General features: G+C 46.3%; 1 protein-coding gene across 1 annotated transcript; it reads left to right on the top strand.

The window, feature by feature from the left end:
- The first annotated feature begins 10,090 nt into the window (after window positions 1–10,090).
- PLPP3 (phospholipid phosphatase 3) lies at window positions 10,091–51,909 on the top strand. Its single transcript, XM_062497226.1, has 6 exons — window positions 10,091–10,615; window positions 33,936–34,093; window positions 38,695–38,978; window positions 39,948–40,005; window positions 46,978–47,154; window positions 51,463–51,909. The coding sequence occupies exons 1-6, from the start codon at window positions 10,477–10,479 to the stop codon at window positions 51,586–51,588; spliced, it is 942 nt and encodes a 313-aa protein (XP_062353210.1). The 5' UTR covers window positions 10,091–10,476; the 3' UTR covers window positions 51,589–51,909.
- The last annotated feature ends 69,987 nt before the right edge of the window (window positions 51,910–121,896 follow it).

Genomic DNA, 121,896 nt, shown 5'->3' with positions numbered 1-121,896 from the left:
CTCAGGGCTGAGGCCAGCACCCAGGAAGGGGCTCAAATGCACACGAAGGTCTGAGGAGCAGACAGGCAATGGTTCCATGGCCCTGGGTGGTTGCCTGGAGGTGCAAGAGCCACAGGAGAGACACGAGGCTCCCTCCCTGCCCTGTTTGCACTCTGCAGGTGACCTTAACAACTTAATGAGCACTGTGTGATTGCCAGCACCATTTTCTGTGCCCTGGCCCTGCTGAGCAGAGTGCTGAGGTCCAGGTCCTGGATGTGACTCTACAGCCACCTCTCCTGAGCCTTTTTACGCTGCCTCCAGCTGAGCAAAGGGTTCTCAGGTCTGAATATCTCAGCGCTGCCCAGAAACTACTGTCCCTCTGAGACACCTTTGTGCTCATGCTTTTTGTTTTTCTTTTCCTTGTGTTTTCCTGGTGTGAACACAGCATCAGGCAGGGATGCAGGAGAGCTTTATCGAGGTTCTGCTGGAGTTTGAAATACTTCTCTTCCCAAAAGTATATGTACCTACAAGAAATAGCTTCAACCCAAGCCCTGAGTAGGCAGAGGCACTACAGACTGCTGTTTGTGTACCCATTCCCTGTGCCTGCAATTATGGGGAAATTGCCATCGTGTAAGCAGCAGCTGTATGAATAACTCTATTATTTGTTATTATTAGTCCTAGATGTGTGTTTTTCTTGAGATCATATCTGCACAAGAAGGCACATTAATAATAGCCTTTTGAACTGGCCAAGTTTAATTTCTATGGATCGTGAAACTTTTGAAGCAAGGTGCTGTTTATTGCTTTCTCCTGAATTCAAAGGTCTCAAAGCCGCAGCAGAGAGAGCCCTGTGTTGTCCAGGCTGAGTTCTTGCAAGGGCAGGCGGTCATGTTGAGCTCACTCTCCTCATCTGGCATCAGCAAAAGGGTCTCGTGTTACAGCCTGGTGCCAGCCTATTCCAGGAAGCAAGAATCCCCTTTTATGCAATTATTTTTCATGTGATTTTAAGTTCTGTTCTCCTTTGCTCTTTTTCTGTTCCGGTCTGTTCTCTCTCTTACCTTCAGGTGGGGTGTGTGATACAGGGAACAACAGCTTCCCAGCCACCAAGGTGCTGCCTGGGTTTGGAAAACACAAGCAGGATTGGGTCAAGAAACAGGAAAAAAAGAACAAGTGGAGTGTCCATAAAAGAAGATGGAGCTGCTGGAATGAGTCCAGCCACAAAGATCATCTGCGGGCTGCAGAACCCTGGGAGAGCTGTGGGTATTCAGCCTGGAGATGGTTCCAAACAAACCTTAGAGCCCCTTCCAGTGCCTAAAGGGCCTCCAAGAGAGCTGGAGAGGGACTGTGGACAAGGACATAGAGAGAGCAAGGGGCAATGGCTTCACACTGACAGAAGGCAGGGGTAGGTTAGAGAGTAGGAAGAAATTGTTCCCTGTGAGGGTGGCGATGCCCTGGCACAGGGTGCCCAGAGAAGCTGCCCCTGGATCCCTGGAAGTGTCCAAGGCCAGGTTGAACAGGGCTTGGAAAAACCTGGGATAGTTAAAGATGTCCCTGCCCGTGGCAGAGAGTAGAATGAGATGATCTTGAAAGTCCCTTCCGACTCAAACCATTCTGTGATCCATGTTTGCTCTTTGAGGGCCATTATTAGGAGCTTTTCATCCAAGTACACTAGAAAAGAGTAACATCAGGGCCAGGTTCCTTAATGCCCATCATGACCTACCAGAATTTTTTGGGCTGTTTGTCAGGTGCCTACAGAAGCCCACGCAGCCACAGAGGCACCCAGGCTGGCAGTCCCTGAGGGGCAGATGAGAACCAACCCAAATAAAGCAGTGCCTTCTCAGACTTGTGTGATTCGTGCTCTTGCAGTTGGCTTTGTCACCCCAAAAGCATTTTGCCCCATTTTCCCCGCAGCTGATGTTGCAAGGATTTGCTGAAGGTGGGAGCATGCCTGGGAAAAGGTGGGCAGGTGAGGACAGGTAAAATGAGAACCCAAAATGCATCATTTTCAGGGAGGGGAGGTGTCTTTTTCTTTCATTTTTGAATCCCAGTGTTTCAAAATAGCCTCGTGTTTGGAAACAGGAGGATTTTGACATTGAGTGTTTGTTGTTGGCAATTCTGATAAAGGAGATAAAGGCTCCTGATGGAGCACTCGAGTTATTTGTGGGCTGTTGGGCAATGACTGCCAGTGAACCTGTCTTTGTGTGTTTGAAGTGTAGGCCCTGACATTTGCTGCCAATTTTAAAGGGATTTATTATTTGCTGTTTCATAATCCCTGATTCAGAGCAAATTTGCAGATTGTGAAGATCAGAAGAGACCACCAATGCCATAGTCTGAGTCTCTGGATAGCTGAAGCCACCTAATTTCATTTTCTCCTGTACTGAGCCCAATACTTTATGTTCACCTGCACCACAAAGCAAGACACGAAGGCAGAAAGATCAACCACTAACCCAATACTCAAAAATGTGTTCCAAGATGTGAGCATTTTCACTATTTAAAATAAAGTGGGCAATGTGCTTCTCTTAGTCCATCCTTGGGCAGAAGAATAATTTATGCTCAAAAATTCATGTAAAAGCAAGTATTTCTCCATCCCATTCAATATAAAGGAACAGATAGGATGCATACATATCCCAGGGAATCTCCTTGGCTTTACAGGGAAAATAGCCTCCTTCTAGTGGTTTAATGCTATGGTCTGCAAGGCAACGTTTTGTGCATTTGTAAAATCATTTGGGCTGCATTAGGGTCAATATCATAACCTGAACAGAATTTTCTTCTTCTTTACAGTCATTTCTTCAGCTTTTGGGAATCCAGTGTCAGGCAAAATTAAATTGGCACAGAAAACTGCAGCAAGAAGGAAAGTTCATGCACTTAGAAAATGAAAAAGTTAACTGGAAATTTGTGTGACAAGTGTGACAAGGGTTGACTATTAAAAGGTTGTGTTGCAAGAAAATTTTTGGGGAAAGAATTGCAGCTAGAAAAGGGGTGTGAAGCAACTGGTTCATGCTGAGTCAGTAATTTGAGTGTTGTAGTTTTGTAATGTGCTACTAACCCAAACTGAGGATCCTACCACTCCTGAGTTTTTGGGCCTGGCTCTTATCAAGGAAGCAAACAGCCTCTGTGAGAGGATTCAGAATACAAAGGGGAGAGCAAGTCCTTTCCAGAGCTATAAAACCCTCTTGTGTTTTAAGGAGCCTGATCGTTTCTGGCAAGACTTTCAAGGAAAATAGTGTTGAGATCCTCTCAATGAATAGCAACATTAATATATTAGGTGTGCATTATGTAAATCCGTGCTTCAGTGTAGCACTAGATAAGATAAATGGGAGCAAAGAGCAGGCTTTGAAGGCTGCTGGTGAGATTTTGTGTGTGTGCTGTGCCCCTTGAAGGCTTGGTGCAGAACTCAGAGCCCACTGAGGTCCTGCCCTCCTCTCCTGCTCAAGCAGCTGCTGCCATGGGACCATTAAATTTTGTCATCAAATGGCAGGGCTGTGCCTTAAAAACCTCTTTTCTCCCTGTTTTGGTGGCAGGGAAGTCCCTCCATGGCAGAACTGGGCCGTGCATCTCCTTTACATCCCCCTGGCACTGCGTGGCACGGAGGGATGACCAGGGTTACAGCAAACCCAGTCTGTGTGCTGGAGCAAATATTTGGGGACAGTCTGGCCTGGCCCTGGCAAACGCATTGCAATTCTTGAGGCTGGTGGACAATGACTTATGAAGATAGAGAGGCTTGGGAGCAGATAAGCCCAGGGACTTGTGCATTGTATACAAATACCTGACCTGGCCCTCGAAGTTCACGTGAGGAGTGATGCTGGAGCCCTGCCCTGGTGAAACTCCACTTTTTGCTGTATAATTGTGCAAGACAGGATGGACAGAGGGTCCCCACATATGGGGCCACGTGCATCACTTTTTTTCTTGTGCTGTTTCATCTCTTGATGACCCCCAATCTTGCTCCACTTTTATTTATTTTTTTTAAATACTATTTTTGCTTGAGATGCCTTTCAGAAGCCTCTCTCTGCCTCCCTGGTTACACACCCAGATCCCTACATTACCATCCCACCAAAGCAGAGTTTTCGTTCACTTCAGGAAGGCACAACCTCATGTTCAGCATCACTTTTCCTGCTGCCCCACGGTGGCCACCACACACCTGCCCCACCAGCACCCGTGTTCATCATCAGGGCTTCTTCATGCTTTGGAGGTGATGCCAAAAACTGCGGGGTGGCCCATAAAAATGGCTTGGTCTAGACGTGGAAAAAAGATATTAATTTTTCTTTCACTTTTCACTTGGATGTGGAGCATTTTCAACCAGATCATTGAGACAGTTTGTGACCAGAAATAAATCCAAGCTGAAAAAATGTCGGTGGACCTGTTTACTTTATAAACCACAAATGTTTGTATCCTGCAACAAATACCTGGGAAGTGCCAGGGACCAGACATTACAAACGTGTTAACTACCCTGAGTTAACCAGTAATCAATTCGGGATGAAAAACCCGAGCTGGACCTCTCCTCTGAGACTGCTCTTTATAACGGGGCTTTCATTTAGGCCCGGGTCTAGCAGTGTAATTAAACCACGGCACATTCTTGATTTTCAAGCAAACTCCTGGGAGCTGGCCAGCCCCGAGCACAAACCTGGATTTTACCAGGTTGGAAACGGGGGTGATGTTCCACCTCTTTCATGAGCTGCTGTTGATGGTGAAAATGCCAGCCCGTGGTAGAAATTGGGAATTCTACAGACAGCCCTAGAAGGCTGCGTTTATAAACACGTGAAAGGATTTGGGGGAAATATATGAAAATGCTGGTCTGTTGAAATGCTTTTTTCAATGCCACCAGTTTTAGGAGGAAGGTGTATTATTGAGGCCTGAGATTTTTAATAATTAGCATGCATCAATAGTAATTTAGACTGCTGATTTTTGATTTTTGCGGCCCAAATTTGCTCGTTTCTCTGTCAATACTGGGCCATGACCTGCTGAGGTGCTTTGATGGAGCTGGAGCTTGGCATTCCCAAGCGAATGCTGAGGAATGGCAGTAGATGGTGCTGTTATTCTCTTTTTTGAGGACAGGGATGGCAGACGAAAGACTGGTACAACTGCGACTGTACACAGGGTGTTACCAGTCCCCAGTGTCCCTAAATTATAATTCAGGCTCCTTCAAGTCATGGGATTTGGAAAAAAATCTTAAATCAAATAACGTCCTTTATTACAGCTTCTGTGTTTTGATCTCTCGGATAAGATTTCAAGCTCACATTTTCAAGCTTTTTGTTGTGATCATGTAATTTGAAAATTATTTCCTTTTTTTTGTTTTTTTTTTTTCATTTCTGTAATAACATGAATTGCTATCCTCCAATCATGTCAAGAGCCAGCAAGATTTAGGGGAACTAAATTAAATTAGGGAGAAACATCAGGGTTGTGAAACTTGGCAGGAATACACATCCCGGTTTCAAAACAGACTGGACTTTTAAGTTGCTGGCAAATTGAATGTTGCTGACCCTGAGTGATTTGTGATGCCAGGCACGGGTCTGTGACCACAGAATGTCCCACCCTCGGGTCACTGAGGCACGTGCCTGAGGGCTGACCCTCCTGGCCTGCATCAACCTGGATCCCAAACTTCCTGGACATCACCAAACGCTGCATGAGGATGACATTTATCAGCTCATTCTTTTTAATGACCCGAAGGTTTATGAGTCTTGATCCTTCCCAGCCGCACTGGGGAGTGCAGAACCCCCCCTTTGGATTTCACTTTTATTTGCCTTTCTCTGTAATGACAGGTCCAACTCCAGCCTTCGTAAAATTTAACAGGGCGGTGTTGACTGTGCAGGTTGGACAACCTGGCGCCGGGGACATGGGCAGGGGACACAGCAGGTGTCCTGCCCTCATCCTCCTCCTGCCATGGGATGGGCAGGGCAATGCCCCCACTCTCAGCCCCACTGAGGATGTTTTCTCCAGCAGCAGCAGCTGGTGATGCTAAAAATACCCCTCAACAGGGTAGTGTTGGTTGAGCTTTGGACTTTTCAGAAGTTTACTGGTGTTTCAGCCTGGTGACTCCAGTTCAGGCCACCTGATGTGCAGCACGTATGTGTGCTCTGATTTCCCCCTTCGGTGGGGAACAATCTCAGATAACTGATAACAATCAGCTGGCTTTCTTATTTTAGGATTGCTGTGGCCGTGCTCATTAGCAGCTCCAAGAAATACAATAGGCAGGGCCTGGTCCTCCCACACTGCGTGTCCCCTCTCCAGAAGAGCGGCTGCCAAAATCCTCCCTGTGACAGAAGAGCAAAGTGGGTTCCCAAGGGAGACCCGGCTGCAGGTCTGAGGGGAAAGGGGTGGCCTGGCACTGGGCACTGGGCATCAAAATGAGCATCCCTCCTGGCACACTTCAGGCATCACACTGCTCTGCAACTGCAGCTGTGTTTGCAGCATGTCAGGAAGAGCAGAAGAGTTGCAACCTGGAGCAGAGAAGGCTCCAGGGAGACCTTAGAACCTCTTCCAGTACCTAAAGGGGATACAAGAGAAGTGGAGAGGGACTTTGGACAAGGACATGGAGTGACAGAAGGGGGAATGGCTTTGAACTGACAGAGAACAGGTTCACATTAGGTATGAGGAAGAAAGTCTTCCCTGTTAGGGTGGGGAGGCCCTGGCTCAGGGTGCCCAGAGAAGCTGTGGCTGCCCCATCCCTGGAGATGCTCAAGGCCAGGTTGGATGGGGCTCGGAGGAACCTGGGATGGTGGAAAGTGTCCCTGCCCATGAGGAATGAGATTATCTTTTCAGTCCCTTCCAACCCAAACCATTCTGTGATTCTGAGATACTCTACACTTGTAAGTGGAGCAGCCCAGAGCACCAGGGCCACATCCTTCCCAGCCAAAGAACAACCCCAGGAGCACAGGGATGGAGCCAAGGGCAGGACAGTGCTGCTGCCCAGCTGCATCTCCACCCAGAGCCAATGCTGGACTGATGTCCCCTTTAATGTAGGGACACATTAAAGCTGTGCTGGGACAACAGGAGTGGGATGGGGAAAGCAGGAACATAAGGGCAGGCTGCAGGTTCACTCCCTGCTCTAACAAATAGTATTTTACATGAAATAATGTGTGGGATAAACTACTTCCATGAGCCTCAGAGCAGAAACTGGAGCTTCTCCTTTCCCTTCTCTCTCCCCACACCAACCCTATGCACCTGGTAGAAACACAAGCTCTCACAAACTCTCAAGCAAGAGGTTTGGGCTCCTCTTGCCCCAAACCAGACCTTACTGTCCCACTTGAGCACCCTCTTCTATGGAGAAGAAAGAAAAAAAAGGAAATACAAGAACATTTTTACTGTTGTTCTATTTAGTTTGTCTTGAGGTGTTGTTTTGGCAGGTACCGTTTGGCCAAGATCATATTGACTGGCCATGATGAGTGAGTAAAGTGCAAATAAAACCTTTTCTCAATTTTTAAGTTCTTGACAGGTCATGAACAGGTTTCCACATACTCCTGTCCCATTGATACAAAGATAAAAGGGGCAGCAAAAAGTTCCTGCCCCTTCACCCATTCCAGGAATAGCCTAAAAGAGATGGTTCTCTGAAAATGACAAGACTGAATGAATAAAACTCAATTCCTCTTTTCAAATTGTTGGGTTATGAAATAAATCTGGGAAAGAACAAGTAGTACAACAATTTTTTGATTTTCCCAGAAATTATATCAGCATATTCTTTGTTTACCAGAGGTTTGGTCCAGCTGGGGTGGGAAGGTGGTGAAAATCAGTCCTTCTCCAAAAGTGGAGAGCAAAATTCGCTGGTAATACAAACTCAGTTATTTCAAATAATTTATATAAAGAAAGACCTCAGTTCAGTGAGAACTTTGAGTCTGACTGAAAGGAAAAGCTGAGGTCTTGAAGGATACTGTTGCATGGTATATAATTCTATTTATGAATAAACAATTAATTATTACTATTGAATCCCTTGCATATTATTGACAAAGGCACAGAAGCTGCTTTTTTTGGTACTGCTGACTTACCCATTGTCAGATGTGAACTGGGCAATTGTGGTGGCTGCTCCCTTAAGAAATTGTCCAAGATTCAGAATTGTGTGCCCTGGCTTGCATCAATTAACAGCACAATCTTTTTGTTATGAAAATTCAAACATAAGTAGCCTGAGGGGTCTTCTAAATGCATATACAAAACCATAATTTCAATTTCCCTGAAAGTACAAGAAAGCCTCTCTCTTTTTTTTTTTTTTATTTGCTGCTACTATGATAAGTCTCAATTTTTGTTTATTTTTTTTTTCCTCTTTTCTTTGAACACAAAATGGAATTTAACTCAGAGAATCAACGGATTCAGGGATGTGGAGAGGATGGAGCCAGCTGCTGGAATCTGTGGGCTCCTCTAGGCAGGGCCAGGCTATGAAGGGTGAGGGGAAGGTGGATGCTTGGCCCCACAGTGGACATGAGCTGGGCTGGGCAGTGTGCCCACAGCTGGGGGAGAATTCCCACGTGGAGATTCTTTCCCCTTATTTCAGGCATCCGAGGAGCCTAAATTAGGCATCCACGCCACTGTCATGCTCAGGGGAAAGACAGAGAGACCTTGAGATGTGTCCTTCTGGGCAGCTTTGTCCCCAGGGTGGGTGATTGGCACCATTTTGGGCCAAAACTGATGCTTTTCTATTCAGGGCTATGGGGTGATAATGGGCAAAAGAGTCCCCTCAACAGCAAGGTGGGAGGTGGCACCTGATTTCACACCTGATTTCACATCACTGAGGCATAAAGAAGGAATTGGAGGAGTGTTTTCCAAGGTGTGTTTTCCCCTTTCTTTTTACACCGCACATATAAAAGTAAAATTTGAAAACAGCCGGTTCACTTTCCTCCTCCCTCCCAGGCTGGCCTCAGTATGCCCATGTATGTGTCTAAACAGATTCCTGCAACACCTGCCCCTGCCCAGGCACACTCTCCAGGGCTCGGGTTGGAGTCTGCAGCTCCGGGAGGAGCAGCAGCAGGGAAGGGTGGCTTTGCTGGGGAGCTCTCCCTGCCTGGGAAACACCAGGGACGTGCCAGCACACAGATGAGATGCTGAGGCACGACCCAAAAAAACAGGAGAATTGGTTAAACATTGTCCTGAGCAGCTCCCTGGGGTAGCAGCTCTCTCCCCACCTCCTGCACCCCTGCTCGGAGCAGAGCATTGCCCTCCTGCCAGCTGGGGCTCCTGGGAAACCTTTCCTTTACTTCCTTGATGATTTTTAATTAGACCAAATGAGCGAATAACCAACACAACAATCCCTCACCCAAGTCTCTCGTTACGCTCATTTGATGAAAGCGGCGTTGCTGCCGCGGGAGGGCAAAGCTGCCCCGGTTCCACACCTGGCAGGGTGGCACAGCCAAACTTCAGCCCAGGGTTGCCTCGCTGGGGTCTGCCAGGGTCTATGGGTACCACACACATCATGTCCCCTTCCCTGTCCCAGCACGGAACAGAGCTGTAGGGCAGGGTGGAAAAAAAAAAAAAAAAAAAAGAGGAAAATGTAGATAAAGTTATTTGTTGTTAGTTTTCTGCCCCTTGCACCGTTCCCAGCTTTCGGGAGTCCTCCAGCCTTGGATCGGCTGGTTGTTTTCCTCTCCCCCCTGCACTCCTGTATGAACGAACGCTAGAGGCTCCCTCCTTCTGGTTTGCAAGAGAACTTTAGTTTCTAACTATTTTTTTTTTTAACTTCCCTCAGGAAAAAAATGTGGAGTTAATTATGTATGTAAAATGTCAGATGCAGGAAAGGGGCTGTGCTTACTTGGATATCCCATCCGAGGCGAAGTGACTGATTTTTTTTTTTTTTTTTTTTTTTTTTTTTTTTTTTTTTTTTTTCCTGAGGGGTGGAAAGCGCCTCGCGAAATAAAAGTGCAGAACCGAGCCGGTGGCTCCCAGAGCGGCCGGGGCGGGCGCGGCGGGAGCCCCCAGCACAGCTCAGCGGAGCGGAGCTCAGCTCGGAGCCCACCTGCCCCCGGGGCGGCATCGCCCCGCACTTCTCCCGGACTGAGACCCTGATACTTACATACACACATATAGAAAAAAAAAAAAAATATATATATATACACACACTTTTTTTGGTTTTTTTTTATTTTTTAAATCCTTCCCCCTCGGCTTTTCCTCCAGGACTCTTCCACCGGCTTTGGGACAACCCGCAAACTTCTCGCTCGCTGCCTCTTCGCCGCTTTCCTGGTGTTGTTGGGGTTTTTTTGGCTTTTTTTTTTTTGTTTTTCCTCGGGGGGGGGGGAGCTTGTTTTGGTTTTTGTTTTGCTACTTTGATTTTTTTTTTTTTTTTTTTTTCCTCCTCCTCTCTCCTTGGGAAGACCCGCCTGCCTCTCTCGCCTCCCGTGCCCCACCGGAGAGGCCGGGAGCGGCTCCGGCGGCGCGGGCAGCACCTCCCCGGCGCACGGCGTGCGAGCCCGGCGGCGCGGCCCGGCCCGGCCCGGCTCGGCTCGGCTCGGCTCCGAGCGGTTCCCTGCGACCCGGCACGGCCCGGCTCGGCTCGGCACGGCTCGTCCCGGGCGCTCGCCCCCGATAATGCAGAGCTACAAGTACGACAAGGCGATCCCGCCGGAGAGCAAGAATGGGGGCAGCCCGGCGCTCAACAACAACCCGGCCAAGAGCAGCAGCAAGAAAGCCCTGCTCATCTGCCTCGACTGCCTCTGCCTCGTCATGGGTGAGCACCGCGGGCTCCGCGCCCCTTCTCCCCGCTCCCGCACCCCCTCCTCCAGCCGGGGAAAACTTGTGGGAAAGTTGGGGAGGCGGGCGGGCAGAGCTCGGCCGTGCCCCGGCCGCGCCGCTTCCCAAACAAAAGCGGAGCGGAGCGGCCGGGCCGGGCCGGGCAGGGCACGGTAGGGCAGAGAGAGCCGGGGAGCGACCGAACCGAACCGAGCCGAGCCGAGCCGGGGAGAGCGGGGGGCGAGCGGGGGTCCCCTCTCCGGGGAGAGCCGGGCACTGCAGCCCAGTACCCCAGCAGCCCGATTCAGTCCTTAGCGGCTATTACGAGAGCTATTTAGTCCTTGTTGGCCGTCGCTCGTGCCCGCTGTCGGAGGTGGGGAGCAGCCCGGGCGGTGCGCAGGGGGCACTGTGCGCTCGGGGATGCGCCCCGGGGGTGCCCCCGGCACGGGCCCCGCTCCCGGCGCCGGGGCCAGCTCCAGGTGGAGGCAGCGCTCTACGGTCAGCACGGCTCGTCTTCGGGTTAAGCGCGGAAAATAGCAACTCTTGCCGCTCTGGTTTACTGTGTCGCTCTGCTGGCTGCTTTACCGGCGCTCCTCTCTTTCTCCCATCCCGCTAAACTCATTCCTGTCGCAGCCCCTGGTAGAGGTCTGGGTTTGCCTGCCCTGCTCGGACTTTTGGAGATTGCTGTGGCATGGGAGGGAGCTGTCAACAGCGCGTCTCAAAAACAAAAAAAAAAAAACAAAAACAAAAAAACCCCAAACAAACAAAAAACCAAAAACACAAACCAAAAAACCCCAAAACTTTTTGCATTCCAAAACATCAACCCTTCCATTGTGGCTGCGATGCTGAATATTTAATTGACAGACACAGGCAGGGGAAATCAACTGGCTTCCAACAAAGAGATTAATAACACAACAGCACGTGAGTTTAATACTCCAGACACCACAGTCTTTAAAACAATTGTTTCTGCTTAGAGCCCATTTTTAAAAGACTGTCAGTTTGATTTAATTTTTATGCAGTTTATTGATCATCTGGTGTATATTAGGGGGCACTAATACACTAGGAGGAGAGGCATGGTTTTCTCTTTGTATTCCCACAAGAATAGGGGCCAGTGCAGAAAGATTCATCTTCTCGGATCTGGAAAAAATAAAAATACTTGATATCCCATATATGAGACTAATATAAGTAGAAGCATAACTAGCTGGACTGACCTCACTTATTTAAGCAGAAAGTCGAATCCCTAGTAAAACAGCTTCTAGGAGTCAGAACTTTTAAACTTTTATTTACCCAAGTTTTCTTAACTTGAGGCATTCCTGGCATGAGTAGGTGCTGTTTGAATGGGGAAAAGGTTTTGCTTTGCGTTCTTTGGGCTAAGGGTCCTAAATGAAAAAAGCAGTTGGTTGACATGTGTTATTCTACTTGTGCTAGTTTGGATAAACAGCACTTATCAAGCATCACTGGAAAGTATTGTTAACAGGGAATAATGTGATACAGCAAAACTGTGATTGTTGCTTTGTTTCAGTCTGCTACAGGTGGAAATCGGGAAGTAAACACCAGAGCTGGCTTATTTAGGGTTTTTTGTTGGGGCTCTTCGTTGTTGTTTTGTTGTTGTTTTGTTTTGGTTTTTGTTCCTTTTTTTGTTTTTTTGTTTTTACTGTGAGGAGCATTTAAAAGTAAGAACATGAATGCAACAGAAAGTTTAGATATGACTGATCAGTGGCAGGCAGGTGAAGAGCATGGGACATGATGAGGGAGGTGATTATGGGATGGAGAGCTCATGATGTGTGTTTGGGGATGAGCTTTGCAAATACACCCAGACCAGGGTGTTTTCAGGAGTATCAGACCTGCTAGTGGATGACTGGGCATGAGTTACTGTGAAAGCTGCCCCACTCACGGTTGGCTTAGCTTGCTCTTCCCTCTGCCTTTTGCAAAGGAAGACTATGAGCTTATAGTTTCTGAGCACTTGATTCCCATTTTCTTGTAAAAAAAAAAATACCCCCAAAGAACCACTTAGAAAGTGGAAAAAAGGTGCCCTAACTGAATCCTTCCTGTAAGAGAAAGGTGGACAGGTACAAGTTGATGGATATTTACATATACAGTGGGAATAAAATAAAACAAGTCCTATATAAAAGTCCCAGTACAGTCAAACTGAGTTACGCCTCTTGAGCAGCTGCCCAAAGACATTCAGAGAAGCAGGGAAACAGAAGGCTTTTTCTCATTTGAGGACCACTTGAGGAAATATTAAAACTGGCCATTTGATTTGCAGAGGCCTGTGACGCTGCACTGGCTCCTGCTGCAGGTAATGCCATAATTCAGCCTTGAACTGGTTTTCTCTGAGGGGAAAATGAAAAGAGTGAACTGTGGCTGAAATGTTTTTCAGAAATGACACACTCTCTGTGAGGCTGTAGATGTGTACAAACCCTTTGTTTGCACACAAATTTAAACAAATTACCCAGAAGACAATTATCATAAACATCTAAGAAAGTCTGAATTAGTAAAGCTGAGCTATCAGGAGCTTCCTTCAGCTTTAATTTGGTGAGAGTAGTTAGAAGGATCCACTTTTGTCTTTCATCCTTAAGCAGTACAATGGTTATCTTGATAGCAGATGCATAAGAGGAAGATTTGTATCTTCTTTTCTTGGGGAGCAGGGTCACGGAGCCATGGGCTTCTGGTAGAGTGGGTTGGATGAAGATCTACTGCACCAGACCCTGCATTTCTCCTGCATTTCCAACTTGAGTTGAGTTGGCAGGGATCTGGATCTAACTGAATGATCAGCCCACTGCTCTAATGAGTGCACTTGGCACTCATAAATCCCTGGGCTCTTGCATGAACAAGAGGTTTGATGGCTGACACTGTGAACTTCCCAGAAATTCCATGCCCGTTCTTAGATCAGTATAAAAGGCAGAAAAGAACTGAGTGTGCATTTATTAAAACAGGTCATGCAAGGGGGGAAAATAACTTTCTCCATCTGCTTCCTCCTCTCAGGAGGGCTCTGTTTAGAGGATTGGAAGATGCTTCCTGAAATTGTTAGGGCCACAGGCGAGCTTGGTGGTTTGGAAGAGTCCCTGCTGTCCTGTCCCTGTCTCCTGATCACTGCAAAACATCTGAAAATGTGATTGAGGGGGTCTGGGCGGGTCTGAAGTTCCCCCTGCTTGAGCTGGGTGGTGTCTTCACTTTGTAGAGTGGCAGGGAACTCTCTGAGCCACAAAACAAGGGGCGTGATGGGTGGACCTCACTCCACCTTCACCTGATTATCCTCAGCCCATCCCTCAGCCAGGAGTCTCCTGCACCTCTTACCTGGAGCTTAAAGTTGTTATTTGGGGGAATCTGGCTGGGGCAGATCTCAGGGGACAACTTTCCCTGGTGCCATGGAGTTTTGCTGTCCTGCAACAGCCACCAAACCTCCTCCTGATGTAGGAGATGTAGCCAGCTGGGGAAAAGCCTCCTGCCCTGACACTTGAGGTGGGATGTTTTGGAGCCTGGCCCCACAGATGTAGCATCTAGGGTTAAATCTACTCCTCTCAAACCTGCTGTTTTCCCTTGGCAGGGACTCCTGGTGATCAGCAAGCTCTGAGCAGCCACCTGTGCTCTGCTGATGGGTGCTAAGTCAAGCGTTTAATCTCGGAAGAAGGGAAGGCTGTGTCAGCAAGGGTGATAGGGCAGATGAGGGTCTTAAGTAGCTTGTATTTGTGCAGCTTGTGCAGGTAAAACTGCTTCCAAAAAGTCCTGCTTGTGCCATAAAATAGAAGGATTTCATCTGGCATACCTGCTTCTGAGGCTTGTGGAAATTGGGTTTATGGGAGCATATGTTTCAGGCTGGTGGGATGTAAACTGCACATAATTTACTGCCCTTCTTCTTTTCTGCCTCTAATTTAATTTTCTCTCTTCTGTCAATCCCAGTTAATCTGTACAACACAAGTTTTACTGCCTTGGGGAGGTTTTTTTTAAGCAACAGATGGATAGACTTCTTACAACTCTAATATCTCTGCAGCTTTCTCACAAATTTGGCATCTCCTGTAGTGAGCTTGATGCTAAATGAACTTTGAAAGTAAATATTTATGCTAGCTGGACCTTGACATGTTTATGTAAGTGGGGATATAATCTTATAATTTGGGTTAACAGTTTAGATTACTCTTGACTTTCCTCTTCTGTGTAGAAAATTTTGTAGTCCTCTACCTCTCAGAAGCAAAAAGGATTTGAGCTCTGTTAGGGGCCCTGTCGCTTCATCACAAAAATTGGTGCAAACAGGCCTGGGATTGTCATTTAAGTGTAAGGAGTGGGAGGAATTGGAGATGAGGGGTGAGGTTAGAGTTATTTGGATGGTGTAAACCTGGGTGTGATGAGCTAAGCAACTTTGCTTTGTTTGGGTCGGGGCTGTTGTTTTTATTTTTAGGACTACCCCGCTGTGCAGCACTCACTTGTCGCATGGGTGACATCTTGCTGTGCACCTGAAGAAGATGCTGGGACCAACCATTCCTTGTTTTCAGCAAGGTACAACAAGCCCTGACTGTTCCAAAGCAGCTGGACAGTCCCCACCCCTCGCTGTTGCCTTCTCCACGCGGTGTCTCCTCTGTGTCGGGGAGGACTGAGCCCACACCACACGGGAGAGGCTGTGTGGGTGGAGAGTCCTCATCGTGTTTGGAGCATCCCTAGGTGGGGTTTGCTCATTAATGTTTATGTATCACTCCATACCTGTCGGATCTCCTGGTGGCAGAGAGCTCCAGCCCAGGGATGGCTGCTCTGGAGGTGCTCTGGAAAAGGCAGGTTGGCAGAAGTGGCACCTTGGCATGGGGTTGTTATGCAGTTGGACTGCCATAACTCGGGAGTAAAGGAACTTCTTTCTTTTTGTTTTGAGCCTGGAAAAGCTTCTTATTGAACCAACAGTCGGCACCTAAGGTGTGATACCCATCTGTTGTGCCTCCCTTGAAAGACCAAAGGAGCCAAAGATCACTGGAATTAAAGGCGAGCAAAATGTTTTGGAGGTGTTTGAAATCCGCTTTTTCTGCATTTGCTTTGTGAAAATAAACAAACAAACAAAAAAGGACAACCGACTATCAAAAAGAGATTATTAGTGACAATTATACTTGAGGTGTTAATTGCAGAACAAGGAAATGCTGTACCTATGGCAGACTGAGTCCTCAGGGGTATAAATCTGTTGTCTTTCCTGAGTTGGTGGAACTTGGCCAGCTTGAAGATGTGTCTCCAGGAAAAGCAGAATTACATGCAACTGCTTCATGGCCAGGAGTGCTTTGTATCCTGTGTACCTGCTGCTGAGACAGGCAGAAGATGGGAATCACAATTGCAGCAGATGACATTTTTCTAATTGTCTGTTTGTAGTGAGCACAGAAAATAATATAAACATCACTCCCAGATCAAACGGATTATTTTTATACCCTTTAAATCTCAATTTAATATGCATGCCTTTCCTAGGCTGCTTTGGTCTGACTCTGTTTGTCTGGATACAGGCTGGTGGTGTCTCTCCAGATGCGTGTGCTCCGTGTACCACCCAAAAAATGGTTTGCATACCACAGCTGGGGAACCTCTGGCAAACCAGGGCCCCTCTTCAGCATCTGAGATAGGCAGGGTGTTTGTGTGGCTCCATCTCTGCCTGAAATGCCTTCAAAGAGGGGGAGTCAAAGGCCCAGCTCTGCTGCGTGGCTCGCTCTGGCGGAGCAGGCTCCATCCTCCCCATTCCCTCCATACAATGCTCCCACTTCATCCATAGTAATCCAGAAGGGACCGTTGTGGTCTCCCGGCCTGCCTGTGCCTAGAACAAGGGCCTGCCTGTTGAAGGCAGCGTGGGGAAAGGCAGCAGCCTTCAAATCCTCCTATCCCAGCATCCACAAAGCCGGCGCTGGGAACAGCAGCTTCCCTGGCATCCCAAGGGGCTGTGTCCCAGCAGGGGAAGGAAGCAGGGAAACCCCCTCCCAGGATGTGGATTTACCCCCTGCCATCTGGGGTTTTGTGTGAGTGCTGTCATATATATTTACATTTTTATTTTTTTTTTTATATCTCTTCCTTTTTGTTCTGTCCTAGGGTCTTGTTCTGCTCTTCTGATAGGTTAGGTTTCATATTTCAAACAAACAAAAATTAAGAAGGCTCAGAAATGAGAATGATAGAACCTCAATGAAAGAGGCGAATTAAAGTAATCCAGCGCTTATCCTGTAATTATAAAAGTCTGAAGTCAGTTTGCTGAATGCACTTCTGTGCTTTTCCCCTTGCCAGGGTGTCTGGAGGCCCAACCTTCCATCTGCCTTTCCAGATCCCTCAGCTGGGTGAGTTTTGCCAAAAGCAGAGACGAGGGTGCCCTGTGTGTCACACCTTTTCAGAAGGATGTTTGCATCCCATCCAAAGCCACAGACGGCTCTCTTTCACTCTCTGCCGTGACATCCACCTTGGAGGGGCACTACCTGCTCCACAGTTTTAGAGCAGGTGGAGAGTTCCTTGGTGTGGATTGGGTGTCTGTGCCCAGGGATGTGCTGGAGCAGCTGTTGGGAAATTGGAGAATCCCTTCTTGCCTCTTAGCTGCACGCAAGGGCTCAGTTGCAAGAGTGGGATCGTGATCAGCAGAAGCTGCTCCTCCAGTTCGACCAGAGGAAGCAGAATGCCACGAAAACCAGGGAATTTGAAGTGTCTTCCTTTGAAAGCAAGCCTTAACCATAAATTTGTTACCAAGAGAATGCATGAATGAGTTTGAAAATTAGCTTTGTCCTGGCAGGTTTGGAAGTATCAGAAATTCCTATGCAACTCCATCCTTTGGAGTCAGTCACATGAGTGGGCTTGTTTTTCACATGTGTTGGATGTTTTGGAGACAGAGGGTTGAAAACAGACTCTACATCAAGTCAAGTTATAAGCAGAACATGTAATTTAACTCCAGAGCTTGTGATGCTCCGAGGATGCCTGTGCTCTTTGTACTGTGTGTTCCTGTTCCAGCCCTGGAACAGGATTGCATCCATACATGACCTTGTCTTCTCTGAGCACATGGTGCCCTCCATCAGCGCCAGGCTGGGGCTGTCAGCCAGAGCCCAGATGGAGCTGCAGTTGGTCTGACAGTGGTGGTGACACTGAGTCAATAATCCTCTGCTGCTTCCCTTAGTTGTGCATCCCTTGCCCAGAAAAATGTGACACTGTGTTGATCATAGCACTTGGAAGCTTAGGAGTTGCCTCCAGGCTTTCTGATAGAACACACCAGTGGGCAGAGCCTGTGATGCTTGGAAAACACAGCAAACTGAGGCTGGAGCAATTGGCATTTATGGGTTCACCCACACCTTGCCCTGAGCACCAAAGGTGGCTGTGGGCCAGAGCTGTCCCTCACTGCTTTGGGAGCTTGCAGATGTCAGACTGCGCCTCTTGGAGCCTCATCATCTTTGCTGGCTGCTGGAGCTGAGAACAGAATGATTCTTTCTTCCAAGGCTTTAAAGAGAAGAAGTGAAAGTTACTGGTGAGATGTTTTGAGCAGCCACCCCTCCTGGAAGAAATGATACTCCTTCAGAGAGCTTCTGTCTCCCAGCATCATCAGTCTGCTGCTGCGCAAAAAAAAGAAATTAGCTGCCTGTAAAAAAAGAAGACATTGCTACCTGTAAAATCACAAAAAATTACTGCCATTTTTGACCAGCCAGCAGTTGCACCTGTGTCTGACCATGCAGGCACAGCACACAGATATTAATTACATTTCTGTTAATTCAGCACGTGGTCCTGAGAAGCTGAGACCTCATCACATCCTCCAAGTGCTCGGCCACTGAATTTGAAAGCCAATGTGCCAAATGGGGTCTGGGCTTCCTGTCTCCTTGACGCTCAGCAGGTTATTTATGACTTTTTTGGGGGGGTGGTGTCATAGGCTTTCCTTTAAGCCTGGAGGGAGCAGGCAGCCCAGCCCTGGTTATCGTTCTCACCCAGCTGACAGCGAGGTCTTTGCTCTGGTCTTCGTAGCAGCTCAGCGGCCGTGGCAACCAGTCCCACATCCCAAGCATTTTGAGGATTTCCAAGGCTTTTCTGCAAGGCCCACCACCCTTTAAAGTGCTAGTTTCCAAAGGGAAAGTCTCAAACCGCGTGGTAAAATGCTGATAAGCAGGTCTGCTCAGTAACCACTGGGTGCATTTGTGTTCTGAGTGATGCTCAGGGAATAATTTTGGATGGCTGGCGAGTTGATGGCAGGCAGCAAAACTCCTTTGAAGTCGATAGCTGTGAAACAGTTTGGTGTTAGCAGGTTTCTGGAGTGGCTCTTTGATCACTGATCAGATGGCCCTTGCTTTTTGGGGAGCTGCTTCTCCCTGAATTCAAGTGCTGGGCCGAGGATCCCTGTGCCAGGCTGTGCTGCCCTTGGTCCTGCCCAGGCACGTTTGTGCCTCTGGGAGTTTCTAATCTAGGGAGACAGGGAGCAGAAGGAGCAGCATCACCTCGGTGCGTGGGCAGGCGCTGGAGCCCGGCGAGGGCACACTTTGAAGGCAGTGTTTGCAGTACAGAGGCACCCAGGTGCCCAGTGGGGCTTTCAGAGCTACTGAGGGACCTCTCATTCCCTCCTGAAGGAGCTGCAAACTTCAGTGCTTCTGCCAGTCCTGCCAGGCCTCCCAAAGTATCTTGAGATAAGACTGTGGAGCAGTCTGTGACTGCCAGAGCTTGGGCTGAATGTGTCCCTAGGACATGTGTGCACCTGTCCTGGAGCTTCCCACCTGAATTCCTATGAAAACTCACCCAGGTGCCTCTGTTCTGCTGCTTCCATGTTCTTCAGAAAGGGAAACAACCTTGGATTCACCCGCTGCAGCAGGAGCTGGCTTGTCCTTTCCCAGAATTAGAGCTGGAGTTTTTCGGGTTAAGGATGCGGAGGAAAAGCTGCTCTAAGGCATCTGCCAGTTGATAATACATTAAAAAAATTGAAAATTCTCAAAGGGAAGGGCTTGAAGGGGCTTTTGTCCTACTCATACTTTCCAGGCTGAGAGAAACTTCCCTTTGCTGCCTGACCACAAGAGGCTGTGCTTTTCGTAGACGACTTAGAGGGTTTTTTTGGTGGGTGTTTTATTTCTGACAGGGTGGGTTGGTTCTTATTTACTCTTATAAAAATTCACAGCATCAGTTACTATCCCCTCAAATTATACCATTTTTTTCCCCACATAATCTGGGGCAGATTTTTTTTTTCATCCAGCACTCCTGCTTTCTTGACCATCCCTGCAGCTTTAGCATGCAGCTGTCATTCTGCTGCAGCTCCCACAAAGAGGCTGAAAACCAAGGTAACAGCAACATTTTGAGTGAAGGGGATGAAATGTGGGATAGGTTCAGCGTATTTCTTTGTCATTGTTGGAGTCCTATTCAGTCTGGAACTGAATAGGAGGCTGATTAGCATGTGGAAGCATTTCTAAAGCATTGAGCTGTGAGGGTTGGGTGGTTTGATTTTTTTTCTTAAAGGAGAAGTTTTGTGGCATTTGTTTTTCTGACTGAGCTGGTATGAATCTTTGTCAAATGCAAAGCCCATGGAAAAGCTGGATAGCATTTTGGAGAAAGCATGTTTTGATAAATCACGATGGGCACAAAGAAGTTTTCCAGTGTGTAAAACTCTCAGAGCCACTGCAGAATCTAGGCATGCAGCATGTTTGGAATTGCCAGACAAGTGGGATAGTGTTTGGGATACATCAGGATTGTGGATATAACAACAGGTACTTTGCTTTTGCTCTTGCTGAAGTTTTCTGCCACAAGTGGGTATTGGGTCCACAGCCTGAAAATCCACCTGCTTAAATCTCAGGGTTTTGCTTTCACAGGGAAGGATGTAACACTGAGGTAAATTAAAGCTGCCTTCAAGTGAAAAACATCTTCTTCCCCCATGGAATTGCTGTAAGTCCTGGGCCTGAGGCTGGTTTTGGAGAAGAGGGTTTTCCCTTTAGTGTCAGGCTGGTATTCTCATTAACACTCCCTTGCTGTGAGGTCTGCTGTGTTTTCTCAGAGGGGTGAAATTATTGCCTTGGTGCTGTTTTTGGGTCTCAGCTGGGCCAGTGCTAGAGCAGAGATCCTGCCCTGGGAGTACCATAGCTCTGCCTTTTGTGGGAACGCAGGGTTTTGGGGCGTTTGCAAGTCCCGAGAGACACAGGAGTCCCCTGTTGTCTGACAGGGGCTGTATGGATGTGGCACAGTTGTGCCCTGAACTAGCAGACAGAGTGGGCAGTGCAAGAAAATGCATTTTATTTCTGTGTACAGTGAGTGATGGACTCCAGGTCTGTCTTGAGGGTCTCAGTGGATGATGGCCTTGGGGCTGCATGGAAAGTTCACAGCAGTACTTGGGGTCTTGGTGATGTGTGCATGGTCCAGACTTCGTGTCTGGGTTTCTTTGATGCCTTGTCTGGTTTCCTTTCAATTATGCCAGTTCAAGAAAGACAAAATGGTCAGCTCACTGGTGTGCCTTACTGTCACACAATGGAATGGTTAGGGTGGGAAGGGACTTTAAAACTCGCCTTGTTCCAGCCCCCTGCCATGGGCAGGGACACCTCCCGCCATCTCAGGCTGCTCCAAGCCCTTTCCAACCTGGCCTTGAACACTTCCAGGGATGGGGCAGCCACAGCTTCTCTGTGCAACCTCTGCCAGGGCCTCACCACCCTCTGAGTAATGCCAGCTACTGAAGCCTGATTAAAGCTATTGTTTAATTAAGAAGAACTTAGCTCCTCTGCTCACAATTCATGATTAAAGGATCTTTTGAAGTAATTCTGCAATACTTTCCTGCTGCCTGCCCTTCTCTCCTTTTATCGTGGAGAAAGTTCCTCTTGCTGAGTGCCGTGGCTCCGCGGGCTGGGCGCTGTTACGGGACCACAAACCTGCTGGCAGGTCTGCCTGCTGCCCAAGGCATCCCTACATTAAAAAGCCCTGCAGAGGGGTGGAAGGGAGTTCAATCTCAGGATACGCCGATTTGGAAAGGGAATCCAAACAAAGAGGCTTTTCAGCAGAGGCTGAGGCTTGGCTTCTCTCAAGGGCAGTTTGGGCTTGGGGAAGCATCCGGGAGGCAGCGAGCGGAGCAGGAGTACATGAGAGCTGGATGCTGCATGGTGTAAGGTTTCCCAGCACAGCCTGGTTTTGTGTTACAGGCTGGGGAGCTGGCTCTAAGCTCTCCTCTCCTTTCTTTTCCTTTTTTTTTTTTTTTTTTTCACTCCCCTTTCTTTTATTTCTGTTGGAAACTAAGGAGAGGTTTAGGTTTTTTTGCTTGTATTTTTTTTTTTTTAATAAAGACTCCCATCCCCTGCAGGTTTGGCGGTGCCTCTCGCTGTTGATGCTGGAGGGGGACCCGTCGGTGACTGTGACCTGGAGGAACCCTTTGCAGGGTCCCACGCAGGCCTCACAGGGATGTTTTATTTTGCTCAGAAAGCTCAGCCCTCTCAGGGGCTCACTGAGGGCCCTCTGGCAGGAGCTGGTGTTCCTGAGGGGACAGGCACCTCGTAAAGAAGTTCTGGCTCAGATAAGAAGTGAAATGAGGTGGATGCTGGGGCACCTTCTTTGCAGCAGGAGGGATGCAAAGTGGAGGGGGTGTCTGCCAGGCCCCCTGTTCCCGTGGCTGTCCTGTCCCTCACTGTGACAGCTCTGGTGCCACCACGATCCCGTGAGGTGACAGGAAGAGCCGAGCGGGGAGGAGGTGCTACCAACCTTCCCAACCAACCAGTTGGGGTTTTTTATAGGCACCAGATGGTTTTAATAGAGGAAAGCTGAACTTCTTATGACCCTTCCCCACAGACGTTGTTTGTTGTTTTGTAATTGTGGCCAGGACAAAACCCTGTTCCAGAACCTGCAGCGAATCGAGAGCTTGGTGCCTTCTCCATCCCACCATAAACCCCCCACTGTCCCCATGCTCCTCTGCCTGCCCGGACTCCAAATGATCCAGGGGAAGCTGCTGGGCATGGAAAACTTGAGGCTTTCCACGGATCCCTGGCTAAAGAGATTAGCAAGAGTACAAGCTGGAAGAAACCGAAACATCTAAAAGCAAAGCACAAGGAAGCAATAAAATGTCAGGCCATGTTTTCCGTGCTGGTTGATTAAAAATTCTCCTGATAAGCAGGAAAGCTTTCATGGCTGGACAAGACCTGTATCGTGTCAAATGCAGTGAAAGGTTTATTAGAGAAGGGTAAAGCAGTGCGAGCGTTGGGCTGTACTTGCAGCCCTCCTGGAACTGTTATCCCCCAGGGCTGAGGAGCAGTGTTTTTTGCAAAAGAGAAAGTCAAGCAGAAGGAGATGAGGCTTGGGTCTCCATGCTCCCCATGGGAAAACCATCAGCAGTGGCAAAACAGTGAGCTTGGAGACCTGTGCTCAGCCAGTGCCAAGATGCTCCACTGGTTTCCCTCCAGCCTGAGAAATCTTGGGATCAAACACAAGACAGGAATGACAAAACAGGAAAACAAAAGGTTCACTTCCATGCTGTTGTGTTTGACTTCCCAAGGTTTTAATTGCCAAGGACTGCACTGGGAGCCAGCTGGCTGCAAAGGGATGCAGATCCCCAGTAAGAGAGGCAAAGGGATGTAGATTTCAAGAGAAGAAAGGCTCTTTTTTGTTGTGGGTTTTTTTTTTTAATCTTTTGTCAGAGAAACTAACAACTGTTATGTTTTCCTACAGGAGATGCAGTCTTGTGTGCATTTCCCCTTCAAAAAATAAATTGTACCACTTTTAGTTACCTGCTTCTTCAGCTCTCCCAGCTGTTCTTGAAGCTTCTGCTGTTACTGTTTTGCCACCTGTAGGAGTAAGAAGGTGCAAGCAGCAGGAAAGCCAAGTATAGAGTGCAAATGATACCTCAATTTTATAATTTTTCTGCTTGGCGCAGAAAACCTCTGCTTTTTACAAAGGCTAAACACAGTAGGTGGTTTAACTTGCCAACCCTTTGCCCATGCTCCAAGAGATGTGCATTTCCCTGCAGGTGTGGTACACAGTGTCAGCAGGATCAGGTCCACCAGTGTGTGGCCCTTGGAACAGGCTGGACAATCCCAATTTTACTGCCAAAACCTTGTTTCTATATGATAACTTGAAAAGGGGGGGGGGGGGGGAGAAAGGGCCAGCTTAAAATAATAATAATATTAATAATAAAAAAGCACGGGCTATTCGGCACGGTGTATAAATCTCAACGTTGGCTACCTGTGAATCATCCAGCAGCACGTTAATTGGTGCCCCTCAGTAGATGAGGATTTGGCACCGGGTCTGCATGTAATTACAAGCCACACACAGAAGGACACAGGCAGCTAATGAACTCCTGCCAAACTCCAGCTCCGCTCCTGCGGCTTTTGAAGTCCGCTGGTCTTTCAGCGTTTTGTATGGTAAGCACTGAAAGGCATCAAATCACTCCTTTGACAGTGTTTAGAAAGGGTTGGTTTGTTGAATAACCCAGTCCCTCCAAAGTCCCAAATCTGAGAACTGGAGCATCTATAGGCTCCTTTCTGAGCAGAGCAGTAAATAGGTTGGAAGTAGAGGACACCCCTGAGGAGCTCCTGCCTTGCTGACAGGAGCCAGAGGGCTCTGGTTGCCATGATGGGCTGCAAGTAAAGAAACTATTTCCACTTTAAAAACAATCCCATCAATGGGATGCTTTTTTTTTTTTTTTCTCCTCCCCAAGCCTCAGTTTTTGAAACTGAGGCTGTGCGCAGCATCTCTCATGGGTTTGCAGTTGCACTGGTGTTCTGAGTGAGGTGGTAAAAGGTTTTTTGCAGGGTTTCTGCCCTGTTAGGAGGGCAGGTTTTCAGGGTGCTTGGTTTGGAAGGTCGTGGTGCTTTTTCATGGATGTTTTGTTGCAGGAATGGGATTTGAGCCCGAGCCCTTCTCCTCCTCTTTTCATGTCTGAGGTGACAAAGGGAGTAGTTGTTGAGATAAAAATGATTTCCATGAAAACCTGCAATTTTCAGGCAAACATACCAGGGGGGTTTCATGGCAGTACCATGGTGAAGAGGAATAGTGCAGCTTGGCACGAAGCCCTTCCAAAAAAATAAAAAAGGGAGGAGGAGAAGAAACAGAAGAGCCTTTGTCAAAATTAACTGCAATAAAGAAAAGGGACTCCTATTCCCCTGGGCTCCTTTAACCTTCTTTACTCAATTTATTCACACGTTCCTTGACAGCAGGGCACAGCATTGTTGCAGGAGGCTGGAAATGGAAATTGGGAGTTCTCCATTTTTGTTCTTAAAAGGCATGGTACATGTTGTGTCCCTCGAGTCAGTGTGAATAGAGCCTTGGCCCTTGCCTGTGCCATTCAGATGTGGCCCAATTCATCCTGTCCCTTAAAGAAACGGGGTTATGGGATGTCACCTGGCTGCAAAATGCACAGGTTTGGGAAAAGGGCATGGGAAAGGGGCTGGGGTGACAAGGTGTGCCTGTGCCCACCCTGCCTGGCCCTGTGCTTGCAGAGCATGGTCGTGAAGTTTTCAGTGTTACTATTAACGCTAGATTTGCAGAATTTTCAGTTTCTTAGAGGGATAAAAGCACCCAGAAGTTGAGATGGTGTGCAGCAAGGAACCATGCTGTCCCAAAAAAATCTGTCTTTCAGGGTCACATAATAATCATTCACAGGGTCTCATCCAGGGGCAGATAGGCCAGGGTAGGTAAGTCCTTGTGTGCAGCACAGGGTGGCCACCTCTGTCACTTCAGGTGATGTCTGGCCTCCAAAATACCCCATTCCCAGCTGCTTTCCACCAAAGTAACTTAAACTTCTGTGTGCAGGGAGGTGTCAGCATAGCCAAGGCAGAAGCTGCCATACCTCCTCCTTCCCCTGCAAAGTCTCTTTTCCCTGTAATACAAAGCTATTTTAATCAGGAGCATGATTTTTATTTATTTTTTTAATATTACCCACACAGTCTCAGATATATCTTGTACTGCTATACATCACGATGCCACTTTGTGCAGTCAAAATACAGAGAAACAAGAAAAATGGTAATATTACACTTTTTTAAACCCATTGATAAATAGGCAAAGCCTTACAAAGCTCTGCTCTGGGGACCACCAAGATCAACCCCCATCACTTTAAGGGCCTTTGGATCACTTCCACCCACGTCTCTCTGCCTTTCAGCACTCTGGGCCGTGCTTTATGTCCTGGAAACTCTACCAAATCGCGACTACCGAGGGGGAAAAGCTTCATTTCCAGTTAATCAAGGGAGTTGTGTAATACCATTTTCTCCTGGGGAACTTCCAGAAAAAAGAAAGGAGGAGAGGAAGGCGGGGGAGAAAGGGGGGCATTACATAAAGCAAGTATATTAAGAGGAAATAAATTATGAATTAAAAGTGATTAGTGAACTTTTAAGGAAGAGGTCAGAAGTGCTTTTTGGAATACAAACTTTTTAAGCTTCCAGTGCTTGTATTGGGTTACAGAGTTATAACCCAGCCTTATTTGTGCAGGTGGCTGCTGCTTCAAATCCGAAGAAGGATTTTGTATTTACAATAGGTACATTGACAGAACTGGGTCAAAAAGCTACTGGTGGCAAGCTCAGGGCTATGGCTCTGCTGCCTCCTGCACAGGGGCAGTTGGTCCCAAAAATGTGCTTAATTACAGTGGCACTGCCTGGCCACGGTGCTCAGGAAGATGTTTGGGAAGTTTAGTGATGAAGTGTGATGCATTTTTGTTTAAGAGACCTCCTGTTGACTACATTAACAGGCTTTATTTTTGCTTCATATGCTTTGTGTTTTTACTGAGTTAAAAATAATAAAATTTTGTTGGCTGCAATACACTGGCTAAAGTTTTATATTTCTACCTGTTCTTGTTATGGTGTGGGGTGTCTGTGCAAAGAGGAGGAGCCAGAGCTTCTGTGTTGGGGTGTGTGGAGGCAAGAAGCTGAGATAAGGAATTTTTGCTTGCTATTTAATGTATTAAAACAGCACCTACAGCTCATAAAATTTTCCTTTTGAGAAGAGGGTGATGAATTGGTCGGATGGGGCCTTGAGTGACCTGATCTAGTGGGTGACATCCCCATCACCCACTCTCTTAGATTCCCCCCAAAAGAAATGGGGTGTTGTGTGTTGCTGGGGCTGGGCAGTGGCCTGAGCCCTTCCTCGAAGGCAGAGCCCAGAGGAGTGGTGGTGAGAGGCTCGTTCCAGACCTTGCTGGCCAGCAGAGCAAACCCTGCTCGCTCCATTTGTGATTGGAAACATAATAGTCACCACAGTGTGTTTTTCATATGAGCTGTTTGCCTTCTCCATTGCAGAGTTCACAGGCACATCTTTACAAAACTTTTCCCCTCTATTCAAGCCTTGTCATCCAAGCCTAGGTCAGGCTTGTCATATCTGTGAGACTCCCAAAGCACATGGATGTGCAGAGGTGCCTCAAAAGTTGTTGACACTTTGGGGTTTTCATGGGTGTTGCAGTTTATCCCTTGCTGTACACAATGTGAAATCATGGCTTTGTTTCCAACAAGTTTGGCTGGAGCTGGCTCTGGATTCCTGTTGGTAATGTCTTTTATATTCACCCTATCCAAATTTGCTGGTTGGCCAGTCTGGTTTAAATCTGTTACACCCCACAAATGCAGAATTTTATATGGACCTACATACTGTGGCTTGGACAAGACCTTTTGTTCTTATTAATGCATTCTGAGGTACTGAAAATAAACGTGCACTTTAATATAAAGGCTTTTCAATGCATCAGCTCACGCCAAACTCCCATGAGGAACAACTTAACACTCTTTGTAGAATTCCCTTCTCTTTCTTCATTTGTATGTGGTCCTCATCTTTGAAAATAGGTGACAGCTACTCACTAAAAGCACTTTTTCTCCCAGAAAAAAAAACAATGGCAGCATTCCTGTTCATCTGGAGCACTTGGAGCGTGAGGCTGGCAGGTTGTGCTCCAGCCACATGAGGAAATATTTCTACTCTTGGTTTCAAATCCAGAGGAATTTGCAGTGCAAGAGGATAATTTGGCATTTGGCTTAAAGTATCTGTGACCAAGATGCTTTTTGTAACAGAATTTTTGTAATAATACTCTCCCAGGGTGGCTGGGTTAATAAACATGCTTCAGGTTGCACAGGGGGGTATTAACCACAAAGGATGAGTATCATGGAATCATGGAGTGATTTGGGTTGGAAGGGACCTTAAAGCTTGTCTTTTTCATGGACAGGGACACTTTCCACTAGACCAGGTTGCTCAAAGTCCCATCCAACCTGGCCTTGAACACTTCCAGAGATGGGTTTGAGCAGCAGGTAGAGACACCTGTCACTTCTGGCACCACCTTTGGTTTCTTTTAAGGGCACTTCTCAAATACCTCTTCAGCCTGGGGTCATCAATGTTATGGGGTTGTCCATATGGAAAACAAATACTTTTTGCTTTCTTTTTGTTTGCTATTGCACTAACAGGCATGAGATGTTTTGCCCAGTGTTCCTGATTAACCAGTTCTTACTAAAAACAAAGAAACGAACCCCCAAAAAAGTAAGAACCCAGAAAATACCATCTAAGTCAAAATGAACCTGTGTTTGTCACTAGGAAGACTTTTGGAATCTGTAGCATCTGGTGGACCTAAAATGTTGAGGTTTGCTTTGAAGTTCCTATGATTTAGCTGAAAAATAATAAAATGGACAATAAAAATGTCACTACTCTTCATAGGAAGGATGCCAGCCAACATAGATGGGGTGAATGTTCATGGGAGTTACATGAACAAACCTGCTCATTGAAAATAAACTAATTTAATTTTTTTTTTCTTTCTTTGGTGGAAATCAACCCATTGTGCCCAAGAACTTTTCCAAACAGGTCAAATCAGAGAAATGCAGTATATACTGATCCTTGTTTATAGGTTCTTTAGTACTCTAGAGCAGGTACCTGTTTTACCATAAAGTCTAGGTTTTGTTTGTGTGGAGAATTTTCTCTCCTCATGTGTCAGCTGAGAGTAATGGAACTGTAATCGAGCTGAATGGGAATCTGTTTTGCAAACAAAGATATTAGATTTGTTTCCAAAATACAGGCAGATGCACAGATCAGTCTGCTGGACTGCTGGAATCAAGGTGAAGAACAATTAAGACTGTGCAGGTAATAAAATAGCAGAGCTTGTCCTAGTGAATATGTGGTCCTCAAATATCCAGATCCAGTCAAAAACCATTGGGATGGAGGCATGTCACTGTTGCTTTCAAGACCTTTAAAAAATGAATTTAATAACTTGATCCAGGGTACAGTAGGATCCTTATTTTGACAGATACTGGGGTGCAGGTCTGAACCCCTGAGATCATTTTTTTAGCTGACCACGCTCCTACCATTCCTTCAGATACACCCAGTGCTGGGGCAGAGCTGGGTTTTGTTTTGATTGACAGCACATGTCTGATATGGCAGAAATGTGGAAATACTTCTCTTCTTTGGGTTATTAAATTTTCTTTATGTATTTATATATATATTTATACATCTGCAGTGTAAGTTGGCTTCAAGAGTTGCTTGCTCTTGGCAGCAGTTGCCAAGGCTGGCCTTGCAGTGCTGCAATTCTCTGAAAGTTTTGGGAAGCCAACTTCTAAAGCCCCAATAAAAGCCTACTGTAGGCTAATCTAGTTTATATGCATTTTTAAATACGTACAAATATTGTAAACCAAGTAAGGTTTACATGTACCCAAGATCAGCCACTAAGTACTTCAAACAGAAAGCCTGTCTCTTGTAGGTACCCAAATATTTACAGAGTGTGACTTGAGTAAGGAATTAGATACCCCACTCAGCTCTGCCAAATTAATTAATGGTGTTTCTCACTTACTTAGGTAGATGTCTAATGTTGTGAAACCCTAAGAACTCCCAGGGCCTGGACAGTGGCAGGCAAAAGCATAATGGAATAATTGTTAGAAATTACTCTTGCTTTGTTGAGATAGCCAGCGACATCCCACTGACCTGCAGGGCTAAAGAACAAAGATTTAATGGGAAAAAAACCCTAAACTCCACCAAAACCAGACATTTGAAAAGGAAAAGGTGGTGATAGTGTTTAATTTGGTGCAAAGGTGAAGGCGGGGCTGGGAAGATGAGAGTGGCCTGGGTGGGTCACTGCACAAATGCCTCTTACCTTCTGCTCTTTCCACTTTTTGATGAGTGGCCAATGAAAGCTTATCCCCTTCTTAATTTTTTTCCCCCCCATTAAATCTGCACAAGTGTTAACTTTTCAAAGACTCTGAGATTCAAAGTGCTGTACCCAACACAGAGCCCTTTATTTCTCCTGCTTTTGATTTTTATGCACATTTCAAGCTGGTCAGAGAGTACACGGAGGTTTTGTTTAGGCTTGGTGGTGGGGTTTTAGCTTTCAAGCTGCCAGCCTTCTCAGGATTATTGCCTATTAGCTGCCTCTTAATAAAGGTGCTGACCAAAGAAAGGAATATTTTTTCCTTGGTGCTAGATTTCCAAACTCAATTTGCTTTATTAAATGGAAAGACAAATAAATTTAAACCCTGCTCTGAAATACCTTAGCACAGGACACCAGCAGTTAGAGGTCACCAAGTCACTTGGACTTCCTCCCAGCAAAAGCAACATCATTTTTCAATGTCCATCCTCACAGCATCCCGCAGTGCCTCACACAATTCCTCAGTGTCCACACCTGCTCCGTGCCGCTCGGAGCGGGGCTGAGCCCGTTTGGATGGGGCAAGATCAGTCCCTGAGAGAATTCCTTTATGCTCACAGTTTGGAGCCGTGTTTGATCTTCTACAGCATAGCTGGATAAAAGCTTGTGGTTGGGATTTCCTTGTTCTGTTATTAAAGCAAAAAAATAGCCATTGTACCAGAGAAAGAAGCTTTCCATCACCTTGTGAAGGATGTTGCAGGTCAGAAGGTAATTTCAGCGCCGTTTACCTTTATTGCATTGGAAGAAGCAAATCTCTTTGTTTCATGCTTTGGTTTCCTGTGAGATGGGGATAGCAGCCCTTCTCTTTGGCTGCTTTGTCCCTTTGGATGTGCCAGGTCCCTTTGGATGTGCCAGTGTTGTGTCCATGCTTTAGGACATGGTCCACACCCTTCTGTGTCATTTCCCAGCATGGAGATTCTGGTTTTAAGGAGGATGTGAGGCCCTTCTGCAGCATTCCTAAAGGTTTTGCAGTCAGTCTGCACATGTAGGTGAGTTGTACCCATAGACAATGACCAGACAGTACCATTTTTGGAGAAAACCACCCCAAAATCAGTGTAATGTTTTTGCCTGCCCTGTACATCTGTCATTCACTTCAGTGCAAGTCACTGTTTCCTGAAATGAACCTCTTGCATTCCCAGTAATTTAGTACTGTGTTTAGGGATGGGAAGTGGTGGAGGTTGAAGACTGAACACCTTGATAGGCTTCAGCTGTTGAATCTGTAGATCTGCAGGTAGGGATGCACACTTTGAATTCCATGTTAAAATGCTGACTCAGAGGGGCAGACTGGGGCAGGAGAGGTGATGAGGCCAGATGTTCCATCCTCACAGCACAGCCCTACTCTGCTTGCCTTCCATTTCCAAGGTGTGTGGGCTGTAAGCCCCACTCTGGATCCTTTTGCCTCGGGCAGATTTCCTAGTGTGAATAATGTCTCTGTGGTGTTTTGTTTGAGGGATCCCATCTCTCTCTGTATTTAATTTTCTGCCTTCTTCCAGACTCCCCTCTGTAGTGTTTTTCCTGCAAAACCCATGCTCTGGCAGCCTTTTGGCACCACTACAGGTTTCTCTGTGCTGGAACCCCCTTGCCAAAAAAAAAAAAAGTGGGTGGTGACCTGGCCCCTCAGACAACCTATCCTCCAAGAAATAAGAGAAGAAGAACCATCTTGGGCTCAATTTATTGTTTGCCATGGGCTGGAGTTCTCCATTCCTTGGGTTAAAGAGCAGCCTCTCACCCAACCTTCAAAATCAAAGGCATGTTATGTCTTCTGAGTAATATTCATTCAGTTATAGGGAGTGTGTTTATGTTTCTCATGTTAAAAAAGGGGGAAGGGGAAAAAAAAGGGAATCTGAGGTTAGTGTTTTGCTGGAAAAATATCAAGACTTGATTGGAAATATCCCACTAAACCACAAGTTTGTAGGAGAGAAAACAAACCCATTGGATTTTCCAAACTATGCCTATGTGCTTTATGAAAATGTGTCCCATATAGGTCACTTATGCTCTTATAACTGTGGCAAGTGTACATATAATTGAAACACGGAAATACTATCCCATGCTGCTCAATGAATGAAGGAGAAACAAATCTTTATTATTCCTGGGTTCACAGAATATACAGGAATGCTATTGTCTCTTTTTAAAAAAAATTATTTATTTTTTTAAGATTTTTTTTTTTTCCAGGGCCGGTTTTAGCTTTCAGATGTATTTTATTGTCTGTGGGAACATGTGTTTTACAGACCTGTCATGTGAAAGCCATTAACAAGAGGAACTGGAGGAATAACAGTGAGCCACGTAACCGTGGTGCGTCTGCTCCCCGAGTTCAACCCCGTGCTGCCGCTCCGGGCGCGCGCGAAACCGGATCGCTCCCGGCGCTTCTCCCCCTGCCCTTCCTCCTCGGGAAACCTAAGGATTTTTTAAGTGTCCCATTAAAAAGGGATTGCTGGCATCAGAGGCAAGCTTCTGGGGCCAAGCTGGCTGGGCATCAAAACGGTTAAATGGTGGAATGAAGATCAGCTGGATTCACACGAGATGTCCGATTTTATTTACCAAATCCGAGCTGGGCGGGCAGTTCTGAAACTGTTCCTCGCTGGTTCACACATGTGGTGGAAACTGCCCCGCCTTGCCAAGCAGCTCGGGGCCCAGAACTTGCAATTGACCCATTTCCAGAGTTTTTGAGAGGATCTGAAATGGGTCCTGAGCGGTGGCCTAGACCACTTGAAAAATACCTGAAAATTTTACTTTAGTATGTGTTGTCCCTGCTCACAGGTGATGGAGTTTTTTCTTAAGACTAACAAAACCCTGTAGTAATCCTGGCTTAGGCAAACCCATTAACATACAGGAAAATGAGCCAAAGAGGATTGCGCAAAGTGAAATGCAGAGAGCGGTTCGTGTGGAGAACATGGGGAACACTATTTTAGTGACATTTCTGAACAATGTGGGTGGTGCCCTTGCTAATCACATCTAGCCGGTAGTGTTCACTACAAATGTACTGTGGACAGCTTTGGGTCAGGCCCAACAGCGCTTCATTTTTTATTTATTATTTTTGTTCATTTTAGAAGGGAAAACCCTGTGATGTCTTTGACTGCTAGCTGTGTAAACAAACCCACAGATACTTAAGCAAGTTAGTGGTCGACAAGTATTCCCTAATGCCTTCTGTAGGATCTGGGTGTGAGACCTGTTGTCTTGGCCCAAGGACAGCTGGAACCACTGTGGATTTGTTTTTCCCCTTACCTGGGTTTCACTCTGCAAGTGGGAGGAGGGTTTCCTGTACCCTGTGGCTTGTGATTTACTCTGAGCATGGGTTTCAGGGAATTTGGGGCTTGGTTTTGTGGGGATGTAGTGCTCCTCTCAATGATGGGCTTAACAGCAAAGGGAAACTGAGGCAAAGGGAAGGAGGGTGCTCTGCCCAAGGTGATGTTCTGACTGGGAAACACTCTTCTAGGTTTGAGGCAGTGCTGTATTTATTTGAAAAGCTTCAAAAACGAGGGGTTACGGACGTGCCACAATTTCTGGGTGTCCTCTCCATTCTGTGTGTCCTGACCCATGTTCTTGAGCAAATCTGCTTCCTGCCTGGTGCAGAGATCCAGCCAAACCATACAGACACAGGAATCTTGCACAGAGATTGTATTTAAAGCCCAGATTTCACATGGCTTTATTGTGATTGAAGGTGACCAGGCTCTGATGGGAGTTCATTGTGGATGCTCTGGTCCTTGCATGGATCGGTATCCCACAGCTGCTCAAAGCACATGGTTGGTGCATCAGTAGGTACAAACACTGGCAGAAAATTGTCAATGCAGCCTGTGAATACAAAGAGGAGTGAGCCAAGGAAGGCTTCAGAGGCAGGGAAGTGATGGGGACAGAGAGTAGCTGAGCTGGCCAGGTAGGAGAGAAGATACCACATCTGTGATACTTGATCCTGCCGTGTTTGTTTGCACAGCTCTGGGCTGCTCTGCCCAGAGTGCTCAGAAGAGCATCGGGCCCTCCCCGGAGGAAAATGCCAGATTGGTTTTCATGGCCTTTTGCAGAGGGATTGCTCCAGGGGTCTGTTCCTGTAAGTTAATATTTGCAGCTCACAGGGCTTAACTGGAACCAGGCTGAGCAGACATCTGATAACCATAACAGAGGAGATGCTTTTTCCCTGCAAGACCAGCTTGGAAAAACAAATCCCAATGCTATTCCCTTTGGAAAGATAGCGATATGGAAAGAAAAGCACCAGCGATGGTGATGTGTGGTTTGCAAGGAGTTTTCTAGTTGGATCCTGGGGGGGGGGCATTTTGTGAGTTGCTTGGTTTTGCCCATATTGCTGATGGGTTTGGTTGCTGTCTCCCCTTCTTTGTAGCCGGGTTGCCCTTCCTCATCATCGAGACAAGCACAATCCAGCCCTACCAGAGGGGCTTCTACTGCGACGACGACAGCATCAGGTACCCGCAGAAGAACGTGGAAACCATCAACGACGCGGTGCTGTGTGCTGCGGGCATCCTCATCGCCATCCTCGCAGTAAGTCCCATCTCCAGAACCTCCTCCTCTGTCCCGGGAGGGGCTTTTTGGCACCTCTTTGTCCTGTTAATGCTACCACTATATCTAGCGGTGGGTGTGCGTCTCTTCCTTGTTTGGCTTTTGTAAGCATGGAGTTGCAAACATTTACAAATGAAAAGTTGTAATGGGAGGAATGAGATTGGTCTTGAAGCCTGTAAACAGGCCCAAAACTGTTTGGGCAAGTCTGTCAGCTTCACCAGAACTTTTTCACTCTCCAGTAGGAGTTCAGAGTAGAGGCAAAAACACTCTGTGTCAGTAAAGACTTGGCATGGTTTGTCCCTATTCAAATAACTCGTGGTATTTGCCTATTTTATAAGGTTTAAAAAACAAAGAAAGGATACATCTTTTCAGCTAACCAGTGCCTGGAAAATTTAACAGGTTAGTATTAGGATTTTAAGAGATTGCATATTACAGCTGGTTTTAAAAGACAATTAAAACCTTCCATGGGGAGCATATTCCCTGAGTCCTCGCTGTAAAGTGTAGTTGATGTCCCACCTTCCCAATGCCTCTTAATTTTCCTTCTGCCAGTTTTTCTAGAGCTGTGCTAGGAAATTATTGCATGGCAAGAGCTTTATTTGTCATCCAGAAAGCTGAACTCAGCCCATGAGTTGAGCCTCCTGATGCCCACGCATCAGGTTCTGGGGCAGAAGACAAGAGCCATCTCCTGGTTGTTGCTTAAACACTTCAGCTAAGATGAAATTCCCCTGTGAAAAGTACCTGCATTTTCCTTCTCACCCACTGCCAGAACAGCTCAGGTGCTTTCCCAGAGGTTCCACTTTCCTCTTGCTCCTTCAACTAGGAGGAATGGAGATGGAGAGGTCAGGAGCACAGGTGAAAGTTCCCCTTTCACCTTTCCTCACAGATGGAATGTCATGGGCAACAGATACTTTAGGATGGCACAGTGCCTGCTTTGCTAATAGCCCATCCTCAGCCTTGCTGCTTTGTGATGTGAATATCTCATCATTTCCTCACCTCTCCATCATTCCCTGACCACATACACACACTCAGCAAAGCTCATCCCCAAAATTGCCCTGTCCCTCTGCCCTCTCCCTCCACAAGACAGGCCCAAAAGGTGCCAGGCTCCCAGTTCTATAAACAGAGCAGAATTTCATCCTGCAGGTGAATGACCCCTGAGTGTGGAAAAGCCATAAAAATGAAATGAAAAAGCCTCTCATTTTCGCATTACTGCCAGAGCTATCAGCATGCCAGCTCCATGCAGAGTGTGCTTCTGATCCCTAATGAGGCAGTGGCAAATACAGGAGTTGGAATAGAAACTGGAAACATAATCAGCTGCCTGTGTGATCCATCAACTCTCTACCACAAAATAGCAGGTCAATTAAAAGAGAAAGAAAATCCCCAAAGAATTGGATGTTTCTGCCCTGGTTTCACTGTACCCACAACAAATGTAACTTAATAAGGTAAATTCAAAAGCTCAGTTATTTGCTGTTGAGTGACACAAATGGCTAACGAGGAACTGAAGCAACAGATTTCTTTGCTATGGCAGCCTGCATGGAAAATTCAAGTCAGCCTGACCTCCTTTTTCAGATGTAACCCAGATACCAGAATTACTGTAGCATAATAGGAATTCCTTCCAAATCCACAAAGCACTGACTCTGCTCCTTTTGCTCACATCATTTGCCTTTGGAAGGCAGGGCAGTGGTTGTAAGGACTTCCAGGGAGCTGGCTTTTGGGATGGAGCAGCCAAAATTTCACGCCCTCACTTTAAGTGGTGTCACAGGCAGTCTAGCCTGGGGTAAAAAGGTCCAGGTCATGTTTTAAGTAGCCTGAGGACACCCAGACAGTTTATTAAGTAAACGGCAGAGGCGAGACCTTTGCTTCCATCAGGATGGCAGAGGATATGCATTTGGTTTTAGTGTCTGTGTGTGTGTACTGACTTCAGGCAAACTTCCATGCAGATGACACCAGAGAGGCTCATGCCCCTGGGCTGTGCACTCTCACCTCTCTCATGCTTGAAGGTGGTTGATGTGATGGTGGTGGTCACTTGATGGCATGGGGAAGGTGACAGTCCTCTTCCTGAGCCTTGTAGGGGTACCACTGCTGTGTTACTGTGTCCCCACACCTGATAGGTCTTGAAGGTCTATGAAAAAATTCCTAATAAAATTAATTTGCTAGGTGATCTAAGTTACACACAGCTGGATTAGCTGGCTGTTTTACAGCTGAAGGTGATGTGCTGCAATGTGATTAGCACAGAGAATGTTACACCAAAAGCAAGTGGCTAGAAAAGCTCTAAAAGTAATTACAGGCAAATTGGATTGCTAGTGATACCTTATAATAACAATAAAACAAGCAGGACAACTGAAAATCTGCAAAAAGCATTCACAGACAAAGAAGTTTGATGTTGGCTTCTCTTTAGCAACCAGCTTTTTAAAATATGTGTGCCAGGGAATTGTGCCCATCACCTGGGAATGGCACATGTCCTGTGTGAATGTCTCACCAAGAGAGTGCAAGGCATAAGGAGATCTTGGTATCTTTAAAATTAATTTTCTTTTTAGGATGTCCTTCCAGTCTGTGCGCGTCTGTGCTGCATTAGTTTTTCACCGTCCTGGTTTATCTGGGACTGCACTGCCAAAAAACCAAGTTTACCCAATTTTTAGCTTCTCATTAAGTTGATCCATGTCTTTCACTAACTGGGTACCCAGCAGCATTTTAGTGAGGGAAAGAAGGCTCCAATTTACAATCTGCTACATGTGTGCAATTACCCAGACCACCAACGGTGAGAGAAAAATATTAATCCCCAGACTATTGTTGGTCCCTGTTTCAAATGGTCACATGCCTTTCCCCAGGCCAAGAGCCTCAGGTTTGCATGGATCTGCTTGTGAGTTTGCAGTAATGGCACATCTCCCAGTATCAGATATCATCCATAATTTGTCTGGTCTTCTCCCTGTGAAAGCCATGAGTTTTGAGCCTCAGAGCTCCCCTTTCTGCGAATTTAGGCATATGGGAGTGGACCTGCCCTTGTGCAGGAGCCTCTTTTTCTATCCAGGACAACCTCCCTCTGCAGGCCTCCCGCCAGTAGATTTCCTGGATGGCAGCTGGTGCAGGAAAGTGGTCAAAATGGAGATAAACCATGGTTTTGAAGACTGTGAGGATTCAAATGATGCAGCTCCCTAAACAAGCTTTGGTCACTACCAGATTTCCAAGAGGAAATCTCAGCTGTGACGTGTAAACCCCAAATGGTGGTGCAGCCACTCAGACAATTTCTGTGTGTGGTAGCAGAGCCTGCTCTAGCTTGGCATTTATTTTCTGTTATTACAGTTGTATGTCTCTTGATAAAGCCTGCTTAGCTGCAATTTCAGCTGCCTTAGGTCAACCTTTGTTTTTTCAAGCCCTGGTAAGAGTGAGTTCAAACAATGATACAGCTTCAACTCTTCTTAGCCTAATTGCCATACTTTTCCAGTTTATTAGTTTCCAAAGGTTGTGCCAAGCTTTTAAAAAAGGTAGGCAGGGGAGCCTCGTCTCCTGCTTATGGCTGGCAGGCTGCCACGCTGGGAGGAATATTGCTGGCTGCTTCAGAAAGGGATTAACATGAAGGCATTTTTCCTGACAGTTAATTTTACATATCACAGTCCCCATAACTACAGAGAGGCAGGGACAAGGGGGTATTAAAAAAAAACCCCAAACAAACAAACAAACAAACAAAACAAAACAAAACAAAACAAAAACTAAAAAAAACAGACCAAAACTTCTGCCTTGATTTATTACTCAGGTATAAAAACATTTAGAGTAATGAATGAAATCCTAAAGCTGTAAATATGGAGCTTAAAATTTAGGTGTGTAGCATGACGGAGAACAATTTAAATCTTTGGCTCTTTGGGAGAGGTGAGACATTTGGACTTCATTTCACAGCCTGATTTTCATTAACCTGCCTTTTAAGAGTCATGAGTGTGAGAAGTTGGATCCTCTGCTCCCTGACAGTGATTTATGGCAATTTTGTCAAACCGCAGCACCCCTGACACAAGAAAAACATAATGTGCTGGCATGTGATAGCAAGACCCCTTGAAATGCCCCAGAATAGCTGAACATTTTTTAGAGACCTTGAGAGGTCTGAATTGGGTCTGCTGGCAGCAAGTTTTGGGCCAGAATCTGAAAAATTTGGGGCTTTCTGTTTCTTCCCTTGTTGTGTTAATGATTTTAAGAGAGGAAGATAAGCAGGCTGTGGGTTTATTTTCCTTCAAAATCAGTTTGATAAGAGGGTAGTGGGTCTGGCCTCTCCTTCCCAACACACACTAATTCTTTATCTGGTTTATGTCAATTTTCTTTTCCCACTATGCTGGGGTGTTATTTCACTTTGGTAAAGACACACCAATGTGCTAACCCAAAACTTACTCTTTTGTTTTGTTTATTGGATTTTTCCATAACCAGCATTCTGAGCACTGGGAGGGAAGAGGGGGAGGAGAGGGCCATGGCTTGTCCTTCCTCTCTAGAGGAGCAGACTCCTGGTTTGAGATCCCAGAGCTGTCTCAGCCCTGCATTCACACCCACCCCTGGTCTTGCACAGCATTTTTCCTGCTCCCTGACCTCTGTGTGTGCTTCTCTCACAGATTATAACGGGAGAGCTCTACCGCATCCACTACCTGAAGGAGAAATCCCGCTCCTTCATCCAGAACCCCTACGTGGCAGCTCTCTACAAGCAAGTGGGCTGCTTTGTTTTTGGCTGTGCCATCAGCCAGTCCTTCACAGACATTGCCAAAGTGTCCGTCGGGCGCTTGCGGCCGCATTTCCTGGCGGTTTGTGACTTGGATTTCTCCACCATCAACTGCGCCAAGGGAGTTTACATCCAGAACTACACCTGCAGGGGAAATGACAGCAGGGTGCAGGAAGCCAGGTGAGAGCCCCTGGCACCAAAGCCAAGGGTTGCAGCAATGGAGGATTCCTATCTGGAACTGAGAGTGGGGTTAGTTTGGATATTAGGATCTTCCCTGTGGGGGTGGTGAGGCACTGGGAGAGATTTCCCAGAGAAGCTGTGGATGCTCCATGCCTGGAAGTGTTCAGGGTTATTTAGATGGAGATCTAAACAACCTGGTCTAGTGAAAGCTGTCCCTGCCCATAGCAGAGGGCTGGAACGAGTTGGTCTTTGATGTCCCTTGCAGCACAAACCATTTTAGAATCCTATGAAGTGATGCTTTTTCTGTGAAGGCCATAAATGCGTTTTCTAGTGAGCAGCAGTTTCCCTTGGGAAGTGTGGCACTCAGCTGAATAATATTTCTTTTCCTTTCTCTTTACTCCTACACTATTGTTTCCCTGAGCTGCTGCTCTGTGTGGGAGTTCACCCCCAGAGCTGAGCTCATGGTGAACAGCCCGAGCTGTCCCGTGTGTCACAGCAGAGCTTCTCCTCAGGAAAGGCTCCACCACACAGGCAGGGCTGCCAGTGCCTCCCCTTGGAGCTCTATCACATCTATCAGATGCCCAATTTTGACTTTTCCAGGGGCACATTCCTCGTGCTGCAATCAAGCGACTGAAGAAGTCGCTCTCTTCTCATTTCTTTAGGGTTTCCTGGTTATTTGAGGTGAGATTATGATGAGTTATTGGCTTATCCTGGAAATAACTGCTGTCCCATGAGCAGGCCAGGAAGGGACAAACAATGCAAACATCCTGTCCATCCGTTCCCTTTCTGCCTCACTAGCAAGCAGGATGGATAGCAGGGGTTTTATAACCCAAAGAACTGGGGGTTGTGAGTCCCTCTGCTCTGGCACCCTCAGATGCCACAGGCAGGTCACCATACTACAGGGAGAATTGCAATATTTATTTATACTGATTATTCCGGCTGGTTCTGAGCACCTGCTTTTTTTTGCAGGAAATCCTTCTTCTCTGGGCATGCATCCTTCTCCCTGTACACCATGCTGTATTTGGTGGTAAGTGACCTCCCCAAGCTGACTGATCCCCTGTCCCCCTATCCCACATTCCGCAGCAGTGATGGCAGGATGAGTGCTGGATGTGGGAAGTTGGTTGAAAGAGTCTGAGCTGTTGGTGGGAAGATGCACCCTCAGCTGCTGTGGTGTTATTTAGGATAGAGACTACTGGGATGACAGCTGAGCTGTGTGTGAAGCTTTGGGATATGGCCAAAGTGGCAATTAAATCCAAATCCTGCTAAATTTGTGTTCACCCCACGTTGTGGTTTCCACTGAGGAGAGTTTGGAGTTCCGTGGATGGAGCGGGAGGATGCGCTGCCGTGGCCATGTCAGGAGGTGATGCCTGGTTCCGAAATGTGCCAGAGGAGCAGGTGGAGCAGGCTCTGCCCGCCTGGATCCGGAGGGGAGGGCTGGGACTTGTTTTCCTTTGTCAGTGAGGAATGGCTCTGCCCTTCCTGCGCTGGGCTGGGGCCGGGGTGGCTGCCAAGGTGCTTCCTGCCAGGACTGCGGGAGGCAGCGCTGCCCACGGGGGCTGGACACACACACGCACACGCACACACACACATACACTCCCTTCTGGGGGGCTCAGAGGGATTTGGGTCTGGTTTTCCTTTTTTATAAGTTATTTATTTCATAAAAAATCCAAGTTCTGTGCTGCTTTTAAGATTTGTGCTCCTCCTCCTTCCCCAGTAATCTCGGATTTTCAAGCAGAGGAGCAGCACTGTACTGATAAAAACATGAAACATGAGCTTTTATCTAAGAGCAGTGCTCCCCCCATCCCTAACCCTCTGGAAAGATAAGTGACCACTGCTCCCTCCTGCCTTTTCAGCCTTGGATTCCCCTCCCTGTGAGCAACTCCTATAACTGAATCTTTGAGCTTTCCAGGCAGCTGTGGGCAGCATATTAAATTCTTTCTTTGTTTTCCCTCTTATTTTGTTCTTGGAAAACATTTGAATTTCTTCAGTGAACATTTTGGCTGTTTCCTCCCAGCCCTATTACAATGACAAGCTGCCTTGGTGATGCTTCACAGAAGGCTCAGCCCACCGTAGAACTTTCTGAGCCACGTTTGGAAGCCATCTCTCACCCAGGCAGTCATTTATTTCTGGGGAGGTCTGTGAGCAGTCAGATAAGTCAGCCCTGAGATATTTTCAAGCCCAGCATCTGGGAACAGCAAGGACTGCCAGTTCCTATTAAGATGGTGATGGTTTCTCTACCAGGGCTTGACCCATTTTCTGCAGGTTGCTGGACAAACTTTTTTTTTCCATGTGTTTTTCTGAAAATCCAGCTCTTGTGGAGCAGGTGAGAAACAAATGGGAATACAGAGCTTGGGGTCTGGTGGCAGAGACCCCAAAACTGCAGAATGTGTTCCAAGTTCCCGCAGGATGCACAGAAAACCTGCATGGCTCATTCTCCATTGCTGCTTTGCACCAATGCCTGCTGCCTCATGTTCTTTTTAACGTTGCAACAGACTTTAGAAGTGGTATTTAGCTCTTGTGTGATGTTTTCAGAGCACAGAGTTGCCTCTGGTCTCTCTTTGCTGCCCATCCCAGTCCCCATAAGGTAGCACTTGAGCTGTCAGCACTCACCAGACTTTGCCCCATAATCCTTGATCTAGGACAACAGGCTGCTCCACTTACCTCTCTCTATGGAGGAGGAAATCCCTTTAAAATTAATCTAAAAAAAAATTTTGCCTTGTCCCAGAACTGTGATATGGCTGGTAGAAGACTCTGTCTGGCCAGCTGTCCAGTTGCCTTGTGCCTTAAGTCAGGAAAAATTACATCAAGTATTTGGTGATAAATTGAAGGGAGAAAAAGACAACTTGAGACAAGACAGGTGAGGTAACAATCTTATGGCTCTGCTCCACCTAAATGATTCTGTGATTCCAGCTTGTCTAGCAGCACCCTGCTCTCTATCACTCCAGCTTCGTGGTCACTGACAGAGCCTGGCAGAGAAATCTCATAGAAAAAGGGAGGAAGAAAATCTGACACGTTGGAGAGGCTGATAATATCAAAAAATAATTACAAGTAAAAGAGATTATAGTAAGCCAGAGGGATTATCTTTTTTTTCTTTTAATGCAAGATAAACCCCACTGTCTTGCCCACCCCAATGAATGAGTTGGGGTTTTGAAAGCCTGGTTAGAAATGTGGCATCCACCATTCCAGCGCTTGCCTGGAGGTGTGTTTGATGGATTTAATTAGGGAATCATCTCAAGCAAGACAAAACTGATGCTCCCCTGTTCCTGGGAAGTGAGGGCTGTGCTGCAGCAGGTTGCTGCCTACACTTTGGATAGCCTGAGTATGCCATGAGTTTCTGCAGAATTGGGATATCTGTGGGGCTGTGCGTGTCCTGCAGGGGCCTGGCAGATCAGCCGTGTCCCGAGCGGGTTCCTGATTGAACAATACTTCATATTTCAAGGATAAGTCACTTCCCGTCTTTCCTGGCCTTCCCTGGCTTCACCCTCAGAGCCCATTCTGAATTAAAATGTTTTCAAGTTTGCTTCACCTGGTGGAGATGGGTGCCAGAAAATTCCAGTCAGTCTATTAAAAGACCCATGGATTCCCACGCATCCCACAGGGCTTTGCCTGCAGCGTGGGGCTGGATTTGCCAGATACTTGGTGAACAGAGGATGAGTGACCACAGCTTCCCCATTTCCTGGCATAGCAGCAGAGCTCTGTGCTATCCATGGGCTCCTAGTAGGAAAATACTGATAGATGCCAAGCCCTGGAGGGCTTTGAGGGAGAAGTCCCAGGGAAAGGCATTTGCAACACAGTAAAATCCCCTGAGATGTAGTTCTAAATGCTGAGACTTCAGGGCTAAATTTCTCGCAGCCTCCTTGTCACCAGGAATACTCAATTAACATCAGGCCTTTGTATAAAAAAATTAGAAGGGGAAATAACTCTTGGGTAATCCTCTTTGTCCTAATTTTCCTTGCTTTGTTACTCCTTGGCTGAGCGAGCTGTAATACATATTTATAGCAGGCTGAGGAAAGAGGAGGTATGGAACAGCTTATTCCATGCAGCCCTCTGGAGCTGACCCACACCTCTTTGTTTTGTTTTGTGGATGTGGGGGAGTCATTGCAGGGAGCAATGGATGCTTTCCACTCCCCTTCACACCACATTATGGTGTGAGACCGTAATGCTGATCTATTTGCAGCATGAAGTTGACTGAAATCACACAGAGGATGCAGAAAGGCTAAATGCAAATATCAGAAAAGCTGAATTAATATCTCTCAGCAGCACTGGCTGAGTCTGGATAAAATGCAAGCAAGCCTTGTGTATTTAATATGTATCAGTGGGTGAGGCAGAAGACTTCAGAATGGGTTGTGGTGTGTTCTACTGATGTAACTGGAAAATGAGAGATGGTGCTGGGTTTATGTGTCAGGGGGAGTGTGAGGCTTCTCCCTGGAGCTGAAGGGTGGAGAAGGTGCCCTGGTACAGCTGAGCAGTGATGTGACCTTGTGGAGGAACCTCTGTGATGGTTGGTGGACTTGGAGTTGAGTTTAATGGTGACCTAAGGAAAAGACTAAAATGGAATTACATCAGAGGCCAAGGCTGAGCTGTGAACTGAGCTGCTGGGGATATTTCTGATGGGGTGAGAGGGTGCTGTGCACTCAGTAAAGGCAGGGAAGAGGCAAGCAGCACGTGCTGAGAAGTCTTTGCCCATTTCCTGTCTTTCCCTTCTGGCCAGCTTGGTGCTAAAGACAAAATTCTGCATTCCCCATCCTCCAGCTGGCTTTGTCCGGCCAGGGCAGTGCATTACACTGGGATGAGTTTGGGCTGGAGAGGTTTCAGCCTTGCAGCACTTTGGGTACCACTCTGCTCCAGATGGGGCTGGAGAAGGAGGTCACTTGGGGTCAGGCAGCCAGGAGCAAGCCCAGCTGTTTCCCAGAAGGAAACTTTAGGTGTGACTAAGGGCCGTGGTTGGTGGAATCCAGCCCTGTGGCATGGAGAGTGTGAGGGATTTCTGGAGAGCAGAAAGCCCTGGGAGGCTGGAGGTGATGCTCTGAGCCTGTGTCCCCTGCCAGCTCCTCCTGGGCTTGCTCAGAGGCTGTGTGGCTGTGGGCTGTCCCCACCAGCACTGTGGAAGTCCCCTGGCACAGGAAGAGTGGTGTGATGTCCCTCAAGCCATCTGCTTTGTGGTAACCCAGCCTCTGCCAGGAGACAGTGGATGGGAACTCCAAATAACTCCCACTCTCTGTGATCCCATTTCACCCACCCTTGCTCCTCTTGGTGCTCCTGTTTTCTCTGCCCTGTGATGATCTCTGGTGGAAATAACCCCTGTTTGTGGTCTTGCTCTTCCACCTCCTCCTGGGAAGGGCTCCATTCCAGCTCCACATTCCCATCCAAATCTGTCAGTCTGTAGTAGGCAGCATTTCAGATTTGCTCCCACGACCAAAAAAAAACCAACCAAAAACACCAAAAAAAAAAAAAACACCAAAAAAAAAACCACAACAAAAACAAAACCACCTTCATAAGCAGTTTTTCAGATATATTTCCAGGAACTTCCCATTTCTGGGTAGTAGCACTAATTCCTGCTTTGGGGAAATTCTCATCCTTTCAGCCCCTAAATTCTACTTTCACTTTTTTACCTTGTCTTATTAACTGGGGTTTTCTTTCATACTGAGGGCAGAGGCAAAGTTTGGAGCACCCCAAGCCTTACCTTGAAAGTATTTAGGGGATCCTGGTGTTTGAGAGCAGCTTTTGTAACACTGCATGTTCATAAAATACCTGTGGAACACGAGGAGTGCTGTTTCCCTCTTTTTTTGTCCTTATGAATGGGGAATGAAGAGCAATTTTTCCATGGCTTTTATTGTGGCATTGAAAGCAACTCAGTTGAACTCTTCACACTGGTGTTGCAGTGTCTGAGGGACACCTGTTCAGGTGGGTTTTAGTCCTCCAAGATGTGAGTGTGACTTGGATGCTGGGGACTTGGGGGACACCCCCTATGGTGCCACACTGCTTTTTACTCCTTTTCCAGGGCTCAAGATGAACATGAGGGACACAGTTCAGCCCCAGAACTGCCTGCTTTGTTATGGCTTCAAACTTGCTGTTAGCTTTTTCTTGCTAATTTTTAACTGATACTTTGGACCCTCACCTCTAGATGTCTTTTTTAGTCCAGGATCATGGGATGGAAAGATTTGAGATGTCCAGAATGCACAAAAGTGGCAAATGTCAGATTATACAGCAGTAAATTTCCTTCTTAAGGGATTTGATGGGACAAAGACAGAAGATTAAAGTAAGACATCAGGTTTCAAGTCTGCCTGGTAGAACTGAGTGAGATGGTATATGGATACATGATATATAATATATAATATATAATATATAATATATAATATATAATATATAATATATAATATATGTATATAATACTTGGAGCTATTTTTGCTCTGCAGCAGCACACTGGAACCTGAATTTTGCACTGTGACTTGGGCTGAGTTGAGGCTCTTTAACATGAAAATAGAATCATGGAATGGTTTGGGATGGAAGGGACTGTGGTGTGGGGTGAGGGATGTGCTCCGTGGGGCCATGGCTCCGTTCCCAGGCTTGGGTTGGTTTGCAGATACATTCCCCAGAATCACCACGTGCATTAGCCAGCACTGAGCTGTTTTGGTGCTGCTCCCTTCCATGTTAATTGGCTAACAATCTGGATAATTTGGAGCATCTGCTCCATTCAGATGATGTGATGTTTCGTTTCTTCTGAAGAGCCCAGTGTGTGTTCTTTCCAAAAAGGGAGATACGGTGTTTATGCAACAGCCAAACATACTAAATGGGCCAAAATGATGCTTTCCCCCTATCAGCTTCCCAATTAGTTCTGCTTTTATCGGTCATTTTATGCTTTTATGTTGTCATTAAGTTATTTACGGTTTCAGGGAACCCAGTGGGAGCTTCATTCCCTTTAATATCAAGGCAGTGCAAACTGCTCTGAGTGTGTAAAAGGGACCATAAAGGGGGAGCAAACCCCTTTGCAGCCCTCTGATGTAGCAGAGCCCCTTGAAGGACTGGGTTAGAGTTATATGAAGGACTGGGTCTGACTGCAGGGCTTCGTTTAGGAGCAGGCAGAGCAGAACAGAGCAGAGCTGCCATGCTGAGCCCACGGGCAGCAGGGCTGGGCTGCAGGAGCTGAGCAGCGTCTGAGCCTCACTGCTCCCCAAGCCTGGAGGCTGCTGTGGTTCCCTCCCTTCCCACAGCCTTCCTCCCTGCGCTCATCCCCGGCAGGAGTTGCTCTTTTCCTGCCCTCTCTTCCCTCCCAGCTTCCCGGTTCCCACAGGAACCGGCCGTGCAGCGGAAACGGGCCCGAGATAGTCACGGCAGGGCTGCAGTGCCTGCTTGACATCACCCCAGCCTCGTCTTTTGGGGCTCAGCCGGGGCTTTGCTTGCCATTCCCACCCAGGGAGGGAATTCCCAGGCTGTGCAGTGGGGCAGCTGCTCTCTGCTTCCCTCACACCCCAGGCTTGGGCTGGGGAACACGTCGGGCGTGTTGGAGGGTGGCGTGGTGCACGTTGTCAGTGGTTGTGGCCGTGTCTGCGAGTTCTCAGGGTGGCTCTGAAGGTTTGGCATGCTGCATTGACTCTTCCTTTTCCTCTGAGAGAGGGTATGAGTCCTAAATACCCCAGATTTGAGACCTTGCTTTTGTTTTATGCATTAATAATGCTGGGGAGGAATTTCTTTACTTGGCTGAAGTGTTGTGTGGAGGCTGAAGCAGAGCTGGGGTGCAGGGGGGGGTCCCAATCCCCTGGTCCTGGCTCACTGAGGAAGGTCTGTGCCCATCCACCACTGTCCTCATCCCCTCCATGGGTTAAAAATCCCTCCAGAGGCCACACAGGTGCAAAGAGCATCCTCCCTTTTTGTCAACTCCCCCTCCTTGAGCCACAGCCACCCCCACAGAGCAGTTGCTGCTGCATTTTTCTGCACATTTGGGCAAATTAATACAACGTTTTCTTTCTGTTCGTTTGTTTGTTTCCGTCTCTCCCCACAGTTCTATCTGCAGGCCAGATTCACGTGGAAAGGAGCCCGGCTGCTCCGTCCCCTGCTCCAGTTCACCCTCATCATGATGGCATTTTACACCGGGCTGTCCCGCGTGTCCGACCACAAGCATCACCCCACCGACGTGCTGGCAGGCTTTGCACAGGGAGCCCTGGTGGCTTACTGCGTGGTGAGTGTGGAAAATTGGGTGGGAGCAGTGCTGGGAAGCTCCTGTGGGAACAGCAGTGCCTTTGCAAGCCAGCAGTTCAGCTCAGGTGATGCCCTGTTACAGCTGGGGATGTGGTGGGAGGCACTGTGCTCCAAAGGCTTGGTCCAGGCAGCTCAGGGCACTGGGAAGGTTTTCAGTTAAGGGAGGGTATTTCCCTCTCCACCAGAAGCTTTGGCTTTTCCAGCTGTTCTTAGTTAGGCTCCTTAGCAAGGACCTAAGCAGAGAGTCTGGGGTGCTGGGGATCATGGCTCTTCCACACACAATCCATCCAAAAACTGGTGTCTGATGAAGGGAGGCTGGCTGATGGCTGATGGATTTTCACAAGGCAAAAAGGCTCGAGAGAAAATGGCCAACAAAAGCTGTGCCCAATTCTCTTCAGCTTCTGGGCTGGTTCTCGTGCCACTTGCTCTCCAGAGAGCAACCTTACTGCACATACCTATAACTTGAAGTGACACGTGAAGATGTTTTAAGTTGGCAGGATGGGGGGCACCAGACCAGGCAGCTGCCTTAGACAGACACAAGGGAGCTGGGAGTTGGTGGTGGTTTATGTGTCTGTGTGAACTCCTGAAAGCAAGATTTTAACAGCTCACCACTTTTTTGTGGGATTTTTGTTTTTGTTTTTTGGGTTTTTTTAACTCTTCTAAAAACAAATCAGACTTGGGAATAAGGAGTTAAGTTCACCAATATTATATTTTGCCGAGAGAGAAAGTAGGTTATTTATGTACTTCCCACTCATTGATAGTATTCCAAAGCCAAAACAAAAATGTCATTGTTGGGAAGCTTTTGTGGAGCATTATTAACTCTGTGAGCAGTAGCTGTTTGGTTTTGTCATTGCCTGGTGCCCATGTCCCACGCAGGGCTGGCAGATCCCGAGGGGGAGGTGGGAGAAGTGTGTGTCCTTATGCTGGGAAGTGGGATAACAGCCATGTGGAAGGGGAGAGGGGAGCAGGCAATGCATCCCTGGATCCCAGAAGGACAATGGCTCTCCGGATGCTCGGGATGGGTGTCCGGATGCTTCCTGGCTGGGACAAGCAGCAGGCCTGGCTGTCCCCTCCCAACCCTCCAGCAGCTGGAAGCTGTGCTGGGAAGGGGAGGCTGTGGCAGGGCTGGGACAGTTTTCCTGTGTCATAGGAAGCAGCTGCCTGGAGTTTCCCAGGCAGGCTCGGGTTTGGAGCCTAGAGCAGCCCGAGCTGTTCTCCCGTCTTTCTGGTGGAAGGGGCACTTGTGTCCAAACTTTGCAGGAATGGCTCAGTAACCTGGAACATCTCAGGCTTCAGCGTAGGACTCAGGGCAGGGTTTGAACCCAGCCCTTTTCCCATTCCATCAGCCTGCAGAGAACCAGCAGCGTGCTGTTCTCCAGAACCTGGCTTTGCTGGTGGAAGTCTTTACCTAGTAGGGTCTGGCCAGCTCCATTTTGGGAGGTGACAGCAAGGGACAAGAGGAAGAGTCATCCCAAAACACCCTGGAGTTTGCACTGAAGGAGCAGCTTAGCAGCTTTTTGCTGAAATTTCTGGCGTGTCCTGAGGGTTATTGCCCAGCTCTCCTGCAGGGGCTGTTTTGAAACAGAGGAAGGGACATGGAGACTCATCATCTGCAACCCTGGATGCTGCCAGCCACCTCTTCCCCCAGCAAAGCCTTCAGGGTCCACTCTGGTGATAATCAAGGGCTGTAAAAACACTACAGTTATCAGGCCAGAATTTTGAGTAGAAACCAGTTGTGGATTTCATCTCAAAAGGCTGCCTGAGCTTAAACCCAGGTTGTGCTGCAGCAGACACGTTTGTCTTTCAGTGCCTGAAATAACAAGCAGAAGACATTCATGTCAAGCACTTCCAGCTGATGAAACATTCAGAGTTGGACCCAGGGTGAAATACAGCAAGGATTTCTCAAATAGAAATAGTTTATATGAGCCTTGTAGGCAGCTTGATGTGTGTTGTGTGGTTTATGTCTCATCTGAGGGAGAGGGAAAAAGGGAGATGTCAGAAGGACGTGCTCCCTGTGCTGCTCTGGTTAGCTCAGAGGAGTTGTTTTAACCTCTCTGTATATGATTAAAAATTGCTTCGATAGGATGAAAAGTAATAGGAATTGCTAAGTGGGAATGTGAGATATTGGCTTAAAATGCTCTCAGTTTTCTCCCATCAAGTTTTCTTTATGGGTGGAGAGCACCTTCTACAGGAAATGGAGCTAATCCAAGTGAAAAACTTAGCACGTTTATTAGTCCTTTTTTGTGTTAAACAGTTCAAGCATTAGGAGGATTTAACACACTTTTAACCCCCAAAGATCACGTTTCATGATTCCTATAAATGTTTATATAACCTCCAGCCATGTTAAAGTGAAATATAGTTTAAAGAGAAATGAAACCTCTTAACCAGTCTCTGAACAAAATCCTGAAAAGCAGCACAGTAAATGCAAAAATACCCAGGATGACACTCTACCATAACTCATTCCTGTCAAAAATAAGGACCAGACTTAAAGCAATCCCCACATGCTTCTTGCACTCAGCAATCTCCTCTCATAAATTGATTTGTCATGGCTATCTTGGTGCAGAAGTTGGACACCTTTTTGATTGAATCCAGCTCTCTGAGGTGAAGAAATGGACTAGATGGCACCAGAAATGCACCAAACCAGACAAATGGGGGGTTTACAGTTATTAGCAACCCAAAAGAAAACCAGTGCCAGAGCAGTTAAATGTGATTTTACACTGGGGTGCTGCAGCAAGGGGCCAGACTCCAGCTTGTGATCCTTGGGAGCATCAGCTGGATCCTGTTCTTTACCCAAATATACAAATGCTGTCACTTGGATTCCCTGTAAACGACTTTATCAGCTCTGTTATACAACCAAGCAGCCAGACACCAGCCCATACATTAAGAAAACAACTGTTTTGTACATCAGCTCCTTCTCTGCTTTTCCACAAAGCAACACCAGCTCAGCTTCCTTCATCCCTGGTTACAATTGTAGGAGTAAATTGCTGCTTACAGCAGCTTTGCTGTCTGTCCAGCTTGAGCCTTATCTGCTGTGCTGATAGGAGCTTGCAAAAGTTATTTCCAAGGACAGCCTGACCTGTTGCACAAGGCTCTGGGTATTTAGAAAATGTGGAGATGCAGGTAGGCTAAACCTTTGCTTTCTCCCTGTGTTACCCAGCCTGGAAGTCATAATCTAATATTATTTCTTTGAGCATCTTGGAATTACTTTTGCCCCTGATTTATCTGGGTGCTTAAATGTTGCATTTGAGTAGCGTGGGAGATAGAACAAATGTACTGATGATTCCTACAGCCATGTGCTGCTCATCCTGGGATTTCAGCTCAGCAAACCCATGGCTTTAGTCTGGATTATTGGGGTTTAAGGATTTCTGAGCTGAGCCATCAAATTTGGGCTGGCAGAGGCAGTGGGTGGCAGGACGGAAGTTTGGGGCTGTGGCACCAGGTGACAAAATGATGAATCCTTGCCACTTCTTGCTCCATCCAGAGGATCTGTGCTGTCTGACTCTTTTCCCTTCTGGCACGGGGCTGAGGTTTGGCAAGGGTGAAAGTGCCCCGGTCCTGGAGGACTGATAAGCTTCGTGCTGCCACTGCCAAAGGAGGATGTGGAAGTTTCCTCCCAGCACTTTTGTTTCTTATTGTGTTGCTACCTTCCGAAATTGCCACACACTGGCTTTTTCACATCCGGGAGAGGGGTTACATCACGGGATATTTAGGAAGAAGGAGTCAGGAATAGCTCCTCCTCTCCTTAGCCTTTGGCTTCCACCAGACCCCAGCTCTGTACTGGTGCCTTGGTGGGGTGTGAGGAGCATGGCTTGCCATCAACTCACTGCTGATAGCTTTTAATGCAGCTTTGACTTGAAAGCTTTTAATTACCTACCCGATGTCTGGCTGAATGAATTGTTTCGCACCAACTCCATCCCTGAAAACACTCAGGATGAGTCAGGCTAGCCCTTTGGAGACCTTTGTTATTTTATTGGAGTGCAGGCCGTGGATCTGTTTCCTGGCTTTTCAACCCGTTCAGCAGAGGTCTGGGTGTTGCAGTCGGTGATTACGCAGTGAGAAATTAAGTTGTCCTCTCATGTTTTTACTGTTTTGTGAGGTCTGAGCTTTTTTCTCTACTGTTGTACAGAAAGGTGGTAGCAGGTGCTTGGGATTTCACAGCTGTTACAGGCAGGCATTCAAAAAGTGCTATTTTTGCAGCTTAAAGATGTGTATATGTTCTGCAAACCAACTTTCTGAACAAAGCATCGCCCACTGTGGCTGAGTTTGCCTTTTCCATTTATTCCTGCAGGTGTTTTACGTCTCAGATCTCTTCAAGCCCAAGACAAAGACTTGCCTGCCTCCACCTCCCATCCGGAAGGAGATCCTTTCACCTGTGGACATCATTGAGAGGAATAATCATCACAACATGGTGTAGAACTACGAGGAATCAGATGGTGTTGTATTTTAAACTTTTTTTTTTTTTTTTGCGAAGAAAAGGTGACTGCTGACAGCAACTACCTGCTGCTCTCAAATCTCATCAGACAGTAGAATGTAGGGAGAGACTTTCTTGCCTGACCAGTAAAGTCTTACTCTGTGGTCTTTTCAACTTGCGACATTTGGATGAAAGGGGTGGTGGTGGTCAACTAAGGCAAAGGCGACAACGAGAAAGGAAAGAAAAAACAAACCCACACAACACAAAAAGCCGAACAAACAAAGAGAGGTGCCGGAGTTCTGGATGTGCAATTGGTTTGAGTGTTCATGTTGTAGTGAACGCCAAATTGTTCCTAGCCCAATGGACACTAAGGGATTTTTGGGAAGCTGGCCATCCTAGATTTTTTTCTGACTACAAAGATTTCCAATGCCTGCGAGAAAAAAACAAAACAACTCACGACTAAATTGTATAGCACTACGTACGAGCAACAGCACTGAGTCAAGATCTGGGATTGGTTTGTAAGAGTTGCTTTTTTTCTCCTTTTGATCCTAGTTTATTTTTGCCTCCTCTCTTCCATACTGTGACTTAATTTAGAAGAAGCTTGCCCAGTCCAAGATCTCCGAAGGGTCTCTGTTCTCTCTGCTCACACTACACGCCTTTAACGAGTGGCCCCGAGACGCGCAGTGAGGCCGGAGAGCTCCTTCCTCCGTGCAGAGAAGCCACGTTTCTTCCTCCCTGCTCGCTCCCTGGCGAGGGCTCATCCCACCCGAGCCCCCCTAAATGAAAAGAGCATCCTCCACTTCCCAGCCATCTCCGTTCCCCCTGAAAAAAAAAACCCAGCAGGTTTTGTGCGCGGGAGCCAGCGGTTTGTGCGCGAGGGGAGCGGCGGCTCTGCCGAAGATTCGTTCGCACTACGACCCCGGGGCTGAGTCCCGGGGAAACTTTTATTCTGCAGTTTTGGGACGGGCTGCTGGGCGGCACGTCCCGGCCTGGGTGTCAGTCGGTCTGTTCATCCTCTCCTCTTCCTCCTCCTCCCTGGGGCACCCCGGGGTGCGCCGTGGCAGTACCAGGTCCTGTGCTCCGCTGGGTCGCTCCGGTGGGAAATCAGCTGTGCCTCTCTCGGGTGTGATGATGAATTTTCTTTCTTTGCCCAGAAGCCACAGGTGCATGGATTGCAGCCCTTCCACGAAGCGCGTTTGCAAAGGGATCCCGCAGAACACGCAGAACGGCCATTTGCACATCCTTCTCACAGAATCCGTCCTATCATTTCAACGTATAGCAAGCTATGATTTTTTTTATATTATAAATATTATATAAATAATGTATAAAACCTTAAAAATTAACTATGTAAAATATTATTTCTGAAACAATTTTAGATATATCCACTATGACTATAAACTGTGTCCTGACCTGTGTTATTTACATTTTGCTGCTTAAAAAAGCATTGAATTAATTTTTTTATAGTCGACTAAAATATTGTAGTTCTGTGGTAGTAATATTTTAATGAAAATAACTACAATTAGAGACATTTGTATAAAAAAAAACATATTAAATTGTCTGTATTTTTGTAATGTTCCATTTTGTAAAGAGAAGAATATTCAAAGACTTTTGTAGAATACAAAACTGAAGTTTGTATCTGCGAAATTATTGCTGTATAAATGTGCTTTTTAAATAAAAGCTCATAACACAACTAATCATCCCAGTGCAAGCTGCATTCTGTCTTTGGGTTGCCCTTCCCTTGCCAGAAAAAGAGGGTCCTTACCCTCGATTGGAGGTGTGATGTGGATGTTGGATGGCATTTTGGGATGTGATGGTACAGGAAGGAAGCTGGATAAAAAGGACCAGATGCTATTTTTGATGGGAGTGATGAGAAGTTCCCACCAGCTCCTGGCTGAGGGCACTTAAGGGTTTGCATTGATCTTTCCTTTTCTATATCCAGTCTTAAAGCAAATCCCGTTTTACTGAAGGCATCCCTTTTCCTTTAACAATCTAACAAGCTTTAAAGAAATATTATTGAAGTAAAATAAAGTCTGAAGAGCCACAGCCCAACTGCTGGTTGTGCTGGACAGCCCCTGCCTAGGAGGGCTCCCAGCTATGCTCTGCACAAACACCTTTCCCATGGAAAGCAGGCACTTGGCAGGTGAACCAAAATCTTGCAGCTTGCTGGGTTGCAAATGTAGGTGGAAGGGGAAAGAAGAAAATACAAAAAATCTCACAACTACATGTGCTCAGAGAGATACATGTTGACACACACGGTTATGAAACAGCGTGGATTTTGTATTATTATTTTTATTTTAAAATTATTATTGTTATTTTCCTCCTCCTACAGAGACAAATGAATTTGTTGGTGGTGACACACGGTCAGAGCCGCGTTTCGACCACTCCTTGAGTGAACCACATCAGCGAGATAACACGGCACAGAAATAATATGCAAGAATGCATGACAGGAAGCAAATACCACATCAAACTGCAGAGAAAGAGCAGGTGGAAATTAAACCGACAGAACTGAGCTAGCACTTGCTATTATTATCCTAATTAGGAGTAGAATTTTATTTGGCGTGGAAAAACTTCGTAAACCCGCACCTGTCCCAAATGCAGAGGGAGTTTTCGTGGTGCCATGTGTGATCTGAGCCCGAGTGTTTGGAGGCTGAGTGTGTTGCAGAGGTGAGACTTCAGCTTCAGGGAAGTGGCTGTGAGGACAGGTTCTTAATCCCAAATTCATGTCTAAAATGCATTGTCTGGGTCTAAGCAAGTCCCATGGGAGAAGGAAACACTGCCCCATCTGCCTATGGAACCCTCCATGTGCAGAGCCAGCCCCAGTGCAGCAAGAACTGGGCTGAGAAAAGTGTTTGCTTGCATCTTAACCCCAGCTACTTCGAAAAAACCAGGAATGCAGATGTCTGGGTGAAAGGGGAGGGCTTGGAGAAGGGTCAGAGGGGAAGCGGCACAGGAGCCGATAAGAGCCCGGGCAGGGCAGCAGGGATGGCGAGTCACAGGATCTCACTCAGGATGTGTGGGTCAGCCTGGAGAGGGAGAAAAGGCCATGGATAAAGCTATGGAAGTCACAGGGTTGAACTCTATAATGTGGGGCTGAGCATCAGCAGAGCCAAGTCGTATTTGTGGCTGAGCTATGGTTGTTTCCTCCTGTGCTTCCTGCCCGCCTCTCCCGTGCTGTCCCATTCCATCCCATCCTGGCAGGGTAAGGGCAGCTTTGCATGACACCTTGGTGGGGCTCACCCGTACTCACTGCCTGGGGATTAAGAGAAGTGGTCATTTCTGGCAACATGGGTGGGAAAAGGCAAAATTCACGGAGACCTCTGGGCTAGCCAAACACAGGATTATTCCGGTGCTACAGGACGAATAAGAACTGATTTTAAGTGAGCATTTCAATGAAATCCCACAGAGAACTGAAAACCAAAAAGCAGAGTTATAGGTACCACAAACCACGAGTAGGGTGACAGGATGCATCTAGTGGCCTTGCTTCCTGAGGGGCAGGAAGGAAGAGAAAATAAATAGGTGAAATGGAAAAAAAACCCAAACCCAAATCTTTATGAGCACTGGGATCCTGAGGCCACCACTTTCTGCAGCATCTGCAGGTGCAGCTGGGCTTGCACCTTTCACCTTGCACTGCTGTGCTGCTTGGTCCTTCCTGCTGGGATGTTGAGCAGCCAGGCCACTTTGGGGTTTGCATGCTGCCACTCTCTGCAGCTCTCCTGAGGAGGCAGACGGGTGCACAAACCCAGATGCACTCATGGGTGCACAAACCCAGATGCACTCATGCAAACAAGACGTGTTGCTGGAGCCCGGGGCTGGGTGCTGGCTGTGGCCTTTAGTGCTGCAGACACTGGGCTCTGCTCATGCTGATGCTAATCAGGGGCTTCGGAGCACCCAGCTGTCTGCCTTTGATGCTGGGGCCTGGCTGGCAGAGCCTCTCTGCACAAGGGGACGTTCTGGTCAAACCTGTCTTTTTTTGCACAGGGACCGGTTGAACACGTTTTCAAAGGCAGGGATTCGTGCATGCACCTGACTGCCATGGGAGCAGGGCTTTTGTTCCAGGGGAGGGGAGGTTTACGCAAGCCCCTGGTCCGGCAGTGTCTCGGTGCACCTAAACAGCTTCACTCAGCAAGAATGCCTTGGCAGCCTGCAGAGGCTGGAGCTGTTGTACTTCTGCTCAATGATTTTCGGATATGAAGTTCTCAATCAAGGGAGGGGGAGGGAGGAGATTCGCCCCACAAGCAGAGACCTGTTTTTCTCATGCTCCTAGCCTGACTTGTTTTGGGTGTCCGAAGGTTTCACCCAGCTCTTTGTAAAGCCGAAACCAACATTCATCCCTGGAGCCAGAGGTTGTGTTGGGCTGAGGTCCTGTTGCACAGGAGGGCTGGTGTCAAGCCCACATCAATGGCTGGGATACAGCACAGCTGTCCTTGGAGCCAGCACCTCACTTCAGCTCCATTTTTTCCCCCCCATCTTTGCCTTGGCAAACACCCTGCCTTCGTCCACCGTTCTCCTCTCAAAAGACAAGCGATTCCTCCCTTGTGTTTACCTATTCCTCTGGACACCAGATCAGAGGTTCAGATTTTTAGGAATGAAGTGAGTCACTTGCCTCCTGGCTTCTGTAAACATGGTCCATACACCTGCCCACAGATAGGAGCCACTGCCCATCTCCTCCAGACTTTCCTACCCGTGTTCCCTGGGTGCCAGGTGATGCTCTGGGCACAGCCCTGACTGCTTGGATTACCCAGCAAAACTGAAGAGAAGTTGTCACCTTCACTGGAGGAAGCAGAAGGTAGAAAACAACCTCCTGTTGACTCAGCGGAGGGGGAAGACACACAAACAAACCCCAAAACCCAACAACTTTCAATTATCACCTTTACACGCCACCCCCACTGGCACCAGCCTGCGCAGGAGTGCCTGCGTTAGCTTGTCTCGAGTTACAATTTCCTCAGGGCACAGACTACACCTATGTGTGTGTTTGGGTAATAATGATCCGACTGGTTGTGATGAATCCCCGCCTCATCCCATCTGTAGCTAGAAGGGAGCGAAGTCACCGGGAGCATCTCCCAGTTTCCTTAGAAAGTCCCGTTCTGCGAGTTCCTGCCCTGCCAGAGCGGCCGAGTGCCACCGCGGCGGCACCTGGCAGGCAGCTCTGCTTTTAATATATAGTGCTGTGGCCTCGTGGAGAGCTTAATTCTTGTCTTGAGCCCTGAAAACAACCCTCTTGGCTTCTTTACTTATTTATTTTCTCCCCCCCAATTTCGCATCAGGTGACTCCCAGAGCCGCGTTTTGGGAGCGCGAGGCTGCCCGGTAATTCAGCGCTGGTGGCAAAGGGCTGAGCATCTGTGGTGTCTGAAGGCATGAACTCTGCAGGGTTTGCTCTGACTACATGCAGAGGGTTCATAACCAGCAGGAACAATGGGCTATTATTTAAGAAAAACACCTTTTAGTGTTTCCACGTGTCAGCAGAAAGTTGAGGAACAGAACCACCAAAACACCAAACTGCTCACACACATCCACGGATGGGATGAATGGGAATTGTGGTGGATTCGGCTCGCTCCTGAAGTCTTTGAAATTATTCAAAATATACCAAAACTTGAAATAAAGTGTGATTTCTCTTTCCCAGCTGAAAAATGAATAAATTGAAACAAAGCCATCTGTTCATTTGTACAGGAACTGGTGTGCAAGGCTGGGCTTTCCCACCACACTTTGACATCTCCATTTCCAGGTGTGTGGTGTGAGTGCGTGTGAGCTGAGGTCAGCCTGAGATATAAATTAAATAAAGAAGCATTTCATTCTTGCTAGGCTGGTCTTTCCCCTGGAGAAACACCATGAATGGAACAGAAAGAATGGTGCTGTTTCAATAAGGAACTCAGGAAGAAAATAAAATGTTAAAAAGATAATAAAATCTAAAAAAGAAACACTCTTTTTATCCAAAGAAGAAAGGGAGCCAGCTCTCCTGTGAGCACGATCCTTTCAAAGGGATCTGCCTTCTACACCAGTGCGTAATTTGCTTATTTTCAAAGAAATTTTAGTGATGTTGAAGGCAAATTAATAACACTGCTCCAGCCTCCCAGGGCTTGTCTGAACAAGAAAAGTTGTTAATGTTTAATATGAGGTAGAATTTTAATCCATTTCATTAAACTGAGTAGATATTCTTAGTTCATTTTTAATCAGGATTAGCTGTGTTTACCTCAAGTCAAGTAAGCACAAGTGTAATGTCAACTGATACAAGCCTTGCTTAAATTAAAGGAAGAATAACTACCAAGGCTTAGGGGAGGGAGAGAAAAGCCTGTTGGAGTTTTTATTTAAAACAAAAAAATGGGGATTTTTTTTTTTCCTTTACAAGGTATTTCTTTCCATGGGAAAACAATAAAACCCAGAAAAAGCCTATGAAAGTTTTGCTTGCAAATGATGAGATGATTGCAGCTGAAAAAACACTGCTTAATTCAGGAGAGGTAATTCTTTTCAGCAGGGCCAGCCTAAGCATCCCCTTGAATGGATCTGGGAGGAGTCTGGACCTGTTGGACATAGCAGTTCCAACTCACCCATTTAAGAGTCACCAACACTGTCCATCTACAAATTAACGATGCTCCAGCCCTCTCTCAGGAATCATCCAGCAGCTCTTAGATTTAACTTTGTAGCCTATGGCCGAAGTACTGCAAGTTCTTCAGGAAGAAATCCAGGCTCAGTGTGAAGGTGCCAGATTAAATGGGATTTACCACATCCCTTGGCCAGCTGTCCCACCAGCTTGTTGGCCTCACTGTTAAAAATATGTTAATACTTCCCTTGGTTTTCTTTAATAACTGCTTCTGTGCTCCCATGCCCCATATTCCTTTCCCTTTATTTATTAAAAAAAAAAAAGGCACAATTTTTTTTATTATTAAATTGTGCTATTTTCCCAGAGCTGAATCCTACGGTTAACTTTTCATGGGGTTTCCTCACAAATAATACTTCTCGCTTTAAAACTTGCTCAGGTTTTTTGCTTCCCTACAAGAAATTCCCTATAAGAAATGCTGCAAGTTAATACAAAGTCAGTGGGGGAGGGACCAGCTGGGGACCAATTTTCCTTTGTAGGAGCAATTAAGTAGGAACACCTTCTGCTTGTAGGTCAGATTTAATCTGATGCTCTTCTAGAGGAGAGATTCCTTATCAGGTCTTAACCCCTCCACCTTCCAGGCCCTGGGAGAATAAAGGCTTGACAGAATTTGCCTTTTCTGTCTTCTTCAGTAGGGCACCTCATCTGCCAGACCTGGGGATACTTCTGAACTCAGGGTACCCCTGAACAGCAAATAACCTTCCCCATGGGTTTTTTTCTGTAGCTGCAGGAAAACAAACCCTTTTAAAAGTGAACATTAATGACTTCCACTGTGTAAGGTGAGCTTCACCAAGCAGCGTTGAGGGTGGGCAGCGTGGGGTGGGATAAATAACTTTGTACTTGGCATAAATTAGGTATGACACTGTTAGGCAGGTGAACTGGGCCACTATGAGTTAGGGTTGGATGTACTTAGCAAAAATCTTTGAGGTTTGGAGGTGAAGCTGCAGGGTTAAGTCATGGAAGGAAGGCTCTATGTGGGTTGACAGGCACCTTAAAGCTCACACAGCACATCTGTTTCTAACCCTCAGCCTTCCAAAGGAACTACAAAAGAACTGGAAGTTACCTCTGTGCTAAATTCTTGCACTGCAGCTGATGTTTCAGCAGAGACAAATGCAGATGTGACCTTGCAGTGAGCACAGAGCAGCACCCTGGGCTGAGGGTGAATAACTCCACAGGCACCAGTGAATGTGGCCTGAACAAAAGGCTGCAGGACACTTTCCATCCACCCCGTGCTGCCAGGCTGGAGGGGTGAGGGGAGGGATGTTAAACACAGGGTTGCATCTTCACTTCTATTTATCATGGACAAGATATTCAAATAACCGTGTGCCTGCTCCCTGCATGAACTGGCATGAAAATAGGAAGACGATTGCCTGGCTGAGCTCTTGGAGGAAGATTTGAATAAGGAAGACAAGTTTACTGCAGGCACTAAGCCATGCGTGTCTTATCTTGCAATGAAGCTCTGCAGAAGCGGCGGGGTTAGGCACCGAGCAGGTGGATTAACTGTTCAGGGAAAAGACATGGAAAGCAGCTTTCTTGCAGAGCAGGTCTCTATACAAATAAGTCCAAGGCAGCGTGGATTAGTGCTTAAACTAATGAACCAGCAGCCAGACCTCACTGGGAGAAGATATTAGCACATAGCGGGACAGCCTTCGACAGGCTGGCACCTCTGCAAGCAGCCAGAGGCTCTGGGAGGGAGCAGCCTGCCTGTAGCCAACCTCCCCAAAATACACATTGTGCTTTAATGGGAACCTAACACAAACATTGCCAGTGCAGGACCTGTAATGAGCTTCCAGCTTGCCTCAGGATGTTTTCTCCCAATTTGGTTGGATTTATGAGCAGCTATTTTTGCCTAAGTGGAGAAATGGGTTAAAAAATGGCATGGGCAGAACTCCACTTATCCCTGCACCCACAGTGGTAGAGGGGTGACCTTTTTTGGGTGGCTCGTGTCCACTCATCAGCTGTTGTGCCTTTTTTTTTTTTTAGGAGGGGAAATATATACATTTTCACAGCTAAAAGCCAGGCAGTCAAGGGGTTTATTGAACAGAAAACGAGCTTAAGAACAAAGAGAGGCAAAATGAAGGTGCCAAGGTGAACAGGAGTGGGTTGAGGTTTGGGGCATGGAGGTGGGTTTGGATGTAAAGCAGTCATCCTGCTCCACCCATGGAAAATCTTTGGTGGGTGGGTTTGAGCTCTCCAGGAAACAGGGGCAGGTGGCAGGAGTCAGAAGGGAAGTGTATCCTCAAGGGACACCCCTGTGACATTTCCCTCCATCTGCATTATCAGCCAAGGTAGGTAGTAGCCTTGTGAGGGGGAAGCAAATCTGCTGGTATTTCTACTTATCAAAAATGCTTGGGGTTTCTCCTCACCATCCCTCATGTTATTAAGGAGGTTTTGAGTTTGGGCTTTTCCCTTGAGAAATTCCAGTATTTCATTGGGTTCTTTCTTTCTTTCCGGATTGAATCAGAAAATGAAAATATTACCTTTATTTTTAAAATTTTTTTAAATTATCTTTTTCCATGGGATGGGACATTCCAAACAATCCCTGCTAGGAAATGTTAAACATTTTTTGTGCAAATATATTTGCCAATCTAGTGCAGCCCCACATAGCTCCAGACACTTACCACAAAAGAAGTGCCCTTGACTCCAACCTCACTTACAACCTCAAAGCAGTTAAGGAACACATTCTTTTCTTGCCTTCTGTGCTTCAATTCGTGGTACGAGCAGGAAAAGGCGATTAATTATTTTAAAGTGTGGTGAGCTCGTGTTCACCGACAGCAGCTGTGCAAGTGCATTTGCTTACCACCATCCTGTGAGACATTGCCTGGAGTGTCACTCCTGAGCTCAGGAAAGTTTGGTCCTCCTGGCATAGCTTCTGGGAGCCTCAACAGGGATTACCTGTCTCCTTCTCCCCCTGGAGCTGTGCTAGTGGAGCCTCAGTGTTTAGGGGATGCTCAGCAATGGTGAGGCCATCCTCTGCTAAAGCCTCTTTTGGATGGAAATGGGTGTAACAACCCATTTCCTCTCCCTGGAGCAAAGCAGGGAGGCAAAGTGGGAGCAAATATTCCATCAATAATGAAGTGATGGGGTTAAAATGACTCCTCCAGTAACACAAGTCGCCCAGCTCTGGTTTCAAGTTCAGTTTGCTGTGTAGCATCTGTCAAGCACCTAAAGATCTCAGAGTCCTGGTGGTGTTTTGTGAGGTTATTCAGGTGTTCTGCTCTTTCAGATTTTAACAGGAGCTGGCCCTAACTGGGCAAAAGAGGTCTAGACAACTTTTAATGTACAGACCCCAAGTCCTGAGCATGAGCCCTGCACGCTGCACCCATATTCTGCTGCCATAAATACCCTATGATGCTCGATCTGCACAAACCCATCATAATCTGATGAAAGTCAAGCAAAACATCCTTCACCTCCTGCAAATAACTCAGGCTGTAGTCAAAATAAGTGCCAGCAGAAAGAGTGTGTTCTTGCAGCAATGGGATTTCCAGGAATGCTGCTTTCCTTACCCAAAAACCTCCCTTGTCTGAGGGCTCTGGGCGTTTGAGCGAGCTGAAGTGAGAACTCGCTGCCGGGGCCCAGCAGCACATGTTTCACATTAAGGAGCTGTTTGAGGGGCCTATGTGGCTTAGTGGATAAATCATCAGGTTTGTCCCCTTGCAGCTCACGTGTCCAGAATAGCCTGTGGTCCTAAAAGATGAAAAGCCCTCCAGCCTAAGCTCCGTAGGTTTCCATCATGGAGGTTCTGCCCTGGCCAAGTCTGCAGGGTGGGAAACCCCAGCCCCACCTCATGTAGGACCTTGGGAGAAGTTTTTAGGATGTGACAGTGCCAGTCCTGCCACCCTCTGCTGCTCTGTGGGTCCCCTCCTCCATCTACAACCTTGGGAGCAAACGGAAATGTGGGAAAAGCGATGAAAACTCACTGGAACACAAGCTCAAGGATCTAGCACATAAATAGCAAAGGAAGGAGAGATAAATACTATGATAGTCTTTAAATATCTGTGAAGGAAACCAGCCAGGAGCCAGTTTGGCTGCAGGGGGATGGCTGGAAGTTAAGGATGGATGATCCAGATCTCACCCAGTGGCTAAGTGGATTTCTAACCACTGTTTTCACATTTAAAAAAAAAAAAAAAAAAAAAGGTAAAGAAAAAAAAAACAGAAAGTAAAAAAAAAAGCTGAATGATCCGGTTCATTTTCCTGGGTGGGGGAAAGAAATGCTAAAAGCCTTTAATAGCTCCTGCTCAGGCAATCGTGATTATGAGCAGCTGGGAGGAAGCCGGGCCTGAAGTATGAGATGCCAGACTTGAAGATGGTAAACAGGGGCAGGGGAATATTTGTTATGACAGCACACTCAGTACACAGGAAACATCGAGCAATGAGAGGGACGACTCTGCACAGGAGTTCCCAGTCCTATATTTAAGAGCAAATCAAACTAAGGGAGGACCCTGCAAATTACAGACATCTACAAATAACCCCAGACCTTTTGTCTGAGGTGTGGGAAGATCCTGAGGACACTGATAACAGCACTGCATTGCACAACCTTGGGAAAGAGGGGACCTGGTGGTGTGTCCACTCTGCCCAGGATCTTGGCTCTGACTCTGGCTACAGGCTGCAGGGGAAGGTGGAGAAAGCCCAGGAGAGGATAATTATGGAACAACCTGTTGATGGAGGAAGTGGCTTCCCAACCTCCCTTTACTTAGGGCCTGAGTCTTGCTCCAAAGCAGGAAGATTTATAGCCCTCCTCATGGTTGTGTTGTGTTCTCCTTCTGGCCAGATTAGTTTTATAAATGAGAGGTAGGGAAAAAAACCTGCTGAAAAGCAAATCCCCTACAGCCATGCTGTGTCACATCATTCAATAAGGACACTTTTTACTTAAGAGGAGTTTGACCCATAATTACAGCTAAACACCCATTTGGTTTTTGGTCTATGGGGGCTTCTCCTGTAATTTTAACTAGATGCAGCCTTTGAATCCTCACCCTCCATTTTCCAGGGCAGCAAAAAGTGATTATATAATATTAAACAGCAGCTGTTTTTTGAGCTAGAAGGAGCTCTTCACTGCTTTTATCCACATCCTCTCTCTGAAATCAGACACTCTCTGTAAATGTCAAATAGCACTGGGTTCTCATTCCTGAGGTCTGCACACAATTCGTTGTGACAAAACACAGGCTGAAAACTGACCTGACTTGTGTGACACCATGAGTATCGACTGTGAATTTCCAAATCCCAGCATCACTGGGGCACCTGGAACTCAGAGGATTGTGGAGGTGTCAAAGTGTCCTGAGACATGGGATAACAGCAGTGTTTACTGTCCCCCAAGACTGGATTGGGCATAGCAAGAATGCAGTGGCATGTTCAGCCTTGTTGCCTCATCACCATTTCGATCTAAACCAATTATGAATCTATAAATCAGCTCTGAGGTCAGCAGGCAGCTTCTTTGGTGATAATAATAATTACATTCCTTGCATTTACACTGTATTTTTCATTTGTAGATCACAGGAGACTTCATCAAAGCAGGCAGCAGTCATTGCTTCCCTTGATTAGCAGCAGGGAAAATGAGGTGCAGGGAAGGTAAGCACCATGTTTGTCCCAAACTTGGGGTCAGGTGAAGGGGGTGGCAGCAATTAGGAGCTCTGTGGGACCTTATTCAAAGGAGAAGCCATAGCTGCTGACCCGTTCTTTCAAGTGGGTTAGCATGGACTGCTCAAAAATCTAATGGTGAGAAGACAAATGGGAGGTTCTGGATTAACTACTTCAGCTTTGTCCTTTATTTGTTCTTGTTTTCTTCCAAAAGAAACATCTCATGACAAGCAGCTCTTTCTAATTGACCTCCCCTGAAGCTGCTTTGTGGTCCAAAAATGTTTGTATTTGGCCACAAAGACCTTTGATGGAGATGTGGGAACCCCAGACCTGTGTCAGAATTTGTGGCCCAATCTCCCCATCCCTGACAAAACTTCTGGTCATGGTCTCACCAGATTGGTGCAGCTGGGCTATTCACAAAAGTCTGGTTCATTTAGCCAGAATACCTTCATTCCTGCTTTAGCTATTAAAAAAAAAAAAAGTATTTAAAATTATTTGATCCCCAAGTGTTTGGAGTGTGACCAGTTGTGGGACAAGACACGAGCTGTGTTCCTATCTGGAAGCTTTGAAAGGTGTTGGTCTCACATCCACTTCCTGGAGAGCAGGGCTGCATTTTGATGCCTCAGCAAATTTTTCTGCCTGTCCTCATGTGGGAAATTTCCTGTCCATATTTAAGCCTTGCAAAGCCTCTTTCTGCTGTCACTCCCTCTAACAATAGAGTTGCAAAAAAGGGAGTAAAACCCAAAAAGACAAGCCTGTAAAAATGTCCCCTGCATTACACCCTTAAGAAAAACATTAATAGCGCATTATCCAATTGAACATTTTCCTTTCACATCACTGTTAATCAGAACTTCAGTCTCATTTCAAATTTGAGGTCTGGAAAAAATAACAATTTTTTAAAATAAGAAAATGTTGTGTTCTTGGGGGAAATAGAAGCCCACCCAACCACCAAACAAACTCCTCTTGATTTTTTCTGAGCAATTCTTCATTACTTGATCTGGAGTGGTTTATAATGCATAAAGGCATTTGCATTTTGTATACAGCCATCTTTGGGATTTTGCCTGTAGTTGTACAAAGTTCTGACAAAAATATCCTCAGCAAGAGTTATTTCAGTTTTTGATTCACATTTTGGTGTCAGCAAGGGACTGAGATCTCAAAGATGGAAAGAAGTAATTTCTCATAATTTTGCCAGTCTACATGTCATTTAATTGTGTGAATCTGCTCTATGAAAGCTTTATTGCTATTGTTGTCCTGGCCTACTTCACTGGAACAGGGTACTCCCTAAGAAATGAGGACACAAAGAGGGAAGAGACAAGAGAGAGCCTGGCATCCCAACTTCTTTTATGCACAGAGGTGTACTTTGCAACTTTAATTCTTCTAGGTTGGTTTCTATTCCTTCAGTTTTGCATTTGAGGAGAAGCAGGTTCACAACAAAAGCCAAATTAGTCCTTAGAGCTCTGTGCTTTGCATTGGTTTGATTCTTTTTTCCCTCCCAAAAATAAAACCCCAGCTAACCTACTGCAAAGCAAACAGTATCAGACTCACAAACTCCAAACAAAACTCTGACCTGGAGGGGATACCCCCTCGTGTCCTGCAGGAGCAGCAGAGCGTTTTATGGAGAGGTGGAGCAGCGATTTTTGGGGCGCCAGGGCTGTGCTTGCTGGCAGCTCCCAGGACAGATTTGTGTCTCCACCGAATTTTGAGCAACCCTCTCGCCAAGTTTCATGTCCCCAGCGGACCTGAAGCGTGCGTTGTTTTCTGCTTTCCATGGGCAATTTCCCTTTCCAAGGGTAAGGAGAGGAATCAACCCCCATCCTGAGTGGGGGCCCTGGTGGAGGAGGATCTGGCATGGAGGTGCTAATGTGCCAAATAAAACCATAACGGTGGGAAAGCCCCTTGGTCCATGAAACCCATCTAAATACCAGTTCTCCATGACAGCCCATGCTTAGGCTGTATAAACTAGCAAAGAGAAGGATCTTTGCATTGATTTCACTTCCCTGAAGAATGTTCCCCATATTCCACCTCAGGAGCATTAGCAGCTGCCCAGGGAACCAGTGCCAGAACTGCAGGAGAGCACAGAGTCATGCAAAGCAGCCACCAACTCCTCTAGAATCTGATATGGAGGCAGAAGGGAGAAGAGGAGCCAGATTTTCTTGGGAGATAGGACAGGCAGACCATCCCTGGAGGAGGCTGCAAAGAGAAGCCCCCGACAGCCAAGCACCACCAGCCCTCCTCCACTTCCAAGGAGATAAAACCAGCCTGAGGACAGCGTAAGTTTAAGCTGATTTAGACACAGCTGGTGTGCTGGGAGACGAAGGTAATTTATTTCTCTTGGCTGATGACCCGCTCCCTTCGAGGGCTGCGTTTTCCGAGCGCTCTCCGCTTGGCCGCACATTTGTACCTCTGGCAGTTATTGTTATTTTATATTAGGCTAAGAGCTAATGTATTAGGCTAATATATTAAGCTGGTAAACTCTTTAGCCAACCTGTCCTGGTGACACATGAAGGAGATTTTATAGATAGGCTTTTCAAACCCAGCTCACTCCAGGTTTGGCATTTAACCATGGCTTGCAGAATATAATGGCTGAATGCATTTCGCCCATGCCCACAATAACTCTCTTTGATGGCAGAAGAAGTTCCAATAAACATGGTGCTCAAACACGGATGTATTTTGGTAAAAGTTAGTGAAACTGATGCTATGAATAACCTGCAGTGCAGCTTCTATTGCTCTCCCATTAGCCAGGACCAAGATGATTAACATCAGACCGGCCACGATATTTATGTTGCTTGGATCATGGTGTGTCATAAGCAAATATGAAATTGGGTACTCTATCAGAACAGCAGGGACAGGAAGAGCCAAGTAATGAGCTGGTTTTACAGGGAGAAACAAATGGGATTGTAACACAGCCCTGGAAACAAGGCAGGGCTTTCAGGAGGGGTGGGGGAGCAGAACAGTGGTGTGTGAGAGCAGAGTTGAGGATGACTTTGGGGTTAAACCCAGTAATTTATATAAACAGAGGTGTTGGGTGTTCTCTTGCCATGACATAGCATGCATTTGAATAAATGCTGTGAGCAACATATTCCCAGACCTGACCACCTTGGGAGAGCATTTTATTAAGTCAATTATTTTTGTTTATTTCTGCTGAAATAATCCCCTGCCTTTTTTTTTTTTTCTTCTATTCTCCTCTCTCCATCCCTTCTATTTTATCCATAATGGGGTTCCCTCCTGTGGATCTGCCCCTACAAGCAGTGAGTCCCTCCCCCACCTGCGGCCCCTTTCCACCGAGTGTTATTTTGTAAGATCTCTTGTCACCAGGACTCTGTGAAGACTTAGGCATGTAATGGGAAACATGTGTCTTTCCCTGGCGTTTGCAATCTCACCCCGAGGAGCTCCAGCGAGGGCTGAAATGGGAGTGCTCTCTGTGGAGTCAGGGAGCTGATGGAGGGGGGGGAGGTTTGGAGCCAGAGACAGCAACTTGGGTGTTTTTTGTTGTTTGCTCCCAGGAGTGTGGGATTTCACACCAAGATGATAGTGGCAAAGGATGGTTTCTGCTGAGGAGGTGGGGGGATTGTTGGGCAACAGCTCTTGTGACAGGCAGCCCAGACAAAAGGGAGCAAGGGAGACATAAATGGCTTTTTGGAAGATGGCAACAGCAAAATTATGGGAAAACAACCCCCATATTGGAGCCTCAGCCCGCCACAGCTTTGCAGATTTTCCCTGAGCAAGAGAAAAACACAGGAAGGAGCTGAAGAAGATACAGAGAGGTTGGGAAATCATCAGGGTTGTAAAATCATGCTTTCGTGAATCATCCTCATTAAAAAGAAAAGTGGTCATCATGATACTGCATGAATGGTATATCACATATATCATACACATAATATATGGGATAGCTGGCCTCATTCCTCATTGTTATTCCTGCTGGGTGACTTAATCTGTACTCTTCTGGACAAAGATGATCCTGCAGAGAAAATTGTGCATGCACAGGGATGTCAGGCTCAAAGTGGATGAGGTTTACTCCAGTGATTAAACCTACTCATCACCTCAGCCTCCTCCTTCTATTTTTCTGGGGTGCCAGCCAGAAATACAGTCCAGACCAATCAGGACCCAGACCCAATTGTCATATCTAAAATCTGAGTGTGACTTGGCCTCATCTGGGATCAAACACCGGAATAACAAAGCACGCAGGATCTGGCTGGTGTCTGACAGCCAGTGCTTCTGGGTTTCCAACAGCCAAATTCATTCTGAGGAAAAAAAAAATTACCAAAAAAAAAAAAAATCAGGCTAAGCCTGAGGCACGTTGTTGTTTCCTTACGAGTTCACTTGCAAAGGTCACTGCTCCTCTCCCCCCTCAGTCTCTCTCTCTTTCTGTGCAACTCTTTTGTTTTTGCAAGACTTCAGGAATTAAAACCTCATTTCAAGGGTTATGAGTAGACCACAGCAGCGATACATTGCCCTGATTATCAGCAGCAGGCGAGCTTTTCCCCAGCAGCCCTTTAGCCCTGCAAGTTCTCTATGGCTGACACTGATTTTTCCTGCCTGTAAATTTTTCTTTAAAGTTAACAGGGACTCCACTGCACAGACGTACCATGATAAATTACATGGGATTATATTGTTACAGGGAATTGCCATCACTGCAGCAGTAATAGAAAGGAAAGGTTAAAAAAAAAAAAAGATAAGTAGATAAAGAACAGCAAGATGGCTGGGAGTATAGTGACAAGAGAAATGGCCCTGGTGGGGAAGCTGATAGATGTCTTCCTCAGGTGAAAAGATTCATTTATGGACAGAGCACTTTCAGATGGAAGAGCCAAACTATAGGAAAGTCATTGTCTTCATAGAAAAAAGTGGAGATTAAAGGGTTCCTAGGGGCTAATGTTTTCTAGATCTGGAGTTCATATTTTGGTGCAATGATGGGAACACCGTTTTCAGAAATGAGCAGCAATTTTCAGTGGCCTAACATCTGGGCAGATATAGGGAGAAATATTGGAAGATGCTGGATTTCCCAAAAGAAGCTGTTCCCTCCCCTGGGAAATTCAGACTTCCTGCAGCAGGACCCCTGAAAACCGAGGGAGCCCCAGATCATTCAGTGCTTTTGTACTGGGCACATCATTGATTAAAGGCCTGGCAGAAATGTTATCTTCTCTGGCCTCTTGCATAAGACAGGCTAGATAATTAAATTGTACAATCTTTGCATCAAGCCTGTAATTCCCTGATTGCATTGGAGTCTGTCTTGGAGAAAAAGTCCCAGCCTAAATGCCCCCAGAAGCATTTTGCCTCCCTGAGCATTCTCTACACTATAAGGGGTCAGACTTCGACATTTCCACCTCCCATTTGCACTGATTTTATCTGGGTTCAGCTTCCAGCCCTGGCACCATTCCTGAAGGCTCAGAGAAAGGCTGATTTGCCTCCAGAAACCCTTGCCCTGTTGTGAGCACCATCCAGCTGTGATGGACACACCTCTTGCCTTCCTCAGGGCACTCAGTGGGTCTGAGATGCTCACCCCAGCCAGGTTTTCAAACATCTTTTTCCAGGCATGCTTTCCTAAACCCTCAATAATTCACTGATGTTCTCTCCAAAGTCCAGCTGAGCCAGGCACGTTCCCAGCAGCTCCACACAGGAGCAGTGACGCTCGTAACGCCAACCTCTGCCTCTCTTTTATTTCTCTATATCATTATGGTGATGTAATAAATATGCAGAGGAGCTCCAGGCACTGGCTGTCTCCTTTGTTGGAAATGCTGCCCCATGTTCTCCCAACTGGATATTATCCTCTGATTACACACAAGCCAGAGGAAGGGCTCCCGATGTCCATGCAGCTTTTACACTGTGTCCATGTCCTCCCTGTCCTTCCCTTTGCACTTCCCATCCCACATTCACACGCTCCCATTACATGCCAAGCCTATATTTTACTCCCTCTGTTCTTGCTGCAGCCCTTCTTGGTAAGGGAAGTCTTGATTATAAGTTTGGCCAAGTGACTTAAATCATAGAAGAAAAAAAAAAAAAGGGAAGAACATGCAGGAGCGTTGCCTTGAGGTCAAAATCCATCACTATTTAACTTCCATCCCAGGAAACTCCAACCCACCCCCCCAAGACAGCCCAGGGTGAACTGGGTGGAGAGCAAAATCTTCCACATGGGCTGCAAACTTCAGGCACTGGGAAGATTCCTGCCTATTTCCAGCAGTGGGAAAATGTACGAGCAGGGAAGTTGTATTTACATAAGTCAAGGAAAACACTGTTTCCTTCTTCAGCAGGAAACAGAAGTTATTCTCAGAGCTTCAGCAAAAGAACGAGAAATTAAATAATGTGCTGGCAGCCTAAACTTGTTTTATTCCTGTGGTTTTACAATCTCTGAGTAAAAATAAACACATTTTCAATCTCAGGAGAATTATTAGGGTAATAATGGTGGGGGGGGGAGTTATTTACAGGCTCCAATGGAATCGCTTAATGAATCATATGAACTGTAACAGGAGATCCAGGGCAGGAAAATTCACATTTATGCAACTGTCTGGTTTGAGTCTTCTGTACTGGGGGCTCTGATGCAGCAATACAAGATTGGGCAAACCTCTGGGTTCTCCCAACAGAAGTCTTGCTTGGGAGAAGGGTAATGATCAATACTACAGCACCCAATTTCTGTCATTTGGAAACATTAAAACTGTCTTCAAGTTTTAATAGATTTTAATGGTCTTGTATCTCCTTAAGCCTGGGATGGACTCCTGTTGGTGGGTACCAGAGCAAAATACCTCGGTGAGGGGTCCCATCCCAGGCATAATATGATGCTAATTTACATTACCTTGTGATATCCAAAGATTAAATGCAAATGAGGAATTTGAATGCTCACACCTTGTATTTAACATCTCAGCTATTAAAAAATAACCCAGTTTGGCACTGTTTATCCTCAGGACAAGAGACCAGTAGTCCACATGGTCCTTCATCATCTCTTCTGCCTGGCACAGTTGTGTTTGCCCAGGATGTGCCAAGGGCATCCCTATGGGCAGCACCTTCCCATTTAATCCAATGTTTTCCCCATGAAAATTTACGGTATTGCAAAGACAGTTATTTTTTGGGTTGAATTTCTGTCTACCACTGCATATTTTCTGTATGCCCAAAACACTCATTGTGAATGAATGGGAGAGTTAAGTGTTTATCTAATGTGTATGTGTATGTGTATGTATATGTATATGTACTCACAATATATAATATAAAATGTTAAGGCCTACCACAGGCTTAAAGATGAACAGCACCATTAATACACATATTTATACAAAAATAACATATATAGATGTATTTACACTGCATAGTTTAGGCATTTAGACATAAATATATTTATCATAGGCATCGTATAATCTGTCTACAGCCAGCAAGAGCTGCAGGTACAAGGACAACCCAAAGCAATTACAAAAAATAGATACAAGAGGTAGTTACAAGGGAAACTACAAGAGGTACAAGGGTAAGTACCAGAAGTATGTTCATGGCTCCCGGCCCTGGGAGCATGATGGGCACAGGAAAAGGAGTTTTTGGATGCCAGGATGGGAATGATGCAATCACAGAGTCCTGCAGCTCTTTGCAAAGCTCTCACCTCTCTCTGGAAGCCCAGGAGACAAAAGCAGATAGCAGCTAAGTGAGAAAATCTTCAATTGCTCACCCCTTCCAAGCCCGGAGGAGCAGCTCACCCTGCACAAAGCGATTCCTGAGCTTAGGCTGCTGTTCAAAGGCTAGGGGTTAAACTCGGATGCAAGCCTGTAATTTCTATAAACAAGGCTCATGTTTCCCTTCTGGCAAAACATGTATGGAAACCCACGTAGGCATGAAGCCCAAGACATGCACGGGAGGACCACTGAAGCCTCGTTATCTTTGCTTTTGTTCCACTTTCCTGGTGCTTTTTTAATCCCCGCACCAGCAGTGCCTTGGGATCGACTCCCTTTTCCAGGACAAACTTTTCACAGGGCTGAAGGGCTCTTTGTTCTCCTCGACTGCCCCTCGGCACTGTTTGTTGTGCCGTCCCTGGGGTGTGCTTTGCTCTTCCAGAGGGCCAGGAGTGGAGAGGAAGAGGCAGAGGATGTGAACTCCCATGTTGGAAGACAAAGAGAGAGAAAGGAGGACCTGTTTATTCTTCTGCGAAGCGCTCCCTTAGCAGACAGCGAGATTTCCTCGTGTTCCAGAGTAAAACACTAAAAAAGGGGTAAGGGAGAGGGGGATGTGCGTTGTTGGGGTGTTGTGCTGCTGGGTTCCTCCCCATGGGTAAGTTTGCAGCCCCTGCTGGCTCTGCCATCATCTCAGTGCTTGGGTGGACTCTCCAGACTCACCTGTGGGATTTCCAGGTACAAAGCTGGCTGTCTCCAGCAGAGCTGCTCCACGCACCATGGCAGAGAGGGTAAATCCATCCGTGCCGATGGCCTGGGAGGGAGCCACGGCCATTCCCAGGCACGCAGGGCTGGAAGGGACCACCTGCATCACAGGGCTCAGTCACCAGCTCCTCACCAACACCTTCCCCAGGCTGGCCAAGCCCCGGCTCCTTGGTGATTTCCTGGTTAGTCCTGCAGCTGCTACCCCCAGCTTATTAAAAGCTTGGCATAAATACTGGAGTCCTTCAGTTTGCCTCAACTTTGTTATTTTTTTAACTGAAGTCCACAGAGCCTTTTTTTGAGGAGCACCTTGAGTCCACCATCCATGTGCCATCACTTTTTTTTTTTTTTTAAGAAAACAAGAAAAACACAGCTAGGATGCATGCTCACTTGTTGCAGTGTTTTACTGGTTGGTTGTTTTTTGTTTTTTTTTCTTTTTTCCTGCACTCTTGAGAACTAATACCTGGCGAGGATTTTGTGTTTGGTTGTCCACCACAGGGAGGAAAGTCATCAATCATTTCACAGCCCTCCTCTCCACATCTTACGGCCCTGGTGGTCCACAGCTGAAGCCTGAGAACTGTGGGGTTGGTGCTTAGACCAGCCAAGTGCTCTTGTGCTCCTCCCAGCAGGTTGTCATGACTGATTGAATCATTAAAGTGAGTAATTTGTGTAACACAAGAACAGCTGAAACACCTTCTGCATCTTCACAATGGTGTTGCTCCACCATCCCCCTTGCCCAAACTGCACAGCCAAGGTGTGAGTCAGATCTTGGAGGTGATCTGGGCTATAAACAATATTTTAGAGGGAGAAAGAATTAATTTCAGTGGGGGCAGTTTCTCCACAGCCCAAGAAGCTGTTGGGAGAACTGGCAAGCCCTCAGGCCCAGGAAAGGGCAGGAAGGAGTTTCTTATTTTGGTTCTTTTTGTAGACAGGACCACCATGAAACCATAATCAATAAGAGGTATTTCTGGGGAAACAGATACATATATATTTTCAGGACTGAGCTCGAGGTGGTGTCCAGAGTGGCAGCCCTGCACAAATGTCAGTGCAGGGTAACAGTGGTGGGACTTGGGGGTTCTTATGACTCAGTGAAACTGGAGTCCCCTTGCATTTATTGTGGATCAAGGTGAGGACATGGACTATTAGTTCATTACAAATTGGCGCTGTCCCTGCCTGGTGGGAGCCTGCTGGAGAGGCTGTACCCATGGAAGGAGTGCACAGTGGTTATCTCAAGGTCAGGCATGCAGGAAACAACCAGGACAGCGTGAACATTGTGTAGGTGGGAGCTGCTGGTGGGGCTATCAGAGCTTCCCAGGTCAGGCAGGACACACAGGGAGTCACCCCATCCCAGAATAAAGCAGGAAGGAGTGAAGATGGCGCCAAAAAACCTGGAGAGAATGTTCAAAGTCTGGTCAGAGCAACCAGCTCTTCGCAGAGAGAGACACAAGCTGAGCAATGCCCATCTGGAGCCCACCCTGTCTTGCAGAACCTGCCCTGCTGAGGCTGGAATTACAGAATCTTTTGTTGTCTCCTTGGTTGATATTTATTTATTCCTTTGTCTGAGAGCATCGTGGTCCACAAGGAGCTCACAAGCAAATAATAAGAGGAATGGTAATAAACCCACCAGCAGCATCTGGGTCTCCTTGGGGGTGAAAGCAAACCATGAAGTGGCTGCACAGCCATAAAATCAACAGCAGCTCCCAGAAAAAGCCTGAGGACAAGGACTTTGCTGAAGCACCAGTCACCAGGAACGTCTGCAAGGGTTAAGGTAGAAAGCTGACAAAACCCTTAATGTTTTTACAGCACACAGACATGTAACATACAATACAGGACAATTCGTTCTATTGATGTCTAAAAATTCTTAATGGAGAAACAGGCTGTTAAAATACAGGGTACTTTATAGGTTAGCTCTTCTCCATACTTCATCCACAGGTATTTGCCAAGTTAGCAGAGGATCAGACTTCAAGTCACATTTAGGCTTCTCTAGAGCAGTTTTTCCACTAAAATCTTAGCTCAAAGACATACATATTAATGAAAAAAAGAGCCATTCATTCTTGTCACACATTTTGTCCTCAGAACAGTCGCAAATCCTGCATATAATTTTTTTTCTAATCAAAGGGAAATAAAACATCTTTTATATAGTTAGACAATTGTCCACAGTCTTTCCCAAGAATGGAAAAATGCCCTAGAAATGGAAAGCAGGTGGGGTTTCTCAACAGCAAGTTTCTTCTTCTGCACCAGAACAAGAAGGCTGCATCCCTGTTTTTGGTTTAAAAAAATTCCACAATCAACGTGGCTACTAAAAGAGTACTGCGAGTTGGAGATCTCTTGGAAGTGCTTTTTGGTGCCTGTATTAGCTGCATTTGTCTAAGGTTCCCTTAACCAGATGGAGAAAACTTTCCTGCTTTCCTGCTGTACCTCAGCAACCTTGGCATCCCACCTTTCCTTTCCACTGCTCCTAACTTGGGAAGCTCTGCAGATTTCTTTGATGTTGCTGTTGGCTTGGCAGTGTCACAGCTGAAGAAACCTTCAGAGACTGTTGGTGGGGTTGGGGGAGAAGAAGCAGTTTGGTCTTGCTTTAAAGACACCAGGAAAATGCAGAATATAAGGGGGGGTGGGGGGGGGAATGTTCAACAAAATAATCCTCACTGCAGGACTTAGGGTCTGAATCTCACTGATACTTCACTGAGGATTTGCTTCATGACATCTAAAGATCTTCAAGAAATCTGAAGCCTCCTCAGTAGGAAGAGAGATAGCAAAATTGCACCCCTCTGGCAAATCTTTTTTTTCACACCCAAGTGGATCTCAATGAGGCCCAGAGTCACAGCATTATTTCAGACATGGGTTATCAGCAGCACACACAAAAATACAGGGTTAGAGGAGCAACTTCCAGAATAAAAGCTGCTGATAAACCTGGAAATACTCTCAGACCTCCTGCAGCACAGGAACAGCCAGGAATAGTTAAGTGAGTGTAAAGCAAAACCCTTGACCTGAACAACTGTGTATTTCAGAGACATTTAAAACAAAATCTCAGCCTGAACTCAGAGGCATGAGAACAGGATTGAAAACTGAGATTATATTATGAGGCACAAAACAGGTCAGAGTTTAGTTTGGGGTCAAATTTTGGAACCTTCCTGACTTTTCTGGATTTTTTGTTTTTGAGTGCTCTAACTCGGTGGGAAACACTTAGTGAACACCTCCAGCTTGTTTTCCATTCAGCAGCACAGTATCCCTGCCAGACAAACCATTCTGAACCACCCTTGCTTATTGTGCTTACTGTGTCATCTAACGGAGAGATCAAGGCAGATGAAACGGTTCCATTTTGTTGTTTTTCCTCCCACCTTTCTTCTCCACCGCTCGCCACCGGTTCAGTTTCCCCCCCCCCCCTCCTCCCCACCTATCAAAACAAAACATCTGCCACAGTTTTAAGATGCTTTGGGCCTTTCCAGGCTGCTACCAGCAAGGACAGGACTTGGCAGGGAGAGAAGCTGAGCGAGAGCCACAGCAGGTGAAGGGTTTTCACTCCCCCGTTACTTCAGTCAGCTGCCACGACCACGGAGCATCTGCGGGAGGCAGCAGTAATGATTTCCAAACCCAAAAGAGAGCCCTGGCAGGCTGGACTGGGGCTTGGCCCCATCCCTCAGAGCTCTGCAGAGCTCAGCTGGTGACTAGTCGCTGCGTCACTCCTTTCTGATTAAATTCCTGTTAAGTTTAAAATAATAACACGTCCTTAGTGGGATGAGAAACTCTGGAAGAAGAAAGAAACAAGCCTTTGTGGGGTTTTTTTGGCCGGCAGTGAACTAAGGGCCAGCCCTGAAGAATCAGATGGGAAAAATGGCTCTCGGACCGTGCTTTTCCTCTGTAAAGGCACAGGGCTTAACCTTGCATTTTCTACGGCCACAGAATCCAGATCCACTGGTGAACTAAGACCCTTTATATGATTACGACAAGAAAAAAATGCTGGACAAGGCACATAAATTATGATGTGTGAACTATGAGGTACAGAAGCGCCCACGTCTTTCAGCAGACAATTTCTCAGAAGGGTTGATCAGAACAACCTGCACGTTTCTGTCCAAGATATTTGGTCTGACATTCTGTTCTCCCAGCTCCCTGACCCTTTTTTTCATTATCTGCTTGCCATTCTGTGAAGGAGCCAAGCAGATGGAGTAGAGGGGTAACCAGCTATTTTGGCATGCCCCGTCACATTCCCTGAAGGAAAATAGGTCCATGCCACCGCATCCCAGGTCAGGGAGATCCTACTACCTTTCTATCCTTTCTACCTACTACCTACTATCCTTACCGCCAGGATTTGTCCATGTAAAAAGTTATTACAGCAGCAATGTTGATAATTACACTAATAATTAATCCTTTTGGCTCATGCTTCTTCTCCTGTAGTTCTTAACAGTCCTGCTGGAGAGGGACTATTAGTTAATGATAATACCTTACTTGTTTTAGCACTGAAATGGAAGAAACAATCCTAGAAACTTTCATTAGTGGGTCAAAATGAAATTTTTGGCAAGATGTGAGGTAAAACTTTTAACTTCATTTGGGGACCATATAATCTTTTTGGATAACCTTCTTCTTCGGTTCAAGTTAATTTTTGAAACTGAAGCATGATGAAAAGCAGATCTGAAACAGGTGAACACTCAGAAAAAACAACAAAATTAAGCACTGCAGCATTTCCGTGGCCAACCTTTGCATTTAGAAACACTGATAGAAAAGTAGAGATGCTTTCCAGGATGTAGAAGTAGAGATGCTTTCTTTTCACAGGAGCTACTCACCAGCTTTGAATGCATTCACTGTCTTTCTCTTCCCAAAGCCTCATAGGAAGGGACGAATTTACAGCAGAATTTCCCTACGAGCAGATGTGGCTGAGGCACTTTGGGTCAGCCCTGCCTCCCTGTCGTGGACCAACACCACACACAGACACCACCACCACCACCCCCCCCCCCCCCAAATTTTGCATGGTGAGTGCATCATATTCCTAGTGGAAAGTGGAGGAGTTGATGAAATGATGGAGGCCATGTGAATAGTGACTCCATGCTCAACTAATTACACCAGGCTACCTGGTGCTTGGGACCAAGGTGTGTAAGATTGGTAGAGGAGGTGTAAGACACTGGCAAATACTTATTTTTGCTTGTGGTTGCTCATATGACTTCCCTACTCAGAGCTTATTCACATCAAAGTCAGGTTACATGGGAAAAGGTTCTTTAAAAAGAGAAAGAAGAAGCTGTAAATCATCTGGAGATCAGGATGGATTCCTCAGGACCATTCCTCAGGACCATTCCAGGGCAGGAATGCAGCATTTAATGGCCTTGCTCATCCCCTCAGTACTGTATCCCAGAGTTCCTCATGGCATGCAGTGACAGCAACGCCAGCTTGAGGGACAACACAACAAAAGAGGGTCTGTGCTCCAGGCAGCACAGCCAGGTCACACCAAGGCATCACTGCCTCATCCCTGCTGCCCAAAGACACATCCCTGCTCATCTGCTGTTCCCACCACGTGTCTCCTCTGGACACTGATGGCTCCCAGCATGATTTGGCTCAGATTATTGAGGAATTAGAAAGCAAAAGAGACCTCTTCAAAGTCCTGGGGAACTCCACCTGGTGAGCACAAGAGGGGCTGGTAACACCACAGGCAGGGGGAGAAGGAGCAGAACTATTAATCTTCTGTAATCTGGCTGGAATTAAGTGACAGTGATGGAGTGCTTTGTAATGGACTTCCTGAATCCTCATACAAATGGAGGAAGTGACCACCCTTGACCAGGTTTCTGCTCATGTTGCCTGTTTCCCTGCGGGCATGACACATTTTCCCTTTTGCAATCAGCTGCGACCCCACTTGAGCAAGGCCAAGGAGTTAATGCTCAGCCAGCCTGTGGGAATGGCTGCCAGAGGGGCCCTGGGGAGTGCTTTTCAGGGTGCCCTCGAGATGGAAGCCTCAGAAAGGTCTGCTATGTACCAGGAAGGCAGCTCTGGGATAGCCAGCCCCCAGTCCCACTGCCTGAGGAAATCTAGCCAGTCCCAAAACACTGGGGTCTCCTGAGCACACCAAGAAATGCTGTCCCTGTGACATGGAGAATGTCTGGCATTCCTGGTGCCTCTGGTGCCTCCTCAGCAGCAGAGACATGTCCAACAGAGCCAGCAGCACAGGAGCTGCTGGAGCCTTTCAAGCCTTGCAGGGAGAGAGGATGGCTTTATTTTTGGAAAGCATCATTTTGGCTCTATTGTCCCAGCATATCCATGCTGGGGACACCTCCCTGCCTCATGCTGGGCTTGCACAACCCTCCTTGGAGATGACAAGGGACCATGACCTTCCCTTTGAGGAGCAGTGCTGTCCTGCCAGCTGGGAGCTCTGGCAGACAGGCCCTGGCAGGATTGTGAATTCCCTGCCTCCCACCCAACGAGCTGGCCATGAACAGACCCCGAAGGCTCCTGTAGAGGAGTCAGTGTGAAACAAAAAAGAGACCACAGCCCACAGCCCGTGGGAACTCCCAGCCATGCCAAAGGGAAGAGCCAGTGGATGCTGCAGCCACAGAAGGGCACATTTGGAGCCTGTTCTCAGCATCCCAGCCTTGGGCTGGACTCAGTCTGGCAGTCTGTGTGGGCTCTGCCTCCGGCATCAGGGCAGGCAGGAGGAGGGAACTGCAGGAGAAATGGAGCTCAGAGAAATAAATCCCACTTCCAGTCTGGCCCTGGGAGTCTCGCAAGCACAGGGACAAAGAGGGATGCAGAGAGGGAGCAGAAGTGACCTCGCAAGGACAGCAAGCAGCACACTGAGATGTCTCACCAGCCAGCCCAGCCCTCATTAATATCACCTCCGAGAACAACAGCTGGCCCACCATGCCTTGGCTCAGGTGTGGGCTTTGATTTTTACATCTTTTCCCACATCCAACTCCCAGGAATGATGAGCAGGAAGGAGTTTGAGAGAGCAACACACTTTGACACCAGGTCTGGATTTGGCTCCTTGGCCCTGATATGTTCCAAAACAAAAATTATGTTATCAGTGGTATTTTGCCCCTCTCCTGCAGCCCATCACTCAGCACAGAGCCACCTCTGATCTCCACAAATGTGGATTCATTCCTTCTGCAGGGGAGAGTCAGGATCAGGCACTCACTTTGTGCTACCCTATAGTCCTTTGTTCTTCTTCTTCCTTTTTCATCTTCTTTTGGTCTTCTCTCAGCTGGTTAAACCCTCACATACTTGCTGCCTGAATCTGGAAGGTCTAAAGATTTAGTAAAGAGTTCAGGCTACAGTTCAGTGTTTTTTCCTCACTTATTTGTCTAAATAATGCAGGAAAAGCTCCTGCCTTGCAAGCCAGGCTCTACATGAAAGGTGTAGAACAGCAGAGGTGCAAATGGAAACCTTGGTGGCATTAGGTGTTGTTTTTCTAAACATTCCCCATCAGTAAGCACACAGTCTCTCAGCACTGCACGGTCCCACCGAGGTCTTTAAATTGTATTTCTAGGATTTCTCTTAAACAGGGGCCTCAAGCTTTTAAATACAAAGGGAGCTGGGGAACGGTTTCTTTAGTAAGAGATTTGAGGAAATCAGTGCTTTTTGTGTCTCTTTTCTAATTTTTTTTTTTTATGGAGATCAGCTGGGGTTTGTATTTTTTCAGTCATGGGGGTGAAGGAGGTTGAGGGCAAAAGAGAGGTTTGCAGACAGGGTGAGCACAACATATACTGGAGAAAATCCCGGATGCTATAAATGGGAGCCCCCTAACAGTGCAGCTCATCTGAAGCAAAATGAAAATATCAGGCATCCAAGAAACATATGTGCAGATGGCTTGGAGCCCAGTCTCCTTACTAGGGCTCTGCATTAGATAAAATGCACCAGGTCATGTTGCTATAGATATAAGAGATTACTGGGTGCAATGTGCACTTCGCTGTGAAGCTGCAGGTTTTTAAACAATTGCAAATACAGACCTTGTTTATGGATCAAGTAAATGGCTTCAGTCAAGCAGAGCAGCACTTTTTGGAGTTTTTTGTGTTGATTTTTTTTTTTTTTTTTTTGCCAGAGCTGGGGTCAGGAGGCTCCTACTCTGTGAGACTGTGCTGCAGTCTCTGCTCAGGAGGAGCAGCCTCACCACTCACGTGAGAAGCTGCGTCCAAGAGGGCTCTTGACTATGACCTGTATTTTTGAAGGATGATATGAATCAACCCAGAGCCTTGGCAAGACCTCGCTGCTGGGGCTTTTGCTTTCAGCCAATGTCAATTATGTCATTACTGAGCCTGCAGAAGCTATTACTAATGTTACTTTTACAGTTCACTGCCGACCAGAGAAAAGAGTTTTTCACACTGTTGTCGTTTTGTTGGAGCAAGACTATACGAATCACAGATGGCTTCCCTGCCAGATGTAGCCTCGCAGGACGGCAGTTTGGGGTTTACAAGAGGTTTAATGAAATCTTGGCACTTTACCAACTTTTGGCAAATACTCTTGGGCTGTCAACTCACACACAAGCAAATCAAGATCCTAAAAAAACATCTAATGACTTGTTCTCGCCGAACGAGGAGGTGAAAAGTTTTACCTGAGAAACAAAATCCAAATGAGTAAACCAATAGTCTATCACTCTGGGCCTGAGCTCGTGATCACTGAGGTTACTGAAAGCTCTCACTGCACTCTGGATCTGTTCCCAAGCCCTTGCTGCTGCACTTGAGGGGTCCAACATACTTCTGCTGACATGGAACACGGGTGGAAAGCTCTGGGGGAAGTGACATCCAGGTGTGTGACAATCACCTCATTCTTACTTTGATGTCTGCTGCTCCTTTTTATTGAGTTGCGACTTTGCTGCTCTGCCCTGGCTGAGAGTTCCTTTACTGGCCTTTCTGCTTGGTTGGTTTCTTCCTTGATGACATGAGCAGTTCATTAAAGTTGTGCTGAAGGAAATTCGCAGGTGTGCGTCTTCGGATGTAGGACTCGTTCCCTACTAAACATGCTGCACTTGTGCAGAAATAACCAAAATCTACGGGTGCAAGCTGGAAACTGCATTTCTCGAGTTTTCTCAGGCATATTGCTTCCTTTTCTCTATTAATGAAAGTGTGTGCTGAGACTTGCCATAGCATAGTGTCACTTTAGGCACAGCTTTTATTTGTTTATGAGTCTCCACATTTATCCACTCTTGTCATCCTAGACCAAATTTCATCCTGATACCAGTGATGACTCCAAATGGAGTCAGCTGCAGTGATTTGACTGTGTAGCTTCTTCAGTTTTGGTTTGGATGAGAAATTAGTCCTTAAATCCCTGTAGCCACAAAGTGCTGCCTCATGGGTGCATCTTGTGCCCCAGTGGGATGGAACATAAAGGTGCCTGGACGTATAAAAAAATGTATTTGAGCCATTCAAAAAATCATCTCCAGCAAGCAAACCCTGAAGCATTATTCATACCACAGCTCGAGGCAGCCAGCCTGTCTCATCTGTGGGCCTTTAGCAGTCTCCCAGAACCAACTGCCTTTGCTTCAGCCTGTCTGCCTGCCTTTAAATATCTCCATCCTGAGCCTTACTTGAATGTAGATTTTTTATCACCACTGGTGCACAAACCAGATGACTGAATTCTCTGGAGGGAGGAGGAAGTAGTGCTTTACATCCAGGTGGCAAAGGAATTAATAAAAGGGCTGGAGAAACATAATCACAGAGATGTCATCCTTTTTCCACTGGCTGAGGTTTGGATGCAAACCTGATACCTAACCCTCCTTAGAGTTCCTGTGGATTCATCTCCTTCAGAATCTCTCTTAAACAGAGTTATTCTGACTTTTTCTGTGCCAGGTGCTCTGAAAGGTTACAGAAATAAAGTTAATTTACAAGATGCAGATTGTATCAGCATCCCTGAGACAAAGATCACCGAGCACTATGGGTCTCCCTCTTTGTTCTTTGGTGTTGCATATCACAGAACCCTAGAATGGTTTGGGTTGGAAGAGACCTTAAAGACCATCCAGTTCCAACTCCATCCAACCTGGCCTTGAACATTTCCAGTGATGGGGTGTTAGGGAAGCTATAATGGAATGTAAATCTCCTTCTCTCCCCCAAAAAGAAAAACTCTAAGTGTCAGGCTTTATTGAATGAGATTTTTAATAACCTTCAGTTTTATAGAAGGACTTTGGACAGGATCAGAAGAAATAGAGTGGTTTGTGATAACTGGCCTTTAAAAAGTGCCATGTGTCTTTTAATAAAACATTGGTTTGCTGGCCAGGGAAGGATATTGCTAACGAAAGGCTGCAAAACTGCATAATATTCCCTAGTTAATGCAGAAGAAGAGACTCAGTACAGCAGGAGCCATGATAATAATCAATCCTGAAATATGTGCTGCTTGAAGTTATCTTTTCTTGGAAAGCCCTTTCCAAGGAAACCACTGCTCCCCTGATGCACAACACCCCAACCTCTCTGCAAGTGTTCCTCTGTAGGTGGCCCAGGGAATTGCCCTTTACTGAGTTCTGGATGGGGCTGAAGGTTGGAACTCTGAGGCAGTGACCATGAGGCTCAGAGGTATGGGAGAGGATGGTTTAATTCCTTTTTATCCCATAAACTGCTAGTGTGGGCCCTCAGCTAAGGCAGCTGGGGCAGATTTCATCTCACTGTGCTCCACGTACATCTGTACTCAGTGAAAAGAGGAAGAGGGACTATTTACAGGAGCTTGTGATGACAGGATACAGGGGAATGGCTTCAAACTGGAAGAGGGCAGGGTTAGATTAGATATTAGGAAAATTTCTTTATTACGAGAGTGGTGAGGCACTGACACAGGTTGCCCTGGGAAGCTGTGGAGGATGCCCCACCTCTGGAAGTGTTTCCTTCCTTTCCTTCCTTTCCTTCCTTTCCTTCCTTTCCTTCCTTCTTTCCTTCCTTTCCTTCCTTCTTTCCTTCCTTCCTTCCTTCCTTCCTTCCTTCCTTCCTTCCTTCCTTCCTTCCTTCCTTCCTTCCTTCCTTCCTTCCTTCCTTCCTTCCTTCCTTCCTTCCTTCCTTCCTTCCTTCCTTCCTTCCATCCTTCCTTCCTTCCTTCCTTCCTTCCTTCCTTCCTTCCTTCCTTCCTTCCTTCCTTCCTTCCTTCCTTCCTTTCCTTCCTTTCCTTCCTTTCCTTCCTTTCCTTCCTTCCTTTCCTTCCTTCCTTTCCTTCCTTCCTTTCCTTCCTTCCTTTCCTTCCTTCCTTTCCTTCCTTCCTTTCCTTCCTTTCCTTCCTTCCATGAGCCATCAAGGTGATCATGGTTAATCCCAACATCCAAGAGTGCATGATTGCTAATGTTTAACATCCCCCAGTAAAATCACAGCATTATTAATTTTCCTGCCTTATATACCTCTGGAATGGCAAAAGCAAGAGGAGAAACCTGGCCCAGTGATCCATCATCCAAGGCTTTGAAATAGAGCCAATTTCAGTGAAATTTGAGCAAGCCCTCAGAAACACAAGGAGGGCTGGAGCAACAAGTGCATTCAGTGAGCTATGATATCACCCTCTGCTCCTTTCTGGAGGGGAAACTGTTTATCGGATGTGTAGGAGAGAAGAAAGAAGCAGAAAAGCACACATATTTAAATATTAAAAGCTGCCCCAGGAAAGAACTTAAAATATGAGGTCATTTCCTCGATGAGCTTAAAACATTATTTGTCATCCACACTGAAACAGGAGAGAAAGGGAAATAAAAGAAGGACAGGAAAAGCACCCTGGGCATTTGTGGTTTGAAGGGGAGGTGCTGGGTTACACGGAGAGCTGAGACAGCATTGAGGGTGCCCCTTGGATCTGATCCTGGCTGGCTCTGAGCACCATGGTGGCAGAATTCCTGGAGGGGAACAGATGAGCCTTGGCAAAGCCCTGGTAGCACCTGGGACTGGTTTACATTTCCTTACCATCCAGGCATGTGTCAGAGCCTCCAGCCAAACGGCCTCAAAGGAATGAACTTTCCTGTGACTGGTCTGGGCTGTGGCTAGCACATCCCACCAACCCCCTGGAGACTGCCTAAGCAGCTTTAGTGGTGTGGTAAGGGGTATCTTATTGGGTTCTGGGCTGACTTTCATAGATTCCCTTGCTTATCAGAGCAAACTGGGTGTAATAAGGCACCATTATATAAGTGGAAAGTTAAAAAGTGCCATGCAGGGAGACGTTGTGACCCAAGTGCAGGATCCAGCTCTTGCCCTTTTTCAACCTGAAAACAGCCATGCTGTCCATGATTTGTGTTTTCTTCTGCTTGTGGTGAACTCCCTGCAGAAGCTCTAGGCTGCCCCTGTGGTGGCAGAGCAGCAGGATGTGAGCAAAGTAAAAGTACAGACTGGCACAGGCATCTGTGGGATGCTGGGCTCTGGTCCTGTTCTGTTTATTGACATGGATACAGCTGAGATGTCCTGGAGAGGATCATAAAATCAGGAAATCAAAGCATGGTTTGGGTGAGAAGAGAATTGAAGGCTTATCTCATTCCACCCCCTGCCATGGGCCGGGACACCTTCCACTATCCCAGGTTTCTCTATCCCAGGTTTCTCTACCTCCTCTCCAGCCTGGCTTTGGACACTGCCAGGGATCCAGGGGCAGCCACAGCTTCTCTGGGCAACCTGTGCCAGGGCCTCCCCACCCTCACAGGGCAGATGAAGCCATGGAGAAGGCATCTGGAAGGGGCCCTGGAAACTTTCAGCTTCCATTTGATCTGCCCCTGAAGAACACGAGATTTGCTCCACGAGGAGCCTGTGGTCTGCCCAGCAGCACTGAGCTGACCTTTGGAACCAGTGATTTCTCTGGAGCTGAGCAATCCAGCTGCTGTTTGGCCTCTGGATTGTGCAGCTCCAAACAAATCATTGGTTCCCTGTTATCAAGGGCTCTGACTCAGAGCTCAGGGAAACATTGCCACTCCAACCTCTGGGAGCTGGATATTTTTCCCCTGGCAAGTTTGGCTTGAGCCACACCAGTTTTGTGGAAAAATTAGAATGCCTAAGAAAAGAGGACACTGCTAATTTCTGCATATTTCTCTATTATAAAAGCTGCACTTCCAGCATCTTGTGACTGAATTAAATGCAGGGTGCCCATGCTCAAATACAGCAGAGGGGGGCTCAAGTGGCTCTGCAGCTCCTCTGCACCAGGGGAATGTCACACAGCCAGCAGGTCCTTGCTGGCAATAAGGGAATGAACAATTCCTGTTTGTCTGTGTGCAGCAGATGGGAAAGCAGCAGGGAAGAAGTGGCCATCAGCTCCTGGAGCTCCACAGACATGGCTCTGATGCAATAAATGCTGCCAGTTTAATGCTGCACAGCCCCATAGGGATGTGAATGCTCCCTGGGCACTCCCCAAGTTCATTTCAGCTCCTTTCATCTTCTTCTAATGCACATTTTTAAAAATAATATTTTTGAAGGGTTATTAATCCGTTTTTGGGGCAGAAGGACCCTGCAGTGCAACCACCTGCTTTATATGGATCATTCAGCTTCAAACAGCATCAGCATCACACACATAACTTCTGGTACAGCAAGGGTCTCATTTTCATCATATGTGGAAAGGACTGGCTTATTCCTGCTCTACATAATCACCTCTACTGATTTGTTTTTAAATTTAAAAATAACAAAGTGGAATTGCTCAGCAGGATGAACTTCAGCACTAACCACAAACACAGACCTGGCTGAAGGAAGCAGTGAGCTTGGAGACATTACCACATTTCTAGTGTTAAAAGGAAGAAATGGTGAGGAAAATCTGTTCCCTGCTCCCTCCAAGTGTGCTGATCTCTGGTCAGCCTTCCCAGCCTGGTAGTGTGAAAATCAGCAGCGCCCAGCCAGCCATTCAAGCATAAAGAGGGAAGGGTGAAGAGGGGATTTTCAGCAGCACATCATTAGGAATGATGGCATTGCCACAGGGAAAACCTGCTGAGCCATCTTTCCATGCTCAGAGCCAAATGAAGGTTGATTGAAGCAGCTTTGGTGGGGGTGAGAAGCAGATTTTTCATGACTTGTGACAACAGACAAGTGTATGTTTGTGCACCTGAACTCTGGGCTTTCCTTGCACACCGCCCTGCTGCCCCCTCAGTATCCCCAGGAAAGTGTCAGTCACTCAGATTTCGGGGAATCCTGCCTTACATCCCCTGCCACTTCTAAAGGACAAAAGGACTCGGTTCACCTGGCACCTGGCAAGATGCTGTGCTGCAGGAGCATCCACGGGGAAGCAATTCTCCAAAGAAAACCCACTCAGTATCTTCCAGATTTCCATTTGCCTCCCTTTGCCTCCTTTTATTGCAGATACCATGTTACTATTGACATTTTTTCTTCTTTGCTTCTACAGAAGGTCACCAGGCTAAATGAGCTGCCTGTTACTCCAAGAGCCTTTCACTGACAGTAAGTGACAATTCCCTGCAAAATGTCTCAGCCTCCAGCCCTGGAGCTGAGTGGGTTTGTCAGTCCAGAGGAAGCAATTTCAGCTGCCACCTTACATTAAGGCTTGCAGGCCTGGGGGATGGAAGGTGAGAGCTGAGTGACTTTCTGCATCACCCTGAGCAAACAGGACTCCTGAGAGTCCCACATCTGCCTCCAGATTTCCCCTGGGCCTCCTCCTTCTCCCTTCTGCCCCCTTTCTTAGCAGACATTGCACCCTGACACCCCTCAGACGTGTGCTTTTCTTGATCCCAGCACACCTTTAGCAAGGCAATTGTTTTGCAGGCTATTTTTCTCCCCCATTAATGTTTTTTCTGAGACCTGGATGAAAACTCATTTTTCAAAATCAATTTTCAGTTTCGTTCTTGATTCTTTTTGTAAGAAGGACAGGTTCCCTGGCCATCCTTCACTGCAGCCAGCCTGAGGCCACCACAGCTCCTCAGGACACTCTGAGGCCATGCCTGTCCTCCTCTCACTGAGATCCTCCTGAGATCCCCCATGCAACACTGTCCGTGCTTTGGTTTGACTTTTCTGTCAATAACCTCTCTGGAATGGATCTGGGATATGTCAGGAGAAGGATGTTTTCCTCACACACAACTTAATACTCAGTTTGGACCATTTGTGATCCATCCCTGACTGAGATTTTCTGCACTTTGAGAAACCCACACGGCCTTGAGTGGAATTAGATAACCTTTTAATGGTGCTGTGGGCAGCAATGCAAGGGGGTCGGGGTGAAAAACGTCAAAAGTCAATTTAAACAATAAAAACAGCTGCTTTGAACCAAAGCAGGGCTTGTTTATATCATAACACAAGGTTCATCCAGGTTAGGTGTGCTGGAGAATGGAGCACTGCACTCCTCCTCATCTTATCAGCAGACAAGATTTTATTCATTCCTCAGACAAGCCCTTGGACCCAGTCAGAGCTCCCAAGAGGAGAAACTCCCTGGCTATGTCAAATTTCAGAAAAACACAACAACAGCCTTGCTTCGCAGATACTGATATTTCAGAGAGGAAAGTGCATTTTTTCAAGGCAGAAGGCAGCAGCCTGGAGTTCAGTTACATTGTCTGGGTGATTAATGTGTTATTTAGGGAGCAGACAGAAGCAAGGAGCCTGAGAGAGAGACCTCCTCCCCTCTATGCCTGCCTTCAAGTGCTGAAAAAACCCACAGACAAAGAAAAAAGAACTAATGTGGACATTGTTTTCTGACTAAGCAGCATTTGAAGTACATTGTGTGTGTAACAGGAATGACCCAAATCTGTGCCACCTGAAGACAAATTCTCATGTTTAATTTCTCCACAGACACAGCTTATCAGAGCACCCAGGCTAACAAAAAGCAAAATCAACATTGCAAAACCAAAATCCCAAAGGAAAAGAGCTATGTCTTTATCGTTTTAGACATGTGAGAAGCAGGATCCAAACTGGTGTGGGTTTCATAGCAGAGCTACCAAATCTCCTTCCCCATCTCCTCCCCTTTATATGACAGGTGGCTGAAAGGAGAAGGAAATTTATCCCAAATATGAGAACCTTTTAAAGACAGAGGTTCAGTAGAACTTCTCAGCTTTGGAGTGGCAGGGAAGAGACTTTGCTGTCCATCTGGTGGTGGGTGCAGGATGGAGTGTGGCATTTGACATCCGCATCCAGGGATGGATGCAAGGAGTAAGGAGTAAGGATCCCGTTTTCCTCCTGGGTAGCAGGCAGAGCCAATACTCTCTGCACCAACTCAGAACTGTCAGGCTCTGATTCCTAAGCAGGAAGTGGAGACCTCTGGGCATCCCCTGAGAGATTTTTCTCCCTGGAATTCTGTGTCCGTGTCTCAGATCTGCAGCCCTAGCATGTGTGTTTTGCAGGGTATATTTTTCATCACATGGTTTGCCCTCTCTCCTCCCACCCTGCTCTCCTCCCCTCCTGGGGAATACAGCACAGTGCACGCATTCGGCATATGCTGAAATGTATAAATAAACCAACATTCTGCTGGGTCAGCCCTCTGTTGGCAGCCTCCTTGTACTTTGTCACTGCAGGCCACAACTCCACTTACAGTGACCATCTTGTCTTGGCAGGACTCCTTTGCTTATTCATTCCCTCCTCAGCTCTGCTGCTTGGTGCCAAAGCACACCAAGAGCCCCTCAATTGCCCTTGGCTTCCCCTCTGCAAAGGAATGCTGAGTTGTGGGGACAGTCCATGCCATGGAAAAGGAAAACTGATGAAAATGTTGCTTGTCAGTGTCCAAGGAAAGGGAGGAGCTCTGTGCTGCCAGGTCCTACTCAGATATGGTCCATAGGGAGAACTGCAGGAGGAATTTATGGCTCCCACCATTGGCTTCCACGTGGGGTTTCAGATACCCTCACACAGTAATAAGGGTGAACATCCCTTGGCCCTGATGAAGAGAGACATTTTATGGAACACAGAGCCATTAAAGCTGGAAAAGACCCCTAAGATCATCTATTCTATTCATTCCCCTAACACTGCCGTGTCCACCACTAAACCTTGTCCCCATGTGTCACATCCATGCACTTTGAACACTTCCAGGGGTGGCAACTCTCCCACTTCCTTGGACAGCCTGTGTCAATGCCTGACCACCCTTTCAGTGAAGAATTTTTTCTTAATATCCAATCTGATCCTCTCCTGGCACAACTTGAACCACAACTGCTCACAAAATTTCCCAGACCAGTATCATTCCTCTCTTTTTGTCCAGAAATGGAGCCATGTCATCCCTTTTCCTGCGTTTGAAATTAGAATTGCTTTTTTCCCATCTAACTCCTATTTGGGTTTGGTCTTTTCAGTGCTGCATTGTTTCCAAAGTACAAAATGTCTGGATATGGAAAAGAAAGAAATCACAGGTACCTGACTGCCTGTCACACAAGGACAATGGGCTACCCATCACTGGAAGGGTGCTGCTGTGGGCACAGCATCCCTAAACGTGAGGTATGTAAAGAGGGAGGTTGAAATTTGGAAAACAGCTTGTCAATTCCAGATGTACAAACCCAAAGTAGCCTCATTCTTCGAGGACAGTGCTCTCAGAGAATCATCCTGATCCCAAGCTGGACACTGCTCTGGAAAACATAAAAAATTTTGCGTGGCATTTCAGAGCGATGTCCATAACATTTTTGTTTTGTAAACAGGAAGTCACTTTGTCTGGAGAGGATATTCCCCCAACCCCCCCCTTCAATAGCTGCATGCAGCCTTTTTACATAACCCCTTTTTGCAGTATTTTGGGACTGAAAAGCTCATTTCCCTCTCATAAGCACAGAGGAGAATGCAGCTGCCACCCAGACATCCTTTAAATGGGACCACATGTAAGCCACTTAGTCTCCAAAAATGAAAGCAAAACACAGAGCTGTCATCACTGCACGGCACCGTCAATCAGAGCTGCTCATAATGTGCTGTACATCTTACACCACGTTCATTATGAGCCTAGCTTCATGTGGAACAGTGCAGCAGAACATTACAAACCCTAGAAATTCTGCATTAGTAAGTGAGGGATAAGCGGGAACAAAAAAGTTATGATCCAGCCTTTTTTCCTGGCCATGAGCATTGGTGAATACAAATTCCTCTGACATTTTTTCCCCAGCTTCACTCTGACCAGGTTGGGTGCAACCTCCTGAAAAAGGGCATTTTTTTGTTCATGTCTCTCCACTGAACAATCCCAATCCAAGAATTTTGCTTGCAAGTCCAGCCAAATGATCTTTCCAGGGTCAGTCCCCCGTGGTGTGGATAGGAGACACCAGGGTGGGTTTTACCCAGCTGGTTTCATCTTCTCCCTTGTCCTGTTGGTGCCATCACAGGATGCAGAAAAGCCACAATGGGATGTGCTGAGAGGGCAGATGATGACCACAAGGACCAGGAGAACAGAGAATATTTGCAGACAGGCCTGGGGCTTTGGGCTACTGCTGGGATCGCCAGGATTTTCCCGGATCGCCAGGAAAAATTGCCTGGAAAACACATCCTGTGCAAGGAAATGTCTGGGCCAGGTCAAATCCCTGTATCTCAAAACTGCTGGAAGCTGGGAAGGCAAAGTTGCCTATATAGTACATTCAAAAAAAAATCTGGCATCAAGGCTCTTGCCTTGTTTAGAGGCATGAAAGGCTGAGATGGAAAAGGATGTGTGCATCCATGGGTGGACAGACTGCAAAAAGTAAAAGCTATTGATAATTGGACCTTTCCTGTAGCTGCACGCCTCCTGAGACTTCTTGAAGGCCAAATAGAAGAAGTCGTTATTCTTTCATGCTTAGAATCAGTGCTGGGATCCCAGGCTTGGCTTTGAAAAAGAAATATCTAGGGGCAACAGACACAGAGAACAGGAGGAAGAGGACAAGGAGATGGGTCCAGCTGAATATGTGTATGCAGTGGAAAAAAATGTTCAAGGAAGGAGCAAAACCATGGATTAAAAATAGTTCAGTTCATAGCATGGTAGATCCATTAGAAGTATTGTTTTAAAAACACAAGGAAAATACTAAAATATATTTGGTCATTTGTGTAAAGTTCTTCAAGTACCTTAACATCATCTGTAAAGTGCCTGGAAGAGTGAGGAGAGTTCATTGAGAACAAGGGTAGGGAAAGAGCAGCGGAGGCTCTCTGATGGGGACTGGTGGGTGGGTTGGTTTCATCATGGGAAGGCGTTTCCCCTCCTTTCAACATGCCCTGGCTGCAGAAGCACTTACAGTCTTAAACAAACCAGCTGGCACAGGCTTAAAATTGTGTTGTTATTCATATGCATCCAAGTATAAAACAAGGACTGTATGAGCTGAATAAATAAACAGACTCACTGGTCTCTGGTGAGGAGGTCTGTGTCGTTTTATTCACACTTTTTGCCATGTACTCTGGGGTCATTTGCCAGACTGGGAATAAATGGCATCTGGTTCTTTAGCCAAGGTTTGATCTGCTCTCTTGTATAAATACTTTTATTTACTGGCCTCTGAGATGCAAAAAACAGGTGAAATGGAAGGAAAATCTAGCCAGAAAGTGTCTAAAATATATCAGAAACCTTTGGGCCTGATTCTGGCTGATTTTCCTGCCATCATAACAGGGCAGGGAACATGACACCCTTGGTTTTATTCAAATTCAGCAAGAAAGAACTGAGATATTTGTTATAAACTTGCTAAATCTCAATAGAACTAATTTAACTAAATCATCTGTTTCCAAAAACCCAATATATCTACAATCAAACACCAAACATATTTCACTGGGAGTTTGTAACAAAAGTGATTTTAGAGAAGGAAAAATACCATTTGCAGGCAGAAGAAAACCACCCATTTCAAGTCAATTTTTTCAACAGTCCCACAGAATTCACACCAATTCACCCCAGCTTGACTTTGCTGAGGCTGCTCTGTGTCAGTGCCTCTGAGAAAGGCAAGTTGGCCCTAACGAGCTGCCTTCATGGAGATTGCTGGACTCTATTCTTTCAACAAACCCATTTTATTGTTTCATGATGGGGTTTGAAATGAGAGACAATTCAGATCTGGCTGCAGCTGTGCAGACACCAACCCCACCCCCCCCCCCCCCCCCCCTCACTTCCTTCTGCAGAAAACCAGAAGTAGGAAAATGAGTGGTTTTGCTCATTAAATCAAATTCTACAAATATTACTATATTTTGAAAAGGAGAGGAGAGGAGAGGAGAGGAGAGGAGAGGAGAGGAGAGGAGAGGAGAGGAGAGGAGAGGAGAGGAGAGGAGAGGAGAGGAGAGGAGAGGAGAGGAGAGGAGAGGAGAGGAGAGGAGAGGAGAGGAGAGGAGAGGAGAGGAGAGGAGAGGAGAGGAGAGGAGAGGAGAGGAGAGGAGAGGAGAGGAGAGGAGAGAAGAGAAGAGAAGAGAAGAGAAGAGAAGAGAAGAGAAGAGAAGAGAAGAGAAGAGAAGAGAAGAGAAGAGAAGAGAAGAGAAGAGAAGAGAAGAGAAGAGAAGAGAAGAGAAGAGAAGAGAAGAGAAGAGAAGAGAAGAGAAGAGAAGAGAAGAGAAGAGTAAACTGATGTTGCAGGGTGCCAGGGAGCAGCAAAGTTGTTTGGATTGAGATGTGGGGGCCTGAAGACCACGGTCAGAGCTTTCACCATCCTTTGTTCCAAATATTCACTTGCTGCCACCTGAAACCAGAGAGATTCCTTAAAACACAGAGCAAGGAGAAGTAAAGGGGACATCTGTGAATGCTGCTGCTGGTATTGCTGGATGGCCATGGAAGGAGAACTTGTGGGCACACTGATCACCCACATCAAAGCCAGGAAGGCAAAGTTTGGGCTCGGGCTGGTTTTCCGTAGAGTGCAGCAGGCACATTGCTGGTTCCATCCAAAACCTTCCCGTGTCATTAATGCTGGAAACCCCTCATTACACGCTCATTAAACCTCCCTTAAAATGCATTTTCGTGCTGAGGGCTGTGCATGGCACGTGCAGTGGCTCTTGCTGGTGTTTCATGTGTGATTTTTTGGCGTCTTGGCGGGGGAAGGAAAAGAGCAGAACCAGAGGCAGAGCAGCTTTAAGTCCCCTATGCTGAAGGCCAGGTGAAGGTGGGTGTTTGTAGTTCAATTTTGCAGTGATGTCTGAGGGAGCAGGATTAGGCTGGGGCTGAGATGCAGGCCTGGATTCAGAGCAGGGCTCACTGCATTTATTAGGGGGTGGTTCATGGAAAAGCCAATGCCCAGCAGCACAGATTATTTAGTAGTGGAGCAACGTGGGTTCATGACTTCTGCTCTTGGGCTGCTCTCATCCCGTGTTCTGCCCTGGCCTTCCAAAAAAGCTTTTGTCCTGTGTGAGAGCATGGCACGCAAACACATTCCCAATGGGAGCATCGTGGCTGGCTTGACATGGATTTTTCAAGGATGGTGACAGGGGAAGAAAGACTCGTTCACACCACAGATGTATCTTTGAAGACAGAACGTGGGTCATGCCTTGGAATTTAAGGGCTGTCATATGGGAATGGTTTACTGGGCTTTTAGGGTTTCTTTGTTTCATAGTGAGACAGATCCTCACCTGCTACCCTTCCCACAGACCTTATTGTACAAGTTATACCACAGGGAAGCATCTTTTTGTCTTGATCTTGGCTCTTTGCCTGGAATATTCCCCCCACCTGACAGAGTTGCAGGTGTAATCTTTATTCTCATGCATGCTTCCATGAGTACATCAGTCTTTCCCATCATCCTAAAAGCATCTCACCTTGGTGAATCCCAAAACTCAGCTTCAGTCTCCAGGTATTTCCTTGTGCTTTGCCATGCAGAGGAGCCCAGGCAGGGCTGAGGCAGCTGAGGACGCAGCAGTTGTGCACTCGAGTGCCTCAGCAGGGTTTTCCCTCCCATGTCCATGTTTCCAGGACTCAGAATCTCTTTTCTGACATGCCCCAGCAGTATTTATGGTGCCTAAGGCACAGGGAGCATCCAGGAGATGTGCTCACAGCAGGTCTCAATGAGCAGCACATCAATCAGCTGCTGAGATTAATATCCTTCCAGAGATGCACATGGAATTAATTAATTCAATTAAGAATTTTTGTTGTTGCTGTTTCCTGGAAGCAAACATGGCTTTTAGCTCTGGGATATACAGCTATTGCACAAAAGGATAAAAAAACCAAAATCAAGCAGATGATTTGTGTGTGTGTGTGTGTGGTAAAGAGTGAAGCTTTTCAAGTGGATTAGTGTTATTGTTGGGTGGTGGGAAACATGAGACTCATCCAAGTACAGCCTGGAGTTCACTGAGATTTGCAAACCAGGAGAGCCTGGGTTATGGCTGTACATCAAAACCATGGTAAAGGCTTGCTAGGCTCTGGCTGGTGCTCGTGTAGCCAGGAAAGCAGGAGAGTTTGGCTGGGACATGCTCCATTTTGGGTAAAAAACACTTGTGACAGATGCTGAGATACCTCTGCAGCCACTCAGTGCTGTGGACACTGAGGACCCAACTCTGAGGAGCTCCAGTGGCAGGCTGGGTAGTTTTGTTTTGGAAAAGTTAATTCCAAATGGAATATTGTGTAATATTTACTCCTCTGTGTATTTACTCCCACAGTGTAGGTAGTGATTCACAAGAGTAGTATTACATTATTTACTTTTCTCCTCAGTTTTTTCTCTTACCAGATGCTGCTCTGGTGCTGCTTTTGCTGGGTCACAAGGCTGAAATGCCCACTGCCTGCAGGCACATGACCCCTTTCACAAACAGACCTGATTTTATTTTAAAAGCAGGTTTTCAGAAATTATTCTCCTAGCTGTGAGGTTCCCCTCAACCTCAGTGCCCTCGTGGTTGCAGAAGAGCTAAAGAGAATTTTTTTCAGAGCCCCAGATGGTTTGGCAGTGTGGACGAGATGTTTGATCAGGGCTTGGAAGCTCTCAGGGGGCTGAGTGGTTTGTACTGTGATAGCCAAAGATTATTGTCTGTCTGGGCACACGTGGGACTCATTCTGAACCAACGGTGGGAAGCCCTCCTTCATCCTCACACCCATCCAGGGAGGTTGCAACAGCCCCAGTTCCTCAGGGTGAGCCCATGCTTGAAATAAAATCACATTTTTTTCTATCATCAAGACTAATCATTCAGGGAATGATCAGAGGAAGCCAAAGCCTGGAGGTGCTGGGTAAGTTTTGGGAAAATCTCCTCATGTCACTGTCGACACTGAACACTGGAGGTGGTTTGGAAAGCCAGAAGGGGATTGTTTGGGTATTCTCTTTGCTGCTTTATTAATAAAATCCAACAATAACAACAAAGCAAAATAAATCTCCCTCGTGCCGAGAGCAATTTCAAACAACAACACTTAGGTGGTGACAAGGCAAGAGGTGCTGTAAACCTTTCTGTGGACAAAATTAGAGCACAACCTGGGCAAAGTGAGGTTCCATCTGAAATAAAAAGAATGGGATTTTTTTGTGGAAAAGGTAGACCCTGGCACTTCTCTAGGACAACTGGGGAGAGTGGGAAAGAAAATGGGAGTCTGCAGGAACAGAGAATGATGAGAGGTCTAAAAATGTGATATCTGCAGGAATTTGACCAGAACCAAGCTCATGCTATCCTGAGCAGGGAGGCTGGAGAGTGAAGACATGACATTGTAACTCAAATATTTAGATAGAGAGGAAATTCATAAACTGGTTTTGTGTCCACTGAGCAATGAGGAAAGAAACCATAGGCTTAATCATAGGCAGTAAAAGAGACATAGCTTAAAATCTGTAAAAGAGATTTAGGGATGCTCTGGCATGGATTTTTCAGGCAGACTGTGCATTTACCACTGCTGCAAATCCACACAGGGCACTTCCACCTCCCAGGCATGGCTCACAGATCTTTTGGCACCCATGTAAACTCACAAACTCCCTTCCAGCTCCATTTTCTCTGATTTTGAAATAACAGCAAAATTACAGCCTGGAATCATAAGAGCTGGGATTATTTGTTTTAGGATTAACATAATTAGGCTAAGCATGAATCAGATGTTTTAGCAATTTGCAATTAAAGCACAGAGGAGAGGTGCGACTCTGCCTCTGTGTCACTGAAAGACCTACAAGCAGAAAGGAAATGCTGACAGACACCTTCCTCTCACCTCCACACATGCCAGGTAGGGCTACAGGAAGGATTAGGCATCACCTTTTAATCCTGTTGTACAGTGCCAGGCTGAGCCCTGCTTGAATAACCACAGCCTTCCTGCAGTCAGACTTTCAGTATCTTAATTAACATCAATAAATGTTAGCACTTGCTGGATTTGCTGGGAAGATTTGAACTCCAGCTTAACTCAGTGCTGACATATCAACACTTGAACTCAGAGATGAGATCCCTCCTAGAGCTGCCTGTTTTAAGATCACAGGGGATTGTTCTTGGCTGCCTGCACCTCCTGCAGTGTGGAGCCCGTGTGCAGGAGCAGAACGATGCTCAGGGACTGACACCCCATCTTGGTTGGAAACCTTTGATGAGAGTCAACCACATCCCTTGGGACAGCCCCAGTGGATAATTACACTCACAGCTCAAAACGAGGCTATTTTATGGCTGAAAGAGCTTTAACTCTGTCTGCAGGATATACCTGGGGTTCTCTTTGTCTGATAAGTGATTGTATCAGTGAACACATCAGGCAGAAGATGCTTATCCCCCCCCCCCCCCGTGGGTGCACACAGCAAGCCAGGAAATTTCAGAGGGGTATTACAATAATATTCTATACAATAATAATAATATAGAGATTATTCCAGCCTCTTTATGACAGGCAAACCATGAAGGCTTTTCCAGTTTTCCCCAATTTTCCTAGTGGTACCCGTTTGCTCATTACGCCTCACCACTGGCAATGAGTTTGGTTCAGGGAAACTCCATCTTTGCTGTGCATGGTCTTGGCATGAGCAAGGGAATAACATTTGGCTCTGACTGTTGTTGAGGGATTTATTTTATTCTGGTGACTGTCTGAATGCAGTTTTAACTGGCAGTGCACCACCAAGTGCAGGAAGAGGGGCTGCTGCTCCTCAAACACATGCTGTGGTGCTTTTGGTGGGACCTGAATGGAAAACTTCTTAAGCCCAAAAATGACCCTGTTGTTGTTTTGCCCGTGTTTTGTAGTCAGCATCACTGTTCATGTCTATGGCAGTGGACAAACAAAGTTATGCAGCAATATAGACTCAGGAGAGTGGAAGCCAAACAACATGCCATGGGTTTATTTTAGTGGCAGCTGGTTTATCCATCCCTCCAAACTATGTGCACATGAGTCTTTCTTCTCCTGAATCTTGGCATTAAAAGTCCAGAGGGCTCAGTTTTATCCCATCCCTCCCACTTGTAGCACAATTTCCTCTCAGGAGAGGACACTGTGCTGCAGATTCTCCCAGTAGCAGACACCAGAGAAGGTTTTTTTTGAGGACTATGTTTAAATGCACCTGCCTGCAGCTCAACACCATCACTGGTTTACTGAGAATCTCTCTCACACTTTGATCAGCATCTGCTATAAAAAAGATGCAGAGACATGGGCATTTCTGTGACAGATTCTACATTTCATTAAAGAATAAGTGATAGAGAAGGCTTGAAATCAGGCTGAAGTTCCTACAGTTAAAAAAAAAAAAAAGTGGCCCATCTTGGCTCCCACCATCAAATTCCTCTGAAAATCCTGGCTAGAGACAGGGACATCCCAAGGTCCAGGCTGCTGTTTGCAGACCAATTTAGCAGCATGCCTGCTCGACCCCTGGCTACAGTGGTACCATCTGTGGTTTATTACTGGGGATTTTGTACCAGCTGGGCAGCAGGAGCTGGTCTGAAATCCATCGCAGCTCGGGTGCTGATGAGCTATTTAGCTACTGCTTGTATTTGTCTTATAAAAGTAACAATACGATGTTCTGTTGCCATTAAGGTCTGACATTAAATGCATTAATTTCCTAATAGATCTAAAGTAAGAGCTAGGACGGCCTTTTATTTTTAATGAACTGAAGACTGCTGTGATCCCATTCATCCACCCATGAAATCCAGTGACTGACAGGGTCCCATTTCTGGGCAGCGGGGTTAAATGTGCTTCAGACAAAAGCCAGATTTTCCTTTCTTCTGCATGCCATGGGCAGGATCAAAGGAGTGGGGAAATGGACATTAAAGCACTTGTAATCAGGGACACAGACTCCATCCCAGCATGGGCCAGCCCCCTCCCAGGCTTGTGGGAATGCTGCTGTGTGCAATTGCATGGGAAGCCTGGGAGACCTGCGGGGAAAACCAGGCAGGTAAATGAGGCTGGGGGCAAGAGCTGCATGGACCAGGCTCAGATATCATCACCAGCAGCTTCTCCACGTGGGAGTGAATATCCCTTGCAGCTCTGGGGCTTTCTTAAGGAGCATGTAGTAACACTGGGACTCAGCAGATGGTGCTGCTATGGATAACCCTGGAAGGAGGATGGATGGATGGATGGATGGATGGATGGATGGATGGATGGATGGATGGATGGATGGATGGATGGATGGTCAGTCTCAGGGAGAAAAGGAAAGCAGGAATACCAGTTTGATTACATTTTTCTTTAAAAGCTGTGCTAATACACCAGAAAAGCTGTTCTCATTAATCAAACCTCCCTGCAACTGGAACAACACTGTAAGAAATCCACATAAGGTGGGATGGAGAACAGGATGGGTGGCAGGGCCGTTCCCTTTGGCTTGCCAGGCAAACCACAGGACCTTAGAGGTGAGGATGAAGGTCACCCTCAGAGAAGCTGGGGAGTCATCCCCCCTCTTGTCTTTCCCTTTGGCCTTTTAAGACACTCTTTTTCAAGCAACCCTCTCAAATGGTCTTGAAAGGATCAGGGCAGAAAAACTGCTGCTGTCTCCCAAAAGACAGCAAACTGGGAATGGTTTGTTTTCCAAGCATATATGAGTTCATTTTCTCCTAAAAATTTGCATTTATTTTTAACTGGATTAACATCCAGCTAATGTGGATGTCAACCAGTTGGAATGCAATTTTGGGAATTATGGAGGAATTTAGCACTGTTGATAGAAACCATGTGATGGAGTTGGAAAGCATATGATGTTTATCTGCATGGGCTTGGTGTCATTAGCATGCTCCGTGTTTCTCCAAGGTTAACTCTTAGGTGATCCAAATGGGAAGAAATATTTCTACCACAGGCCCCATATGGCTAAAATGAGAGAGTGAATTACTCAGCTTGGGGTTTAAAAGAAATAATAGGGAGTTTATTACCCAGATCTTCCTCCTAACAGGAATAAATAATGGCACTGTATAAATAAAGTGGATCTTTACTTGTTAGGCTGGGTTTTTTTACTTGTTAGGCTGTTTTTTTTTTTTCCATTTGTCAATGACTGAATTATTGCAGTGCATGATGATTTCTAAGCACATATGTATGAGCATAAGCAGGCAGCTCTCCTCATCCTGCATCTATTTCAGGCATGTTCAGAGGAGTTATTATGGCATGTGCTGAAACTGGAGGCTGATAAGTCAGGAGAGGACTTAAACATCTTTAAGTCTGTACCACAAAAGGGGAATCATCTTCCATTTAAAAGGATGAGGCCAGTGGCCCTCTCAGTGCTGAAATCCTGCCCCCAGGAAACACGGACCAGGAAGCATCAAAGCAGACAGGACAATTCGTTCCTTAATCAAAATATTGTGGAACTATGGTTCTGCCAATGGTTTGTTGCTCGGGGTTTGTAGATATGTAGGATGGTTGGGGAGCTTCAAAGAAAGATGTCAACCAAATGTTTTCCTGAGTCACATGCACAGCAGAAGGAAATGTGCTTCCTAAAGGTCCTACCAGCAGATGAATATCTTTCTGCAGTCATTAGAGTTGTAAAGTCATCCCCCACACCCCTCCCTACACACACATGAAAGATGAGGGGATTTGCATCCGAGACAAAACCAGATTTGGGATCTGGACGTTTCCCTTCGAAGAAGCAGCATGTGGATCCTGCAGTGGGTGTGGTAGGGGGAAGCACAGAAAGGACCTGGTTGTGTTGGTGTTTTATGATCTGCTGTTGTGCTGCTGTACCTCAACACCCACTGGCATCTCTGTGCAGGGACTCCACCACAGAGACAGGCCAGCCCTGGGACACAGGGCCACTCCTGGCCACTGCTTTGCTGCCTCTTCCCACACGAGTGGTGGAAAATTGATGGAAGAGGGGTTTGGTTGGAACTGTCTCCAAAACCCTGCATTGACTGTGTAGAAGAACAATTCCTGACCCGACCCTGCTCCACAGAGGGCTCATTACAGCACAGAATTCCCTGTAAATCACACCACAGTGGCCTTTCTTCAGGATGCTCCAGAATACCTGAGTAGAGGATGCTCCCTGCTGACAAAGGTGGGAGGATTTCCATGTTCTGGCATTGCTCCCTCGTCCTCCCTGGGCACAGAATCTCCTACAGGACATGATCCTGGACAGCTGCCTTCTTCACTGCCCCATCATCCATCTACATTCCTCATGAGGAAAAATTCATTTGGGAATGTTGAGGCTGACAGAGGCTTCTCACATCTCGATTTCCACAGAGTTGTGTTCAGCCAGCTGTACTTTCTCACCCCAAAAAATGCCCAGCAAGATGGGAACTCTTTTCATAAGAGGACAGGAACATGAGGGATGAGTTTGAGACCCCCAGCAATGAGCTAAAGCGACAATAAAATGATAGTGGTGGTTTTTGGGCTCATACCTCTCTCATGTAGGGTCTGTAGTATCAATGGCAGCTGGTTTGCTGAATGTGAATTGGAGTAGAGCTCCCAGTTTCTCAGTTCAGAGAAATTTAAATTTTAGTTTCTACTTGATGGTTCCTGGGAATGCAGAAAGCTTATTTATGAATGGCAACATTGGGAAAACAACTTAAATTCATCTTCCTCCTCTTCCTGATAACTCCTTCCCTCCCTGAATTTGTGGGAAGCTGGAGCCATCACGGCATTGTGACAAGGCCAGATCCAAGGTTACTCTCATTTTATTGTTTATGACTAATTTCTTGGAATTGGAGGCCTTTGGAGAAATGTTACTCCTGCAACATAGAGCAGCTGAGCTATGGTGGTGGTGGTGGTGGCACTCTTCAAGATCTCACATGGACTCTTCAGTCTTGTCTTGCAATTAACAGAACCATTCCCTATTAGGTCCCACAAATGGTTAGAGGGCATTAAAAAGTCTCTTATCACCAACTAATTCCATAATTTTTGGGAACAGAACCCCCATGTGTTTTTTCAATAAGCTCTTCTCCTTCTGACAGCGCTACATCTTTCACAAACACAGCAAGAGTAACCTCTGGACTTTGCCTGCAGCAGTGAAGTATGAAATTTTGAATTCCATGGGTCACTGTTTTCGCTGCAGCCAGATGTGGATAAAAGGCAAAGGGTGTTTTATTGTTGTTTTTTCAAGAAACAGAGAAAGGTTTGTACTAAGGTACACCCTCTACCCTGAAAACAAGTGGCTAACATGTGGCTTAAATATCACCAATTAGCATTTAAAAAGATGAAACTTCAAAAAAAATATTTTGAATTTAAATATTCTGTCTGCAGCTAGTAAAGTACATTATGACTTTAAATTGGATGTAGGAAAACATGCAGGAGAGCTTCAGCCTTGATGCCAAGCTGTGCATTAGTTGGTGGTTTCATTGGCATCACAGGTACCAAGGAGTTGTGATGGATATAAAAGGGAGATACTCAATAGCTCAGACCTTCTTTTAGTTCTGAACAGATTGGGTTATCCACTGGAAATAAATTAGCAGATGTATCCAACCCCTGTATGCAGTGATGGAAGGGTCTATGAAAGCCTTCTTTATTGGTATGCATTTTATGCAAATTCTTCTGGCGACTGAGGCGTGTTAAAAAACTGCTTAGTTTAATTTCTCTGAAGCCCCAGTGTGCCACTGATGATTTAAATCCTCTGTTTCCTGCTTGGGGAGCTGAATATTGAGCAACCAGGAATGAATATCTCAATTCTGGAATTTTATGAGGAAAGCTATCTTCGTGGTAAAATTTCAGTGGACCTCTTGGAAATATTTCCAGAGAATATTTGAAGCTATGAAACTCATAAATAACAAACTGAGAAGTTCACTGCTTGTTTGCGGGGGAAAAAATAATTCTATTTCTCTTTATTATTTGATCCAGCCCACCCAGCCTCACAGACATTGGACAATATTTGGGTTCCCAGCCACAGTCTGTGCAGCCCAGCAGAGTGACATGACTTTGGCTTCCCACTGTCTCCTGAAATGATCTGTTATGAAACAAAAATATAAAAATGGTGATCACAATGAAACACAAAGCAGAGATATTTGATCATCCTCCAGCTTTGATTGCTGCTGCTTTTACCCTGGTGCTTGACAGCACACTTGCCAGATGCACAAGTAGCAAGGTTGTGACAACCCTGAGATTTTACTGCTGCACTGCGCTTTTAGGATGATGTTCTCTAAATGTTAACAGCTGTAAGTCAGGGTTTTGGCAAGGGAAAATTCTGTAGAGAGTTTGATTTCTCTTTGTCTTGCTGCCCAAGTTCCTCTTGTCAGAGGGATGGAGCATCTCTTCCATGGAGATGGGCAGAGAGAGTTGGGGTTTTTCAGCCTGGAGAAGTGAAGGCTCCAGGTCGATGTTGTTATAGCCTTTCAGTACTTAAAGGGAACAAATTTTTTAGAGGATAAATTTTTCAGCAGGACCTGTTGTGAACAGTACAAAGAGTGGTGTTTTTAAACTAAAAGAGGGTCGATTGAGACTAGATATAAAGAAGAAAGTTTTTACAATGAGGGTGGTCAAACACTGGCACAGGTTGCCCGGAGAGGTAGTGGCTGGTCCAGCCCTGGAAACATTCAAGGCCAGTTTGGACAGAGCGAGTTTGGACTGAGAAACCTGATCTAGTTAAAGATGTCCCTGTTATGGCAGGAGGGCTTGGACTAGATGACCCTTAAAGATCTCTCCCAAGAAAAATTACTCTGTGATTCTCTGACAATGGGAAGAAAAATATTTAGCTGTCTATTTGGACCAGTTGAGAGCATTCATCTCTTCTCTAAATTACATGATTTCTTTGCTTGTGCCTTTACAAGATTTTCTACCTCTGTGTGTTACACACAGAGCTTCAGCAGCCAGACCACATTTAGCAGGAAATATGTGGCCCCACCTTGGATGAAAATTATATAACCATAGAGTGATTTAGATTGGAAGGGTCTTTAAAGATCACCTAGTACAACTCTGGCTGTGAGCAGGGACACCTTCAACCAGAGCTGACTGATCAGGCCCCATCCAGCCTCGTCTGATCACAAAAATAGCTGGTGAAGGAGCAGATGAAAGCAGAGTAGGAAAAAACGTGGGCTATTCCAGATGGAAGTTTAGAATAAGGGAGGAGGGAAAAGGATTTGGAGACAGGAGCCTTCCCTTTCTGATGGCAGGAGAGGACCACCACAGCCATCTGAGGGGACACAGCTGGCCTCGTGCATGTCCCTGCTGCCTGTGTGGAAGAGGCAGGTGAAGGAGAATCATCTTTCCCTCCGTCCTCCTGAGCTGTGGGGGCAGAATCACCCTTTCAGATTCACCACCTTGTGTGCTGCACAAGGCTGGTCCCGCTCCAAGCAAAGCCCTTGGAGCAGCAACTGTACCACGTAGGGTCACAGAAACTCAGTCTCACCCCCAGCAGTCTGATGTTCTCAATAACTGAAGCCCTTTGAGGAGCAGGTATTTTCATCCCTTTCTAATTTGCAGTTGGGACCTAGGGCAATTTCTTTTTCCCTGGAACTTTGGAGTTACTTCAACATCATAAAGCCACGGAACAACTGCTCGTGTTCTCGCTCCAGCATTTGAAGTCTCCCTATGAAACAGCTGGTCTCTGATGTGCAAGATACCTGCTTCCCACTATTTGGCTTCCAACAGCAAGAAGATGACTTATGGCCATGAACTATCCCTTAATTTAACACATCAAAACTGAGCAAAAACAAACAAAGCAGAGTGAGGAACACATGTAGACCATGAACTCACATTCTGCACCTTGCACTTTTGCCCAGAGCACATGTTTTTGCAGCTTATCTCCCTAGGTATCTGTGATGGTGCCTTCTCCTGTGTTTGTTTTCTTTGTGTGGGGATTCTTGGCAAGAAGCTGTTTCTCTGGGAGAAAAAGCAGTTTTTGCTTCTCTCTGGCCATGGACCAAACCAAGACCTTAACTGGACACTTAACCACGAGCTTGCTGCCAAACCTGTCCTGATACGTGAAGCGGTTTGCACTGATTCCAGAGAGTTTTGAGGAAGGTTATATCCCAATTACTTTGTCCTTTTGAGCTACATTATCCTTCACTTACATCAGTTTCCTGTAATTTCTCTCTCTGTGATCTTGTAAAGGCCTTCTGCAGCCCAAAAATGCCACGTAATGTCACAGCAGCAGCTTAGTTTGAGTCTTGTCTCAGTGTGAAATGGGGCAAAGATCCATCCATGGGTGCAGCCTTTGGCAGCTGGGATTTATCCCACAGTGTGACAGGTAGTGATCATCACCTCTTACTCTTAAGAGATAGTAAAAAGCTCATAGGACACTTCAAACCAAAAATGATCAATTAATTCTTATTTTTATTTCCACCGACTGCTTTTTTCTCTACTGCTTTTAAGTGAAAGGCTTCTGAGGTGTCTCATTCACAGGTAATATCAAGGCATCCCTCTTGGAAAAAAGATTGTGTTACTTGCAAAGACAAAGCTCAGATATGCTTTAGACCAGAGACTCCCACGATGGACTCCAAGGCCTGCAGCTGATTTTTCAGCTGGAAAACAGACCTGGTTTCCAGCTCAAAACAGACCTGAGTTCAAAACAGACCTGAGCTCAAAACAGACCTGAGCTCCAGCTCAGCTTCAAGTTGAGTGAAAGAGCCTATAACACTTCCTGAAAACACTTTTAACTCACTTCTAAATTTGTACTCCTCTTTGTACTGGAGTAAGTGTCATTCAAAGAAAAGACAGGGAAAGAGTCCCAGTTTCTTCTGGTCAGCAGAAAGGCAGAGCTCTTCCTGTCAATGCTGGGTTTGTGTTACAGCTGGGAGATGTTGTCCCTCACCAAACACAAAAATTCAAGTCTTCAGCTGGTCTTTTCTGGGACCCAAAACTTGCTCAGAAACTGCTTCATTATCAGCAGGGATCTGCATGGATTTGTGGATACAAAGCCAAGCATGTACAGTCAAGAAGGTGCCACATCCAGCACATTCCCACTGCTGATGAAGAGGGAAAATACAGCCTTTCCTGTCTTCCTCGTGATGAATACAGAATGAAAGGGTCAAATCCAAAAGCTAATGGCTGGTCAGAGACTCAGCTGGGCAAGGGTTAAGATCAAGTCTTGTGGAGTCAGGAAAGAGAAAGGCCCCAAGTGTCCTCAAAATTTCCATATGACATTTAGGTATCAATAATGGCATTGTTCAGGAGCAAGAGCTCGTTTTCTGAGGAAGGCAGCTTGCTCCTTGCAGGCCACACTCCCTGTGGCTGGGGATGCCAGGCTGCTGCTTGGCAAGGAGCTTGTTAGTTCATTTTAAAAATGCCCAAGTTAAACGAGGTATAAATCAACACTGTTCCACTCACATTAAGACACACCAACTTAATCCTGCCGAGGACACTGACCTGAAAACATTTAACAAAGTCAACATTTCTAGGGAAAACTTTTCCTGTGTGGAATTTCCGAAGGCTTTTGATGTATTTTGTAGTTTATTTTTCATCTAAAAATCAATTTACCATATTAATTTTTTTTAAAGGATTATCTCTTAATCTTTCCCTGTTACAAAATGTATTCATAATCCTCATGGCAGTTACTTAGCAAGTCTTAAACCTGTCATTAAAATACCTCCTCTTGTTACTACAATCAGCAGTCTTAATCCATTCCAAGTCTCTCCTTTTTTCTGTTTTTCTTTTCTCACTTTGTTCCCAAATGGTTTAAACCAAGGTATGACAGGTAGCCAACAATCCCCGCTCTAATTACTTGGAAGAAACAAATAAAGGGAAGGAATACATTTGTGTGGCAAATTCCTGAGAGTTTGGAAACCAGAGGCAGTAGGAATTTGCCCTGGGAAATTTTAAACCCCCTCCAAATCTGTGGGTTTGAACAGTGGTGGATTTAGTCCCTGAAAGGCAAGGATGAGGAGAGATATTGCCAAAAGAGAGGGTGGCTGTGTCCCAGTCCTGGGTGAAAATGAGGAGCCAAGGTCCTGTGCGGGAGGATGTGCAATGTCTGGATGCAGGGAAATACACCTTGAGCTTTGCCTGGAAGTGCTCAGCAGCCTGGTGTGGCTCAGCAGTGCCTGAATCTCTCCCAGCACCGACTGCCCTGGGAAAGCCCAGTCTTGGGAGCTCCAGGAATGGTTGGACACCCGTGAGTAGGAGGGCAAGCAGTGGGAAAAAAAGGAACCACATTGCTGGAGAAGTGGGTGTGAGTATCAGGGAGAGGAAGGCTGGGAGCAGGATGTCTGATTCATGGGAGGAGAAAAAAGCTCCTGAACTGGAGAGGAGAAGAGGAAACACTGCAGCTCTGCACTGCACATCACTGGAAGGGGGAAGGACCGAGGTGTCACTCGGTCAGTGCTCCAGCAGGACGTGACCCTAAGCACAGCTTAAATGCATCAGGCAGCTCCCACCTGTTGGAAACTCAGAGCTTGTTTCATACCCATCCCCATCCCACCATACCTGCACCACTGCAGGGGTGGTGTCCAAAATTGCTCCCAGCCTGTGCTTTCTGTGAAGGTTTTGAGGGGAAAACACAAGCTCACGTTCAGAGTCCCCCAAGACCCCACACTGTCCTGGGAGCTGTCAGGTAAAGACAGCTCTGGTTTGAAATCAGATATTGCCTGCACAAAACTCTTCACAAGATAATTAGATTCAACTGGGAATTTTTAAAAAGGCATTAACTCCATGAACTTTTCAATCTGAAACAATGCCACAATGACCACGTTGGGAATAAAGCATTCTGGCCCTTCTTGGGGATGGTGTGTTGAAGTTGTCTTGTTAGTAAGGAGGCGTTAATGCAATAAAGGAAAGCATTGTGGCCTGGAACAGCTGGGCTTTTCTAACTGCTTGCCTAAATGTGGATGATTAATGACCAAAATGCATCCTTGCTGAATGGCATTGAGGGGCTGGAAGTATTTCATGGCATTTTCCTTTTTCCATTTTTGTAAGAGATTTCTTGCAAACAAAGCTCCATTGATGTGGGTCTATTACAGATATGCAAAGTGAATTCCAAATTATTGCCTATCTGATGGGTGACAATAATGTTACATTGTTGTTGCATGTTTCAGGCTGCAGGATCTGAAGATGCTCAAAAAGCCACTTGCTGCTTTTGGAGACTGGAGCTACTCAAACATTTTAACGAGACTTGTTGTCATTTTTGTTGGAAAACGCTGCTTCACCCAAAGCAGAACATCTTGCAGTGAAATAGTCCCATTAATAACATTTCCATGGGAAAGTGTTCAGATGTTCTGGGGTCAATTTATAAGCAGAGAAGAATCTAAATGAGAACTCTGATCTTCTCAGTCTGAAACCAGATGTTTCAATGGCAACAATGACAACAACAACAACAACAACAAAACATTTTGAGGAAGCATTTGAAAAGTTTGGCTCTTTTTTCCACACCGGAATGAAAACACATTTATAGACCTCAAAGACCTTTGTGGAAGTGCACTGCAGATCTCTGGCTGCCTCAAGCAGAAATTTCTTGGCCCATCAGGAAAGGGGCTGGCACAGAAGTCCTTCATTAGTCCAGCCATGCCATGACCAGCACATGCCACCCTTGGACTTGGGTGGGCATGTCACCCATCTGCTGCTGTCTGTGCTTCTCCCCATCTGCCCTGAGCCTCTGGAAGTGCAGAAGAGCTTCCTTGCTTTTCTTCACCTGCGGAAATGTGCAACGTGGTTCACAAAAAGTAGGAAGGGTTCTTTGGACGTGTGAGCAGCAATCTGGGGGAGAGGCAGCATTATGGTTTCAGGAGATGTGAAACAGTGTCACCAAATAAAAGCACAGAGTAGGTTTATAGCATAGCTATCGGGAGTGCATGTGAAAGACAAAGCTGAAGGCTGGACAGGTCTGCAAGGGATGTCCTAATTTCCCCTCAGTGTTGCTATCCAACATCATCCCACAGCTGCCAGTATGCAGATTTGAGTGTCACCCATCAGTGCTGCACCAGCAGAGGCTTGGGGACTCCTGGCTGGTAGGAGATACTCAGCTAGGATGGGTGGGGGCATCCGTGGGCTCCCTTTAGGGTGGGACAGGCAGTTTTTAGTCTCTTGCTGACACTATGTGCATGATTGAAGGTTGGCAGGGAAGAAAGGACAAGATTTTGACACCAGTTCTGCTGGCTGACCCCTCTATGCCCACAAGAAACATGTGTGAATGACAATTTCCTTCACCTAAAGGCATTGCTGCAGCCAGGCAAGGTATATTGAGCATTTGTCCAAGGCACTTAAAGGCAAATCCTTTTTTTTCCTCATCCAGCATGTTGGCTTTTATCATTCAACAGGCCATGGAATTGTTTTCCCTAACATCCCCTTAAGAAGGATGTATTTTTCAAAATACTGCCATTCCCTTCTCTAAAACAGGTTTTGATGTGGCTACTTCAAATCAAAACCATGAGCTTTCCTCTCCTCACGCCCACCGACTTAAAACCTGCCCCCAATGCCAGTGGTTCAGAACTATCAAAATAAAGCAGTTGCTTTAAGGAGTGTTTGCTTTTCCTCTCAGGCTCCTTCTCCTGACGCTATATTGTTTGTGGAAAAAGAGTTCTCTGGGTGGGTCATTGAGCTGTCGTGGTTAAGAAGCTGTATTTGAAGTCTGGTTCAGTGTAGAAGAAAAACATGTCAAAACAGCCTTGAAAGTACAGCTCCCTTTTTTCCCTCCTCCATGTCAGGATGTTACCTTTTTCCCCTCCGTGTAGCAGCTCTTTCCCATGAAAAACAGCTTCTTGAGGACATTTGCTGGGTGGCTCCAAAATGCACTGAAAAGAACACTCTTTTCATACCAGAAAAACATATTGCTTCTGGAATAAAGCCGTGCCTATACAGCTCTGCATTTTAACTTTACTTGAATGCTCACTCCTGAATATCTTTACATCAGGGAAACATGCTTAATTATTTCTGAGTAATTTTGCCTGCTGGACTGCAATTCCTCAAATAAATGCTATGTGGGATTTTCCTGATGATGTTGTTCTTTTCGTTTGAAAGGATGCCAAGGAGCAGGTCTCCCTCTTCCATCTTCCCCCTCTACCTTTTGACTTTAAAACAGATTCTTGGTGCTCCTTAAATAAACCCCCTTCTGAGATATTTTTCATGGCGTGACATGAATGCCATGAGCCAAAAAATGGCATTAAAGCTTTTTTTCTTCTGTGGCTTTGGAATGACTGTCATCTAATGTGGATGTGTGTTGCCTCAGAGAATGCTCTATTTTCTATTCCTGCATTTGATTCTCTGCAGCTGGGCAGCCACATTTCACAGGTGGCAGGGAAGCTTATTAGATTATTCATAACTGGGTTTATTTCTTTTTTTCCCCCCCATCTTTTTTTCCTCTAAGCAATTAAAAACATGTGTCAAAGGAGGCCTGAGATGATTAGAAGCACTGCTGACATCTCTTTCCCATTTACCTTTTGCTGTTTTCACTTGGGTTACACAGAGACTGGTGCTGGTACCCACAGATGTGGGCCTAAAGGAAAGAGAAGTGAGAGTTTTTCCTGTTAGAAACACTTAAAATAGAAAAGATTTACTGCTGATTTATCAGGGACTCATGTGTGAGAAAACTCTGTTGTTTTCATGGGAATGAGCAGCAATCACAGTCATAATTATTGTAATGATGATGAATGTTTTGAGGCATTTTTTCTGCTGGTGACCACAGAGCAGTGACAGACTCTGAGCAAGCAGCAGTTCATCTGAAGATGAATTCCCACTCCATGGCAGTCTTAAAAGAAGCACATACACCAAGTAGGGGAAAAGTACTGAGAGAGTCACTGACGGGAAGAATTCTCTAAGGCAGCAGAGAAGTTGCCACTACACAAATCCCAAGCCAAAATTCAGTGGGGATGGCAAGGCTTTGCAAGCCTCCATCAGGATGGTCCAGACCATGTGTGAGCCAGACACCAGCTTGGCATCCCCTCCAGAAGAGGACTCTGGTAGCTCTCACGTGGCCTGTTCAGCTCTTGCTTCCCAGAGGAGCCCAGGATGACTTTTCAGAGATGTTGAGCTTCGACTGGCTTGGGCTCAGGCTGTGTTTGTGAATAGCCAGACACCAAAAAGCTGAGCTGATTTTCAGGGAAGAGCTTCAATAAAGGAAATTTATTCAGTGTTGTTTGTATATTGTACCTAGGTTTTAAAGGGCTTTTGGTGTTTTGTTTTTTTTTAAAAAAAAAAGAATAGTAGGATTCAGATTTGGTTGAAACTACTGGATTATTAAAGGATTCATACAGGCAATGGAAGGAGAAGGGGTAAAAAGATCAATATCAGAAGCAGCAGTGTTAGAGATCATAAAATCATGGAATCCTACAGTGGTTTGGGTGGAAAAGGACTTTAAAGCTCATCCAGCTCCACCCCCTGCCATGGGCAGGGACACCTTTTACTATCCCAGGTTGCTCCAAACTCCATCCAACCTGGCCTTGGACACTCCCAGGGATGGGGTGTCCTGCTTGGGGAGGTGGGAGAGGTGCCCAGCATACATGTGGGCTGTGGTGATGGTACAGAAACATCTTACATTCTCAAGTTAAACTACTCACCAGCTATTCACCCTTCTCCAGAGCATCTTCCATCCCTGGAGTGGTTCCCACCAAAACCTGTCAGGCAGAAAGTCTTTGTCTTCCTCTTCCTCAAAATGTGTAAGTGACAATTGCATCTCCACAGTGCAGCCACCAGTTTTTATCATCAGCAAGCAATTCCCTCCTCTTCTCCAACTCTTCTACTGCTAAATAATTCAGATGTTGAAAAGTTTCCTTTTAAAATGCTCCTGCCTTATGTGTACCCCTCATGCATCATGATTTTCTTCAGTATCTCCTCCTCTGCCTTTGGGTCATTTCTTATACACAGGAAACAAGAACAGGATGGCAGAGTTTGCATGAAATATCCATCCTTGTGTGGGAGAAAACGCAGACAGCTGAGTCAGGCCATGTTCACAAACAGTCCAAACACTGCAAAATATCCAGCCCCACCACTCCTCCAAGTTGCTGGTTTTCCCAGTCCAGCCATACACCAGCACTCATTTGTACAATCAACCTCTTTGGAAATTACCCACCTCAAGGGGCTCTTTGGAAATATCAGAGTGAAAACGACTTTTAAAGCAGCTTGGGCAGCAGTGGGTGTCTGAGGCTGAGCCTGGATTTACACCTAACCTCACCCCAACTCGAGCTGGAGTTGTGGAATGTGCTGCCTGCACAGAAAATGCCCCTGGCAGCACGCTGCTGTCATGGTCAGTGGCACATCCACACTGCCATCAGCTCTGCTCCTCGGTGACCTTTTCTTCACAGACAGAAATGAACTTCTTCTCTCCATCCTGACATCTGCCAGCAATCTGAGGCTGCTCCATCCTGCACAGCTTGGTTTTCTAACATTTTGGTGAGGAAAGGTCACGTGGGATGAGCATAATAATATTTTTCGTTAACCTGTGGGTCTCACCTCTGGTTCTAATCACCTCTTGGTCTGGAAACCAACCAATATGTCTATGGTGTCTGATCAGAGGAGAAGCCAGATCCACTTCGCTTTTTTTTTATTTTCCCTCCCCCCAAAGACAATTCAAACTTGTCTGAACTCCTACTTCAAGAGAGAAGTTAGTGGGAAGGCTTCATTCAGTAGCCATGGAAAAACCCAAAGAAAAGAAGCAACCTAACAGCTGACTTACATGGAAATAGCAGAACAAACCTGGTGTCCATCAGGAGAATATGGAGTCATTCTGGGATTTTATTGTGCAAAATACCAGTTCTTCTTATCCCATAGGTCACCCATTTTCCTGTCCAGAGGTCTTGTTCCTCTCAGGCACTTTTCAGCTTTTCCACTCGCAGGTTTTGTCCTCTGAGACATTTCCTGGAGGGCGAGGAGAGCTGCAGTGCTGCTCACATCTCTGCCTCTTGACATCCTGTGCAGCCTGTGGAGGTCACCAGCAATGTGACTCCTGAGAAGTTCCTTTTCCAGTTTAATCAAGGCCAGATTCCCTGGGAGGGCTGGGATCCAGGAGACAACACTTCCCGTGGCATCCGTTCAGGGAGCGCCGCCTGATGCTGCACAGCCCTGGCTGGGATTGCCCCCAGTAATGATGTTCCTCCAATTAACCTCAGTGAGATCAGACCTTGTTCAGCTCGGAGTGATTCTGAAAAATCCCATTTGCCTCATCCTCTTGGTCCACAGGTTCCCCCAGGATGATATCACTTCCTCTGCCTGCACCACAGGTGGAAAGGTCTTGCTGTTTGCTCATGTTCCTGTAGGGTCTCTCAGCAGCACCAGGAGGCACAAATAAAGAACAGTGTGCAGCAGCAGCTGAAGTTTATTGGAGCTAAGATTGGGGGGTTAAAAGCAAGGAGAGACACGTTGGGTTTTTGTGATGGCTGGATTCCATGGTGAAGCAAGAAACCCCCATCCTACCAACAGCTGTGCCAGGGTTTATCTCCTTTCCTCCACTTCTGGTTTATTAATGATGAGCTGAGCTGCCAGCCACGCCTGTGCTTCCCTGCTCAGATTGCTTTCACAAATGGTCTGGCCTCTTCTTTCTCTGGTTATTCTGCAAATATCATTTTGTACCAGGATGTTTTTCCAGTTTGCCCAGCTGCACCAAAGTGACAACTTCTGGAGGAAGAAGTCAGTCCAAGGTGTTGGTGCAGCCTCACTGGAGCTACAGGGAGCTCTCAGACCACAAATTTTCTTAGATCATTCTAAGAAACGTCCTAGGGCTCAGCAAAGGCTCCCTTGATTCAGAGCTGGGAAAAAATGCAACTCTTCAGCCTAAAAAGAGGAGTTTGTGGTAGAAACTGAAGAAAAACAGCTTTTTCTTCTCCCTGCTCCTCCTCCCATCCTCCTCATGGACGCTGCTGCTCACCCAGATTTTCCCATTCTGGTTCTTTGGGATTTACATGCCTTTGAGGTAAAGGCAGAGCAGCTTTGAGAGCTGACTCCTCCTCTCTGCTACCTGCTTTGTGGCTGGCACTACAAACCATTGGAGAGGGATTTTACCCAAACTTTGCAGCTTTTTAACATTGCTCTCTGAGCTGACACCTTTCCTTTGAAACAAGGAACATGACAAGCACTTTATGCCCAATGTCTTGAATCTTAATCCAATTTTTAGTAAATTATTAAAGAATTTTGTGGGCAGGTGCTTCTTTTTTTGTTCCTCCCCTCACCCTCTTCGCTGCTTTGCTTGGACAAATAATTTCTGCAGGGTAGGTAGTGCAGCCAGAGCAAGTGTCTTTTCCCAGTAAAACAATCATAAAAATTATCAGCCTCATATTTATTTTGACACAAAATTAAAACTATGTTCAGACACAGCGGAAAAATATCACACACACAAAAAAAAAAAAAAACTTTACCAAGAACCTGGCTCCAAAGTCATGGGTTCCTTGCTGAGTTACTTTTTGCAGTAAAATTGTGATTTCAGTGGGAATATAAAGCCAAAGCTGGCGTTAAATCTGGAACTGGTTTGCACCCAAGCTTTGCCTGGTGGCCTCATCCATCCTGTTTGATTGATTCCTCCCATGTTGTCTTGGTAGGGCTGAATGCAAAATGGAGCAACAGAGGGGTTTTGTTCTGATACCGTATCAGGTTATTCCAGAGGGAGCCCTACAAGGGCAGAGCAGGGATGTTTGTCCCTGCTAATCCTGGCTCTTTACAGGGTGCAGGCTGGAATATCTCAGGATTTGTGTGTGAGGGTCCCTGCAGTGAGGGTGGCTCTCACACAGCCAGAGGCTCCCATCAGTCAACTCCTGAGACACCGAGATGAGATTGCCCTTTTGAATTGAAACTCAACAATCAGAGGTGCAGCTCAGAGCCTCCCTAGGAGACCTCGGTGGGTTTTGGCCTCTCCTAGGAGGAGTGATGGGATTCTTCCTTGGAAACACGGTAGCTCCAAACAGAGCATGTCCTTAAAAGGACTTTGCAGCAAGAAAATTACCAAGATGTGGTCAAATGTGAGTTGGCATGAAATATGGAGGAGCTCATTGTCCTCTTTTTTCCAGCCCTCTGTTTTTTGTGGGGTTTTTTTGATTTTTTTTTTTTCCATTTGTTCAGTAGGTGATGCCATTACAAGGAAAGATTGGGACTTTCCCTGTCACCAGACACCCAGATCCCTCAGGGCAGATACCTGATCAAGTCTGTACACACTGCCAGCACTCCAAAGGAGCCCACCTGTAGATCTTAAAAAGCCTGAAGTTAAGTCTTTGCTGGCTTCAGATAATCATGTAAAGTTTTATCCACGCCCCAAGGACAGACAATAAAATAAACGCAGAAATCCAGGTAAACTGGAGGTAAAACCACCTCAAACTCATGTTTGGGAAATGTAAATAAAGATGTTATGTTTTTACTGTCATTACAATTCAGTTGAGTCTGTATGCTGTCCCACCTTGCCTGCATGGCATTAAGGACCTTTGTTGGGATTTTTTTAGTACCTTAAAGCAATCTGGTAAGGTAATTTCATTTCTTCCCAGCAACACTTGTGATTAAAATACTCCCTTCCATTGTGGAAAAGACTGTGAAACATGTACTCATCTTCCCCAATAAAAGTCTTTATGGGGTTGAAGGGGGAAAGTAATGTTTTCCAATACTCACCAAAGCTAACATTTCATATGAAATTTTAATTTATCATGTATTTTTAACCCTGGAAATCTGTCTGGGTAGGATGGTGTTTGTATATCATGTCACACACACACACACATATCTCTTGCCAGGGATTATTTTGCACTTGGCAATGTGTTCCATCCCCATAATGACATATTAATGTACTTATTTATGGGATTAATAGGGTGAACCCCTGCCAAGAGCAGAGTGCACTGCTGCTGTTGCTCCACCTGGGATTGCTACAGGAAGAATTCCACAGATTCTGGTTTCCCAGTCCTCCCCACCAAGCACCAGTGCTGGGCTGAGTGGCTGCATTGGGGTCTCCACTGGGTTTTACATCCCCTCTGTTGAGTCCAGCACATTTTTTGGCTCCTTGAGGATTAGGATTTTATGGTTCTCTGTGTGAAAATGATGCATGGCAAACTCAGCCCAGGCAGGTGAACAACTCTGTGGCCTCAAGCTCGAGGTCAGCTCTCCTCTCCTCTCCTCTCCTCTCCTCTCCTCTCCTCTCCTCTCCTCTCCTCTCCTCTCCTCTCCTCTCCTCTCCTCTCCTCTCCTCTCCTCTCCTCTCCTCTCCTCTCCTCTCCTCTCCTCTCCTCTCCTCTCCTCTCCTCTCCTCTCCTCTCCTCTCCTCTCCTCTCCTCTCCTCTCCTCTCCTCTCCTCTCCTCTCCTCTCCTCTCCTCTCCTCTCCTCTCCTCTCCTCTCCTCTCCTCTCCTCTCCTCTCCTCTTCTCCTCCCAGGACTGCTTGCTCACCACTCCATCAGCACAGATTTATTTCCATGTTCGATTTGTAGGAATAAAAGAGCCAGATAAGAAATATGTTTTTAATAGTAATGTCACCAATGAATGCTGAGCATCTCGATATCAGCCATTAAGTAAAAGCAGGAGAGGAATGAGCATCATTTGTCTGTTGCCAGTTTGTCTCAACTGGCTTTCATTTAGAGGAAAAAAAATCCCCAATCATTTCTATCCAGGTAATAGTGAAATATATTCTTTGTCAGCAACAGGTCAAAATGCAGAGATATGTTATTCACAGCAAGCTGACTTCACATTTTCTATCCTAAATGCTGGATTGCTTTCCTCAATTATTCACATATGTTTTCTGGTTTAAGAATAACCCATATGCTATCCCCTAAAGAAAACTACAGACTTCATGATGTTCCCCTAGAATACATAGGTCTGCTCAGCCATTTCTTGTTCCAGTAGCTGAACCAGCCAGTCCCAGAGATGAAATTAAGAGAGCTGCCAGTGTAAAGTTCATCCTGTTAAAATACAAAAATATGCAATTTACCCACCAAATAATTGCAAGTAAGAAAAGTTTGATGATACAGTGACTTAAATAAGAGGCAAAACAAGCCTGATGGTCACTCTGCAATTGCCAACCCATATGTTCTCTGCTCCAGGCCTTCTGTAAAGCAAATTTATTTTCGGAATAAATAGCCCCACATAGATCTGGACAATTTTCTATCAGCCCAGCTGCTGCAGTTTCTTACCCCTGGAATTCTGTGGAGCTGCAGGGGTTCATTCACCTTGGAATTGCAAAGGCAGAGTTAAAACAGCAAGTGTGAGCTGGCCTTGTGCAATACCTGCTTGCACACTGCTGTGGAACAACATGTAAACAACAAACAGAGCCATGGGCAGGCTCTGCAGCTGGTGCTTCATGAGGAAATTATGGTCTGTTGCCCCATGGGCATACTGAGTGTGGAGTCCATCTAGGAAAAAAAGTGGCAAAGAGCATGGGTAGATCTTGATAAGTAATTTGTGCAGACAGGGATGTGCCAGGCAAGAAATGAGAGGTGAAAACAGTCACAGCCAGAAAGTCCCACTCCTGAACTCTGCTCATGTCATCATTAATAGAATCAGAGGATCAGAGAATTATTTGGGTTGGAAGGGACATTAAGGATCATCTAGTTCATCATGCAGGGACACCTTCCACTAGACCTGGCCGCTCAAAGATCCATTTAGCCTGGCCTTGGACACTTCCAGGGATGGAGAAGCCACAGCTTCTCTGTGCCAGGGCATCCCCACCCTCACAGGGAAGAATTTATTCATAACATCCATCTTAAACCTACTTTGTTCCAGTTTAAAGCCATTCTCCCTTAGCCCAGCACTACATTCCAGCCTCATTTTCAGTTCTGTGGCAGCAGGGAGGTGCCAGCTCCGGGAAACATCACCACAGTGGGTGATGTTGTGCTCATCACTGCTCCAAATTGCCTTGTCAGGTGTTGGATGGGGGAACTGGGCTGCTCACCAGTGGGAGTTTCAGTTTCTAGTAGAAAAAACCAAACTGAGAACACAGATGGTGTTGACGTAACCAGAACCCATGTTCTCCCTGGAAAAAAAGTTTGGTGGGAGATTTTTTGACCAGCACCAAAGATACTTTCAACCTAGAGAGCATAGTGATCCCCCCAAAGATGAAAGACTGAGGAGTTTCAGGTTCCCTTCCTGCCATGCATCAGCTCTGGGAGATTCCCCAGCAGTCTGGCATTAAACCATGCCCTGCGAGTCGCGAGCCCCCGCGTTCCTAAAGAGATCACTTTCAAGTGTGCTGCACTAAAACCTCATATGATTTCCATATGTCCTGCTGCCTGAATACTTTGCAACTGGTTCACAATGAAAAAAAAAAAAAAAACAACTTATAAACACATTACCTTGACAGGAGCAATTCTTAGAGTAACAGGAGATCTGATAGCAGAGACTTTGAAAGGCGATCGTTATTATCCAGTAGCGCTTTTCTCTGTAGTCCACAAAATTTATGTCAGTGAGTCACATCCTTTCAAAACAAAGAATGAAAAGTGCCCTGTAGGACAGGTGAGCTCCTCCCCAAACCGTTCCATGTCTATTTAGCTCCAGAGCTGCTCCCAGCACTGCCAGCAAAGCTATTAGCTGAACAAGCCACAGAGCCAGATGCCTTGGCGGGGAGAGAAAATTATCCAAGCTTGCACATATGGGGTTTGCTGCAGCTGTAGCCACAAGTGCTGACTCCTTTGCTGGAGGACACAGAGGGGCCAGATGGAGACAGAAGCAGTTCTGCCACTGCTGCCCCCGAACGTGGCTGGTTTGAGGCAGAAAGTGGTGGAACAGCCCTTGTGCTTCTGACAGCACAAAACCATCCTTAAAAACATGGCTTGGGAGGGGACATGGCTCTTGTGAGCACCAAGTGCTGTGCACAGCATGGAAAAGCCTCAAGGTGTGCCAGCCTGGGCCTCCCCAGCATTCTCTGTGAGGATGGAACCTGGCGTTTTTTTAAGCCTTGGACATCTCAATCCTCTGTGCTGATTTTGGATGATTGGAGCTGTCTGCCTGCTAATATTTTACAGGGTCATTTAACCCCTCCCCAACTCCTTCCCTTCTTTATTTTCTCAAGAAAGAAGCAAATGTTTCTCTCTGCACCTACTTCAAATATAAGAGATGCTCAATCTCTCCAGAGCAAGATTTTTCAAATGCTACTTCTGCAGTGCCCAATCTGAAATTATCCACAAATGGGAGTCCTAGAATTAGGAATAGTTGCAATGACAGGTTGACAGAGTTAGCCTGGAAACCCCATACTCCCACTAGTAGGGTGGGAAATGGATGATCCAAACACTGATGTAGATGGAGGACTTCAAAATTCAAAACAGAAGGGTAATAACAAACCTTTGACCCTAGCCACTGATCCAGAGAATTTATCCTGGTACACCAATGGAAGCAGCTCTCCTACATGGACATCCCATGACCTGCCTTGTGGGGTTCAGTATTGCCCTGAGACAGGCCACAGGAGCTCAGCTGCAGATCTCTTGGACTCCCACACAGACATTTTGGGCTAAATTAGTGAATCCTTCCTGAAGTGCATCCCTACTTTTAACAGGGAGTTGGAAGGATAGCTAATGTTAGTGTTGGAATAATGTGTGTTAACTGCTAAAAGCCCCTGGGAGAAGCTGGTCAGATGAACCTGTTTTCAGTGTGAAGGCTGGTTCAGCTCTTTGTGAATTTGTAGTAAATCAGCACTTCATAATAAGAACAAATGTTTCATTCTCACTTAAAAATTACCACGGTCAGAGCCTTGTAATGTGCAGTTTTCATGCAGGGCTTACATGACAGGAACTTAAATCTGTCCCATTTTCATCTGTAATTTAAAACGTGCTATTTTGATCGATGAATTAGTAAAGGAACCCGGGATAATTTTGAAACTACCAGCTTAGTAAAGTTGCCTGACCTTGCAAATAACCTTTCCAGTTTAAAAGATTTTAATAGCTTAACTATTAGCTAATCTCCTGGGAAACGTTTTTCCTGGGCAAAACTAGTATGGAAATACAACACCAGTAATAAGGTTTCCATCTTTCTTCTATCTTGATCTTTTAAATTAATTGCCATGCAGTAAAAACATAAGATTGGGAGCCAGGGGGTAAAAATCCTTGCAGGGGGAGGGCAGGAGTTAACTGTAGGTTGTTTCTAGGCTTTACCTGCCTTTTTTGCATAGATTCATTAGGTGCTGAAATATATTAGCAATTGTTAAGGCATAACTGCTGCTTGATTGCTTGACACTCTGGGCTGAAAGCTGTGAAATAGATCACTTTGTAATGGAAAAAAGCTGCTCTGGATTATAATGAATAAACATTAAAACCCAGAATGGCTTGCAGGGCACCTCAACAAGCCCCTGAGAGCTTTTGTGTTGCTGTTGTGATGTAGTTGATTCTTGGGGTTTGTAGGTTATTTCTTTGTAAGGAAGGGCAGTGGTTTTTCCGAGGGCAATGAAGGAGTGCAAATATGGGATTTGTTACAGGAAAAAACCAGAGTCGTGTAGAAGTGAAATTCATGGTTCAGGTGGAAAGTGGACTGAAATATTGCATATAACATTCTAGGGTTTGTTTATTTTCCGAAGTTCCTAGTGCCCTTTTATCTAATGGCCCTCTAACACAAGCATTGTGTGGGACAGAGTTCTCCCTGCAGCTTTACCTGTCTGATTAAGGGGTTCTCATTTTATTTCACCTGTGTTTTGCAGTGTGTTTTTAGATGCTGTCTGGGGAAAAGAAAAAAATAAATAAAAGGAAATTCTGTTTTCTAGGCTTGCAGCATGTGGTTTTTTCACTTCTGTAGCTCTGCAGCAGCACAGCTCCAGGTACAGCTGATGGAAGTCCCAGTAAGTATAGGAACAGGGACAGGGACAGGGACAGGGACAGGAACAGGGACAGGGACAGGGACATCACTGTGCCCAGCACCCAGTGGGTGTTTGCTGTGCTTCAGGTGCTGTTTCACCTTCCAAACCCCATTAACTACTACTGTTCCAGCAACAGGAATCCAGGGGCAAGCGACTGAAATGAAAGGTCCTTTCAAACCACAAATATGAATGTTTCCATTTTAAACAGAGGCTTTTTAAAAAAAAAAAAAAAATATTTTATATGTGTTGAAGATCTTATTGAGGTCCACACTTGTCTGCAAACATTCTGCATCTTTAGCTGGGACAAAGATCACCCACCATGCAGGTGAAGGCACAGTTTAGGCAAGGAATAAAGTGGCTCCTGCATGAAGGCAGTGTTTTGGTACAAGGGAATGGATCATGGGGGCTTCCTGCAGGCTGGGTTCATTTTGCAGGTCTTCACTGCAAGCTTTCCTGCTACATGAGTGAAGATAAATCCCCATCTCAGCATGGTGACACCACCATGGTGCTCTGGCACCACCAATTCCAGGCTGTTGATCTCCAAACCTCTCCTCTGCCAAGGGGTGTGAGGGACTGAGTGCAGGATTCTGCCCTAAGGGCTCTGTTTGCAGTGAAAATGAGCTTGGTCCTTTCTCAGTTGTGAGGTGACCTCTGAACCAGAAATGAGACTTCAGCCTGGAAGGCTCTGGGCTCCAGCAGATGACCTGTTATTTTATCTTGAGCAGGAGGAGCAATGGCACATGGCGTTTAGAGCTAATCACTCAGGCTCTTTAAGGAGAGCAGGAATTTCCTTCCCTCCTCCTCCAGCAACCTGGGACTTTATTGTGTGTCTGGATCGTTTCAGGCTGATCCTTCCTGAACATTTTCCATTTATTTCCCCCAGGTTCAAACTTCTGGACCTCTCTGGCGTGTGTGATGGAGGCTCTTTGCTCGAGCCCATTGAACCCAACCCTTCCCTGCTGCAGGTCCCTGTTATCCCCCTCCATGAGCCACCCAATGTGTTTTTCATCTTTCTGGGACATCTCTGCTGTAGTACCCTGTGTCTCTCATACCAAAATTCCTGGGGTTTGGCCTGTTTCACTATCAACATTCATCCTTGATGATGCACAGGTGGCGGTCCAAAGAGGTGAGAAGCAGCAGAACTCCCTGTTTCCTTTCTCTGCTATCGAGTCTATAGGGAAAGCCTGAGGCTACAAACAAAACAGAGAAGGGAAACCCCTTTTTTCTTCATACCCTGAGGCTCCTAAATATTTGCTGTTTGCTCAGTCCAGTTTTTTTTTCTACTGAACAGATGCTCCCTGCAGGTTCTGGAGTGCAGGGTAAAAACACACAGGACTGTGCTAGGAGAAAATGGCAAAAGTCAGAGAGACTGACTTTCAAACCAGGATTAAATTGTGAGGAGTCACTGGTAAAGTGCCCAAACTGCCTCCAAAACTTCCATGGGAACAGTGTGAGCAGGGCAAGCCCCATGGCTGCTCCAGCCTCCCTCCTGCCCCAGTAGGTTGACAGCAGCTGTGGGGTCTCTGCAGGGCTGCTGGTCACCACCTCCATATCAGGGGTCCAGGCTGGGGGGCTAAACCCTAAACTGGTTCTTCCCAGCAGGTGCTGATGGCAGGCTCATCCCAGCCCATGGAGGGCAGACTCACAGGTTCCTGGGCTGGATGAAACCTTGTGAGAGAAGTGCTGGTGCTGCTCTGGCCTTGCTGGCTGAGAGATCAGGTGTGGTTGTTATTCCAAATACATCCAGAGATGCTCACTGTGGCAGGAAACAGCAGAAATGAACCTGCTGTGCCTGTCCAGAGTGTCACAGCTGTGCTTCTCCAGCGTGGTGACTGTCACCTCCTTCTCTAATTGACCACCCTCAGGGTGATCCTACACTTCTGTCCTTGGGTTATCCCCAAACCATTCACATTCCAAGGCATATCCAAACACTGGATGCACACACAGACCTTTCCTGGAGGTCCCTGAGCTAACGTGACTGTACCTGTCCCCAGAGCAAACTGCCCTGTAACCCACAGAAAAGTCATTTAATGGAAATGCTGGAAATGTAAAGCTCCTGTCTGCTTTGGGACATTGCAACTGCAGAACAGAATTCATGGCCTCTCGCAGAGGACTGTGCTCAAAAGTAAATAATATTATTTCAGAAAACAAAATTCATTTTGCAGCCCGAGACCAACTGCAACAGGATACGAAGCAGGGGGAAAAAGAGTAAAAATGCCTTGCCCCTGGGGCTATTTATTATTTATACACCACTGTGCCTAGATAAACTCCTCCTTGAAAGAGCAGGA

Source organism: Cinclus cinclus, chromosome 8, assembly GCF_963662255.1.
Source record: "Cinclus cinclus chromosome 8, bCinCin1.1, whole genome shotgun sequence".
In the NCBI taxonomy this organism is placed as follows: domain Eukaryota; kingdom Metazoa; phylum Chordata; class Aves; order Passeriformes; family Cinclidae; genus Cinclus; species Cinclus cinclus.
Note: the sequence above shows the minus strand (reverse complement) of the source record. Positions and strands in the feature narration are given on the sequence as shown.

Excerpts from the sequence above, each read along its gene's own strand:
- PLPP3 (XM_062497226.1), top strand. The coding sequence starts at position 10,477 with ATGCAGAGCTACAAGTACGACAAGGCGATCCCGCCGGAGAGCAAGAAT. Across the intron at positions 40,006-46,977 it reads ACACCATGCTGTATTTGGTG|TTCTATCTGCAGGCCAGATT; the intron begins GTAAGTGACCTC and ends CTCTCCCCACAG. Across the intron at positions 47,155-51,462 it reads CCCTGGTGGCTTACTGCGTG|GTGTTTTACGTCTCAGATCT; the intron begins GTGAGTGTGGAA and ends TTATTCCTGCAG.